Source organism: Sycon ciliatum, chromosome 13 (assembly GCF_964019385.1).
Source record: "Sycon ciliatum chromosome 13, ocSycCili1.1, whole genome shotgun sequence".
In the NCBI taxonomy this organism is placed as follows: Eukaryota; Metazoa; Porifera; class Calcarea; order Leucosolenida; family Sycettidae; genus Sycon; species Sycon ciliatum.
The window spans coordinates 9,736,276-9,849,388 of record NC_088655.1 but is presented as its reverse complement, the minus strand read 5'-3'; the positions used below and the strand labels follow the sequence as shown (position 1 = coordinate 9,849,388).

The following is a 113,113-nucleotide window of genomic DNA, read 5'->3' as shown; positions in this document are numbered from 1 at the left end:
ATACTACTGTAGGCAGCTCCTAACTTTTCTGCATGGGCATACCAGTGTCAATTTGCACGTGACAGCGAATTTCCTCATTGATCACAACATAACTACAGCCATGCAGGGGTAAATAACAATAATATTAATATTAGGGCTCAAACGGTCACGGTTTTACCCCTGACGGTTAACTGCTAAGCTAACGGTCGGTTAACCGGTTATAACCTATAAGCCACGGCAATCCTGCGGACTCTTTTTTAACCGTATATTTGACTATACTCATTCAAAAAATGTACCCTATTCGGTACAACGCACACTTGTACATTCTCTTGCATGCTCATTCATACATACTCTCACACCAAGAGACCAGATATGACCGAGTTGACAGCCCAGAAATTGCGTACGCGTGCGACAGCCCGCGAAAGTGCACACTTTGCAACGACCTGATACTTGAAAAATTGACTGAAAAGTTACTGCGCAACCGTTATCTTTATCGGTTAACCGTTAATTCTTCGTAACCGGTCTGCAACCGGTTAATCGGACTAATCGTTTGAGCCCTAATTAATATTATAGCAATAAAAACTGCTTTATGGCAGTTTTCTAAAAAAAGTTATTGTGTTCTAGTCCATGGACCTCGTCTAAAAAGTAAGAAATTAACGAAATGTGATAGCCGAAAATTAAAATTTCACACAAAACCTCACAATAATCACGACACTTGAAGATCTAATAGTACGGCTTTCAACACTTGTTTATTCCGACACTTGTACTTGTACAAGTGCATGTACTGCGCCAACATGCTTGCATATGAAAGAGGACCACGAGGGGAAAAGGTCGTCTCGCATCCTGTGTGTGATTATTGTGAGGTTTTGTGTGAAATTTTAATTTTCGGCTATCACATTTCGTTAATTTCTTACTTTTTAGACGAGGTCCATGGACTAGAACACAATAACTTTTTTTAGAAAACTGCCATAAAGCAGTTTTTATTGCTATAATTTCTTTTGTTTTTTTGGCTAAAGGATATAACTGTGTAACCAATGGAATGCCCTAATGATGGCCTACATGTAGCGCCTCTGCATGTTATTATTATTATTTTATTTATTTTACTAGGGTGTTTCCCACAGACCTACTGTATGTTCTTCTTACGGGAGCCCCTATGTGTATCATATCAAATTCAATACCGTATTATACGCATTGATGTGCAAGCCTTTTCTTGCAGAAAATGGAACTAGTCTTGCATAAATGTATTCATGTTCTTCTGCAGGGGAATCATACGGGTAGTGGCGGTGATACTTTTTTTATACGCAAGTCATTCTGTGGATGTTGCAGGATTTCATGACTGTCATAAAATTGTCTTGTCTTTCAGAAAATTCAGATGTCCACACCCTAAATCACATTTACTTGAGAATTGTAACCAGGTGTGCGCCGCAGATGTTTTTGTTGATTCTGTGTTTATAATTGTAGTCATGGGTTGTAGCAAGAGTACATAACCCCCCAGAGTGTGCAACGCCGATCCAGCTCTGTGTAGGGTCTTGGTCGAGCGGAATCGGATCTTCTGATGTCATGCGTACACTTCACACCAGCGCAAGGCCAGTCTCGAGGCAGGGCACCATTGTTTTTGATCCAAGAGTACCCGCGACTCCCCGGGTTCCCCTCAGATGTGTACGGTATTATGACGCAAAGATCCGATTCCGCTCGACCAAGACCCTATGCAGAGCTGGATCAGGCGTTGCACACTCTGGGGGGTTATGTACTCTTGGTTGTAGTGATAAGGTCATCCGGCATCATATTGTAGTGAAATCGTAATCCTGTTGATGTCGATAAAACTTTTGGAAGCAGTTCAGTGGCTTCAAAGTGTCCACGATTGTCTAAAACAACACAGCAAAGTAGGAACAATAAACATGCATTAAAATGTAAACAAATACATCGCTGAGTCCGACATCTCGTTCCAACAACTACACTGATCCTGAGGATATAAGGGGCAAGGATATATGGTTTTAGGTACTGAGAGATAAACAAGGCACTCCATAATAGTAAAATGTTACACGAGTTCGGGGGAGTATGAATGATATCCAGTCAAACCTCTTTAGGACGAACATCAAGGGACCGATGGCATTTGCTCTGTGAGTTTGTGTTAATACAATTATTTCTCCAATAGAGACACGAATAGATGTCTTCTACGGCGAAAGATTCTAAGCCAGACCAAACCATTGACTCGTCTATTATGAAACAAATGAGTCACTGAACTTTTCTTTAGCAACATGACGGCAACTGAAACAACAACAGAGAAAATACGTTACATGTATAGCACATTCTTGCAGGTACTACAAACAGATTGCAGATCGTAATTCTTGCTCTACCGGCACGCAACTTTATTTGGGGCAGTGCAATCTCGGCGCTACTCACAAATCAAACAGCCCAGACTCGAGTAAACAAATCCAATCGTACGAGATTTTCACGGGACGAGACTGCACCCATTGGCTTGTTTCGTATGAAGCAAACAAGTCACTGAATGCATGAACCTCTCCATAATGGAGATTTTCCCTGATATGCGAATTTATTTTGCATACTAGTACTCGGCCAATGCGTCTTTGAACCTTTCCCTCCAGTTTGGGAACTGCAGACGATGCTATGCCACTGCAAAATTCAGATTCTACCCTATGATCGGAGCACGGAATGCCGGAAGCAATCATGACCAGTGCCTTACTTGTAACGTACCAATGTACAATGCACATTAGTATTTCGACAACACATCTATTTAAAGCCTCAGCAGCAACATTATCCTTACCGTCAAGAAGGTGAACTCGCGTTCTTCGCACACTGTTGGCAAGGGCAAAGAGAAACGAATGGATCTAAATCCGAATAAAATCAGCACACGTTTCCGGAAATGAAAGGGTGAGCATAAGCAAATGAATCGAAGGAAGCTGGTCAACTCAGAGATCACCTGTCATAGAGTATTCCGTAAAAGGAGGCCTCGACAGCAGAAAAGCTAAATTTAGAAAAGAGATCCTGTCAGCTTTTCCATTATTAATTTTTATTGTATTCCACCTAAAATCAGCACACTTTTCGTAAATGAAAGAGTCGACACAAGCAAATGAATCAAAGGGAACTGGTCAACTCACCTATCATTGAGTAATATTCCGCGAAAAGAGGTCTCAGCAGAGCCGAAGCGAAATAAGCCAGGACACGAAATATCCGAAACAGCTCATGCAAGAAGCAGTTCCAAAGAAGGAAGTTCCTCGCGCATGCACATCCGAAAACGGACTGCTCTGCATGCAACACAATGTCTGCCGTGCACGTGCACAGCACGCGGCTACCACGCGTTAGTAGATCTAATACCGAGCACCTTACGTAGAAACTTACGTAGCCTAAGTGAAGTACCGAGCACCTTACGTAGAAACTTACGTAGCATAGCGGTGTCGTTTTTTCTGCCATGTGAACACAATAATAGAAAAGCTGACAGGATCGCTTTTTTTAAAGCTGACAGGATCGCTTTTCTAAATTATCAAATTTTTGATAGGGCAATCCCCACATGCACAGTACAGGCCTTCTTACAGGGTACGAGTACCCTAGCCCGAACAATTAATTAGGGGCCGTCCATAAAAATTAATATCGAACTTTTTTCACAAAACGGAATGCCTTATGGGCCATGGGGTGGGATGGGAGGGGGTTGACCAATTTCGTTTCAGAAAACATTGATTCATGTACATGGCTGTTGTATTATGCATGTATGTCGACTTTTTTATGTTCTGAGGGAGAGGGAGGGGTTGGGTCTAGGCACCGGCGGATTATGCCGGCAGAAAAATTGGCAGAATTCGGTACTTTTTCTGGTAAGTTTCATGCATGTTTGGTATGTGGATGAGCAGCATTCGAGGAATTGCCCGCCATAAGGTTTGTATGGTTCTGCCAATTTCACTGCTTTTCGAGCAGAATCTGCCACCTTTTCGAGCAGAATCCGTAGTTGGGTCTAAACCATGGTACCAGGGAGTTGTCAAATAAACTAAAAATAATTCGTTTGGTGAAAAAAGTTCGATATTTACGGAGGGCTCCCTAGTTTCACAAATTTTCGGTACTTTCGGTGGATTTGTTTCACGCCTAAAATTTCAATACACCGAACAAACACTTACACACATAATCCAATAGGGAACTGCTTCTCTGTACCTAAATTTTCTGTTCACCTAACTTGGCCTTTTGCCCGCCTCACACCGACGATATTGAGCACCTAAGATTTCTGAAATTAGAGTAATTATGGTTCGGGAAGTGGCGTATACTGTAAAACGGTTTATTTCAGCTTCGGAGTTGTTTTAGCGAAAGGAATGTTTTCGCTATTAAAAGTTTTGCTGCACCGATCGAAATTTTGCATCTGCAGAACATGTTAACAGTTCTCTTTTTTGCTCTGAAACTTGGATCGCTAAAGTATCAATTCGGTTCTGACTAAGAAAACGCTAAAAATGTTACCCGCCAAAAATTAGCCGTTCTACATTATACATAATGATAAAATATACGGGGACTGCACGAGCTGCAGGACACCGGTGTAAAAATCAGCGGGGAAAATGTGCACATCCTGGTAACGATAACAAAGCCGAATGAATTGAATATCACATTGTACATGTGCATCAATGCAATTTGGATCCGTGAATTCGCAGGGCAGCGATCCATTTAAACTAACGTTACGCACACACACGCACACACACACACACACTTTGTTGTACAGGACTATCACCTGTGGAAATAGAAAGAAATTTACTGCAGACTGTGCCCAGTATTGGCTGTTCACATTCGCGTCACTAAAATCGTGATGTCTCAGAACCAGGAGTTTACGATAGCAAATGTTCGCGGAGCACTACGGCCGCACACACACTCTGGCTAGCATGATTCTATTTTCTTGCAAAGTTCAAAGTTTGCAATTTGGCGCCTCTTGCAAAAATCGCAGCTGTTTTCACGCCGCAAAGCATTACGAGGGCGAGGGAGCCCACTAAACGAACACCGGGTATGTAGGATGCATCACGCATGCTGTAAATCTGTAACCAGCTACATGTATGCTCTTCCGGATCCGGTTAAAAGAGGCCTGACTGTACTGCTTACACAGTACTGTAGTAGATGGTATATAGAAGCCTTGCTTGGTAGTTTTTAACATGTTTTCCAGTTTGACGGCATGTTACAAGGCGAGGACGTACAGTGCTCCTGACTACAGCCATAACCCGGTTGGCAGAGTTCCGGTCTTGCATACGGTTCAAACGGTCGCAAGACCGGGCCTCTGCCGACCGGGTTATGGTTGCAGTCAGGAGCACTATGCATCCTCGCCTTGTGACATGCTGTCGAAATCGAGTACAGTACATGTACATGTATGTCAGGCTCCACACAGCAAGCACTCAGGTGACATTCAGCATGAAGTGACAACTGTGACAATACAATCAAATCAAGAAATCGTGAAGACGGTGTGGGTATCTCAAGAGACTGAGTGACAAAAAAAAACAGCACAAACACACAGCAGCTCGCCGAGACGCTCGGAGCAGCTGCTGTAAGCGAGAGCGGAACAAAAAGTAAATATAGGATAGAGAAATTGGATAAATAGGAACTATTCATGTTTCTGTAAGAGTTTGCAGGCTGCGAGAGACAGCCAGGGAGAACAGAATTAGAAAAAACTGAGCAGGTCAAAATTCAAAAGGTCAAAAGGCAGTTAAAGAAAGTAATAAAGGATGGAAAAAATCTCTCATTGCATTCAGGCATTGCAGAAGTGAGCAATCGAAAAGCAGATGCTAGATATGTTGTTATTATTGTTTTTTCTTCTCTCGTGTCAGCCAGCGTGCAAAGCAGCTGGGCCACCACCAGCAGCAGCAGCAGCACGATGACCACCACTACCACTCCACTGTAAAAAGATGCCCGCGAATGTGTGTAGGGAATAGCGACACAGGAGCGTGGCACCCACACGGAAGACTCGTCGTGTGAAAATCGAAAAACCGCGAAGAGAACTGCAGAGTACTGTGATGCCATTTGAGAGCACTGCCGTACTCGGCACAATCAACAAGAAACCGATGCCAGGAACAAGGGATGAGGGCAAGGGACAGGGCAGCTAATGATGCTAACAAGCATGCACCACCCACCATCAGCATCATCATCATCAGTAGCAGCACCAAGCCGTGCTCCAAAACTGCGTAAGTCCCGACATACATCTGGAAATTTGGCCAACAAGCATCATAGCATTAGCAGCAGCAGTGATGACTGCCCTGGGATTAGCAGCTCGCCGCGGCGTCTTGCACGCACGTGGTGGCAGTCAAGACTCTCTTCACCGGCAGTGCGGCATTCAGTCGACAGACACCGCTTGTCTTGCAGCATTCAGTCGACAGACACCGCTAGTCTTGCAGCACCGGCGGGGTATCGGTTCCCAGCGTCGTCCGCAGAGTGGCAGAGCTGGGCGCTGACAGGATCGCCTGGCCGTCAATTGTGGTAGCAACAGTTGCCGAGCTGCTGCTCGCCTGCATCGCACCCTTGGGCAGCGAGAACATCGACGTGTCGTTGGCGGAGAGGAACGACGGAGAGCTGGACGATGAGGTGGCCGGGGAGCTATCGTAACTGGCCGCTTGATCGTCCTCACTGTCGCGGCACGCTCCTAACGTGTCCAGTGCCGACGAGGGCTTCACCGACAGCTTGTTTGTGAACTTCCAGCCGTGGGTGACCTCGTCCAGCGAGAGTCGCTTCATCGCCTCCTGTTTTCTAAACACGTACTCTCTCTGCACGTGACCGTCGCATGGGCACGCCGTGGAAGACACCAGTAAGAAGCCGCTTCTCTCCAGCAGCGTGAAATAGTCGGATTTCACCCGTTTCAGATCCACTTGATTCTTTTTCGTGGCTGTTGACTCAGACAATCCGAACTTCGAGAATAGATGCGAGGCGGCCAAGCCGTCCGCTGATCCGGTCAGCTCCATGTTGTCACCGTCCTGGATCAGGATGAGATAAGGCATGACAGAACTGTTCGCCGTCGTGCCCTGGTGCCGACTGGGCCTCGAGCTGGGGAATTGACATGACGCAGTCACGACGTCAGCGAAAGTGGCAGGGGTAGTCGTCTTGTGCAGGCTGCGAAGTCCGGCTTTGATCGATTCCTTGACAGATCGTCGGCCAATCGGGGAGCCCGCCGCCGACGTAGATGGGCTGTTCAACATCCGACCGACTGGTCCCTGGAGGTTCTCCACGAACTCCACAGCACTCAATTAAATTTTCACTTGTTCTACTTGAAGGTGAAGTGATCAAAAGCAAGGCTTTCACTTCGATTACGGCCCATGGGAAATGATTATTGTATCAAGATTGGCCTGTCAAACAAACGAACGTGTACCAAGAAATAATTGATCAGCTAATCAGAAGAACTATTATGCCGAGACATTTAGAAAGTTCTTTCCAGTCCGTGCAAGGAACATCGGCACGCGTGCACGAGTTTGAGTTTGACTCTACTGACTGACACAAGAGCTTGCAGCCTCTTTCTTTTTTCCTTTCTCTTTTTTCATGTAGCTCCCGGATCCCCCCCCCCACCAAATATTTTTTGATTCGGGGGATCCGGGAGGACCGGGACAGTAGATCCAGTAAATCCGTACCGGATACCGTGCATATGCAACCATGAACCTCGCGGGGACACGTGGCACGGCCGCGATCGCGCGCACGATCGTACGACAGTCTAACTACAAAAAAATTTGTACTCGTACTGTGTCACTAGAGAGTTTTCGCACGGCGTGCAAAGCGCTCATTTGACGCGTTCGAAGGTCACGTGCCACGTTCAGAAGCGAGGCAAACGCGCGTTGCCAACGTGGAAACCGGCCTCATCACGTTGGCACTTGATGGCCCAGCACGTGCGATTTACGCAAAGTTCTAATGGTTCACCATGTTCACCTGCTGCGAATTGCGCGAAAGCTCTTTTCAAGTGCGTCACGCACGTGAATAGCCTCGCGTTCGGCGTTGTCACGTTGCACGCCGTGCGAAAACTCTCTACTACTAGGAAAAGCCAATGGCGTCTTTGCTGGCATGGCAACGACTTGCGGCGCGCTCCTTGCTCGTTCATTTTTGCTGGTCACAGCATACGTCACGCCGTGAAGTCTGAGGCCTCGTTTACACGACAACGATTGAAAAACGTTTTTGTCAAAAACGTTTTCAAAAGAATACGCTTCCACAGATTTTGATAAGAGCGTTTACACGACAACGCTGAAAAACGTTTCAAAAACGTTTCAAACGAAAAACGGCCTTCAAAGTGTTTTTCAATCGTTTTCGTTCCGTTTCGTTCTCGTGTAAACGGCAAAAACGTTTTTCTAGTACGAGCCCTGTACTCAAAACATGCCACCGCCAGCCTGCGCCAGGCCAACTTCTTGCACGTGACCATTGCGCGCCGAAAAACGTGTTGCAGTGTACACGATTATCGTTTTCGTGTAAACAGCAAAAACGTTTCGAAAACGATTGAAAAACGTTTTTCAATCGTTGTCGTGTAAATGAGGCCTGAATGCAAGTCCAGCGCGAGCGACATTTGAAGTAAGTTGATTTGAAGAAGACGAACATTTCAGAAGATGTGACGGGTTTTGGTTTGCCATCATATTAGAGCAGACGTTTCGAGAACGTCGTTGTCGTTTCAACTCGAGAATAATTACAATGCCAGTAGTTTATTTTTGGAATGGAAGATACTAGTATTGAACCAGAAGCCCGTTGGTGTGTTCAGTCGTGACAGAAACACATTGGTTTTGTTTTGTTGATATTTTCGTCATAGAATTGTCTCATTTGAAAATGCCTAGTCGAGTGAACATCTCGCCGTATCGCAGCCCAGTGTTGAATCGCGTGCTTGCTCGCAGCGCTGGTAGCAGCATTCTGGCGTCATGCCTAGCCTGGGGACTGCTCAACTTAATCGTGGCCGTCTGCTTGGCTTTCGACGTGACTTACGGTGCATGGCTGACCCACGCTGCTGCTCAACACCTGGGCCCCGTGTTGCAAACAGCGGTGACGTGCGCCGAATACGTGCTCTGTGGCATCTGCTCGGTCAACGTTCTGGTGCATGCCTTCCGCTTCGGTAGCATACCCGTAGCGGATGTCACAATGACCACTGGTCCGAGCCAGCTGCTGAAGCAAGCCCCGGGCTCTGGTGCACTGGTGGCAGACTTGCACAGGGACGGTGCGAATGGCTGTCAACAGCAACAGCATGCCACAGCGGTGGTGAACATTGCCAGTCCGGGACTGCCCATTGCACCCATGGGCAATCTGGGTAGTGGATACATCAGCAGCACGCCCCGCGCCATGTCCTATCGCTCCGGCGGTGGCTGCAGCGGGGCCGGAGGTCGCACGCCGGACTCTCACGCATCGAACGGCGTTCGCAAGCGCCGCACCGTGTCCAGCTCGTCGTCGACGCCGTCGTCGTACCGCCTGCCGCTCGGCGGCGACGGCAGCATCGCCGACCTGCAGTCACTGACCGAGTATCTACACACAAGTCCGCTCAGCGTGGGCAGCGACAGCAGCTTTGAGTCGCTCAACATGTCCTCGGCGAATGGATCATCGCTATACGCATCGTCGGCTGCATACAGTGGTTTCAGTCCGGTACAGACATCGCCAGGCATGACGGCGGCACACCACGACATGACCACGCGAGACTTCTCGCCGCTGTCGGCACGCTATCAGGTAGCCAGCCGACCGCCGAGCTCCCAACACAGCAGTCCGGTGTCGCCGGCTCAGGACGGCGCCTGCCACCACAAGAAGTATCTCACCGACGTGTGGCTGGTGCAAGGCGTAGAGCGCGACATGCTCGACTTCTGGACGGAGAAGTGCCGACGCTGGCTGGCGCGCGCCATTGTGCAGCCACTAGCCGTCGAGATCGAGACCCTGAACAAATCGCTGAAGAACATCGGCTGCGTGCACCTGCAGCTTGGCCAGGCGGACAGCCACGCTGTGCAGAAGGTGGGCTTAGGCGATGCCATGCGCCAGCTACCCAACCTCTCGCTGGTGCTCAAGTACCTGGACCTGTGCAGCAACCAGGACTACCTGGTGTGGCGCGTCAAGGAGCTGGCGCGGGGCACCTGCCTGAGCTCATTCCGCTGGGACGGCGGCGGTCGTGTGGAGCGTGGCGACTGGGATTCGTCGCTGCCCACCGACGCGGCCATCGTCTTCCATCTGTTCTGCACGTACATGGACTCGTGTCTGCCGCCGAGCCCGCGCATTCCCGACCGCCGCACGTTCACCCTCCAGTACGTCAAACCTCTCTCCGCCGCCATCATTGCCAAGGAGACTCGCACCGGTGCACCCATGACAACGGCAGCGGCGACGAAATCCTCGACGTCCTCGCCGCCGCGCAAGTCCGGCGGCTGGCTGGGCTCCATGCTGTCGTCTCACCTCGCATCCACCTTGAAGTCGACGGCTGACCGTGACGGGGATTCGTCGTCGTCCGCCGCCAATCTCGCTCACCTCTCCGACAACCTGCACTTTGTGCAGAGCGGCGAGCGGCCGCCGCACTATCAGCTGGCGATCAACGGCAAGACGGTCGACGTGGGCGCCGGGCGCAACAACCTGTTCCACTCGATGCTCTACTTCCTGTACCACGTCAAGAATGTGGAGCGCGGCATGCTAGGGTCCGTCAACCTGCCGTTGGCTGGTTTGGACATACTCAGCGTGGTTGCAGATGTGTAGCGCTGCGCACTCAATCGTTAACGCCACCTCCACTGTTGCCGGTACGCAGATAGCAAGTTGCCGTGCGTTTGATTGCGTTCTCCGCAACCATCGGGTCAGCGTGGATATGGCACCGTGCTGTGATCGTCCAGCTTGTCATTGCCTCCGTACAGAGGTTGATCCTGTCCCCAAGGCCACAGACATGTACACCGTTGTTGTATCATCTTGGAGTGGGAGCACGACTTTTTAGCATTGTACCACTCCTCCATCAAGATGTTCGTTTACGGACGAGTCCGTGTCACAGTTGATGCGGCTTTGCGTAACTACATTCGTGCCTGCTTTCTAGCCCGTCCAGCCAGCCTGTGTTGCTATGTCCTCCGCCCTCCATGGCAGCGTTGCTGTGTTATTTATTATCATGTTCCGTTGTTCCATTGTGATATGTTAGGCTGTGCTGCGATTTTATAATTTTTTTAAAGAAGGCGGCTCAACGGAGCTCACGTTTCCGTCTGACTGCTAACTAGTCGGTGTGTGCTTTACCAGCTGAGCAGACCGAGACCGTGTTGGCCCACGATACTGACTGTGTTCGTCCGTCGGTGTGTGCGAGTGGGTGTGTGGGTGTGCGCATGCACTGCAGGCGTTGACGTGCACATAATATTGCGCCTGCGCGATGTGTCTATTCTCGCTGTCTGCGCTCGTGGTTGACTGTTGTACGTACGCACACGAGAGATCCCCCGAGTCGAGTGCTTGCCAGCTGTCAGTACGGTATAGCGCGAGTCTTGGCGCTGGAGCGATGACATCATTATGACATCACCACACTGTTTTATTGACCTTGCCACCAGGGACTCGCAGGCTGTAGTAGTACTGTACCACTCCCTGCTTGCCATATTCCATAACTGGACCACTGTTCCCACCGGAGCAGAGCTATATATTTTCTTGACTGTCATGTGTACGTGTTGTGTGGCTTGAGCGGATATTCCCCTGTTTTGTTTGCTCCGTAGCAAGTTCAAGTTTTTTTACACAAGTATAATTTTCCGTTCTGTGAGATGTGATCAGAATTGGATTTGTCTGGCTTATTCTGATGGTTTCGCCACAATGCTGTCGATCGCCAATCCTTGTTTGCGCTGCATAGTACTCGAACAGGTGTGTGTGTGTGTGTGTGTGTGTGTGTGTGTGTGTGTGTGTGGGTGTGGGTGTGTGTGTTGCTTTTGTAGATGTGAACTGTTTTCACCTGCAGCAGCACATGTGCATGTTTTCATTCTAAATGTTTTGCTTGGACAGGATGGCTGAGGCGGAGATTGCACAGATTCCAGCATGGTATGAAGCCTGGCGTTACGAATCTTATGTCCTCGTTCCTCGTTTGCTATCCCAATACGGGAGAATATGAAACAGACAGTGCATGCCACTGCGCCTGTGGGTACAAGTACAGTTGTGCTTTCTGAAATCCCAACCAAAAATGAAAATGCGAAGCTGGCGCCCTGGCCTGGCCAGCTGGCCCAGTTCCGATTACATCATTGTATTTGTACATGTGTACGTCCAGCCGCATTCGTGCCACTTCCAGGGCGTTAAGGGTCGTGCCTGTTGAGGGTGCCAGCTTTGCAACTCTGGGTCGGATTTCTGTGGCATGGGGCTGACTTTTTATTGTGGAAGCATTCATTGTTTGTGCGTGTGTTTGTGTGCATGTGTGTGTGTGTGTGCGCGCGCGCGTGTATGTGTGTGTGTGTGCAGCTCTGGGTCAGACTTACACAAGACTGGCAACTCTGGGTCGGATTTCTGTGGCATGGGGCTGACTTTTTATTGTGGAAGCATTCATTGTTTGTGTGTGTGTTTGTGTGCATGTGTGTGTGTGCGCGCGCGCGCGTGTATGTGTGTGTGTGTGCATGGTTGCAGCCCGCGCTCGTGCCCTGCAGCTCTGGGTCAGACTTACACAAGACTGGCGGCTGGAGTACACGTGGATGCACAGAGTCATGCATGCAGCAAGCACCTATAAGCTACACTGACCCAAGCTCAGCAGCCGGTTGTTTGTGCATGCGTTATTAGTCATGGTAAGAACAGCAGTCGTATGCTGGGTGTAACACATATGTACATACGTGGCAGGGGCGGATCCAGGATTTTTCCAAGGGGGGTTCAGTTTTCTTCCGCCCTTATAAAGGGCGAAAGAACGGGCTTTTTCCAAAAAGGGCCGAAAAGGGCGAAAGAAGGGCGGGCACCTTTGGGAAAGGGCTAGAGGATAGGCGCTCTGATGTCGAGCGCTCGAGCGCAGGTAGTGCTTCAGCCATTTCAAGGAAGTGTTGCTGCGCTCATTCTCCGCAGAGGTGACGGGTAGTGTTGAAGCAATCCGGAGGAGGACGTGGATGTTCGGGAAAACATCATCATCGCAATGCACAAGAGCTCGTGGGGTAGCTTGAAGTGCACCAGACTTCTCTGCTGCGTCCTTCCATTTCCTGACCCACTTTCGGATGTCAGTTGATATAGTTGAAGAGCTTGGCAGATCATCAGAGTACGTGTCGACCAAGCGTTGAATGTTGGCAAGTAGGCCTTTCCCATATCGGCCGGCCGAAAAATTCGCCCAAAGTAGCCTTTTCAGAATATCGCCGATCTTTTCGCCGAATTCTGAGATTTTACCAAGAAATCGCCGAATATACATGTACATGTACATGTAATAATAATAATGATATCTTTATTAGGATGACCCAGAGGCTTGTCGCCTATCAATACCTTATTCCTTGGACTTTTGCTGACTTGGCTCCTAGACTACAAGTACAAGGGGTTCACCGCTTTGAAGGGTGTACATGTATGAGCTAAAGTGAAAGTAGTACAATGTACATGTTTTGCAGGGTCGTGGGCAACTGGGCATGACCGCTCGTGTGCGCCTGCGTCACGGCCAGTGGGCATTTCCCAAATCGGCCGGCCGAAACATTGGCCGAAAATAGTGGTTTTGAAGAAATCACCGATCTTTTAGCCGAATACGCAATTTTCGCACTGAATTCGCCAAAAATTGATGTTTTAGTGCCTCAGTAGCATGCAAATACAATTTCTGTAATCATTGTCGTGTGGCTTGAGTTTTTTTTGCTCGTACTTGGGTGGATGCAAATTTGCGAGCTCCTGACCTTTACTCCTTTTTTCGGTTTCCCGGGGCACTAGGCCCTTGGAACACCAGTAAATAGTGATATAAATTATAATGGCCGGGAAACTCGACCCCAATACGGACATCGCCGTGCTTACTGATGACGAGCTCAAGGAGCTCATCCAGCGACTGGGACTGGAGTTCCCCAGAAAGGCGAACAGGCCAATGCTGATTGCCCTACTGAGAGGATCCAAGGACTCGGCTCCCGTAAGTCATGCTAACCCTGATGTAGCTAGCCTTTGCGCCGCACTCTCCGAACTTACCGGGGTAGTAAGGGAATTGAAATCAGAGCTAAAGACGATGAAAGATGTGAATGTACAGCTGAGAGATTCCGACAGGGAAATTCAGGCGTTGAAGGACGACGTGCAAAAGCTCCGACGTGAACTGCATGCTGAACAAGATCACCAATCCCGTTTGACCCACGTCCACGCTGACCCTGGGGATACAACTCATCTCAGAACTACTACAAGTAGTACTCTCCCCATGCACTTTAGTATGAGTACCGACGCTACCCCAGACCTGTCACACACATCACCACGTGCACCGGTACAAACACAAGGCCCAGCTGCACAGCTTGAAAATTCGTACGCAGACTCCGCAAGGCAGCCACCAAGGCCGCATGCACCTGGCCACGACAAACGTCCGCAAAAGCCAAACCACCGTAGGGAGGAGACATCGCGGTACACAGCACCGAAAACACCCAAGAGTGCACCTGGACTCGTAGGACGACCCCGTGTGACGGTGTACTACATTGGAAATGTTGACCCGGACTGCGATGCGGATTCAATAGCTGAACACTGCAAGGCACAAGGTGTATCTGTAGTACAAAGCGTCGTGTACACCTCCGTGCACTTTAGAACAGCCTCTGCTCGTATTACAGTCTTGGTCACGGACGCCAAGAAGGTCGCGGAAGAATCGTTCTGGCCTGACGAAGTTGGCCGTACTGTAAGAGAGTGGCGATTTGGTACAGAGGCCTGGGCCACCAAACCCGTTAAAGCATAATAATGGCTCACACCACCGACCCACTCCCCTTGAACCCGCATGCTCAACACACCAATCGGATCAGCAAGAAGCTTAATCTACACGCCGCTCCGTTTCACCCACACACCCACCACCTGACCCAGCACAGTAGTACACTTAACATTGGCCACATCAATATACGCAGTCTACGCCACAAACTGTGTGAAGTTGAAAGCATAATGATAGAACAGCAACTGGATATATTAGCCATATCCGAGACCTGGCTAGATAACAGTGTCTCTGACCTGGAAGTGCATATCCGTGGAACCATCCTTTACCGTAGAGATAGACCATGCATGACAAGCTGCTCGTGTCTCACAGCATGCGGCCCCTGCAAGAAAGGTGGCGGTGTGTGCCTTTATGTGAAAGAAACCCTCAGAGTTTCCCTGGACGAACGTTACTCACATGATGCCCTAGAGCTTCTTTGCATACGATGTACGCCACAAAGAGGATCCGAGACATTGATCGGCTGCATCTATCGCCCGCCAGGTCAGTCCATTGACTACTGGGACAGTCTTGCTGCAGCTGTAGACTGCGCCGATTGCGAAGAGCTGTACTTGTTGGGAGACCTCAATGTAAACTTCCTGGACAAGCAATCAAGTACCTATAAAGCCCTATACAACACCATCCTCCTGCCCCTTAATCTCTCCAACTTAGTAAACGCCCCTACACGCATTACACGGCAAACCCAAACCTCTATTGACTGCATTCTCACGAATTCGGAAGACGCCACAACCGCCTCAGTCTTTGACTGTGAATTCTCTGACCATCGCATTATCACAACCTCCGTGCCTATCACTTCCCTGCAGCCTGACACGCCAGACCACAAGCCAAGGCAGCCCAGTCGAGACTATAGTTCGTTCTGTATGCAGGAATTCCACAAGTTGCTGAAATCGGTATCCCTACACTCTTTTTCATCCACGAACCCCCACCAAATGGCCGCTGAGTGGGTGAAGAAGTTCAACTGTGCACTGGATGAACTCGCGCCAATTGTCTCACGAAGAGCGGGGAGGCCTACCTCGAAAGTAAGATGCCCTTTCATGACTGAGGAGCTACTGCACATGATACGACAACGCAAAAGTGCCTTCCGCCGATTAAAAGCCTCAGCTTTCCAAGATCCAGTTACTGCACTCCAATTCAGGCAACTGCGCACCCGATCCAACAACCTGTATCGCCAGCTCCGCAACAAATATTTTTCGGAGCTCTGTCAAGACTATGAACAATCTCCTCGGAAGTTCTGGTCGGCGATCAATGGCGTAACAAAACGTAAACCCGCTAAACCCAAAACCTCAGTCGAAGCAGAGACGCTGAATAGATATTTCCATTCAATCGTTCACGACCCCGATGCCTCCTACAACGTACCGCTCGGGCCGGTCTCCTCCACCGATTTGGAGTCGTTCGCATCTGTCACCATTGCGGAAGTAGAACTTCTTCTACTAGACCTGAAGCCGCGCAAAGCCCCGGGTCCAGACAATATACTGCCCTGTCTTGTGAAGTCTGCCGCTTACATTCTTGCCCCATCTCTAGCAATCCTGTTTAATGCCTCCTTTTCTTCTGGTATACTCCCGTCCACGTTCAAAGAAGCGAACATTTGCCCAGTGTTAAAGTCCCAACGCAGTGACAGATCAGACCCGTCCCAGTACCGACCCATATCCCTTAGTAGTGTCATTGCCAAAGCCCTGGAGAAAGTCGTTCTTAGACAGCTCCAGCAGCTATTTGACGACAAGTGCCCATACCATAAAGACCAGTATGGCTTCCGCCGCCATCACTCTACTGCCCAACTCGTCACCAAGGCCGTAAGCCAGTGGACTGCGAGCCGGGATACTGGACACACTACCATGATTGTGTTTTTAGACCTTAGTAAGGCATTCGATCGGGTGAACCACCAGTGCCTCCTCATTTCACTGCAAGCCAAGGGTATTGGAGGGACAGCACTAGCATGGTTCGCCTCATACCTGTATGATCGTCGGCAGAAAGTCACTCTGCCACATGCTACATCCAGAGTCCTCCCAGTTTCGCGTGGAGTCCCGCAAGGTACTGTTCTGGGTCCTGTACTCTTTAATGTCTATATAAGCCACCTCCCTACCATAGCGGATTCCTTCACCTGTTCCCTTCCCATGTTCGCAGATGATATGACCCTCTACCGAAGTGCCCCCTCACTCAAACTGTGTATTGCCTCCGTCATTCCCTGCTTGAATGTACTATGTGACGAGCTACAAAAGCTCCACATGATGATCAATGTTAAAAAGTCAGGTGTTATGATCATTTCCCCCGGCCGAAACCCCACGACGCACCCAAGTGTCATTAGCCTTCAAGGTGAGCCACTTAATTTTGTGACCGAAACTCGTCTCCTTGGTATCCAAGTTGACAACTGCCTGTCATGGACCAAGCATATCGATGTAATTGTTAGAAAAGTATCCCAGAAGGTGGGTGTCTTACGTCGCACCTTCCGGCAACTGAGCAAACTTGCACGCCGCCAGTACATCTTGTCTGTCGTTCTTCCTGACATTCTGTACTGCATCTGTTCCTTCGTCACACTCATTACTGCGAAGGATCACAGTCGTCTAGTAAGCGTGTACAATAGAGCTATCCGAGCGGCTTGTGGGGCTTCGAGCCGGGACAGTATTTCTGGTCTTCTGAAAAACCTTGATGTTAAGCCCCTGGACTACTATTTCCTGGTGTCAACTGGGAAGTTCATTTTCATTAATCATATTCTTCGCCCTTTGCCTGTATTTACATCGTTATTCCCAGCCCCGCAATCTACCCGGAGCACGCGTAATCGCGACACACATGATATCCCTTATTTAAAATGCAGAACAACACTCGGTCAAAAATCCTTTGTGCTTCGTGCTGCTCTTTTTTTTAATGCTCTACCTAATGACTTGAAATCCTCTTTGTTTACCTCTCAGTTCGATCGCGGTTTTAAGCGCTTATTGGATGATCCAGTTTGGTTTGAACGATATCGTGCAATTTTGTTTGACAACGTTGGCAACGTTTAGTCTCTCACCAGCTACATGTATGTATTGCCCAGGTTCATTCAGCATACGTTTTTCTTCTTTTCTCTTTATGTTCACCACTCATCCCCCCCTTTTTTTTTTCTAAACATTTGAACATTTACACTGATGTATGAACATATACACTGATGTATATACATTGTTTATTTTTTTATTTTATTTTTTTTATATATATATTTTTTGGTCCCATCGGCCTCTTCATATTTGTGCAGCTGCACTGTTGAGCTTCCGATGTAAAACAAAATAATAATAATAATAATTGTCTGCGAAAGGTGGCTGCGACTTTAGAGCCGAATTTCCACCTTTTACAGAAATTTTCAGCCGATTCTGGCGATTTTTTCAGCCGATCGAATAGCCGAATAGGCCAAAATAAATGGCCGATTTGGGAAAGGCCTATTGGCAAGGTGTTCGTCTGAGGATCATATCAATGTATCAATGTAACATCTGCATGATTCAGCTCGGGTTATATATGCGCTACGGCAGGATCCTAGGAGCAATTCGCATGCCTGGCTTTTGTAAAAAAAAAAAAAAAAAAAAAACTGCACCATGGTCGGAAAAAATTTAGGGGGTTCGTTCGAACCCCCCGAACCCCCCCCCCCCCCTGGATCCGCCCCTGCGTGGTCACATGACGTCATCGAGTTGCGATTGGACTCGACTATACCGGGGATGCGGAGTATGGTACTATGTCTCACAGTCGCTATTCCTCTCTGTCTTTATATCTGTATCAGACTTCAGTGTCTGCTCCAGAGCCGGGTCAGCGACCCGTTTGTGTGTGTGTGTGGGGGGGGGGGGGGTGGGGGTGGTACTTGGACCTGTTTGGAAAAAGAACACTGGGTCACCTGTGTCCCGTTTGGGAATACATAATGCTACATATACTTCAGGGAGTCGTAAAATATTTACGGCCAGGCTCCCTGATGTACATGCAGTAGCCGCACTTGAACGACCCGGCTCTGACCCGGCTCTGACCTGGCTCTGACCCGGCTCTGACCCGGCTCTGACCCGGCTCTGACCCGGTTGGAATTTTAAAGAGTTGTTTGTGGCAGGTGCACGTGAACCCGGTTGGTTTGAAATCCTAGAGCAGACACTGTCTGTATGTCTGTCTGTCTGTTTTTCTGTCTGTGTCTGTCTGCCTCCTGCGCCACACCGTTACATCACATGCAGCAGCTACAAACTACAGTACCTGAGCGTTGACTATCCCAACCCTTCGAGCAAACAACGTTAGGTCCAGAAGGGGTTTGGATAAGGGAACTGTTTGGATAATAGGAGAGTCATATTATACGCGTGCTGTATAGGACTATAGCTGTATTATAGAAAAAATCATGAGAACATACATAAACCTGTACGACAGTCAGACCTCGCTGATCCGGTCCTCTTTTTACCGGATCCCTAGCCATCCGGAAGAAAATAGCTGGTTACAGATTTACAGCATACGTGGCGCATCCAACATAATCGATGTTCGGTTATCCTGTTCTCTCGCCTATCCGGATAATTTTTTGGTGGAAAACAAATGTGTGCAGTAAAAAGCGAGGTCCAGCTGTAGAACAATATACAGTCAGACCTCGCTTATCCGGTCCTCTTTTATCCGGATACCTCACCATCCGGAAGAAAATCATTGGTTACCCATTTACAGCATATGGCATGCATACATACAGTTTGTGTGTTCGATTATCCGGTTCCCTCGCCTATCCGGACATTTTTGTGGAAAACGGATGTGTGCGGTTATGCGAGGTCTGACTGTACCATGCCTTGACGGGCATGCAAGCAGCGTCCCACCCTTCCGGATACAGCCATCGCTCTTCAATCCAGCACTTTATGGATCGGGATGTAAGCCAGCATAATTTTCGGTGACCAAAATGCCCTCTTCACGCACATTGCATCTGTATATCTTATTTTGTTAATAATAATCCAGCACCGTCCCTAGCTAAGCCAACAGAATTTCCATAGCACAAACGGTGCCGGATTATTATAACGGGATCACCGTAAAAGATTATGTGGACAGTCAATGTCCAGATACAGTAAAACCTGTCAAGGCGACCACTCGGATAAGGCGACCACCTGTCCTGGAAGACCACCGCAACCAGGACCAAGGGAAGCTATTTCCAGTCTAATGACAATGGATAAAGAGACCACCTGGTATCAGAGACCACATTGTGAAGGTCCCTTGAGCGGTCGTCTTAGACAGGTTTCACTGTAGATGATCGATGATCTACTGTACCAGACCTGAGCCTCTGCACCGCAACAAACAGAGTGTAAAGTACTCTAATTTCAGAAATTTTCGGTGCTCCATGTTTTCGGTATTTATAGAGCAAACAGCTAGGTTAGGTGAACAGAAATTTTCGGTACAGAGAAGCAGTTCCCTATTGGATTTTGTGTGTTAGCGTTTGTTCGGTGTATTGAAATTTTAGGTATGAAACAGACGCACTGAAAGTACCGAAAATAAAAGTACACCAAAAACTTGTGTGAAATTACAGTATAGTCATGCCATTGCTGTGGTAAGTTAACCGCATCAAGTTCCCCAAAAGGGAAAGGTCAGAAAGCGGCAAGAATTCACCGGACAAACTCTCGCCGTGTATCAAGCAGTGCTGGCGGTGACTGAACAGCACAGGCTAAGCCAAAAGTGTTGCCTAGCACTGCGCTAGTGTACAGTCTGTATAAGATTGCCTACAATCGATGTTTGAATACGATAGTGAATAACGTGTTGCTGCCCAGGCTGTGCAGAATTGTACTGCCGCATGCCTATACGGCTTTAAGCGTAGCAAGCGTTAACGGTCAGTACAGCAGGCTGGTGCCAGCCAGCTGGTGTAGAAAGAGCGGTCGAGGAGGAAAAGCGAGCAGAGCCCAACAACTGTTATGTCTCTGACGTCATATTCTCTTATCATGATATTATGTATGGAACGCGCATGTGTTGAGGAGAGAGAGGGTATGATGGACGTGGATGATGGACGTCTTTCCGGATAATAGATAATTATTGGAACTGATAACTACTGTGTGCTCTGTAACGTCGAGTGTGTTGTTAGTCTGGCAGCTAGTAGGGCGAAGACATAACAACAATGCTCTCAGTTGCCGGCAATGCTTGTGCACAGCGGCGTGAGCAGTGCACGTTGACCATTGCCACGACATCCAGCGCAGCCTTACAATAATAATAATTATTAAGTTAACCGCTATGATGGACGATGGAAAATCTGTGCAGGACCGAATTTTAACTGCTATCTTTAAAATAGTGAAATGATACTATTGGATACGTTCGTTGTGAGCGTCGGCGTAGGCTCAGAAGTGACAATGGTTGGTATGAGTCTATTGCTAGTTGAAGAATTCATCTATCGTGCCGACACAGCGGTGGCCTAGTAACGACAACCTTCTAAGTAGAACTATTCGACTACAAATGACGCCGTTAGCTACTCTAATCAGAAGTTGAACTGCCTACAATTATTGTTAATCTCAACGAGTACGTTATCAATCTGTTGCAGCCCGGTGATCCATAGAGTTCACCCGGATGGAGTTCCAGTTCCCCGTATTTCTGTTACTGAACGAATGGCTTAGCCCAGTCATGTGTTACATGATCATGTCAGCTAGCTGCTGTGAAATGTAGTGTGTACATGTGTACGGGATCGGCAAGGGACTCAGGATCCGCCACTCAGTAGTGACCCAACCAATGCTGGGATTGGAGAAAGGGATGGATGGGGGGGGGGGGGGGGAGGAGGAAGGGGACACTCACTTGCGACGATGCCGGGCTGTTTGTGTTTACTGCTCACTGGGCGTGATTGCACTGAACGACATTCCTCATCATGTCACACCCTCACCTGCACTGGAGCTAATTCGTCAAGTTACTAGCCAAACACGGGCGCATGCTTGCCGCTAACGCACGCGTGCACGCCAATCTCGCACGCACGCCTCAGATGAGCAGTTCGTCGGTCTTCTGCTCCTTGATGTGCTCAATCTCGGTGATGATGTCCTCGCGGGACATGCGCCGCTGGCCGGTGGTCGACCCGGCGGAGAACGTTGACATTCTATGACTGTTCTCGGCCGTGCTGGTGAACGCGCCCGTGTTGGTGAGCGTCGTGCCGTCCGCGTCGTTGATCGGCACGCGGTTTGGCGAGTACTTGCGGAAGTGGCGACTGCGGTACCTGGCCAGCAGGATCACGATCAGCACGATGAGCAGTACGCCGAGAATCACGCCGATCACGATGCCGGCGATTGCGCCGCCGCTCAAGCCCGTGTCTGCCTGGCTGTCAGTGGTACGGTTAGCCTGGGTTGTAGCCATGGTTGGCCTAGGCTGTGTAGTCACCGGGAGCCTAGTCGTCGGTCTCTGCTGCTGCTGTGTCGTGCTCTGCTGTTGTGGCTGGCTAGTGTCCATGGCTTGGCTGCTGATCGGGGTAGGGTTAGACTGTGGGGTTGCTGATGCCTGTGCTGAGCTGGCTTGGGTGGTTCCCATTGTCAATGCTGCTGTTGTTGCAGCTGCTGTAGTAGCTGCTTGAGTTGTTCCTGCTGCTGTTGTTGCTGCTGCTGCTGCTGTCGTTGCTGCTTGAGTTGTTGCCGCTGCTGTTGTTGCTGCTGCTGCTGCTGTTGTTGCTGCTGCTGTTGTTGCTGCTGCTTGGGTTGTTCCCAGTTCTGTTGTTGCAGCGGCTGTAGTAGCTGCTTGAGTTGTTGCTGCTGCTGTTGTTGCTGCTGCTGCCGTCGTTGCTGCTTGAGTTGTTGCTGCTGCTGTTGTTGCTGCTGCTGTTGTTGCTGCTGCTGTTGTTGCTGCTGCTGTTGTTGCTGCTGCTTGGGTTGTTACAGCTGCCGTTGTTCCTACTGCTGTCGTTGCTGCTGCTGCTGTCGTTGCTGCTGCTGTTGTTCCTGCTGCTGTCGTTGCTGCTGCTGTGGTTCCTGCTGCTGTCGTTGCTGCTTGAGTTGTTCCTGCCGCTGTTGTTCCTGCTGCTGTTGTTGCTGCTGCTGCTGTTGTTGCTGCTTCTTGGGTTGTTACAGCTGCCGTTGTTCCTGCTGCTGTCGTTGCTGCTGTTGTTCCTGCTGCTGTCGTTGCTGCTTGAGTTGTTCCTGCTGCTGTCGTTGCTGCTGCTGTGGTTCCTGCTGCTGTCGTTGCTGCTTGAGTTGTTCCTGCGGCTGTTGTTCCTGCTGCTGTTGTTGCTGCTGCCGCTGTTGTTGCTGCTGCCTGGGTTGTTACAGCTGCCGTTGTTCCTGCTGCTGTCGTTGCTGCTGCTGTTGTTCCTGCTGCTGTCGTTGCTGCTTGAGTTGTTCCTGCCGCTGTTGTTCCTGCTGCTGTTGTGGCTGCTGGGGTTGTTGCAGCTGCTGTCGTTGCTGGTTGGGTTGTTGCAGCTGCTGTTGTTGCTGCTTGAGTTGATCCTGGTGCTGTTGTTCCTGCTGGTGTTGTTGCAGCTTGAGTTGTTCCTGCTGCCGTCGTTGCTGCTTGAGATGTTGCAGCTTCTGTAGTCGCAGCGGCTGTTGTGGCTGCTTGAGTTGTTCCTGCTGCTGTTGTGGCGGCTTGGGTCGTTCCTGCTGCTGTTGTTCCTGCTGCTGTTGTGGCTGCTTGAGTTGTTGCAGCTCCTGTAGTAACTAATGGGGTTGTTCCTACTGCTGTTGATGCTGCTTGGGTCGTTACAGCTGCTTGAGTTGTTGGCGCTTCTGTCGATGAAGGTTGCTCTGATCCAATTGTAGTGTTGTCTGTGTCTTCACCGGTAGTGTTTGTAGTGTTTGTTGTTGGGGCTTGGGATGTTGGGACTTGGGTTGCTGGCGCTTGGGTTGTTAGGGCTTGGGTTGTTACCATTGTGGTGTTGTCAACATCTCCATCCGTAGCATTTGTTGTTGGGGCTTGGGTTGTTGCAATTGTGGTGTTGTCAACATCTCCATCGGTAGTATTTGTTGTTGGGGCTCGGGTTGTTGCCATTGTGGTGTTGTCAACATCTCCATCCGTAGCATTTGTTGTTGGAGCTTGGGTTATTGGAGCTTGGGTTGTTGGGGCTTGGGTTGTTGGGGCTTGAAATGTTGAGGCTTGAAATGTTGGGGCTTGGGTTGTTGCCATTGTGGTGTTGTCAACATCTCCATCGGTAGTATTTGTTGTTGGGGCTTGGGTTGTTGCAATTGTGGTGTTGTTAATATCTCCATCCGTAGTATTTGTTGTTGGGGCTTGGGTTGTTGCCATTGTATTGTTGTCAACATCTCCATCCGTAGCATTTGTTGTTGGAGCTTGGGTTGTTGGAGCTTGGGTTGTTGGGGCTTGGGTTGTTGGGGCTTGAAATGTTGGGGCTTGAAATGTTGGGGCTTGGGTTGTTGCCATTGTGGTGTTGTCAACATCTCCATCGGTAGTATTTGTTGTTGGGGCTTGGGTTGTTGCAATTGTGGTGTTGTTAATATCTCCATCCGTAGTATTTGTTGTTGGAGCTTGGGTTGTTGCCATTGTATTGTTGTCAACATCTCCATCCGTAGCATTTGTTGTTGGAGCTTGGGTTGTTGGAGCTTGGGTTGTTGGGGCTTGGGTTGTTGGGGCTTGAAATGTTGGGGCTTGAAATGTTGGGGCTTGGGTTGTTGCCATTGTGGTGTTGTCAACATCTCCATCGGTAGTATTTGTTGTTGGGGCTTGGGTTGTTGCAATTGTGGTGTTGTTAATATCTCCATCCGTAGTATTTGTTGTTGGAGCTTGGGTTGTTGCCATTGTATTGTTGTCAACATCTCCATCCGTAGCATTTGTTGTTGGAGCTTGGGTTGTTGGAGCTTGGGTTGTTGGGGCTTGGGTTGTTGGGGCTTGAAATGTCGGGGCTTGGGTTGTTGCCATTGTGGTGTTGTCAACATCTTCATCGGTAGTATTTGTTGTTGCGGCTTGGGTTGTTGCAATTGTGGTGTTGTTAATATCTCCATCCGTAGTATTTGTTGTTGGAGCTTGGGTTGTTGCCATTGTATTGTTGTCAACATCTCCATCCGTAGCATTTGTTGTTGGAGCTTGGGTTGTTGGAGCTTGGGTTGTTGGGGCTTGGGTTGTTGGGGCTTGAAATGTTGGGGCTTGAAATGTTGGGGCTTGGGTTGTTGCCATTGTGGTGTTGTCAACATCTCCATCCGTAGTATTTATTGTTGGGGCTTGGGTTGTTGCCATTGTGGTGTTGTCAATATCTCCATCGGTAGTATTTGTTGTTGGGACCTCCGTTGTCAGGGCTTGCGTTGTTGGATTTTGCATGGCTGGAGGAGCCGTTGCGTTGTCCGTGCCAGCATCCATGGCGGTCATTGTGCTCTGCGCCTTCGCTTGGTGACACACTGTGCAAGCAGAGAACATGAAATAGGAAACATTTGCTGCATCAGAGCTGGTTACAGAGAATAAGTAATCTCAAAGCACATGCCCTTTTATGTTTGAGGCACTGGTTTTCCTTCATGGACAGCCTCCACGTTTGGTATGTAGTGTTCACGAGGTGTTTGTCGCGCTGGACACGGAGTGTCTCCGTAAGTTTGTATCCCTGGTGATGTTTGTGCCTGGAGAGCACTATATAAGTGGTGCTCTTCAGGCACAACCTTCCTCAGCCTACTCAAGCTCAACTGATGAGGGGTGAATTGCCCGAAACACTGTGTATTGAGCAGGGAGTGGTGCTTTCTTGCAGGTTTGCCGAGTCGAAGGTTCGATGGACTTCTCGTGTTCTCTGGATGGCAGTCGTGAGTCAGTCAAGTGTCAAGTCGTCGGCGGAATAGCGCGAGCTCCAGTGTGGGAGAAAACCCGTTCCTAACCAAAATCATCGCCAAAGTCGCAACTTCTAGTTCGTAGTGTACTTAGTCGATAGCTGTATGACTGCATCACTAAGCACTGTACGCTTTCTATGAGACTACCCCGATAAGCATCCATTTGCTTTGGGTGATGCCCCCCCCCCCCCTTGGTACAGTAGGCAGTTTATGCACTATTGACGGTAGTTTGCACACGGCGAGAGCCGGAATTCAGTTTAGTCGACATCGGCAAGTTTCACCCGGACACAATCTGTAGTGTATGGTGCTTGTCACAGCCTTGTCTCTCTCTCTCTCTCTCTCTCTCTCTCTCTCTCTCTCTCTCTCTCTCTCTCTCTCTCTCTCTCTCTCTCTCTCTCTCTCTCTCTTCCTCTCTCTCTCTCTCTCTCTCTCTCTCTCTCTCTCTCTCTCTCTCTCTCCCTCTCTCCCTCTCTCCCTCTCTCCCTCTCTCCCTCTCTCCCTCTCTCCCTCTCTCCCTCTCTCTCTCTTTCTCTCTCTCTCTCTCTCTCTCTCTCTCTCTCTCTCTCTCTCTCTCTCTCTCTCTCTCTCTCTCTCTCTCTCTCTCTCTCTCTCTCTCTCTCTCTCTCTCTCTCTCTCTCTCTCTCTCTCTCTCTCTCCTCTCTCTCTCTCTCTCTCTCTCTCTCTCTCTCTCTCTCTCTCTCTCTCTCTCTCTCTCTCTCTGCATTGTCTCTCTCCGTATTGTCTCTCTCCGTATTGTCTCTCTCCGCATTGTCTCTCTCCGCATTGTCTCTCTCCGCATAATCTCTCTCCGTATTACCTCTCTCATCTCTATTACAATGCACATGTTCTGTAGATAGTATCATACAATCACTCCATGTCTTGTCCCGCAATGTACTCCTGCGTTTGCTTGCAGGCCCAACATAATACGATAGGGAGGTCTCGCTCTACGGAATTACGTATGAAAATAGCGTAGGAACTGCACGTAATTTTCATACGTAAAAATCAGAGCTGTTGGGTTTCGCTCTACGTGATTTCTCCACGACTGCTCAACATGCCTTGTTGCTTGGAGACGCGTTGGCTGCATGTGTCCACTGCATGCACAACGAATCGAAACCGCGTTTCCATTTTATTTTGCACGTGGTGTACGGTGTGTGTACCTTGCGTTTCGCGCGGCTTGAATGTTGCCATGGATAAATCCGGAAAATGCGAAAAATATTTCAAAAAGTCCAACGTAGGAAAGTGCTTTCCTACGGAAATCCATAGAGAGATTTACGTATGATAGTTGCCCTCGCTCCCCGGCGCGTATGACATATGTTTTTCATACGTAATTACGTAGAGCGAAACCTCCCTAATCTTCCTACGCAACAATGTCACGGGCAGCAAACCTGTGATGGAGAACACACAGAGAAGTCAACCATCACGTTGGCAAATGGGTTTGAAGAGGTTCCAGCGGGAATTTTGAATGAAAATTCTCGTGAAGATGCACCCTGACCTGATGATGCCTCTGACCCCCCAAAAACACAGCTTTTCTCATCATGGTTCACGTGACACTCCTGTAGAGGCCGAGTTCTTCGCATCCACAGGAATGCCACCACCTTTCAAGGATCAAGGCGCAGATGCAGCTCCTACATTATAATTTTTTAAATAAATAAAAAAAGTCAGAGGTTCAGGTGTTTGCATCTCAACTCTGCAGTGTGTGCGTGTGTGTACTCACGTAGACTAGATGAGACAAGCGCTGCTATCGCAAGACAGAGTAGGGTGGTCCACGCTGATGCTCCACCACCGAATGCTCTGCTGCTGTACTGCCGGTGGGTATGTCCTGTGCGTGCGCTACTCTTCTTAGCACCTGGGAACGAATACACACATGTGCATACACACACACACCACACATGAACACACGCGTTCACGCACATGCACACACACGTCCATACAGTGAAACCAGCAAAGACGACCACCGAGTCTGGGACCGAAAGTCCGATCCTCATGCACAAGCGGTACCCTTATCCAGGGTTATGTACAAAGAAATGATCTCTTCTGATCCAGGTTACACCAGTCCTCTCAGACAGGCAGGTACCTCACCACAGTGGGCCCTGTCCGCTTACATACTACCGTATGTCCAGAGAGTGCGTTGCGCCCCCATCAGAGTGAGCCCTGTCTGCGTATGTATGACCAAGAGTAGATAAACAAGAATGTCCAACTCCACAACTCTTCTGCATACAATCTGCACATACCCGGCCCAAGGGGCGGAATTTTTTGCTGAAGTCACATTTGTCAGAAAACACAACGTGTGTCGTATAGAGCACGCGGATTTTGCCGCAGAGCCGTGCGAGAGCACCGACCTTGTAATGTAAAGCCCGACCAAGTGCACAAGGCAAAACTTCCCAAAAAGACTCGCAGCCCGTGCGTCATACGGTATGACTCATGATTTCCAGAAAAGACGACGCCGACGAAAAATTCCGCCGCGGGCCACAACCATCTCGAGTTGCTCACTCTTGTTGGCCTACTCTTGGTATTCACTGCATGCCCAGAGAGTGTGTTGTGCACTTATCAGATTGGTCCCTGTTCTGCTGTGTGGTACTAGGGGCAAGAAGCCCGCCGCCACCCCCCCCCCCCCCGCGGCGTTATCATATTCATGAGGTTGGTTTGTCTGGCCAGGATGCACTGCACTGCAGTTGGCAAGAGCAGGAGGACTGGTGCAGTGGTGGAGTACGTCATGTACAGCTCTGCACACTGGAGTCCTATGGTGTGAGCCACTACTGAGTTTGCGACCTGCACCAGTGCACATCCCAATGTTCGCAAGTAAAAGGCCGGCCAGCGCCGCTCGGCGTGGCATTGAATCACTCGATCGGATTTCATGTGCATGGAAACATCAAAGAAGAAATTAAACCAACAGAGAAAAATACTAGATCCATCGGATTTCATTGACTGCAGCACTGTGCAATTTACAGGTACTGCAGTCGATGTTCAGGCAAGGCGCCAGGGCAAAACATCGCCCTGACAAAGCACTGAGTCTGCGTACGGTTTATGTCGGCCACCGCACCATTGGCGCAGCCACTACACTCAGGTTAGTACTACTGCACTAGCTCTTAGCACAGAATTCGTTCCCATATCATCGTGGCAACAGGAAGGATTCGAACAAAGTCTCCTCTGGTTTGGTGATTATTTGCTCAGTCTTTGACATAATCATTGAGCGCTCTCTGCAGCTCGGGGATCAACAGATTTGTTTGATCACATGTATTTCAGGACTATGAAAAGTCTGATAGCAGCGTGCAACACAAACACGGCTAAAACAGCCACACAAACAACAACAACAACAACAACAACAACAACAACAAACACTCGTCCCACACAAACACTCGTCCCACACTAATACTCGTCCCACACTAATACTCGTCCCACACTAATACTCGTCCCACACTAATACTCGTCCCACACAAACACTCGTCCCACACTAACCGACCGTGACTATCATTATCTTCTTACCGGGTCTGCGGTACGACGAAGGCATGGCAGTAGCCGGTAGCGAGTGTCCGGCGCAAGATTCACTTGAGCGTGGAGGCTGCATGGCGCTTGGTTGTCCTCGACGGGCCTCTGCTTGACCGAGTATTGTTTGAGTTTTCTTCGCGACGGAAGGAACCTTCACTGCGGCTATTCGTCGTATTGGGTAAACGCGCACACGATCTCGGCTTGACGAATGCAGAGCGTGGTCGCCGGCCGAGAACAACAAGCTGAAGAAGTACAATCTCCGTCCACTTAGAAAAGGCGAGGTAAAAGGCAAGGTGGGGGCTATGGCGTCGGCCGAATGCTCCGGGTACTCCACGTACAGAGTATTCTCTGCGGCAGAGAGTCGTGCCAAGGGGCTGATCTCACTTCGTATGCCAGAAACCCGATCCAATGTGACGGCTAGGCAGCGATGGTGGCATACACACCTGGCAAGGACAGCGATGCTAGTACCAGGTACGCTAACTTCGTCGATCGTTTACCTGTACTACCAATTGACTTCGCGTTGTCTTCCCTCGACGAATGACTCCGTCCCATTCGACGAAGGTCTCTTTCAAATTTCAAAATTTCTGCCACCAGCACCACTCGGCAAAGCCGTGTTCAAAGGAAAGTGACTGTTGCGTAGAGGTCTACCCGTCGTCAGCTCGTGTCCATATATGCGAATATGCACTCTCTCGGGCGGTGTGTGCTATCTCAGTTTGCCCAGTTCTGAGGAGTTTGAGCAGCCCGTAGACAGGCGAGCCGTCACGTAGAAGACTGGTGGACTTCCCCACACTTCACTCCACAGGCCAGGGTCTCTACACATTCGTACCGATCGTGTCTGTCACTACGCAAGGCTGGGCTGGGTCACACGAAGTGAGTTTTGAACGACTCGTCTGGCGCGCTATGCAGAAGAAGCGAGCGAGCGCCCCTTGACTTGTATATCCAGATGAGGTCAAGCGATAACACTGAAAATGGCCGCGACTGTGGCAGCCATGATCGTGCCTGAGAGTGCCTGAAAGTTCCAAAGTATTCCTCCCTGGAGTCCGCGATGAACATCTGTCCGTCATAGACCAGACTGCTTGACAAGCATACGAAACTCGTTGAATTGAGAGTGTTTCGACCCAGTGATTTGTGTAACCTTCGTCCTTTGCACTTGAGGTTGCATGTCTTGTAGTGTACGGCGTCGCGACCGGTTGGGTTGACCGTTACACAATCAGAGAGATAGATGTGGCCAACATGGCGTCTGTCACGTGCAGTAGACAGCAGTCATATCGGACATGATGTACATGTACACAGTCAGTGTCTGTACACGTAGTGCACGCCAGTGCGGCAGTGGACTTGAATGCGACGGGCCCACTAGTACTAGTGAGCAGTGCAGTGGCCATTCGAGGCGTCAGCCATTACAACGGATACTCCTTCATTCCAGTCTGCGATAAAGGCGGGTTACAGGTGTACGTGTACAGGTATGACTGTACAGTCCCTAGTAGCGGTCAGTGTGTCCGATGCTACCCGTACCGGTATACCCATGTCAGTGCAGATCTACCACATTCCCACACGAGTTAGTGATACGTATACATAGTGTAGGCCTGGGGTGGGGACCAAACAATAAGAGGACAGAGAAAGTGTTTAAAACACTTTCTCTCTCCTCCTATTGTTTGAACCAGCTCTACCTCTCGGTATTGAGCACTCTCTTGGACAGCCTGGAACCTCTCTGTGTAATAGGCCTGGGGTCCAGTGGGGACCTGTTGACAGTCTGCAGTGCCTGCACTAAAACGAGCACTAAAAGGGAGGTTTCCGAAAACGAGCAACAAGGAGCAGCACTAAATCCAGAAAATGATCACTAAATGGGCACTGCAATCAGTCATGGACTCTCTAGCACCATAATATGATCGGGCACTGTTTTGGGGAGGTGTGTAACTGTTAGGGAAACATTGTATATTCAATGGCTGCTCTGCCCACCTCAAAGAACATTAACTATCCAGGCCTGGAAATCGACTTGTATGACCGTGTACATCTATTTCCCAGGGCTGGGTAGTCGTCGACTAGTCGATTTCAAGTTGTTTGCTCGCATGCGCGTGCATGTGTGTGCATGTGTGTTTGTTTGTGTGCATCAGTTCACGTTCTTACCATTGAGTGCAACACGAGTCGTTCGACCCAATAGTCCAATTTAAGTGCATGGTGAAATAGAAGAAGAAATCACGTGGAAACGAGTTCTGAAGCAACTATCCACGACTGTAACAAGACAATAGGGCTTGAAAGTGATGACGTCAAAACGGCCAGGGAGTAGTAAGTTGACATCAGATTTCTATTTTTGGATCCACTAAGGTGTGACTTTGCTATTGCCTAAGTATGTGGGTGCATAGCAACCCACTCATGTCGCATGCAGGTGTGACTTTTATTTCGCCACCAGTTGTAACCCCGCCCCCAGTAGCCAAATCAGTCAGTTTCACTGGTTACATCACCTTGCTGAGAGTAAGACGGCTTGAAATGTGCTTGGATCCATACAAAAACTGGATCAAGGTGGATCCAATTTTTGAATTTTTGAAATTGTTGCTATGCTGTGACGTAGCACTTTCAAGCCCTATAAGCAGTCAGAAAGTGGGATAACAGGGCACACAACTGACAGGCTACTGAGACATTCAGCGACCTGAGAGGCTGAGACCCAGCTCTAACACATCTCCAGTGCGCAACTCGTTTCCCTAAAAGGGGAAGTTAAGGCAAAAATTAAAATTTCACCAGTTGTAGTCTTCGGGGTGCTGAGTCGAATGGTCTTGGTCCGAGAAAGCTGAGACGCTCCCTTCCTACTTGAATCCCAATCGGACTCGCGCACTTCCACCGAAACTGGGTGACTGCGCCCTACTAGATGGGGATTTGTATGCAAAATGTCACTAAAAGCGCCATTTCGTTCTTATAAAAGCACGTATGACCGCGATTGGCCCATATGTTGTAGTCTTTTGGATGCTGAGTCGACTGGTTTTGGTCCGAAAAGGCTGCAATGCAGCGTTCCTCCTTTACAGTCAACTTCGCTAATAACGACTGCGGATATAACGACAATTCGCGAATAACGACCGAATTTCCATGCCCAGAGCAAAGTCCCATCTGACTGTATACATTTAACTTCGGATATAACGACTATCTGAATAACGACAATTCGCGTATAGCGACATGCTTTTAGTGCCCCGTGGTCATACTCACTGCTTGAATAACGACTTTCTGGGCTTTTGACAGCTATTTCAAGTACCTGTCAGTCAAGTACATGTACCTGTCATGCAGAGGTACCAGAACCTATGGACTATGGTGCACTAGTGATGGATATTATTGCACACATGCAAGAAAATGCAGCCAAGGGGGGGGGGGGGGGGCGGGGGGCGGGGGGCTTTTTCTTCCTTTTTTATGTTGGCTTCAAAATTGTTGGATTTACCGGCACACCTATTATGTATACAATGTACATGTAGTTGTACATGATTGCACAGTAATCATCATACATGTACATGTCTCTGGCCCTGTAGATGGCTCAAAAAGGCATATTTTTCAATTTATTTCCCTTGCATATTGAATTTTTAGTTCCTTTCAACTGCAATATGAAAATAAAGTACACATTGACATAGAGCAAGAAAAGAGCTTGGTTTCGATATGCATATCATACTATACAAAATATGGGTTCACATACATTCAAATGGGACTTCGGTTATAAGGACACTTCGCGAATAAGGACACTTTTCTGATGCCCCGCCGAATGTCGTTATTGGCGAAGTTGACTGTATTCCCAATCGAACATGGTTGAACAAGTGGTCACGTGCTCCTGGGTGCCCAAATCACCTGGTCACCTGGTCACCACGCCAGCAGGCGACAACTTTCACACCAAGGTTCAACTCGAGTGACAGGACTGCACCCAAAAAGGTCAAACAGGCTAGTAGTAGTAGTAAGTAAGTAACGTTGTACCCTGCAGGCACGGTGACCAGGTGACTGGTGTACGCAGGAGCACGTGACCACTTGTTCGACCATGTTCGATTGGGAATAAAGGAGGAACGCTGCATCGCAGCCTTTTCGGACCAAAACCAGTCGACTCAGCGTCCAAAAGACTACAACATATGGGCCAATCGCGGTCATCCGTGCTTTTATAAGAACGAAATGGCGCTTTTAGTGACATTTTGCATACAAATCCCCATCTAGTAGGGCGCAGTCACCCAGTTTCGGTGGAAGTGCGCGAGTTCGATTGGGATTCAAGCAGGAAGGGAGCGTCTCAGCTTTCTCGGACCAAGACCATTCGACTCAGCACCCCGAAGGCTACAACTGGTGAAATTTTAATTTTTGCCTTAACTTCCTCTTTAATACCACCAAGAGTACACCATGACCTTTTCTTGATACTACTCATCTGCACCGTTTTAGCACCCAACCCTCTCATTTGTTGCCTGCAACAGAGGTTGCATCGCGTAACTTTGAGGGTTTGAGGGTCAAAACGAGGGTTAGTATTACGTCATCCAAGTCAAGTAAGACATTGCCTTTTTCAGTCCAAACACTCGTATACTTCCAAATACCGGTATATACATGTACATATACAAGGCCTCTGAGGTGGGAGAGTCTGTGCTGCAAATGTCACTTCAGGCTCACCGAATGGCCCACCGGTGCACCGCCAGGGTGAACCAGTAAACCAGTAGGCATTCTTATTAGGTAACGATTTCTTGTGAAGCTTTTGCGTTCAATTTTAGATTTCAATTGAGTGTTCTATTGATTTCCGAAATTGGGTTGTCTTTTTGCAGTTTGACTCTTACTTCATGGTGTTGTGAATAAAACCGTTCTCAAGTAAAACAGTACTTGCAACTGTTAGCCGAGGGGCATGTACCGTAACAAGATATAAGAGATCATCGCCTACAAGAGAATATTTATGTACACTTCACACGTATCTATATTTCTTGTACTTCTCTGCTGCTGCTTTGGTCATAACTTATTGGATTTTTGGCTGTTAGGTGTTGCATAAACTCGCTAGAGCCCTCGGCGTTCAGAACAATACAAGGATGGAATAGCTGAACTAGTGAATTCGCCGGAAAACCCTGGGTGCACGCATTATCGATAGGTACTTTTCTCCATGATTACTCTCCTGTTGGTACTTGGTTTTGATACATGTACATGTGTGGGAATCTTCGGAAAGCATGCAGATTCCTCACATCCAACACCACACGACACAGCAAGCCAGGGGCACCAGAATTACATGGATAAACTGAAGTTCAGAGAGAAAAAACGACAACCGTCTTCTAACCGCCAAGGGAAGAGAAGCACTTCTTGTCGAAGGGAGAATACATAAAAAGGGAGAAGAAAGCCACACATGGGTACGCGGCATAGGAAAGTACAACATTATCGTACCACGCAATACGGTGCGTGAGAACACCGCGCGCGGGCACGCAGAATCGGCAGAAACTAGAGTAGAGTGATTATGGATATACGGGACCAAAAAGTAAGGAAGGGTCAAGAGTACAAGTTGCGATTTAGACAAATTTGACGGAAATCTCCATGGGGTTTGGAGTGGATACACTACACATGTAGCTGTGATAGCGCTTAGCACAGCCCCATGTCAAACTACAATGAAAGCTGACATGTTGGAACGAATCAGACAACATTGAGTACTCTTGTTCTTCAACTATGCGAGTTATAAAACGTGTTCCCACACTGGCAAAAATGATGGTATTTTACGGTGCGCACAAACAAGTGAAGCGCTGTGCCACAGGGCGTTACTTACAGTTGGGTTGCTGCTGGTTCTTGGCTAGGTGTTCAGCCACCGCTAATATAATCTTCCTTGAGGCTGTCACCCGCTTCTTACCTCCGACTTGCTCCTTCATCAGTCTGGAAATGGCTGGCTCACCACTTCGTTTGTAGGACAAGGCAAAGTGCTTCATCACCAACCCACTAGCAGCTGCCCGCACTGCAACTGATTTAGAGAAGCACTTTGCTTGGACTAACGGTTGAAGGGTGGCCAGCCGCTTTTGCTGATGTTCTGCAAACTCCATCGCCAAACATGCTGATGCAAAAGTGACAGAGTGCTACAGGATACTGGCATCAGGGCGAGCTTCGACTAGGGCCGCAATATCCGCAACAGCATCATGAGCAGCGAACTCATTCCCAACGATGAACTATAAATCAATCTGAGGCTGTAGCTTGGGAGCTCCGGTATCGCGGTTTAGGGATCAGAGTGTTCACCCAGCACAAAAATGCACACCATCGACACACACATGAATGCACACACACACACACACACACACACACACACACACACACACACACACACACACACACACACACACACACACACACACACACACACACACACACACACACACACACACACACACACACACACACACACACACACACACACACACACACACACACACACACACACACACACACACACACACACACACACACACACACACACACACACACACACACACACACACACACACACACACACACACACACACACACACACACACACACACACACACACACACACACACACACACACACACACACACACACACACACACACACACACACACACACACACACACACACACACACACACACACACACACACACACACACACACACACACACACACACACACACACACACACACACACACACACACACACACACACACACACACACACACACACACACACACACACACACACACACACACACACACACACACACACACACACACACACACACACACACACACACACACACACACACACACACACACACACACACACACACACACACACACACACACACACACACACACACACACACACACACACACACACACACACACACACACACACACACACACACACACACACACACACACACACACACACACACACACACACACACACACACACAAACACACACACACACACACACACACACACACACACACACACACACACACACACACACACACACACACACACACACACACACACACACACACACACACACACACACACACACACACACACACACACACACACACACACACACACACACACACACACACACACACACACACACACACACACACATGTAACACAAAAAATTATAGAACCGCAATAATGGGATAAAAGTACCGGCAATCAGAATTGAAAACACTCATCATTGAACGCACTACAAAACGCAGGCCCACGCCAATACACACACACACACACGCACACACACACACGCATGCTCTCACACGCAATAGAACACACACGCGCGCGCGCGTACACACACACATACATTCACGGACGTGTACGTACCCATCCACATGCATGTGCACACTCATGTGCATGAGTGGAGATGCCCGCATACACAATCATGTGACACCAACATGCCCTTGGGGCGGTCATGCACGTGTGTATAGTATATGTGCGAGGGCACGCCCACATGAGCGCATACGCATGTGCATGTTCATACATGCGTATGGTGCACATATGCACAAACATGCAGGTCTATGCAAACACACACACGCTCGCGCGCACGCCGCGCATACAGTGTGCTCATACATTTCCATAGCCATGGGGTGGCAATGACTCGCAAATATCATGAATAAATCTTATGAGATTGAAAAACACACTTACCCAAAGCAGCTTTGGTGTTGCTTGTGGAAGCACGGGGGCCAGGGTGCTGAGCAGTTACAGGGCTATCTGTATCTATAAAATTCTCCATCCCACACTGCTGACACGGAATGACAAGTACGCTGCCCAGGCCGTACCTCTTCTCTTCAACGCAATCAATGAGCGCCAGAGGTTTGCCACATCCAGGATTCTGGCAAGCAGACAATCCCACAGCCAGATACCTGAGATGAACGATTCGTCGACCGTGAAGAGGACTGAACGACCTCTTCGCGGGAGTCGAATCCAGTGGCGTTGGTGGTGGAGATCGCCCTTTCCGTTTTTCAGGAACTCGATCGATCGTTCGAGCTTTGCGAAGCGTCCCCCTCGGCCTCCTCGGCTTCTTGAATCGTCCAGTACGCAGAATGCGAGGCCGCGTCGTGGGTGACAGATTACTCTCCCGCGTCTTCATCTCCACGACACGTCGGCAGCAGAACCAAGCTATCCAAAAGCCGCCGATGTCAAAACAAATCCGCAAGTCCACTAGCGGCTGAGCTTCTTCCTCAAATCTTGTCTCGACTCGAGCACGCGCTGCGAAGTCATGGTCAAACTGTTTACTCGATTGTGCATGATCGCGTCCCATTTTTCCACTCCGAAAGGCATTCTTTTTCAGAAAAAAATTCGGAAATCCAACATGGCGCTAACCGTCGCGAACCCCCTTCAAGTTCATTATAATTATCTGATACACTCATACCTCTCTTATCCGGGCGCTTCGGGACCGGACACTGCCCGTAACTTCGAGGGTGCCCGTAACTCCGAATCATATACATCTTGATGGGGAAAAGGCCATCGATATGGCATATGACGTCAATATTTCTACGAAAAGTGACAAAAGAGTAGTAATATTTCCCCTGAAACTCGCCCAAATAGTGCCCGGTAGACCGAAGTGCCGTAACTTCAAAGTCCGGATAACCGACGTATGAGTGTACTATGTTTTATCATCTGATGAGTGTTTTTTTGAAACACGAAACTCGGAGTCACGAGAAGGATTTTTGGTCTCTGTTGTTCTGCCCTGTGTGAAATTCAGGGTTGCAACAAACTAACCTTGAGTTGCTCTGTGTATCCCATGCATAGGGTCCAGCGGATAATGCTCCGAAAACGTTTGTATAATGCTAACCATAATGCTCCAAAAACGGCCTTATAATGCTGATTATAATGCTTCAGCAAGGGATATAATGCTCTTGGTTTGGGACCAAAATGGAAGAAAGTCTGCACATTGTCAAACTTCCAGGAAATTATGCATATCGCCGATCTGCATCTGAAGCTGCAACCTTATCTCTCACGAGCTCCACCACTTTTTATCACTATAAGACATGATCGCTTCTCTATTGATTGCTCTCCATTCCAACTTTGATGCAAGGTTGTGGCAGAATAGTCGGTGTATCAAATATTTCCCCTAATTATCCATATAGTGAGAGATGAAACCATTATTGCAGGCAGTCATTCATTGTTGGGATGACGTTAATCTTGGCAAATAGTATTCCTGCCTGCAGACAAGCTGTCACTGCGTCCACTCTGTGAATAATGTCTTCATCTGAAACACCAGACGTGAGGCCAGCTCCTGAGATCCGATCTCAGATGGAGAGCCCTCCCATTTGCGGAAATCCTGAAAACACGTGGTCAGAAGTTATTTTGCCACTCTACATCCTTTGCTTGTGCTCTCATCTTCTCCTTGAGATGGTGTGTAGACGTACATAGTATGGCTTGCCACTATACTCCTCCTTTCTGATAGCATTTGACTGTAGGCCTGGCATTACTACCGTCAACAACTAACTGTACGTGCTTCATCAGGAAAGTAAGACAGGCGCTGCTGAGCAATCGACTTGGTACTGAGTCCATGAGAAATTCTAGTTCTTTTCGAGCCTCCTGAGCTGAACTCGGCAAAGGCAGTTCTTTTGGAACGAGCTATTTCTGTTGATAGCCGCTCCTTCATCCTGGTCCAAATTTAGCAATGCATCAGCGTCTACGTCAGTATTGCTAGAGATGCTAGCGCCAGAGCCTCTGGCACGACTAGAAAACTCTTCTTCGTCTGTTTGATATTCACTTCGCGTATGTCTCCTCCATAGCTCTCCATTATTCTAAAAATGAAACCTCGTAAATAATTTCTCCGGATTTGTGTCACTTGAACTGCCTCGGCCTCGGTTGGGCATGCTTCACAAATGGCTTGTATACATTTACCTGACCACATCGCTACAATCATAACGTTTTTATGTAGCAATAGTTATGTAGCGTTAGTGCTAAAGGTGTTACGTGTCTACACAATCACAAAGTCATGCACCGGTACAATGCATAGTGCTCAAATGCCCGGAAAGGGCGGAGCGTAGTACGCAATAGGTACACAAAAGGAGTAAAATAGGGCTGTTTCGTTGTTACTCAGAGTTTCATGGCAAAAACCAATCATCAGACAACATCTCATGATCATGATTGTAGCCGATTGTTGCCAAAAACCTGGGATTTCCCGATATTATCCACTATGAAACTCGTTATGCCGCTCAAACCTCACATAATGCTCGTTTTGTTCCTTTCTTATGCTCCATAATGCTCTGATGCTCGGATAGTCGTATAATGCCGAATATAATATTATCCGCTGGACCCTACCCATGCAAAGAGAACATAATTGTATGTTGCACACTTGGAATTGTTTTGCCTGTGGAGCGCTTAGTTCTTCTGTACCACATGAACTGTGCGGGTGGGTGCCTCAGCTGTGGCAAGGAAAAATATGCACGGGTCACACAATGGGGAGCCTTGGAGGATGTACTGTTGTTTTCACGATATCTCTACAACTATACACAGTGGTGTGTGTGTGTGGGGGGGGGGGGGCACCAGCAAGTTAGGGCAGTGATTGTTTCCAATGGCAATGAATGGGCTGAAATGCAGAGTAGATTGTGATGATGTCAGGACGGTGCTGGCCTTGATCTTGAAAAATAACCGTATACTAGTACTTTGAAGTTTAGTAAACCTGTCAAGGCGACCACTCGGATAAGGTGACCACCTGTGCCAGAAGACCACTGCAGCCAGGACCAAGGGATGCTATTTCCAGTCAAATGGCACTGGATAAGGAGACCACCTGGTCACGGAGACCACACTTTGAAAGTCCCTTGAGCGGTCGTCTTGGACAGGTTTCATCGTACATCGAAGTGATAATCATTGGGTGGTGTTGCTGTAATGAACAACAGCGGTCAGTATGGTAGACCTCTAGGGGCTGAGAGAAAGCTGGATGTAACGTTACGCACCACTCCATTGCCTACACACATGATGTACTACAGTCCATTTCAAAACTATAGACGCGTAGGGTTTTTGAAATATTTCAAATTTGGCTGGAACTTTTTGAGAATAGTTTTCGGAATACTGCTCAGGTCCGCTCCACAATTGCTCTCATACAGTTTCTAAACGATTGGATAACAGACGCCCAATTTGGAAAAGATTATGCACAAATTGATCACAGATTTTATGTGGTATAGATGCTGGCATAACGGTTTTTGCCTAGGTACGCGTCTATAGTTTTGAAATGGACTGTAATACTCAATCTCAATCTACGGACAGCTACTACTAGTACATATAGCTGTTCGTACATGTACATGTACATGTACATGTACATATACATGTACATGTACATGTACATGTACATGTATATGTAGTCACCACCTCCGGTCGCTTCCTGGGTAGCTACATTGGTGATCCAGAGGGAGTCTCTTCCTTTGTCCGTAGCAGAGTGAGTGATTGGGTCGATGGTGTCAACTGTCTTGCCAAGGCAGCAAAGGCGTACCCGCAGTCAGCACACTCCGCGTTTACGAGATCCCTCTCGTGCGAGTGGACCTACCTCCAGCGTGTGTTGGAAGGCAACGAGACCGAATATACTCCCCTGCGGGACACTATCCGGCACGTATTCGCCCCCAGCTTGCTAGGTCGTGAGGTGCTTGACGTTGAGCAAGATCTATTGGCCCTTCCAGCCAAAGTGGGAGGTCTCGGACTGGCCAATCCCGTTACGTCAGCCCCTGATGCTCATGCCACATCGAAGCGCGCCACTGAGATTCTGCAGGCTGCCATTTGCACCGGTGCGCCGGTCGACATGGCTCACCACATCAGCCAGTGCCGTCAAGTCACCAGCGAGGTCAGCCGTGCTCGAGACCTGCAGATGACGGAACGTAGTAAAGTCCTCCGAGCTGCGCTTCCGCGTCGCCAACAGCGGACCCTCAACCGCATCGTTGATGGCAACGCTTCCGGCTGGTTGACCGTGCTTCCTCTCAAGCAGGAAGGTTATGACATGTCGGCGGTCCAGTTCCGCGATCAGTTGGCCATTCGCTATGGCCAGGAGCCGAACGCTCTCCCGTCGCATTGCGATGGCTGTGGAGCTGCTTTCTCTCTACAGCATGGTCTGGATTGCATGAAGGGTGGGCTCATCAAGCGCGGGCACAACGATGTCCGCGACTTCGATGCCCGGCTGGCAGACGTTGCATGGGGAGGTGTGGCTGTCGAGCCGGTGATGGTACCTGTGCAGGATGGCAACAACCGCCCCACACTGCAGGCGGATTGGCTGGTCCGGGGAGTTTGGGAAGGAGACAGGGTGGCGTACTTTGACAACCGCATCGTGGATGCCGACGCACCCAGCTACGTCCTCTCGAACCTCTCTTGGAACGCCGTATCCAACAGTGCTGCCTCTTCCAAGAAGAGAAAGTACAAGGCGGCCGCAGAGGAGCTGCGAGCATCCTTCACCCCGCTGGTCTGCTCAACTGATGGTGCACTGCACACAGAGTACCGTGCGTATCAACGGCGACTTGCTATGCGCCTTGCCTCCAGGTGGGACAAGTCCTACAGCAACGTCATGTCCTGGGTGCGGATCCACCATCAGTTTGCTGTTTTCCGGGCTGTCGACCTTCGTCTCCGGGGTTCACGTCGTCGTCTCGGTGGGCTGGCAATTTGCGATGGTGTCGGCCTTGGCGTTGGCCGTTAACATTCATGCGTATGGCACTTGTTGTTGTTGTTGTTGTGTGTGTGTGTGTGTGTTTGTTTTCTTTCCTTTTCTTTTCAGCTGTCATTTGCCCTGATCATGCCTCATGCGTGTTTCACAGCATAGTACGTTTCCGCTCATTTTCTTCTTCAACACACGCTAGCTGTATTACTTTGTTCTTGCCCGTACAAGAGACATGTATGCATAAATGTAGGTAGGGCTTCCTCTATGTACAGCAAGAGTATGTACGTTTGTGAGAATCACTCTCCAATTACAGAGTGTACATGTAGCATGTACATATACATGTACATATACATGTACATGTATATGTATATGTACATGTACATGTACATGTACATATACATGTACATGTACATGTACATGTACATGTAGCATGTACATGTACATGTACATGCTACATGTACATGTACATGTAGCATGTGCATGTAGCATGTGCACCGTTACACGTATACTGTCAACATGTACATATAAATATAACGAGGAAGCAAACCTAACGTTTTAACGGGTGACTTTTTCTTTGTTATAATAATGTTCTGTTCAGGTTGCAATGCCACAGTCATAATTATGTGATGTGTGCGGATATGCCTGAAGATTGCAAGATCGTTATCGTAGGTTCTCGTTAACCTGTGGATTTTGGACAATCGTTAAATTTGCAACTCGTTATAATAACATGTCTTACAGTAGTTCATCATGGCGTTGGATATTTTTCCCAATCAGAAATATGCATGGCCTGTGCACAATGACCGTCTTGGTTGGACGTTGTACATGTATCTGAATGCGACTGAGCATTGCGTGAAAGGGGGCAGTTCAGTGGAGCAAGTCATAAAAAATTCAACTCCTTCATTCCGACTGCGGTGCTACAAGTGGTTATATAATGACTGACTCGTTGACGTAGGGCTCACGTGACAGACCGGATGGAGGCTGTAGGAAGTGTTTCATTTCCAGCATGACCTGATCTTTCTGTCGGTTAAACGTAAAGTTATTCGGGAAGATGTGCACGGCTACTTCCTGATCGAAGGAAGACGCAGGGCGGCGGGAGGTCCTCCGTCGGCTGACGATAATCATGGCTAAGATCCCGGCACCGACCGCAAGAACAGTTAAGCTGAGACTGAGTCCAACGATCTTCGCATTGCTATGCCGAGGCGTGAGCACCATGGTGAGGTTTGGTGCTGTGCCGGGTGAAGGTGATGCCGGTGGTGGTGGTGGTGGTGGTGGTGCAGATGTGTCTCTGGTGGTGAATTGTCCGTCAGTGCCTGTGGCTTGTGAGGACGTGATTGATGTTATGCTGTCATATCCGCTGGAAGATCCCATCGAAGAATTACGCTCAGGGACAGCAAAGACATCGGTTGGGGATGTGCTGTCGGTCCCAGATTCACTGCTGGAGGTTGCTGTAAGATTCATACCATGCTCTGCACTTGTTTCACTGCTCACATTATCGTTTGATCCATTGCTGGTGCCGTCATTTGGTTCACTGGTAACGGCATCACCTGGTTCACTGGTGACGTCATCACCCGGTTCACTGGTGACGTCCTCACCTGGTTCACTGGTGCTGTTGTGATCTCCTGGTTCACTGGGGCTGATGTGATCTCCTGGTTCACTGGTGCTGTTGTAATCTTCTAGTTCACTGGTGTTAGCATTAGTTGATGGCATCATTCCACTGCCTGCGTGACCACCTGATCCACTGATTATGTCATTGCTTGAATCACTGTTCGCGTCATTGCTTGATTCACTGCTGAAATTGCTACTTGATTTGCTGCTTTCATCATCTCCTGATGGCCTCTGGACATCTTCACTTGAACTGCCATTGCTGGTTGAGCTGCCAGTACTGTCATTTGATGAGCTGCCGGCGTCTGCACTTGTTTCATTGCTGACATCACCACTTGATCCACTGGTGATATCATCACTTGATCCACCGGTGGCGTCATCACTTGATCCGCCGGTGGCGTCATCACTTGATCCACTGATGACATCATCACTTGATCCGCTGGTGACATCACTATTTGATGTGATGTCATCGCTTGATACCCTATTGATGTCTGCTGAACCACTACCCGATTGTTGCGTACCGCTAATGGACATACGGGAGGAACCACTCACAGAAATACCTGAAAAAGACTCATTAGCGGAAGCTGACGAAGCTGAACCCACTGCTGATCCACTTTGGAAACCACTAACTGGGCTCCCAGAGTCCCTGCCAGAGCTACTGCCTGAACCAAGACTGCTAACAACGCTAGTCTCCAGAATAGATCCAACGCCAGAGCCACTGAGGAGGCTACTTCCTGAGTCAGAGCTGGCACTGCTGCTGGATTCCAGGTTTGAGCCGATACCAGAGTCACTTCCGGAGCCACTATCCTTCCCAAAGGCAGTTTCATCCGACGAGCAAGTGATAAATCTACTCGCGGAGCAGCTGATCAATCCATCAGAGAAGCAGTAGATCAAGTCATCCGGGCCGGATAAACACTTTACATAGCCGTCAGAAGAGCAGGTGATGAGACCAGGGAAGCTTGCAGCAGACCCACTGGCTGTATTTCCAGACCCGCTGATGCGGATGCTGGCCTGACCATTGTAAACTCCACTCCCAGACAGCGTGGTAGATGCATTAGCGGATCCAAGTCCCGACGCACTCCCGAAGCTGCTTAATGAGACCGCGGAGGACTCCGACGCAGACCCACTGCTATCCATTGCATTTCCGGAGTCAGTGCTGACACCACTCATGGAGGAGCCAGGGATTTCTCCACTTCCCGACAGATTCACCTCGCTACCATCACTGGCACGACCAGAACTGCCGCTTGCAGAAGACACGGCTGAGCCACTTGCCGACAGGTCTGCAGAGCCAGTGGCAAGGGTATAGGCTGATTCACCACTATCTCCACTGGGAAACTGTTGTGCTGAACTTGAACTATCATCACCAGAAGTATCACTACCAGAAGAAGAGGAGCTGACAAATGTAGACGAAGAAGCAAGAGATGATCCACTCCCGGATAAATCAAACCGATGGCTTGCTGATCCTCTGGCTGACACACCGCCAGATCCACTTCCAGAGTCTCCAGCTGAATCACGTACTGCTTCACGCCCCGATGCGCTGGTCAAGTTACATGATCTGCTTGCCGACTCAATCCCAGATCCACCGGTGGAGTTGCTTGATAGATCACTGCCAGCTCCATTTGACACCTCACTGCTAAGCACTTTCTCTAGGAGAACAGCACTGAGCAACAGTGCCAGGATGCAAAGCAGATGCGGGGACAATGGTGCTGGTAAGACGTGTCTTGATCGGTGGTGTGTCATGGTCCTCCTCATCATCGGCTCATTGGGGGTGGTACTGATACTGCTCAGCAGTTGCAGTGTACTCTCTACAGGGAGTGATGCTAGTCGGGTTCAGTGCTGGTGTCCTGGACACTGCTCGACTGTACACACCATCACCTATCATTCACATGGGCAAATTAGAGCATGGACAGACAGACAGACAGACAGACATGCATGTTAAATTGTTAATACAAAACTTCCTAGATGTGAATGAACCACAACACACTGTAGTAAAGTGAAATCCCAGACTGGGCCTCTCAGGAGCTTGGAATTTAAAGACACCTTAAAGCTTGTCAAGGGGCTCCGCCCCCTTCACCCCGCCGAGGACACGCCGAACCCCCCCCCCCCCCCCCTCTGGAAACCCCTTCCCAAACCCTTCCGGCCACGTGCCTGTGCTTGATAGGGGTGGCTGCAGTCGCAGCTGTGTTGGTGAAACTGGAGTATCTCCGCCGACTTCAGGAACACCGACCCGAGTGATAGTGTTTAAGCAATGCAAGCCAAACCAGTTTACGGGATTCCAAGACCCTGCCTCTGGTCATGTACACACATGACGGGTTTACGTGGCTCTAGTAAAAAAAATGTTTTGCACTCCCAGCACGTTCCCATGCACTATTCGACGCTACTGGCGCGCATTTGTTTCCTCCTCAGCACTGCTCAATCTACCATTCAATCACCTTGGCGTGAGGTAGAATAGTGGTCACCGTCTCAAAAGGACTACAATCAGACCTCGCTTAACCGCACACATCCGTTTTCAACAAAAATATCCGGATAGGCGAGGGAACCTGATAATCGAACACACATACTGTATATTATATGCATGACATATGCTGTAAATCGGTAACCAACGATTTTCTTCCGGATGGCGAGGGATCCGGATAAAAGAGGACCGGATAAGCAAGGTCTGACTGTAATAGCAAATAAGACTACGAGTATCCAGCGGTACTCACTTAGTCTGTACTCTGGCAAGACATGCATTCGCTTAGTACGTACATTGTCCAGAATAATAATAATAACAATAATAATACACACAGCTCGCATCTTCCCTGAACCTGTGAGACAGGAGCAGAGTCGACGCATCTGTCAATAGTTTCAAGCCAAGTTAGTCTATAACCTGCAGCTTGGAGAGCGCTCTCCACGGAGAGATCCGCTGCCTTCAGGTCTAATACAAAATACATGTAAATGCATGCTGCAATAAGAAGGATCAGTCAGGGAAGTGAACTGCCTGAAAAGAGAAACAAAATGCCAACCTCACCATGCAGGACTTGAACCCGGGACCTTGCTTGTCATGAGCGATGCTCTAACCGTCTGGTCCTGGTCGGGTTTCTCTTTTCGGGCAGTCCACTTTCCCTGCTGATCCTTTGAATTAATTTTTGAAGTTCTCCCAATCCTTTAAAAAAATATTGATACAATAAGGGCAATTAATTTCACTGGGGCCTACAGAATGCTAGGTTCTTCTTGTGACCGGACCAGACCGCACCACGCTTGCAGACCCGCACGGACAGTTCACCAGCCACACCCCACGAAAGCAAGAAGTGTTACTCCTTAAAAGTCTTGTTTTGTTCCTTGATAAGATGACGGGAATTCATCAAAGCAGAACCAGGCATTGAATGCTATCGTGGAGTGTGGCTGGTGATCTGTTCATGACGATGTCTGCGAGCGTCGTGTGATCAGGCCTGGTCAAAAGAAAACCTACCACAAGTTGGACGGACCAAATAAGGATGCATCAACATTGCATGGGTCAAGCGTCGAATAAAGATCAAAGATGGCATCTGCCTCACCTTCTTCGCTGATCTTGTGTGGTATACCTGTCAGCCTTTCGGAACCAAAGACTCTCCACGTAGAATCTAGTAGGGAGGTTTAGTCCCACGTACGTGTGTGTACCACGTGATACTCAGTGTACCCACGTACGTACAGACGTTTTCTGGTTCACGACATACCGTGTATGGAGGCTCACCCACGTTCCGCCAGAACGTGGGTGAAAATCAGAATGGAGCGCATTGTGCGAGCTGTGAGGGTGCTCAGCTGAAGAAGTTTCCGAAGCACGAAATCAAAATATTGGATGAGCTTCTTAGGCCCGGGTAGCTTCGTCTTTGACCAGGTTTGGGCCTTTCGCTTCATGCTTTTGTTTGTTCCGTGTGACTAAACACAACATTGCAACGTGGGTGCCCTTCATCCACTTTACGTGGATCACCCACGTACGCGTTTCCGTTACGTGGGAACTAAACCTCCCTATACTAGTAGTGTACTGCGTGGTTGTGTGTGGCAAAACTCTTCAATACTGGACTCGAAACTAGTCGCGATATGGACTATTGCAGGCCACCAGCATGACGTGCGAACTGACTATTAGTGCTAGCAGTGACGTGCTCGGTGCCTAGACTAGAGGGCTAGAACTAGACTTCTTCAAGTAGAACCCAACACAAAGTGTGAGCGTACTAAAGCCTATTACAACGTATTGGGTAGAGATAATGAGCAGCAGCCTGCCTGAAACACACCAACATCTACTAACCATCACACGCTCTTTGGTGATGAGGCTTCGATCACTGCAATGCCAAGCGTAGACGAAACACTCGCAAGTCGGGTCTCACCACCACTGGTAAGTTGCAGTTTTCTTCGTCGAGTTCTGGTAGGAGTGCAGTCTTGTGCGAGATGCAGAACACCAAGACTATCCACTGAACTGCAAAGTGTGAACTGCGGGGAAGCATGGATACTGGATTGGCGTTGCGAGCCATGCATGCAGAAACAACTTGTCTTTGTGTGAGCAGCATGTATTATTGTGCTGCTGGTATAGCATGACTTCAACTCACCCGCTCCACTTACCCTAAGCTGCAGGAAGGTCTTACTGCACTGGTGCCAGTGGTGGCGATGTTTCGCAACCTACACCGTGTACATGACGGTTTTGCTACAACGCTAGGCATACCGTACTGACAGGTCCCATTGTCCGGCGCGGTGGAAGCTTTCATCAGTTTGGAAAGCATTGGATACCGTATCCTGGACTGGCGGGCACTCGCTGCCTGTGCCTATCATCAAGAGTACATTAATATATTTTACATACCGGTAAGTACTCTTGCTATTTTATGTACTCTTGCTATCATGGGTGGCAACGCCATGCAGAAGTCAGGTACGTACACGGTGGTATTGAGTTGCACTGCCACTGGATTAGTATTGGGCAAGTCATGATGAAGCAGTTTGAAGAACATTAATTTTGCAATAATTAACATTTATGTTGAACGGTGTCTAACATTACTGGTAGGTGTATTGTAGCATACTCGTACCATGTAGATGCAATGAATATGTCATGTACCAGTTAACAGGCAACAAAGCCCTCTCCAAAAGGACCAAAATGTCTTCGTTGTTACTCCGAATTTTCATGGTTTCGATCAGGAAATAGTAAGATATTATTTTGTTTCAATCATCAGGCAAAATAACTGTAGGAGTGCGTACTGCATATTGAATGAAAGGAACTTACTTGTGACCTAAACGAGGTGTATATACATGTATGTGCAATACAAGATGTACGTGTAGGACACGTTGTATGTTTCGGTTGCAGTCAAGAGCGCGGTTTCCGTACTGCATCACGCGTGTCCTCCACCTTGTGCTGTATTTGTATTTTATTATAATTATTTAAGGATTTCCCAAAGGCTTTGGGCCTGTCGAGGGGATCTCCTGCAAGAAGAATGAAATGACAACTTTATGTAGAGGGAGCAGTTAATCGAGGATAGGCTAAGGAAATAGATCGAGGCATACAACATCTGGTAATTAAGGATTTGGGATACTGTCAGTGTAATGAATATATCGGCGAAAAAGCTGATAGAGAGAATGCTTGAATTCGGGGAGACTGGTTATGTATAGGTATGCTGTCTTTGTCATGTACATGTACGTGTAGATAGTTCTAGAGCATCATTGTGACATTGGTTGGTTCATACTACAGTATTATACTCTATGGGGAAGGTTCACAGTTCGAGGCCTGATGATGACAGTAGGGTGCAGCGGATTCTGCCGGCAGAAAAAATGGCAGAAAATTCGGTACTTTTTCTGGTAAGTTTCATGCATGTTTGGTATGTGGATAAAGAAATGGAGCAGAATTCGAGGAATTGCCCGCCATAAGGTTTTTATGGTTCTGCCAATTTTACTGCTTTTCGAGCAGAATCTGCCGATGCCTACATGTAGATGACAGGCATGTTCTCTGATCAGATTTTCCTCCTTTACATCTCCTTTACATCTCCTTTACATCTTCTTTACATCTCCTTTACATCTCCTTTACATCTCCTCCAAGCTAGTGTAATGCTAGTAAGGCATGATGAGGGAATTCGAAACTCGGATGTTGAACCAATCATAAAAATGTGAAAAGGAAGGGGAGTTTGGAGACTGCTGATGTGCGCGTCGGAGATGTGTTTGAGCTAGGTGTCAAGTCGTTGAATGTTTCAGCACTCTGTAGTTGTGTGCCTTTTTTTCTTCTTCTTATTTTACAAGATACTAGTAACCACAAACCATCATGGTGCAAACGCCGGCAAAAACGCACAGAGATGCACATAGCGATGCTGCGATGGCAGCCGAAGCAGTGGAGGCGGGGAAAGAGCAGCTAAACCGACCAGGGGTCTCGGTTTCATCACTGCTTAATGAGTGCTCATGCGCGCCAAACAGAAAAATACGAAAATAGAAAAACCCTCCCCTACTACTAGTAATTATTACACGTTCTTGCTGCATCTTATCTAGTTGCAGTGGGCCCTGAGATTCATATTTATAAGTCAAAACTTCTTATAACTCGTATCCATGTAGTTGTTTTTATTATTATACGAAAGTCCACTATATTCCCGAATATGTGCGAGAAGTGGTGGCGGGGCCAGGCTGCTCTGCCGACCTCAAAGGTCTCGGCGTCTACGCAGACAAAGCGCGCCATAATGCAGTATGCAGTAGTATCCCTTCGTTTTGTTTTCATGATGAAGTTGGTGGACATACTGCACTCTCCACACACCGACCGTACATGGCATCTGGTGGTACTTGTCCTAGTACAGTAGCAACAGGTTAAACTATTTTGTCAAAGACGCAATAGGTTAAACTATTTGTCAAATACGTAGTGATGTAACGACGTGTACTGACTGTTCTCCAGCAACAGTATCGTGTTGCTGAGTATAATTTGGACCCGGGCCGGAGGTGTCGGTGTTCCTCCTCTCTGGCGGACAGCATCCGCCAACACTAACTACTGCATAAAGCGAGATTTCTAATAGTGCATGTAGTGACTGGCCATGTACTGGTCAAACACCGGACAATTGGTTTATAATAATAATTATTATTATTGCAGTACAGTACTAGCCGACCAGCATGAACACATTCACCACCGTTCTTCAAGAATGGGCACTGTGGCAGTGTGCATTATTCATACGCACACCATCGTAAAGGATATTTCTACCTTCATACCAGGGCCAAGAGAGCCCGAACCTCAGACGGATGAAACTAGGGTCCAGCGGATTCTGCCGGCAGAAAAATTGGCAGAATTTGATACTTTTTCTGCTAAGTTTCATGCATGTTTGGTATGTGGATAAAGAAATGGAGCAGAATTCGAGGAATTACCCGCCATAAGGTTTGTATTGTTCTGCCAATTTTACTGCTTTTCGAGCAGAATCCGCCGGTCCCTAGATGAAACCCGTCATCTACATGTACTTGTATCAGTGCCAGGTAACTGGTTAACACAAGATAACCGTTTCCGTTTCGCTGGTTGTACATGTTTCATGCTCGTGACCTGACAACAGTTACGTCGAGATCGGGTATTATCGCCTTGTTGAAGACTTCGGTCAGAAATTAACTACCGGTAGACTATGATAGGTTGAGGACTTCAGTTGGAGGCAGCGGCAGTGCAAATGTCCAATGACGAGAGAGGAGATGAGCAGAATGCGCAGCACAGTCATGATAAAATTACCAGTAGTAGAGTACTGAAAAGAAAAGGACCAAGGAACTAAGGAACCAAGGAACTACAAGACTACTTTGAAGTTACGCTATTTTTTATTATTATTTTTTACTATGTTCACATAACCAGCTCGAAAAGAATAAGGAAAGACAATGGTACAGAGAAGATGGACAAACGTGACAACTAATGAGCAGAAATATAATGTCCACTAACACCACCAGTTACTAAGCAATCAGCTCGTGCGATAACATTGCACGGCACTGACCGACGGTACTGACGTTCTGCAAAGAACTGGCTATCAAGAGAGCCTGTAGCACATCTTGGATGCGCACTCCAACAGCCTTCCGGAAGGTTCTAAGTTATAGAAATAACATAAGGAGGGGAAGGTAAGCGTAACCAAGAATAAGCACGAGCTGAAAGTCTCAGCTGTGAAGGACGTTGGCGGATGTTCATGCCAGGGCCAGTGAGTTGTAGAACGTCAGTGCCGTCGGTCAGTGTCGTGCAATGTTATTGCATGAGCTGATTGTTTAGTAACTGGTGGTGTTAGTGGACATTATAGTGTAACTTGTAGTTTCTTGGTCCTTTTCTTTTCTATGATTTATCCGATAAATCAAGGGGCCAAGGGCCTTGCCTCTCCATCCGAGTCCATTCTGGTACAGTACTGTTTTATGTTTTTTGATCAACTTCAACCAGGGAGTAGTACAATAATTATGACTTGTACTACTCCCTGGTTCCATCACTGCTGCCGCGTAGATCCACGGCCCCACTCAGTTGTTGTCGTGCTTTTGCATTTCCTTTGGCTTTGGTGCTTCAGCGATTGCCCTTTCACTACTCCGGGGTAAGTCTTTCGCTCACCTTGTCCATTAAAAAAAATTATATTTTACGAGTTGGGAACGTGAACTTTAGTATAAAAAGACAGAAAGAAAGAAGAGATGGATTAGCCCATCACGGGCCGGTGGGCGTCGGTGTTCTTCGGCGCCCATTGCCGAAGCCTACGTCCGTACGAGTACTGATACAGCCTAGTAGCATGAGTACAGGCCGTATCCGGGATATGTAGTCTGTTCTAGTGGACCCAGCGCTAATGAGTAATGTCAATGACGCCGGAGCTCGCAATACGTTGAGGCCACACCCCACCTCGGCAGGCCCAGACTCACAGCCCCAGAGGCCGCGTGAGCCAGCTTTTTCCTTCAAGTAACGTAACGTTAGTTTTTGCCACATGGGCCGGGGAATGCAGAAAATGCTCGGGGCCGCGGCCCGAGCGCGTCCTTCGTCCGTTCTACCGCATAGCCGACATACATGTAGACGGACACGTGTCGTTGTAGATCAAGCAGAACTCGACTCTCGAGTCAACCAGCCGATCGTTGCATCGAGTGTGTTTCATCCAGTGCTGGACATGACAATAATATTTTGCTGGACTTGATTTCACTACATCTCCTACAAGGCTACAGTCATGTAGTTAGCTGATGTGCTCAGTCTCCGGTCTGAAACTGACAGTATCGCACCGAGCAACAGGCATCGCCTTTTCTCTCTGTGCTTGTGTGGTCATGACCATTTGTATGGAAGCCACAATGATTTTGATGTAGCTACATGGGTCTACCTATACCCCGCATTTTGTTGCAGTTCTCGCTGTCTGCACTATTTGTGGTGCCGTTTGGTCCGAGGGGGAAGACGCGTCATGTTCAGGGCTCAGGTCTGTATGTGGATGTAGGTCGTCACAGGCAAGCACTGAATCCGCCTTGCACAGTTTGTGAAGCCAACACTGGCAACAGGTATAAAATACTATTACAGATAACCGTGGAACAAGCACGGTCGGTGAGGGCGCCCACGTCCACTGCAGTAGCACTGTCAGCAACTAAGTATGGCGCAGCAACAGTCACCGAGCAAAAAGAAGCCGACCATTCCGCACTTGGATCTCTACAATTTCGAGGAGCCCTGGGCAAAGGAGACCCAATATGTCCTGACCAGTCCTCGCTCGCTGGAGGCGTGTGGACGATGCGGCGTGCAGCCTGTGCAGCTACTCTACAAATCCCTGCCGGAGTTTGAGAGCGAGCTCAGCGAGGAGAAGCTCTCCTACACGGAGCTGTATGATGTGTACCAGCGAACGGAGCGCGAGCGCCAGGAGCTGCTGAAGCGAGCGAGAGAGGAACGCGAGCGCATCATGTGGAGCGATGCCGAGCGAGACGCAGTCCCTGGCCTCGAGTCGAGTGTCAACACCAGCAGCCATGAGCAGTCTGCCACCAGCTCCGCGAGTAGCTTTGCTAGCTACTCCTCAAAGCTGAGTGCCAGTGTGCCCACTAGCGGAGGGGCTACTGCTGCAGAGACAACCGCGACCAGGAGTAAATCAGCCGTGCCTGGACTCAGTCATACCACTCATGCCAGCTCACACGCACAGGGCAAGACGAACAGGGTGAAGTTCGTGCGTGGAGAACAGTTGCCCGGCCATTTACCCACCACCTCACCCACACCATCATCTACCCTCTCATCTTCGTCATCATCGTCGTCCCGACCGGCTTCAGCCCTGGAGCGTCGTAGCATGCAGCTCGTCGGGCAGAAGTTGGACTTGCACGATCGAGCCAAGACGCCGCAAACTCACCGTGGCGGCGTGCCATCCACGAAATCCTCGGCCAGCACGGACACAACTGACTCGTCCAGGCCTTCGACTAGTACCAGTGTTACGTCAAGCAATCGTACGGCAAGTACACAGGCAAACGGTGGCCCAGCTCAGGAATCAACATCGTCACGCACACGTCAAACTAGCAGTGTTCCGGCCGCCGTGCCCACCGATCGGTTGCGTGAAACCAGTCGAAAGCCAAGCACGACGCAGCAGCAGCAGCCCGGTTTGTCGGCCTCGGCCACATCTGCCGGCCTGAAACGGGCGTCCACCGCATCGTCCGCACCACCATCCCGGCCATGGAGCAGTGCAGACGGTGCGCTACTGGCGTCGAAATCCAGCGGTGGCCATACTAGCGACTCAGCGTCGTCCACACTATGGTCAGCTGACGAGCTGGCCGATGCCGTAGTGAGCGTGGGAATGTCCAGCATGGAGGCGCGCAAGATGGCGCTTCTCTCCGAACGCGACCGACGCATCCTGCAGAAGATGGTGGAACGGCGGCGGCGAGACACCGAGACACGTCAGCAGCGACAGTCTGCCGAGCTGCAGTGGGATCGTCAGGCTGAACACCGACGAGCCGAACGGCAGCTCGAAGAGATGGAACACCGCAAGGCCATGGAGAAGAAACGCGAGAAGGAACGAGCGGTGACCGAGCTGCGCGTGGCAGCGTTGGAACAGCAGCATCGCGAAGAAGTCGACACGTTGCAGCAGGAGCTCGAGGAGAAGGAGGACAAATGGTCACAGCTGTATGAGGAGCAGCAGGAACGATTGCACCAGACTGTCCGGGAGAAAACCCAGAAGGAAGAGCGGAAGCGGCAGATGCAGGAACTGCGACGTGTCGAGCTGCTAGTCGAAGAACGACAGCGTAAGCGAGCCATGCTGGAAGAGAAAGAAGCCAAAATCGAGACGGCAGGCGAGCGAAAACAGCGCCTGGAAGAGGAAGAGCTCGAGCGTCTCAAAGCCAAGAACACGGCCGAGCGTGCGGCCATTGCTGCTCGTCTGAGAGACCTGGAGGACGACGAAGCGGAGGAGCTGCTGAACCTGCAGAGTGATGTCATCGAGAAACACCAGCGTGCCGAGAGACGCCTGGAAGCAATACGTGTCGAGCAGCAGCAGCTACAGCGGGTCAAGTCGGAGAAACGCGATCGGCAGGCGGAGCGCAATCGCGACGCAGCACTGCAGCTGGAGCACGAGACTGAACAGCTGCGGCTGGCCAACGACGAGCAACGGCGAGAGGCTGAGCACCGAGCGGCCGAACTAGCACAGCAGCGTGTGGAGGAGCGCCGGGCGAAGACGGCCGAAGAGCTGAAAGTACGACACGCCGCACACGCCAGGAACCTGGAGAAGCTACGGAACGTCGAGCAGGAGGACGAGCGCCTGCAACGCCGACAGCTGGCGGCCAAGGAGCTACGCATGGAGGCGATGGCGCGTGAGCGCGAAGAGGTGGTGCGCGAGTCTCGTGAGCGGGCGCTCGAGGCGGAAGTCCTCCGCGAGAAGCTCAAGGAATTCTGCTCTACAGACACGTTTGACAAGAAGGTGCAGAGTGCAGAGCTCACGGCGCCTCTTCAGGATATGACGCACCGACCGATTCGCTCCGCGGCGGTGAACAAGACGTCATCGCAGGTCCTTCTTGGGTAGGCACTGCACCATGACTCTCGTTGCTGCTGCTCAACTGTTGTGCGGGTGTATTCACTGCGGCAATATCGGCCATTTCTGTGTGAGATTTAGTCTGTGTCTGCTTTCGGCTCATTTGTGTTGCCAGCTCAGAGCATGTAGCGCATAATCATAGTCAGACCACTATGGTTGCTATGGTTACTGTAGTTGCTATGGTTGCTACGCTATGGTTACTGGCTATGGTTGCTATGGTTACTGTAGTTGCTTGCTCCTACATGTATCCATGGTGACTTCTACCTTGGCCACGTTGTCATGCAGCATACAATGTCAGCCTCCACTGTTGGCAGAGAATAGTGTCCCGTCGAACGTCATTTTTGAAGTGTTTTTATTATATTTTATAAAGTGATATGTTTATAAAAATAGGTTACAACATTGAAGTATTTTGTCAGATTCTTACAGTTTATGCCCGGAGTGGTAGCACGCAAGATTGGCCTGGTCCGTTTTTATGTTGACTAACAACAGGCACGGTATGTGAAATCCAAACCCTTGATCTCAGCTTTACAAGCTTCCAGGGGTTGGATTTCGTGGGTATCACCGCATACATGTACAGTGCGGTGCAGTGTGAAACCTAATGCCTGGATCTCGGCTTTACATGTAGTCAGACCTCGCATAACCGCACACGTCCGTTTTCCACAAGAATATCCGGATAGGCGAGGGATCTGGATAATCGAACACCCATACTGTATGTATGCATGGCATATGCTGAAAATCGGTAACCAACAATTTTCTTCCGGATGGCGAGGGATCCGGATAAAAGAGGACTGGATAAGCGAGGTCTGACTCTACATGTACATGTACAGTCAGTAGCTGGATTTCTGTCTTAGATGGCAGTGCATGAGAATCATGTGTGACTCCTGCAGCGTACGGTGCACGGTGTATGCTTGCCATACACACACTCTGTATCACTCACAAACACTCGCATGTACACACACACACACACACACACACACACACACACACACACACACACACACACACACACACACACACACACACACACACACACACACACACACACACAGACACATACACACACACACACACACACACACACACACACGCACATACACATACATGCGCACATAAACATACACGTGCACATACATACACACACACACACATTCTCTCTCCACATTGGCTTGGGTGTGAACGGTTATAGCTTGGGTGTGAACGGTTATACGAAGGCGACATTGCGCCAATTAATAGATGTGTGAAACAAAAGAGGGTACATGCTCCAATAATGATCGGGTTTCTAAAAAAACGAGTCAAACTCAAATCACCAATGGGAAGGTTACTAAATATGCTAGCATCAGAAGCCTGGCTAAACCTGTTACTTCAGTACAACGTTACTACGGTGTATCCGTGTAGTTACTAACGATGGTCATACTAATCTGGTAATCAGTGGTTGATAGGTAGCGTCATGAGAGATGGAGAAAGTGCAGATGCAATATGGGCTGTGAAAATAATCGGTGGATGGGTCTCAGACCATATTGGTGCTCTTCATCAGTTTCTACGTCTATTTACTGTTCTATTGTTGGAGTCAGAAGTTAATAGAAACGCCTGGTGATATTAAATTTTGCTCAACACTTCGGGACGTCACCGCCATTGAAGTAAAGTGAAATAGTTCAATGATACCAATGCAAGTTTTGGAGTGAAAAAAAAGAAGCAGAAATGTTGACAAAAAATATTCTGCATTTGTTCCAAGAGCTGAGTCTGAATAGAGGTTATCAGCTACTGTTCAGAATTCACTGATTACAAAGCTGGTGTAGAGCAGGTTTAGGAGACCATCATTCTGTCTAGATGGCCATGAAGTCGAGACCCTAGGTCGGCAGAGCTCCCTGAACCTCACCATCACTGCCACGATTCAGGTTGTGCATGCTTCCCCTAGCCGCATCTCACGTTTGGCATGTAAGTGGTCTTTGTAAAATAAAAAAATTCTACTTCTTGCTTTGTGGCCAGTACATGTAGCAGACCGACCGGCACCCTGCAGAATTCTGCACGGTAATCAGCGAGCAGCAATGTCTCTCTCTACCACTCCTCTATCTCCAGACGAGGGATAATCACAAGCTGCAGAGTGTTGGCCTGCAAGAGCTGCACCACATCTTCGGTGCACACCTCGGCCACACCGCCGTCGGTGGGCTGCAGCGACACGCCGTTGATGGCCAGGATCTGGTCGCCCTCCTCCAGCATGCCAGACAGAAGTTTACGAGTGTCACCACTGGCGATGCGCGACACGAAAAACCCGGCCTGCTGAGGTGACGAGTCATTGGCTGCCGATGACGCCAGGGCGGACGGACGGCGTTTGACGTAGAATCCGTATGTTCCCGACGCAGGCCGATGTAGCTCAACGGATCGTGTGCTGACTAGTTTCTGGTTGACTTTGACATTGCCGGACGGCTTCACACGGCCGATGTAGTGGAACTGCGTGGGAGCGCCGATAGACTCGGGGCTGCTCTGCCGTCGACCAAGTGATGAGCGTCTCCTGGTGAGCTGAGATAGTGAGGAGCGACGACGTTGCTGTGGTGTGGAAGGCTTTTCCGGTAAGCAAACGGACGAATCGGGTGATATGCTGGTTGATAGCGGCGTCAGTGGCATGGATAATGGTGACGTGGGCGAGTCGGATGACGATGATGATGGGGAAATCCCTGTCGGTATGCTCATGGTGTCCTGTATGGTAGCGAGTCAAAGAAATTACAAGCCGCAAACACGCACAAAATGCACACATACACATACACAGACACATGCACATGCACGCACACGCACATACACACACATGCAAACGCATTCACAACTCCACAGGCACGTACACAAAGCTAAGTTAGACTCAATGAAAAAATGGAGCGCACAAAGTTTTATAGCGGCAAGCCATACAGCCACCAACCCCTAAATCTCACCAATACACGAATATCCAGCTTCAAGTAGACAATCTATGCGTGAGAAGCAGACTTACCGTATTGTTGGAATCAGTGCTTCCACTGTCTGCACTATGCGTGGCTGTGCAGCTCGAGCGACGTGGGGTCTGCATGGGTGTGATCATCGGCATGGCTGCGTCGAGATTCGTAACCGGAGCTTCGGCTTGCGGAGTGGCTGGAGGTGTTTGAGCTGGCTCTTCAATCACCTCCAGCAGGTCATGGGAGGAATTCTGCGAAACGCAACAAGAAACACATTACAAGCACAGTACTATTGGTTGCCGAGGAAACGGAACGCCGAAGAACGAGCAGGCTCTGACTTCACCAAGCACAGTGTCACACCGATATAGATATGACGTGCTCAACTGTGCATAGACTGTATGCATGTAATATTTTTAAATAATAAGAAAATAAGAGCGGCCAAGGCTACGAGGCTGACCCCCTCCCCCCCCCCCCCCCCCCCCCAGTTCTCCGACACACGACAGCACTGTCGTCTGTCGGAGAACGGGGCCCCCGAAGAACGACCAGGCTAGAATTTCACCCAGCATAGCCTAACAATGTATACACGGTGACTCAACTGTGCATAGACTGTAATACATGAAAATAAGAACGGCCTAGGCTAGGAGCCTGACCCCCAGTTCTTCGGCGACCAACGGTACTCTATTGCTCAGTGTACACAGTGCTGAATACCGCAACGACAGAAGCTTCATTACAAAGGAGACAACGAGATTCTTCCAACCAAAGTTTCGTGCCATAGTGATCCTCAGTTGGAACATCTCTCCCATTCTGCCGTCTTTGTAGCACAACAACATCAGTAGCCACGAGGCAAGGAGTTACTGCAACAGTTTTATCCCAGAAGCGTTCATCAGAACCCCCTCGCATTTGGCTACAGCCCTGAGAGGGGGAGTGTGAGCAAAGACACCGCCAGCAGGAGCATCCCCTTGATGCCGTAACCGCAGATCGGTCGATTGCAAAAGCCTCGCCATCACGGTGCTCCCATTATGCCTGTTCTCGCCTATGACAGTGAGCTGTTTTCAAAGAAAAATCCAATAAATGGAGTGTTCCCTTACCTGACCACTGAGCACGGCTAACTCGTCGGTTAGTGACCTCGGCCGTGTAGCAGCTACACCAGCACTACCTGTTCCAGTTGCTGTGGTTACGGCGTTGCCATGCCCACCACCGTGCTGCTGTCCACCGCCTGCTGCGGTTGCCATGGTGCTGACGGAATCGCAGAAGACGCCGCTGTGCGTCTGGTGCAGTGTGTCGCTGGACGTGCCGTGCAGCAGGGTCGAGCGGAACAGCTCCTGTTGATCGCGGACCGTCACGGACGACGTGGCCGTTTGCAGCGACGACATGGACATGTGCAGCGACACTAGCTCCGGGCTGATTCCGTCGTCGAGCAGCGTGGCGGCGCTATGGCAACCACCATCTGTACTGCGTTGAGACAAGCGGCATTTGTCCCCGCGACGCACTGCCACCGCCGTTCTCTGGTCCTCCAGGCGAGCGGCTGCCGAGACGGTCGACGCTGACGATAGGTGACGGCGAAGCATTGCCGCTTCCTGTCTCCGTGACGACGAGCTGTTGGTGCGTTTTGCGGGCGACGTCGGCAGCGAGGAGGCTGTAGTCTCACCTTCCGTGGCCGACGTCGTGAACTCGGTGAGCGTATTGCAGCTGTCGCTGGCGTCGAGCTCATCTTGTGATGTTCCTTCCGTGTCCGACCGTCTCTTCCGGTCAGGAAAACTCCTCTTTGAACTAGCTACCATGAGGCCAGTGTTCGCAACGCTTTCACCTGCAGTGCCTGCAGAATAATACATATCACGGAAGAGATCAAGGCGAAATCACACGGGCCATTACATGTATTATCACAGTGCTCTGCAATCCATGCCTAAGAGTGCGCTCTTATATTCGCTAGCTTCTCGGAGAAGAAGAAAAGAGAAGTCGAAGAAACTGCAATTATTTAAGAACGGGTCTCGAAGAATTTGGAGATATTTTGCACATGTCACGCAATATGAAGCGCCAAAGGGGCCGCGATCTTGAGTGCCATGAATGCACTGTGCGTATGCGAAAAAGGGAAATGCGTACACTCATGATCAACACGTGGCATTTAACCGTAGTTCGCATGCGCTGATCCCAAACCGCGGGAATCTCCAAGTTTCAGCCACCTCTAAAGCTTGGAGCTTTGTAGAGCCTCCTAAAAGTCGAAGAGGATATAAGAACAGCTCTCGAACCTTTCGGAGAGTCTCCAACTTTTCCGAGAGGATTTAAGAACGCGTCCTTAGAAAGTTAGAATGTAAAAGAAGGTTGCTTGGTCCCTAGAATCTGGTTTCATACATTTTAAAATAATTATGATGAAGCTCTCTGCAAGAGCAAATCCCAGCGCTTGCAAGTCTGGACCTGCACAGCGCCCGGCGTGTACTTGAGGTTTTTTTTAATTTATTTATTTTACTAGCAAACACAGCCCTACTAATAATCAAGGGAAGAGGACAACTGAAATGACACTGGACAACAAGACAAAGGGGAGTGGGGGCGATGTGCCAATGTGGACGCGATCGGGTTTCTTCGAGCACTTTATTGTACACAACCTGATAAGTACAATCTTCCGGGTCGGTAGAGTGCTCAATGTTCATGCGAACAGAGCTACAGTAAAACCTGATAAGGCGACCCATCTGCCTCAGAAGACCACAGCAACTGGGACCAAGGGATGCTATTCGCAGTCAAACGACCCTGGATAAGGAGACCACCTAGGAACAGAGACCACATTTTGAAGGTCCTTTGAGTGGTCGTCTTAGACATGTTTCACTGTATCTTACACACAAGACACAAAGTACCACATGTGCTGTGTGCTTTGTGTCTTCTGTGTAACCTGATAAGCATACAAATCCAAACTGAGAACTCACGTGTGTTGGTCATCTTCTTTGGTACGATGCTGGGAGTTACACTCCGGCTTGCCTCGTCTGTCATCTCCAGTGCACTTGGCTCTGTGTCCGGCGTGGCTGACACAGCATCGGCAGGCAAAGCGGTTTCCTCCCCTTCATGCACCACACGACTTTGCCCGCTGTGCGTTGACATTGGCGATGTTTGCGATGAGTTGCTGGGAGTCATGGTCACCATGCCGACAGCGGAGCTCGTGATGAGCCGCTCTCCGCCGCTGGCTGCTGACATGTCCGACGTGATCGACGGCGTCCTCGAACCCAGACCACTGCTGTTGCTGCTTCCCTGCCGATTATGGAAAAGTGACGGGGACAGACCGCTACTGCTGAGGCCCAATTGTGACGTGCTTGGATTGCTGGGGAGTTGTCGCGATGCTGTCCCTGCCACTGCGGCTTCTTCATCCAGTCCTATTGCGCTGTCCATGCCGAAGGATTTCCGTCGTGTTTGCTCCAGCCGACAGCCGCTGGGTGAAGTCGTCATTATCAAACTGTTCTGTACGAGAGGGATCTGGCTGCCTGCTACCTGGTTACCATGGAAAAGATGGCCGTGCACGGGGGTGATGGACGGTGACTGCATTACCACCGCTTGCCGTACGGGCGAGTGTAGCTCGGACAGGGCCAGGGCTACAACGGATCTTCCCTCGGCGTACAGCGGTGCGCTTCTTGGACGTCGTCTCGGCATGGAGCCTCCACCACTTGTAGTGGTCGCCGCATCGAAAGCACCCGTGCCATTAGATATCTCCAGTGATGAGGGTTGATTGAACGCAATGGGAGCGCTGGCCTGTCGTGCATGAGCGATTCCAAAGTCAAATCGTCCACCAACAAGTCCTGTGCTATGCATGCCGGTCTCCTGGTCATCTTCACTGCCCTCGTCGTCGCTACTACGAAGGCTATCCTGGCTCTTCTTGACGTACTTCAGCACACTGCTGAATTGATAGATCTCCGGCGAAGGTGGCGGGCTGGGCTCCACGTCTCGTTCTTCGTCGCTCCGCTCAGTACCGGACGAGAATCTCGTCGTGGCTGAAGTGCTACGACCACTCGACACCTGAGTCCTTCGGAGTGGACTGGCCGAAAGGGACTTGCGCAGCGGCACAATCGAGTCTAGCGGCACACCGTCCGTGTGGTGCACGACCGCCGTGCGAATTTCACACGTTCCGCTCGTACCCTCGTTGTCGTCCGCATCGCCTCGCCGTGAGGCTGGCGATCGTGGGATGTTGCTGCTGCTGCTGCCGCGTGGGGAATCCTGAGGCTTCGCGCGTGAGGCGAGACCGGTCGGTGGTCGATTCGACGGCAACTCTCTCAGCTCGCCAGCCGATGATGCCAGCGCGGAACGGCCTGGCTTCACACCACTGACATCGCTCTTACGTCGAATGCTCGATGGCAGGCGAGCCCGTATGTCCCTGACTTGGCGAAGAGATGGTTTCTTTTCTTTGCTCTGTGCCCTGGTATTCATCCTTGGCCCACTACCGACATCTGTTGTCGTTCGGTCCATTGCGAACAAAGCTCTTTTTCTGGAAATGAGTGGCCAAGAGACAGAAGGCAACAAGTACCACCGAGTCAGCCGTCTTGAGCGTCGTCCCCGGCGACAATGGGAGCCACTGACGTTCTCAGAAATGATTTCTCCGCCTGGAGGTTTTCGGCAGATACGCGTCGGAAGCAACTGAGTTCTGGCCCTGGTCTGCCCTGCGTCGTCAAAAGGAGTGGCTGAAGGAATCCAGCGCCGTGTTTCACCTAGATTTATCTACCATTGATAGCACCCTGGCCCTCTGCCGGATAACTCAGAAGGCATTCGTCCAGCGTTTCCTAACTTTTCCTTCAGTGTCAGCCAGTCTAGCTACCTAGGGCTAGGCTACAAGCTGGCTTCATGTTCAAGTGTTCGCACGTCACATGTCATCAATCCTAATCCGGCCGGCACTAGTAGCAATCACCGAATCAGCCTGTATCGCAATGGGCATGGCGAAGATGAAGTTGAGTTAGAGTTTGCCCTGCAAATCTTCCACCGCCTACGTGCGGTCTGTCGCTGAGTGTCGGATTCCATTCGGCCTACGACGCGTGCGGGAGGAGCGTGGCTATTTTACTACAAGCTGTGAACGGTCACTGCTGCTTGAGGAAGCTGCAGGTACGGTGGCTCTTTGCAGCGGAGGATAAGAGATTTACGGGGCTCTGGGCTGCCCGAGCGTGTGCGGTCCTTCGCGGAGGAACGTGATGTGTCGAGTCGAGTGCGCTGTCATCTCAGCGCCTCTGGAAACCTCAGGAATCCATCGGAGTGGCAGTACGCACGACGGCTGATCCCTTCAAGCCTGGTCTTTGAAAGTTTGTGTGTGTGCTACGCTCTCCATGGCGTATGCCTGGACCAGACCAAGGTTGGCAAGGACAGCAGCTCAGTCGGATGACGAGATCGCGTGCAGACTACTACTGCAGCCTTGCAGGGGAGAAGTTGCTGTCAAAATGACTGTGTGCCTCCCTCAGGCTGTTTCAGCGCAGCCTACATCAGCCATCAGGAATGCCGGAGGTAATTTGTGGAAGCTATAATTATTGTAGTACATTGCAAAATCAGAGCGGCTCCCCAGCGACTATCTGTACTGTCAGCAGGTGGTGCAATGGGATCACAGGTGAGAAAATGATGAAATTATTGAATTTTGTTTTTCCGCATGATTATGTTGAACATGTCCAATGGCAATGGTTTCCTTACGTAGAGCCGGATTTGTGATGCATGTACTTTCACCGTACACTGCTCCTTCATGATGTCCTATAACGTGAGTCAAACTTGCACCAGTTCACATCCCAGTATTCGCAGCTCTAGTAAGGCTGTTGCACTGTGCCCAATAGGCATTTGCTAGCTTTATCGGACTTCATTGGGTAGCACCGTACTGGAATCCTCCTCTTCTGCTGAGGTGCAAGCCCCATGTGCCATAATGCCATTCAAGGCTTTGTAAGTGTTCGACATGTGGTGGCCTGGCGTGTGGAACACCTCCCAAGCTGGTTGTGTTTCTGAACGCAATTGTATAGCTGGTGGTAACGCCAACGTGTGGATTTTACTATTACTCGGTGCAGAGCCAAAGGTGCATGTATATTTAATGAGCAGTAGCCTATGGCAGAAAATGGTGGCTGAAAAACTGGCAGAATTTGTTACTTTTCTGGTATGCTTCATCAGTGCAAGTTTGGCATACACGTATGGATAAAGAAGAGCAGATTTGGAGGAATTGCCCACCGCAACTTTTACATGGCTCTGCCAATTTCGCTGCTTGTAGAGCAGAATCAACCAATTTTTTAAAGCATTATCCGCCATGGGATAATGCAGCGTATTGCTTACCACAGGCATAGGTTTGGTGCACAGAAAACTGGCCTCTCAAGGCAGGTGGGTGACCTTTCAACATAGGTCACAAAGTGCACATGATTGTAGAGTACTGCTCAATGAAATCCAGTCGTGTCACTCAAGTTTGCGCCTTGCATCATTTTGCAGCCCAGTGTTCGCAGGTCTAGGGCTGCGCAACGCCCCGGCGCGTACTTGTGGGCCGCGACTGGATTTCATTGAGCAGGCCATATGTAGAGGCATGGAATGTGGTACCTGATATAAGTGCCCTTTTTACCTGAGATAAGTGGCCTTTTAGCGCAGGTCACATGGTGTATATTGATTATTGAGGCATGGAATGGTACTGAAATAAGAGCGGCCTCTCAAGATAGGTGGTCTTTCAAAACATGTGGTCTTTCAAAACAGGTCACGTACTGTATGCAAGGCATGCCCTAGAAACTGAGAAAACCGTTCTCTCAAAATAGCAAGGGTGGGGCAGGGGCATGGGAACGAAACACTAAACCCCTCCTCCCTTTTGCTGGGACCACGCCTCTGTAGTACATGTACATGTATGTGTTTGCCTATAAGCACTGAGCGTGAAACCAACCGACCGCTCCGATTTCTTTGGTAGTGAGCAGTGGAAGTATGGGTATTGAGCACCGTGCGAGTTGTGGAAGCCTTGGGTTGCCCACTGTGGATATATGCAAGAACAGTATTGTCTACTTGTGGCCAGCCTGTCGTGTGTGGTGGAATTCAGTTGTAAGATAACGCTGTGCTGGATTATTTGTGGCTCACGGAGATGTTCCCACGGTGTGTAATGTATACGTAGGGCCAATTATGTCCCGAGTTGGTGTGAAGTCCAGATAATTGCATAGTAAGAGGGGTTATTCATAACTGCCATTAGTCTGGGGTTCCAGCCGTTCACTGTCAGAGCTGCACGGACGTCATCATGCCTGTCACGTGCCCGCCCAGCCAGTACTGTACCGTGTGCGCGGGCAGGGCACTACTCAGTATGTGTAACACTATGCATGCTCTGCAGAGCATGCATGTGTTATGCGGGGTAGCACCTGTGATCACCCGTTTGACCACATTCAGCGGACCTACTCACACACTGTGAAATCGACACCCTGTTTGGCAGCAGCCTCCTGGGAATGAAAGAAATTATTGAGTCGGGTTCCGGTTTTCCCTACTCAGCCACTCAACTGCCATAGTTGCCTTTCATAATTACATTTTGTTTCCATCGGCAGTCGTTTGAAGAGCCAGGAAAATTTTATGTTGAATATGAATTATTATTATTATTATACGCATTCCCGCGTTTAAGTGTAGCAGCAGTATGCTGCGTCCACAGCTTCGCTTATGCAGAATGGCTTGGGTGAGAGGAGAGGGGAGAGAAAGCAACAAGGCAACCAACATCTATGAAATTGGTCACAATAACATGAAGAGAACCAACCTACATATGCATGATTGCACAAGAATGGAGACGACAAAATATAATGGCTATAATCATTGTGCCACAAAACCGGTACACAGGAGATCTGTCGACAATGTAACGAAACATAAAACTCAGTTACTCAATACAGGTTCCACTAAATAATTACAAGAGAACAACGCTACAACGTTAGAATTGCTGCTAAATTATCGCAAGTGTAGAGAACGAGTCTAATACAAATGAAAACCATGAACAGACTGTCCCGAAGTTATTTTGGGAACAAATTGTACTACATAAATACAAGTTTTAATATAGCTATGAATAGGATGAAGGCCGCAGACATCACGCAACTACGTTACTTGTTTGACATGTATTTACTGTGTATTTTAAAAATATTATTGAAAACCCAGAATCGATTTTCTTGTTCCTATCATCAGTGGGAAAAAACGGAATTAATGATACAACCAAAGAAACTGAAGTTAAGTACTGTAAATAGAAAGGTGTTAGAAATAACATCAAGGTACAAGTGCAATAAAACCACTAGAGGAAACGCAAAAAAAGGTAACAAGATTACATAACCAAAGGCGAGAAGGCACTGAACGAAGTGTCAACCTACGAATACAACTTCAGTGCAACAATAAAAAGTACAAATACAAAAGTGCAGGATCATGATTGTTGAACATCAGTAATAAATAAACATGCCAATCTGCTACTAAAATGAATGCAAATTACTGGAACAAACCAATTGAGCAGCAGCACAGGCTGTCCAACCATCCTACTTTGAACAGGACAGTCCTGCTTTGGACCAAAACATTTGTATACTTTTACACGATTGCCTTTGTATACATCATACTGTGGTGTCCTGCTTTGGAATGGTGGCAGGGCTGGACAGACTGGTAGCGTACTTCAGGACTGGGCACAAGAAATAAAAAAATATTGTCAGCCTGGGATAGCATTGAGCATTCAGTAAGTCACAATAATTGAGCTACAATAAAAGCTAGTTCTACCTTATAGTAAAACGCCGATAATCCGGACATCAACTATCCGGATGATCAACTGTCCGGATGAAGAATTATCCGGATCACCTGGTTGGGCCGGAAAATAGAAAATTTAGCAGCTGTTTTAGGGTTTTACTGATGTTCCCCAATCTGAGACCATTCAAGCGAAGCACAAGATGCATTACAACGGAGGAGATTGGAGTCAAGATAGAGAATGAAAAATGATGATAACATGCGGGAATACGCATGGTTTAGATAGATGTGTGACTGCTCCCTTATCCGAACATTCTTCTCTTCCGAACCTCCTGGAAACAGCCTGTGTTTGGAAAATCGGCACTCTACTGTATTTGTAAGTAAGCTTGAGCACTGTATGAAAACAGGACTAACCCTTCTGTGTTAACATACAGGAAGAAATAAGAAATATTTGAAAGTTGAATCATGTTCGTTGCAAAACAATGCCAGTTGGTTGTCTAATTTTGCTACCGTGACATAGGAATAATACACGTCTAACATATCTGCCTTTTTAGAGAGACATACAGTAGAATCTGTGACTAACGACCACCCCTTGGGGCCATAGAAAATTGTCTTTAGTAGCATTTGGTGCATAGTTAGAGGTTTGCACCGCACAACCACATATGCATGTGAGACCGTCCGTGCCTGGCAAAGTGGTCTGTAGTACCAGGCTGGTCGCTAATCAAGGTTGGTCTTTAGTTACAGGTTTTGCTGAACGTCCGTGCCTGGCAAAGTGGTCTGTAGTACCAGGCTGGTCGCTAATCAAGGTTGGTCTTTAGTTACAGGTTTTACTTTATATACTTTGGCTAGTTTAGGGTGCCGGACATGATCAGTTTGAGGGATTAGGAGCACACGAGAAGTCCATCGAACCTTCCACTGGGCGGCAAACCTGCAAAGAAACACAACTCTTTACTCCCTACATAGTGAAATCAAGGGAAAGCGTGAGCTTTCCACGTAGAGAGTATCACACAATTCCTCCAGTATTGCCAAAGTCGCTACAGACCTCTGCTTTGAATATTGTGATGTTCTTCAGTATAATGGAAATCTTATTCAACTGAGGTATTTCCCTTGCCCGAAAGTATATTTCCATCAAACACTTTTGAAGAATATGCAGGAGGTGACAGGGGTAACAATGCAATCTTTTTTTGATAAGAAAGACAAAGAAACCCAGGATGAAAGCATTCCTTTTCATGTGTCCTTTGAAAGCATCTGTACTTCGAAGTACCTTGTATCATTTGTATCTTTGCCACTCTACAGGACAGGGAGGGAGACTGCAAGAAGGACAGGAAAGATCTGATAATAGTCCATCCCAAATCCCGATCACTATCTCGCCTCCTCAGACTGAGAACATTGCACAATAGAATATCCTCTTTTTGTGTTTCAAGTGCTGCAAGGAGAAGCTGGTCGAATTTTGTCCATCCCAAACTCCGACCACAATCCCGTGCAAGAAGGAAAGAGTGTTGCAAGGAGAAGCTGAAAGAATTCTGATCTGTCCACCCCAAACCCCAACCATCATCCCCTCCCAGAACAATGAATTACTTCAGTATAGCATGCCCAGAGACGCTGTGCACACCTGCTATGATGTGTAACCATGGCCACCACCAATCACAGTCACTGTGTATACAAAATACTTCGAACACACGTGGGTCTCTTGTATGAAATTTTGTCCATCCCACACACTGCACAACAAATCGCATACACACCAGCATAACAGAAATAGACGCAGGAATTTGCATATGCTCTATTCTTATCCGCCCACATGACACTTGATCACACGCATACCCATGCGCACACATGGCAGGCTGCACACACATCCACTTGTTCCCCACTTACTCAATGGTCATGTAGTTCTACCCTGATACTTCGCTCGGAGAGGAAGCCACACACACCCCTATGCATACATTTACCCTGAAGACAAAAAGCATTTCTATAGAACACAAATCCACATACCGTATGTCCGCACCTTTAAAGCCATGGCGGTATATTCGATTATAAAGCCAGTCTCAGTTATAAAGCCATGGGCTTCATAAATGAAATGACATTAGAAGTATATTTTGCAAAGATTAAGGAATAAGTACTATGCTAACAAACTTACAGCCCAGCAGGAAGGGTGAACAAGTAGATTTAGATTGAAATATCTGTGTGGACTTTGACTTTTATGGCATGGCGTAGTGGGCGAGTCATTTTGCATCTAAAATATCTAGGAAAGCAGCGGTGTTTCGAATATAAGGCCATGGCTTTAAAGGCGCTGACATACGGTAAAAGCACACCTCACAGCCAACACGTGTGCATAGTGTTTCATCGGATTTCATTGAACAGCACTAGGTTTTATCGCTAACTTTGATCAAGAATATTGCTGCCATAGTCAATCAGACCTTTTGTTCTTACACTCAAATCCGTAATAAGTAAATGCAGCTCTGTGCGAGGATTGCTCAATTGCGTGAAACCTGAAGTTACAGCTTCACAGCCCTTCACGTCCGGCGCTTGTGTAAGAATTATTATGAACCATTACCCTCAGAGACGGTCTTGTTGACCAGCAAAATTCCAAAGGCAATGTCACCACTGCCTTCTCATCAGGTTCATGTAGGCTGGCAAGAGTTCATAGACAAGATTGCAACAGTTATCTATTTTCTATGGGCCATGCACGGTACACTACCTTCTTTACATCCTAATATCCTATGGCTACATCCGCGCACTGAGCCGTCAGTGTGAATGCAATTGCACTCTTGTGGGAGACCGCAGGCATTTTACTTCATTAGATCTGCTACTAAAACCCATCATCAGAAAGGACTTGCTACGAGACATGGGCAACAAAAATTGGTGCAAAATCTTTGCTTGCTGTTTGAAACCAGGTAGTCGCTGGTATTTTACGACTCCTTGTTTCAAACCAAATTTTCAATTCGTATGGAAAAGCTAATTGAGTTTCGTAGCAAATCCTTTCTGAGGCTGCGTTTACACGGAGACGAAACGAAACGGAACGAAACGGGGCGAAAACGGGCTGGCCTCGAATCGTTTTCAAACCGTTTACACGAGAACGGCAAATCGTTTTGAACCGTTTACACGAAAACGGAAAACGGGCGATCAGGCTGGAGTTAGCACGTGCTGGCTTGGCGCAAGGGCGGGAAGTAACACGTTAGTTGGAGTTGGAACGTGCTGGTGGTCGCAAAGGTCAGGTATTTCCCGCGAAATATTGTCACGCGCGGAATGGTTTCCATGACCGCGCTCCGTTTCCAATCGTTTTCGCTGTTTTCACCGTTTACACGAGACCGAAAACGTTTTGAAAACGTTTCAAAACACTTTGAAGTGCGTTTCCATTTCGTTCCGTTTAGGTATCGTTTTCGGGCGTTGTCGTGTAAACGATAGTAGTAAACGCAACGATTTCGTTCCGTTAAGGTCCTACTTCGTTGTCGTGTAAACGCAAATCGTTCTTAATCGTTGTCGTGTAAACGCAGCCTGAGGATGAACTTTGGTAACGGATCGAATGCAGCACACTTCTTTGATCTCCAGGGAGTGCATTTACATCCTATCTCCTCGGTGCTGCATATTGGGCGTGTTCATCAGTATGGCACTTTGCACTGTTCTCGACTTCGAGATGTGTAGTTTGGCTGTTAGAACAACACATTCATTCTCAGAGAGGATTTTCTACGAGACTTATAAAGCTGCCCTCTGCCCTTTTCTCTATAGTTCGTTGTTGCTTTTTTGATTCGCAATGGAGGCGAGTGGACCGTTCTTGAAGACAAATAAAATGTACCCCCTACTCCCAACTACACTGCACGAGTAGATTGTAGCTGAGTTCTCGCTTTTCCTGCTAAATAACTTGACCCCTAGTCCTTGGCGGATTGTGCCGGCAGAATAATTGGCAGAATTCGGTACTTTTTCTGGTATGTTTCATGCATGTTTAGTATGTGGATAAAGAAATGGAGCAGAATTCAAGGAAGTCGCTGACGCAAGGTTTGCTGCCAAAGTTTACTGCTTTTCGAGCAGAATCTGCCAATTTGTCGAGCATTATCCTTCTGTAATCCGCTGCATTACACAAAAAACATTTTTGGTTGGACTTCACCGAGCATCAGGAACATAAGGTCATTATTTTTCCTAAATTGCTCTCGTCCAAACCAACTTAACTGCTCAATGAGCAGGGTGTCGTGCCAATTTGCAGGCTTGTCGAGTGCAAGGTCAATTATGCGTTTCTGGCGTGCCCAGAACAATGGGTCAGCATCGTGTCGTGAAGTTATCAGGTTAAACCACAAGCTCCAAGATAGGGATACATGAAACATTAACCAAGGGTATTAGCAACAGTGGTAACGGGTTTCAAAGAGTTCGGCCTATTCGGACATCTTCCTGCATTTGCATGTTTGTGCCGGGGCATGCATAACGCTGACCCTCCAGGAAATCGCGATTCCACGGATGCAACAAATTTCGCGATTTTGGCCCAAACCCGCGATTTTCAGCAAAATCCGCTTTTTCCCGCGTTTTTTGTAGTTTTCTGCACTATATCTCACATTTGTATGCACTTTTCACGCAGTTCTTTCCATGATCCTGTAGGTTATTTGCACAGTACGACTCCCGAGTAGATATACGATGCAACAAATTTCGTGATTTGGCCCTTCAGTCTTGTACATGTACTAGCAAACCAGTATTTGCTTGATTTCGTGCAAGTAAGGCCTCTTCTCTAATCCAAAAACTCCACCCTGATGCCGGTAAATTCTCCTGAGAGCTAAATAACTTCAGAGACAATCATGGTCCATTTTTTTGCACCAAAGTCACTTTGCCTACATTGCATCATCGCCCTTACCTTGGCTTTGCCTCCAGTTCCGTTCATTATTCATGAACTCGTGAAAATCCAGGATTCTGAACGGAATTCGGCCAGTGTTTGTCCAAGTATACGCATACGGAAAGGAGAAGGTAGTTAACTCGCTCTTTCTTTGCTAAGTTATTCTTCGGAATTCTACTCGCTCTCCGCAACGGCCGAATTCTGCGACTAAATTTTGCTGTCGGCTGGTCCATGGCGTAGAGTAGCGGTGGCTACAGTTGTTCATTGGCCAGGACTCACAGGAGTAACACTAAAACACCTGCAGTAACATCCACTGCAGCGCAGGCCACTGAGATAATGTCACTACCTGACCTCAGAAGTCAGAGGCTAGCTCTCTGCGAGGGTGTGCACTTGGCGGAAGCATAACTAACTTACAAGTAGGAAGCTGGCGGCTGCTCACTGAAATGTCCAGAACAGGACTCAGACTCTTCAAGACTTCAAGCAGGTTCTCTACACCTTCAACTACGAGTACGGTCAATGCGTTCTGTGCTGCGCAGGGGAAACGAAACAAAGAGGTTTACTCTCTCCAATGCCGAGAGAGTGTTTTGTGTAGAGGAACTAGAAAGAGAACAAGCAGAGCAACACCCTTCCTTCGTCATTGAATGCAATACTGAAATGAACGGGGCTAGAGGCCAGCATTAGGTCTTGCCCATGCGATATAGCTGGGCCATAGCTCTGGGTTTCGTGCCAAAATTACAGCTTCATTCCCGCCGAAGTCTGTGACTTCACTGGCGGGCAGCTTACGGCTAGCACCTACCGATATGCCTTTCAGCTACTGCTAGACATAGTTATTATACTCACGGGCTTCGAGTGGACAGAGAGTGTGAACAGCTAAAGTAGCCTGCAGAGTTCAGTGCGAGCAGGAAAGGAGAGAGACATAGCCGCTGATGATTGGGGCGTGAATTGTCCGTGCTTTCCACGCCTGTAGGTCTACTCACCTTCGATGTCGACTCGACGAGTGGTTACGAACGTTTGAGGCGATAGCGGAGATAAGCAGTGCGTCCTGTCTCTCCTGCCGCTGGACGGATCGTGGGCTCAGGTCGTCCAAGAAAGACGTTTGGGATGTGTTTGCAATACGCTATCGTCATACCGGTTGTGGTTGACCTTCGTGTAACACATCAGAATCGTGTACGCAATCATGCGCCTGTCTTTGTGATGGTATGTGTGGAGGAGACGTGAAAACCCGGGCTTTTACGACTCCTCCGTATGAACATGTACAGCAGTACAATCATGTACTCGATAGAACATCGACTACACAAGGATGCCCGCAGTGGGGTAACCATGAAGCGTCTCCCATTGGAGCCTTTCACTGGCGAGGAGTTTCAAGTCTACACTCTTACCTCGGACGGGGCCCGACAGGATCTCGATATCGGCCCCTAGGGTTTTTGACACACGGGGAGAAGGCATTCCTCTAAGTACAATATAAAGGTTTCGGTGTTACTTGCAACTCCCAAAGAACCATTACAGGCATTTTTGTACTGTATTTTATTATTTACTTGAGCATTCCCATTAGTATCGATGATGAAAAATACTTTGGAGTGAAGGACATACATGTACATGTAGGAGAGGCCCCGACGAAACATTGCTTTACGTTACATCTCACTGTTATCACTCAAAGCCAAGACCTTAGCATAACGGTTGAGGCTCTGAAGTTTTTTTTTTGCTGCTCGTAGTATGACGATGATGACTCGGGGGTTCTCTCTGGTGGTAAACGCTGGAGGCCAGGCGCACCCAGTGTGTCGGTTGCCACACCATACGTCAGCCATTTGAAGCAGGCCTTGCTAGTGCGATTCTTCTTAGCACGCGGGCATGGTGTGAGTGGCAGGAAGCGAGCTCCAGCTGACACGGCTACAACAACGAGCTGCTGGAAACGAGGGAAATGAATGTCCACGTCAGAGCGTTTCACATGGTCGAACACACTTATTACACAATACGGCCCATCTTTCGGGCTCTGGAAGACTCTCACACAACCTCTCAGCCGACATGAACTGCCAAAATAGATGCTGTCTGCGCCTGATCTGTGCTTAAAATTCACACTAGACTAGCGCCCAATACGCTATCACGCAAAGTCCGAAGTTAGTTAGATGCATCTATGTACATGATATGCTGTCAATCTAACAATCGATGTTCATGTACATGTACATGTACATGTACTAAGTGTGATTAGTTCTAAAGCCGGATGTAAGCGCTACAACTAACCTATTCAGCTATATCGACGCGATGGCCTAATCGTGCCAATCACATCCTCTCTGCATTAAAATCACGGATAGTCGGATACTCTGCCTTGTATGATTCGCATGTCACAATTTAGAGATGTGTGTTCCTTGGACGTTGTTTGTCAACTTTTGCAAAGTCTCCCCTTTAGTGTCCCTTGCAGAAACAAGGATTTAGCTGCCACGACGTGGTGGAGGATTGCTGCGGCAGGACGGACCGTGCTGTATTGTTCGTAGGTGTTGTAGTGGTGTCTGGGGCAGCAGCATCAGCCGGGAAGGACAGCAGGACAGGATTGGAGGCTCCAGTGCCGCTCCGGCTCGTTCTGTGCATGTGCTTGCAGTGCAAGTGGTTCTGCATTCGGAATTCCCATTCGAACATGGCAGCTCGTGCTCTAGTTCGTGTAGGTATACGTTGTTGTTAAGCAATGTGCTGTTGCTCTTTCAATCATCTACTTCACTATCCTAGCTGCCTGTTTCCCTGTCGTATACAAATACCTATAACAAAGTTAGCCATGACACCGGGAATCGTATACTCGTAGCCCCGGTGACGATAGACCGGGAAGTCACACGGAGCCCCGCTGATGAGACCTGATAAGGTCGAAGCGGGTAGCTGTCTGGAGCATTGAGTAAGCCGAAGATTATAGCTGCATACACCGGCGTCCACAAGTGCTAATCCAGGCTGCCATAGGGTGATGGCGAGCTGTAGCGTTTCGTATACAATGTACTGTGCTAGTTGTGTGCGAAGATTGTCATGAGCGTGAAGACTTTGTCACGGTTGACAGAATTAGAAAGGTCCGAAGAAAACAAAAAATATCTCATCGTCTACTTCAAGTAGTGCAAATGTACAATCAAGCAAGAAAAGACGCTTTTGAAGTTTGCAACACGAAGACATGAGTTCATTCTATTTGCACAGTGATGGGGAAAATCGCAGCAGGACTGGCTTCATATTAACTTCAGACCATTTCTAATGCACCATAGCTTAGTGGTTAGAGCATCGCTGTCCATAAGCGAGGGCCATTCGCTCAAGTCCTGGTGGTGACATTCAAGTTTGTCTTCAGATTTTCCTGTTTGCACCATTACCTCACATTAATGAATACATTAAGGCGGAATTGCCTCTGTGAATTTACCTTTTGAGTTGTCTCTGTCTAATCTCCAGTCCCTAAAGCCCACAGCGAAGGCAGTATCGTTCGCCGCTGGCCCAGCACCAAAGGCCTCCGGAAATCCAGACAAAGGGAACCAAGTCGAGCCAGTAACTAGCAATATTGCCATGGTTACAGCTAGCGAAGCTTCTCCCAGCTCTCAACTTGCAACAGCCGTCCTACCCGGAGCTGCCGGTGAGAGCAGGGATGTCGCCACTGGCGATGGTGATGCATCCTCGACTAGCAGAGATGCCTTACCGAGCCGGGGCGCTGTAAGCGACGACAAGACGACTGCCGGCGACAGCTCAAGTAGCAGTGAGAGCTCCAGCGGCGAGAAGAGCGACTCGAATAGCAACATCTGCAGTAGAAGTAGTGATGCAGATGGCAAAAAGAAGAGAGTTACCTCCAAGCGGGTATGTACCAGAGATGTGTTTTCACATGTTTGTAACATTCATAATCTTTGTCAGCTAGCGGTACCAGGTACACACAAACACCACAATCTGTCTGTTCCCCCTCTCTCTTACCCAGGCTCACTTTGTCTGTCTTTTCGTCTCTCTTTCTGTATGTTTGTCTGTCTGTCAGTCAGTCAGTCTGTCTGTCTGTCTGAATCTATCGCTTTCTGTCCCTCTCTCACTCTTTCTCTCTATCTGTGTCTCTCCATCTCTGTCTGTCTGTCTCTTTCTCTGTCAGTATTTCTCTCTCGTTCTAAACACGTTTTCGAAGGAAATAGCCATTCAACTTCAGTTGAGCTGCGAAGGGCAATTATTATTACTGACTTACATATTTGCTGATGACGAGAAAGGTGGCAACTCCCTCGTCGTTTTTGATACTTCTGACACCCCCCATATATGCACGGCTTTATCAAACTCCCTGCGCATACTAGTATATGTACGTGTAACATATTTTGGCCTGCTCGTACAGACTGGTGGTGACAACGTCGCTGACGTCAATATTGACACCAGCAGTGCGGCCATAAAGGCTCTGCTGGGCGAGACGAAGGCGAGTGAGGCAAGAAAACGGAAAGATACCTCACAGCACAAGGTAAGCCATCGGCACTGAAAAATAGAGGTAAAGTTCACACGTTCGCGTTACCACCGACTATTATAATAGTGTTGAAGAACACAACCAGCTTATAGGAAGTTTCCCTTGTGTCAGGCTGCCACCATGCCTGGTATATAGGCCTTTGCGGATAATACCGGGAGAAAAATTGGCAGAATTCAGTACTTTTCTGGTAAGTTTCATGCATGTTTGATATGTGGATGAAGAAATGGAGCAGAATTCGAGGAATTGCCCGCCATAAGGTTTGTATGGTTCTGCCAATTTCACTGCTTTTCGAGCAGAATCTGCCACCTTTTCGAGCATTATCCGCCAATGCCTACAGTGGTATACCAGCTATCTGCACTAGCTTTAAACAAATTCTGCGAATGCATTGGGTGTTCCGCTGCTCGACGCGTGTTTTAACACTGTGAAATGAAGAGGAACTTATTCACATAGCAGAGCGCGAGAGGAGAGCTGGCGGCTGTTTCGACTACCACGTTTGAGCTTTCCACCGTCACAAGGCAACCGACCGGCCTGATGTCAGGGGAAATATGAACATCCCAGCTGCAAGTACTGGTCATGAATTGCAACATTGGGGCATTTATCGACGTTTCCCGAACACTAACGGGGTATACATGACGTACTATACCGGTAGGAGGTCTATGCTGATGCGCCTACACACGTCCAGAAGTTAGTAATTGCTGATGTTGCTTCCGAGTGGGCTGTCGTCTGCAAGCCGTGTGCTCGCGAGGAAGCCACTGCGGGATCAAGGATGCCGTGGATGCGTTTGCCACTTCCTAGGGTCACTGTTCCATCGGGCAACTTGCTTCTCCTTCAGTACTTAATCTCCGGACATCTAGCTGTTTCGACCTTGTTAGGTCATCAGTCCTGCAGTATATATTTTCCGTAGGTGATCCAGAGTGAAAAGGAGTTCAGTGTGTATGAGAGCCAAGACCACACCTGACTGGACGATACCTATTAGAGCGCGTTGAGCAGGGCAGTCGATGTCAGTGGAGAATTTCGCCAGGACAATAGCAGCGTTGAATGAGCTGGAGAATTGGTGTGAGGGATACTGAGTGAGAGAGACAATCCCAGTTTGAGATAGAGTTGGGTATTGCAGCACAGGGCCGGAGCAGAGGTTCACCGTCGAAAGAGGTAGAAGAAGAGCTAGGAGAGGAGAGAGGCACACACGGTTCTAACAGAGGGCGAACGCTAGCGCAGTCACGAAGCACACGTCACGAGCAAACCATCGTACCACTATGTTGCAGGCAGAACAGAAACCCGCCATGCCTACTGGCGACGTAAGTTCAGTGCAGTATCGCAGCCAAAATGTCGGTGCCCATTGCACTGTGTAAGGTTTAGTCATTGGGTATATCAGTGCGTCTGTAATCGGTCTCCTTTTCATGTCTCCCTTCACTCACCTTGCGGTCTCTAGTATTTGATGGGCTCCCTAGTCAGCTCTAGCCATGGGGTCGGGAGGTGGTCGAGAGCTCGATTTGGTGAGCAAGGTCCTCATCAACTCTCTCTTATCGTCATCAAATGTATTGTTATTACAGTAAAACCTGTAAAGGCGACCACTCGGATAAGGCGACCATCTGTCCAAGAAGACCATTGAAACCAGGACCGAGGGATGCTATATCCAGTCAAATGACCCTGGATAAGGAGACCACCTGGTAACAGAGACCACTTTTTGAAGGTCCCTTGAGCGGTCGTCTTAGACGGGTATCACTGTATCAGGTACTGTATTGCTGGACGTCATTGCGATCAGTCCGGTCCGGCCACTCTGAGCTCGCCTGATGACACCTAACAATGTCGAAACTCGGCTAGATGGCCGAAGGTTGAGTTACGTCTGCATGTACATGTATGTGTATGTGTATGTGTGGGATGAGCGAGAGGCGTGTGGCCTGCCACAGCTAGCTGTCCTAACAACAATCAGTCACCCAATCCCAAAATACTGAAATCGACCTCCTGGCGGTGATATCTCACAAACTAGGCAAGATTGAACTATTATTGTACTGAAGGTGATAATTCAGTTTTTCTGCTCTCTGTTTACAGGCGCAGCAGGGCCAAGCCCCTCAGCCGGCATCGGGCAGCGCAAAACCCAGGACGCAAGCTAGAGGGTCGCCTCCCAAAACAGCCGCGAGGGCGACCGAATCTATGAGTGATAGCTTTGCCTCCAAGTTTGAGTGGATGTCACCTATGCTGGAGGATCTCTACTATCATCTGATTTTCGTGGCCGTGCAATTCTTCTTGGCACTGTTTCTCAGCCGTCTCGTGATTCCCGAATTCATCAAGGATTACGTGGATATCACGAACCACAGCACCATTTGCGTAGCGCTGGCCCTGGCTCTTGCTATACAAACACAGATCATGCACAACACGCCCGCTATGCTGTCGGTCTCCGTTGGCGTTCTCTACGTGGCCACGCGACCGCGGTTCGTGGCCTTCTCGATCATCTTCACTCTGCTGCAGCTGCTGACCATTCCGTGTCGGAGACTAGTCGCCAAGCTATGCGACAAGAAGAAACACTCCTAAGCAAAGGCCAGGAGGATGGAGTAACACAGCCACCGAGTGTATGCACAGCATGGGAAAAGCAGTGCATTTCAGCATGATAATCTCCACCACAAAACCAGCTCTTGTCTCCATCCAGAATGCGCGTCCGGGCTGCTCGTTTTGAACCGTGTGCATGGTAACGCAATGCCATCTCCTCACATTATTATCTGATAGACCATCCGCTGGAGTTAGTCCCACATCCAGGCTGTCCCTGCATGATTCACGTTCATATTTCTGTGCATTGTGCGGAATGTCCGCAGCTCAACACCATCCTAACTGCATGACATTGCATGATAAGGTAGAAAACGGACCCCCATCCACGTCTTTACGTCATTCACGTCTTTACCATTGTTGCATCTTCACCTTGTACCTCACAAACATTTTCTAGTATTAGATGAATGGCTAATGATCACGTGACTGGAAATGTTCGATTCATTGGTGTGTCGAGATGGCACAAGGCTATGTCTACTGATACATACTGCCATTACTGGACTGATCCACCATCTGATTTTACGCATGCATGATAGTTGATACATGCTCCTACGTTCTCATCCGCGGCCTCCCTTCTTCTGTACTCTCTTGCATCTACTATCACGTATGTCTTTACTATGTTCACATTCCCAGCTCGAAAATAATAAATCTGTATGCTCACTACAATAACATCCGTCTTGAAACGGAGTATCTGCGGTGTAGATCTGTCCTTGTTCTTTTTCACGTGTTTAGTTGTGATAATCATTACTAACATTAGAGAGGTTAAGATGCACGTTATTTCCGACACGACGCGCAATTTCACGTCAAAGTTGGCGTAAAACTCCAAATTTTCACGTGAGCTGCAGGTACTAGGTCACTCGCGTTGTTTTTCGTTTCTCAGGCGAATAACGCGAGCTGAACTTTCGCATCACGTCAGAAAGAACGTGTATCTTAAAACCTCTCTATTGTTTTGTGATGACCCAAGTCATGTTTGCGGTACATGTAGGTTCTTTGTTTGAACTGTTTGTGCTGGTGTCTGCAAGCGTCATGCGTGGAGTGTGGCTGGTGGACTGTTCTTGCAGAGGTCTGCAAGCGCCGTGTGGTCTGGTCGGGGCAAAAGAAAAAATCCATCAACTCTGTGACAGTCCGACTGGAGATGGCACAAAGAAATCAGCAGTCGAATTAAAAATATTGCTAAAATGAAAAAAGCACTCCTTTCTCCACTGCTTCATGGCTCTTGCTTTTGACGAATCCTAATGTCGGCAGACCGCAAAACTGACTGGGGTATGAGACATTAAACGACCTGACACCAGTGACCTAGGTCCAACACATCCGCGAAGTGCGAGCCAAAACCTTCACATTGGAAGGCTCAGGTGCGGAATGCATGGTACGATGAGGGGATGGAAATTGCAACGAAGTCTGATGATGTACGCGAGTCACATGCATGTCCCTGGCAACAAAGAATGTCGAAAACTACAGGATAATAACGAGACTAGTAAGACCATTGGACGCAACTCACTCAGCAGTGTGAGATCGGTGGATTCCATTGCTTCGCGCAAGCTGCTGCATCGCGCTGTGCCGCGAATTCGTCGAAGCAACTGATCATCAGATGTAGACCTACCGATAATCGGATAACCTATAGACTACAAGTACATGTACAAGCAGCACGTTAGTTGCAGACTAAGGGCGCGTTCGAATTGTCACTCTTTGACTTTTCGAGGAGTTCCGTTTTTCTGAAGAGGTGGCCTTATTATTCGCCTCTTCAGAAAAACAAAACTCCTCGAAACTCCACAACCTCATCCGATGGGAGAGGTGGATTAGTTCCGAAGAGTGTGGAATAGCTACATGTACATCGAAATGGTCGATCTAATCGGACGTCATTATCGTCATAACCATTCCACTGAAAACCTCTAAACTGATAGAAGCCGTTCTGTTGCCAGTATTGGATCACTTAAAATACTAGTCATCTCTTTTTTTTAAATTGTTCGACAAGTTGATGAAGACAATTCTAAGGCTCATGTCTCAGACTCCTTATTCATCACATTCATTAACCGTTCACGTGTTTGAACTACATGATTGTACATGTACATGCATGAACGGCGGTATTAGGGTACTTTACTTTCGGTTGGTCTGTCTGGTTTGGCAGATTCCTATCATTAATGTTGCACTGGATCTGTCGGAAGAAAGGGTTACCAAAGAAACAGAAAAACCAATATTGCTGCTAGATAGAGTGCAGTCATCATCACTCTGCGCTTTCTTTCAGTTTGGGTTTCACAAAGTTTCACAACTTTTTTTTAAGGCTATCACTGTTTGGCTGCTCCAGCCGCTGGGGTCCCCGGAGTGTTGAGAATTATGTTCTGGGCACTCCAAAATCAGTGCCGGCCAATCAAACACGACTGGTCTAAACAATCCTGTTCCGGGTTGCACCACTCAAACACGCCTTTAGAATTTGTCTCCAATATTGCTTGACAGGAAACGTGAAATGTTTCTTAGTTTGCTGGGCATCTCCTGTGATCCCAGTTTAGCTACCCGGAACCATGAAGTCGTAAAATACCGGGACCAAATCTAGAACATTATCTTTTCGCTTTAATTATAAATGTAATCATAGCAAAACTGTCCACTGCAAAGGGTTGTTTATCATTCCTCTGCAAGTTGAAGTGTCTGCAATAAAAGGGAAGGCTATGCCAAAAAGAGACTCCTTCTCAACATCAAATCGTGGTGGAATCAGTCAACAAGCGGGATATCTCATTCGCACTTTCTGCTAATAGTAACGGCGCCCTACTTTGAAACGAGTAGCAGCATCAAGATATTATGTATTCAGTCACGTGTAATATTTGCATAGCGCACAAGTTAGTTTGCAGTAAAGGCTTGTGTTGTGTGTGCATTGTACTTAAACGTACAAACACGCTTGTTGTTACTCTGTGGCAGGGTCAGCGGTCTCGTCACCATCTACGAGTGCTTCGCTCCCTGCATCTGGGGATCTACCAGCTTCAGGTTGATCCATAACGGCTTCCACGGGTCCCGGCGAGGCGTGCTCTTTCTTCTTCACGGCTTCCACCACGGCTTGACGGTGCTTTTCGATGCGCTTGAATGTCTTGAGCCGGTCCTGTGCAGTGGTTGTAGCCCCTGCTTTGCTGCCTCGGCGTGGTTCAAGCGTCTTGCCGTAGAACGATATGTCGTCTTTTGCGTTGTACCGTCGGTAAGTGCTGGCCTTAGTCGGTTGCGAGATGGCCGCCAAGTCGACGGGTCCCGACTTCATCAGCGCTTTGTTCGTGTCGCTGGCTGCCTGTCCGACGGCCGCGGTCTGGCCAGGAATGCACGGTGCTTGCGACGGCGAGTGATCTCCAGTCCTGAATTCAGGAAAGAGGGGAAAATGGTGATGCATGTTCAGTAAAACCTGTAACTAAAGACCACTGTGACGAGCGACCAGCCTGGTACTACAGACCACTTCGCCAGGCACGGATGATCTCACATTCATATAATAATTATGGTTGTGCGGTGCAAACCTCTAACAAAGGACCACCTGCCACTAAAGACCACTTTATCTGGCACCAAGGGGTGGTCGTTAGTCACAGGTTTTACTGTACTAAACTAGTACTTGAGAACTGAATGCCCCTGAAATGAAGTGTACTTTCGTACATGCCTCAGTGTGTCTCCACCATGAGATTTGTTTAGGAGACATGCTTGTGCACAGCCCCACAGAGACAAAATACCGGGGGGGGGGGGGGGGGGAGAGTTGTCAAAGCAGGACAGGAGACAATAGGGCTTGAAAGTGATGACGTCAAAAACGGCCTGGGAGTAGTAAATTGACATCAGATTTCTATTTTGGATCCACTAAGGTGTGACTTTGCTATTGCCTCAGTATGTGGGTGCATAGCAACCCACTCATGTCGTATGCAGGTGCAACTTTTACTTCGCCACCAGTTGTCTCCCCGCCCCCACTAGCCAAATCAGTCAGTTTCACTGGCAACATCACCTTGCTGTGAGTGAGACCGCTTGAAATGTGCTTGGATCCATACAAAAACTGGATCCAGGTGGATCCAGTTTTCGAATTTTTCAAATTGTTGCTATGCCATTGCTATGGAGTGACGTAGCACTTTCAAGCCCTATGCAGGTGCAGGGCAAGAGTAGGCACTAGTGCAGATGGGGTTTTCTGTACGAATGTATGCTGCATGCAGTACACCAGCACTACTGCGGTGCATACCGAAAAAGACAATTGAGACTGAGAAAGGCCGATAGCTTGGGTTGAGAAAGCAGTATCAAAGGAATTACAAATGATGCAAATTTCAACTCCATAACGTCCCGTAGAAGTGCAGAGCACCAATTGCTCTTGCCATTCAATGCTGTAACAGGGGCGTCACCGGACCCCTTCACAGGGGGATGCACAGGAATTTTGCACAGGAAAATTGAGTATGACACTATTCTTCGCCTTGGGGGTGTCTTGCCGAAAAATAGCTTGAGCAGTTCATGGCGGTCGACTGCAGCGCTAGTGCATAGTCATAAATGGGTGACAGTGTAAAGAAGGGCAATCGATATCGAAGCATAACAGCATTGCCGCATGCCAGTTCTTCGTCAGGTCCCTCATCGTCCGATTCCTCTGGCCCAGCTGCAACAGTAATGGCTTCGTCGCCTCGCCTCACTTCTGGGTTCGCATTCCTCCGAAAAATTTCGCTGATAGTGAGCTGGCCAGACGCTTTCCTTTTTCGAGAAGACGACATTTTGAGAGGAAACAGCTCCAAAGACTCTTCAAGTGTGGTGAGACTGGTGACCTGACTAACTTACTTGCGACCACACTGAATTATTGACTTCTTCTGTTTCAAACAAACATCCAGCACGCAGCCGCAGCATGCAGTACGCTTTTCATCATAACCAGGAGTTCGCAAAAAACCAAGGTCGAATTTTTTAGGGGGGTGCACGTGCCCCCCGTGCCCCTCACGGGTGACGCCCCTGTGTAATAACTGTCCATTGACAGCTGAGCAGCTAATTGTACAGTACAGACTCAATGAGTACCCCGGTGAGTTTGTCCAAAGCACTGACCTTCCAAAGAATAGTTCGACTTTACGCAGGCATACACAGATCAACCACCACACCACTGAATGCTGCTGCTTACCCCTCTTGATCATGCACAGATCACCAAACATTAGTACACGCAGCGTGCCAACACACTCGAAGTCTTACCGCGACAGTTTAGGGTCCTTGTGCAGCCGCCTGGACAGCTTTTCCAAGTCGGCCGGCTTAGGGTCCGGGTCACGCCAGATAGGTGGCTTAGCTGGCGGTTGCACTAGTGACGCCGCCCTTCTACTCTTCGCCTGCTCTTTTCTCCTCCGTGCCGCCGCCTTGGCTGCAGCTTCTTCCTCTTCCGCTGCCTTCTTTGCCGCCGCTGTCAACCGCAGAGTGTCGACCTTCATGACGTACAGTCGCTTCCACGCTCCCTGTTCAAACTCGCTGGGCTGGTAGGGCAGCTGCCAGGAGAAGCGCGCGCACTTCGGAGCCCACAGTGCGTCCATGTCGCACAGCAGCTTCCAATACCAGCATACTGAGCAACACCTGCACAAGCTGAACAGCAACAACAACAACAACAACAATACAGAGAAGGCAAAACAAGTTTTCAGTATCTACAGGAGCCTCGTTCAAAGACGGATAACAGGCTACTTGACAGTGAATTTTGATTTCGATGCACAGGGCTGGTGGAAGCCGGTTTTGATTAGTCCGGTCATACCCTAGCCTTTCATTCTTTGTATATGATAGGGGGGGGGGGGGGGGGGGATGCACTACACACATGACCTCCTCCGGCAGTAGTTAACACACGCCGTTGGCCAAAAAGTTGACCGTCCCACCATGGGCTAACCAACCAGACCAGTTCCGCCGGGCTTCATACACGAGGGCTGCCCAGACCATTAGATACTTCCCGTAGAGCATTTTGATTTGTAATATAAAAGGCATTGCCAGCCCAGTCAAAGACTAAGGGTTCAAGTACAGTCCTGCTCAATGAAATCAAGATGCGTCGCTCAAGTTTACGCCTGGCACCAGTCCGTAGCCCATTGTTCGCTGGTCTAGGGCTGCGTCACGCCCGGCACGCATTTGAGTGACCCGACTGGATTTCATTGAGCAGTAGTCTGGATGGCAGTCTTGAATCAGTCAAGTGAGAATTCAAGTCGGCAGGAATAGCGCAAGCTTCCACATAGGGAGCAACACACAATTAACCTCTTCTTCTTCTTCTTCTTCTTCTTCTGTACATGTAGTAGAAAAGGTGCAGTTCAAGCATCCCCAACCTAGCTAATCTACAGTATCTAGAGACACCAAGCCAGGTGTAGACAAGGGATAACTGGGAAGTTTGCTATACAGCCACCAGCTGCAGCTTGTTCATTGCAAACAATGATATTCCACACGGAACAACATGAACACGCAGTAATAGTAGTGTACAGTACAAGCACATTTTAAAAGGGGTTCGAAAATGACAATACTACTCCATGTGGAGTCCCTTCTATCTCTGGTGGAATCAAACAAAAAGCGTATTGTTTGCAGCCCCGGTAACAAGGTACCCTTTTCAGGAGAGACATTACCTTCGTGGATCCAGGAACGAAAAGATATAGATTGAGATGCAACGCGGAAGAACTCGCGTGAAATCGACGCGATCGGACCTTTGCCTCTCCACCGCTGCATTGATGTAGGTTACTTGATGTGCGTTGAACATTGGTATGAGAGTGGATAGGCAGATCTCACGCTGTCCATCGCTCCAGTTAGTAAACTTGCAGGGTGAACATGCACAAAACACACACCGAACACGAAAACAGAGCAATAGATAGACAGCCGGTTTTAATCTTCATGGCGTCATACCGACAACCTCCCCCCCCCCTCCCCCCGCCAGACACACACACACAGCATATAACACGTTTGACAGTAGAGCAGAATTAAAAATAGAAGAAGACAGCATGACTTGTTAAGTTGTTGGCAATGCATACATTCATACAGAGCAGCTTTGTCTCTGTGCATGACCATCATCAAACACCACCACAACCAAAATCCACTGTTAGGATGCCACGGCAACCTACCCAATTGCGTAGTAGAGCCATGCGCTCTGTGAACAACTGCAAATGAACATGATACAGCAAACATGAAAAGACACTTTTTTTAATAACTTTGAAACTCCACTGTAGCCTTGTCATATTTTCAGTATACCCAACTCGCAACACACAAACAGTCCTTTGGCTACACCACGTACAGTTGAAATTGTCCAAATTTTCACCCAGGAGGGCATCATCAGGGATCTCTGATGATGCCCTGATGATGCAAGGACTGTTTTTGTGTTTCGAGTTGGGTGTACTGAAAATATGAAAAGACACACTAGCGTAATTGTCAGATTTTTCACTTGACTGAGCATGGCGGAGTGGAGAGTTGGTGTTGCCCCATTGGTTTTCTAATGGGCCCTTAGTATACACCGTGCCGGTGTCAGCGGATCTTCTAATGGGTGCTAGGTATGCGGCGTGAGTCGCTAGTGCAAGTGTAGCGCCGTGCCGTGAGTCCCAGACTTTGCCAAAGCATCTCAACTGATGATGTTATCGTATAACCTCGTTACTTGCTGTGAGCTGTGCTTGGTGAAATCAGTCTAGCCTGTTCGTTCTTCCGCACTCCTTTCTTCGGCGCCCGATAGCATCGTAGTGTATTATCACTGGGAACTGGTGGAGTTCACTGCAGTTGAGCACTCTCATGTGGGGTAGTGCCTTTGCTGTTTGCATTACGCAGAGCTCACTGACTTGTCAGTTTGAGCACTCTGGCAAGGTACGTTTGGGCCTGAAATCTGGCTTTGGAAAATTTATTTTTCATTGCCGTCAGGTTCGGCCTCATTTTCTCTGTGCTGCGCTGATGAGTCTACAAAGGACGAAACCGTTCTGTGGGCAGATTGAGACCTATTTCATTTCCCAATGCTCACCTATTTCTTTACAAATATGTACGTTGACTAACACTGGAAATTCACTGTTTGATCTCATACCTGTTGATTGGTAGCAGCGTGGTTTAGTGGCGTCCACGCACTCTTCTCAACCCCACTACTACTACTACTTGTACCGGTACTTGTACCTCGGCTGGCAGCGACAGCAGCAGCCGCAGAAACATTGGCGGACACACCGACACTGCCGTTGCTGCCTTGCCGATGAAACGAGCCATCTCTTCGGTGAGTCCGCGACGCGCCGTTCTGGACCGAGGACTGACGAACAGCGGGGTTCTTACCGGCACGGACTGGATTGGTGGCCGTTCGTGGTTGGTTCATCTCCCAGTCGCTTCCGCAGAGGCGCTCACAGATCGCCTGGCCTCACGTCGTACACACATGACGCATTGACATAGCTGAAACTCACCAACAAAATTGCTGAATCAGTGAATGAGTTCTCATTGAACTTGAAAAGGGACCTGTCGACGAAATATTCAATTTACAGTTACGAGAGAACACGACTCAACAAGCAAATGAGCGGTCCCGCCACATGTGAACGAGCAAGCTGAAGTAACACGTTAGTTGAGCACTATTTCGGACGGGGTTCAGCAGCAGTCTTTGCGAGGGTGTGAAACGGCTTCACTCACGCTTCACCATTGTCATTCGGGGCTGATTGAAAATTATACGAACTCGTTCTTCTTCGACTCATTTTGTCCCTTCATTGGCTCGTCTGTAATGAGTGCACTGAGAGAGCAACATACAGGATAGACCTGTCAAACCCGCGGCGTGCGAATCGGCATCGGCGGCCGTGCAGAGAAGATTTGAAACCTGACAACTCCACAGTTACAGCAGTCGACAGCAACAGTTGCCTAGTGAACCACCGTCCACAGTGGATCGATTTCAGTTGGAGTGACTGCAGACAGTCAGTCTACACGAGCGTCAGGACAGTAGGGAACGTTGCAAGACTGTGTAAAATGGACAAAATAGACATGGTTAGCATTTTACCGTTCACGCTATTTTCGACGGTCGGCCTGTATCGTTTTTTGTGTGTGTGTAGACATGGGCAGGGAGACGTTCAAGACATGGTTAGCATTTCGGTTTCTGAGTTCTGACACATCGACTTGTGACGTTACCCTAGTTGGAATCTTACCGTTTCGTTCTCCCGCTAAACAGAGCTTTCTATCGTCGAAACGGTACCAAACCGACGGTATTTTGGGTGTTGGGTACGAGTACCGTTGGATTTAGCGCGAACGGTAAAATAGCCATGCCTACACACACAAAAAATGGTACAGGCCGACCGTCGAAAATAGCGTGAACGATAAAATGCTAACCATGTCTAATAGTAGAGATATTCACCGACCCGTTGGTTGCTTCGAAGGAGCGGAGCTCAGACAGTGGGATTAGGCGACCTGATGGTACGAGTGCAGGTACAGGTAGGCGACAATAAACCAAAAAACTTTGAAAAAAGTGTTCAGCCAAGACGAGAACCTGATCCGTTTTTAAAGGTTAACAAAGAGCGGTCAACCGCAGAGTGCACGGACGGCTGGGCTTTGAGGTTGCGCCACTCCTCAAGCGGTGTAACTGGAGTTGGGTCAATGCATGTGGGGTCATTATGCTTTGTTGCTGGACCCTTTGGATATGGTCATAGGCGCATAGCCATGTAATGCTCAGATCTGCACGACTTGGCCATTACAAGTACACGTGTATGTGTCAAACATGTGCCATCATGTAGTATACAATCTGATGTGTAGAAATCATGTAAAAAGGACTGATTTTTAACAACTACTGTGTTTTGCCTTCAAAGAACGTTTGACAAACTGCCTGAAACGTACTCAGTGTTTGATGTTTGCTTAGTTAGGTATGAAACATTGAGTAACAATGTATTCCAATCGACCCCTCCCTCCTCCCTCTATATTTCTGTCTGTCTCTCTGTCGGTCTGCTTGTCCGTATGTCTCTCTCTCTCTCTCTCTCTCTCTCTCTCTCTCTCTCTCTCTCTCTCTCTCTCTCTCTCTCTCTCTCTCTCTCTCTCTCTCTCTCTCTCTCTCTCTCTCTCTCTCTCTCTCTCTCTCTCTCTCTCTCTCTCTCCCTCTCTCTCTCTCTCTCTCTCTCTCTCTCTCTCTCTCTCTCTCTCTCTCTCTCTCTCTCTCTCTCTCTCTCTCTCTCTCTCTCTCTCTCTCTCTCTCTCTCTCTCTCTCTCTCTCTCTCTCTCTCTCTCTCTCTCTCTCTCTCTCTCTCTCTCTCTCTCTCTCTCTCTCTCTCTCTCTCTCTCTCTCTCTCTCTCTCTCTCTCTCTCTCTCTCTCTCTCTCTCTCTCTCTCTCTCTCTCTCTCTCTCTCTCTCTCTCTCTCTCTCTCTCTCTCTCTCTCTCTCTCTCTCTCTCTCTCTCTCTCTCTCTCTCTCTCTCTCTCTCTCTCTCTCTCTCTCTCTCTCTCTCTCTCTCTCTCTCTCTCTCTCTCTCTCTCTCTCTCTCTCTCTCTCTCTCTCTCTCTCTCTCTCTCTCTCTCTCTTTCTCTCTCTCTCTCTCGCTCGCCCTATCTCTCTATCCGTCTTTCTCTAGGCGGTCTAGTCTCCTCCACCACCAATGCAAACGGCTGGAAGCAAGCAGTGGCAGTGAACACGAATGCGTCCATGAGAGCTGCTGGTGTGGGTAATGGATGCTTCCTAGGTCTTCCGCGTTTCGGTTTCAGTTGCTGCGCGCTTAGTGGAAGTATGGAGTCCCCCCAGGACAGTGGTGTATGTTGAATTATGTGCTGGTCAGTATTACCAGCATACCGACATGCATATTGTCGGCATTAAATTTTAGTTGTAGATCAAATGACTCAGGTGGTGGGTTGACAGGACAACCTTCCGCACCGCGTACCGGTCCGTGCACGCACGCATCGTTGCAAAGACGGGTACAGAGTGTGCTGCAAGGTACATGTACATGTGTGTGCGACGAACGGCGGATTTGACTGCACGACACACAGTGTGATCGCCTCCTGTCCTTTCTACGGCAAACATACCGGTACACTGAAAATAGACGGGACTACAAACAGGACCAAGCCAACAGAGACTTTTAAGTGCGTTCAATGGACAACTACTTCTGCAACAAGGACTCCGGATAGCCATTCATGAGCACAGACAGGAACCGTGAGAAAGTTAAGTTCTTCCTGCAGCTTCCTGGAACAACACATCCTCTTCGCTGGATCTATGAGGTTTCTCTTTACTGTATATTGCACTGATATATTCACTGGTTTGAGGGAAAGACACAAACGGGAAAGATCTGAAGAAAACATTGACTGTCACCACCAGGACTCGAACCAGGGACCCTCGCTTGTAGCCAGCGGTTTATACTGACTGAGAGGAACAATACTAGTCGAAAGCAATGCACTGGCCAGTAAATGTGGGTTTACGATAATTGCGCCGAAGCTAGAACATCACGATTCGTCTTCTCAACAAGCACACCCAGGAACGAGACTTTGTTACTGTTAGACGGTTCATGCTCACACGTGAAACGAAGGGCAGGATGGAGACACACACTGCTACGATCTTCACTGTCAATAAGGCAAATGAGTCATCCACAAAACGCATGCAATGATCATGCCACAGAGACTCGTCACTTTTCGGCTCACAAAACCCAAAATATAATATTATTGATTTTACGAACACTGGAGCAAGAGGCGAACCCATAGCGACACCATCAACTTGCTTATACAGTCATGTACAATCATGTAACTTGTTGTTGGTTTGACGGCATGAGACAAGGTGGAGGACACCGTGTTCGGAAACAGTGACCTTACTACAACCATCCACTGTTTCCCAACACGGTGTCCTCCACCTTGTTTCATGCTCTCAAACCAACAACATGTACATGTCATGTGTATGTGAACTGAAGCAAGGGTTATCTAATACCAGTCATGTACATGTACATGATTTCTGATACAACATGATTCCTGACGAGTGTTGTGCGAGAACTCATCTTCACTATTGCATCTTCTATCCATTTTTGTTACTGCACCTTTCATTCATTTATTGACATCGTCTAAAACAGTGTACAACCGAAGGCCGCTACATCTGGACTAGTCACTGAAGAATATTCCTATAAACCAATATCCAGAGTTACTGTTGTCCAATGATCGCTCTAAATAAATAGTGCGTGAAACTCGGAGTTAACCCTTTACCGGCAAGTGCATTTTGTATATGAAATCCATAACATTGAGAAGGATGCCAATAACTCACAACGAGGGCACATTTTGTAAGTGCAAGTTATGTTTTCTTGGAAGTCTGGTACTACTTCTTGACGATGGAAAAAATTATTTTCACATACCACATACATACGCTACTAAATTGGCACCTATACGTCTAAACACGGAAATTGTACACAATGCAAATCGTCAGATTCCGACATTGACATGAAACTGCCAAAACAAGTCGACTTCAGAGCGGAAACGGACGCCATAGCCATCACAGACTTCAGTGGCCGTGCCTCGCTCGCAATTGCGAGCAGCATCGCCCCAAAATCGCTGCCCGATGGCTCCGTAAGGTCGTGCGCAAGTCGCGCAGCGCTGCCGTCACTCAGGTACGTAGAAAGTCGATGGCCTAAAATTCCGTCTCTGGAAGACTGTCGACACGGGGATCACTCTCCTTGGCTTCCACACCATAAGCACCATCAGATTCTTCCAGGTACATTACGACGACATCGTCTTCAGCGGCTGGAGCTCCCGATATTTGCGTGAGAATTTACTTGGCGTGCGCTCCGCTCCGCAATTTGAAATTCGCTTGCATCGGCGGCTGGAACGAAGTATTTATCTATCTGTCGTGGGTCCCAGAGCGAAGGTCTGCTAGGTCCTCGTCGGAGAAGTCATCTGAGGACGAAAGGAACTCACTGCGCAAGAGGAAATGCACCTGACGATGTTTTGACGGAGGCAGACGGCATTGTCGGCGCGCGTGTATTTCCGTAAATTTTCGATCGCGCAGTTCTCAATGAAATCAAATGGGACACGCGTAGATCTCTTCAGCTACGGATAGGATCATACCTAGGCTGTGTGAGGGCCACGGGAAATCCCCGTGGGCTGATGCTTCCTGTCATACCAGGCATGGTTTTAGTATGCATGTCGAATGCGTCGTTTACGACGCATTCAAGTATGGGGCTGCCGGTAAAGGGTTAAAACACTTTTTTCATCCTCATAATTGAGCCCTGTGATGAGAAAAGGGACCAAATGGCTGTCAGCTGACAGTTGAGTACAACGCGTTTGAAAGTGGGCACTTGAAAAATCGCTGATTTTCGACTGCATTCGCTTGGATTTGGAATAACTTTAGAAGGGTTTTGTGCAATTCAATGCGGTAAAAACGAGTGCAGAGCTGCTTTGGTGGCCTTTCTGTACGTATTTCGATCGTCACAATCGGCCCACGCATGGCAGAGAACGGTGTACGTGACATGCAGGCTACGCGTCCGCGAGCTGCCCTTGCAAAGAGAAAATCTTTGAACATCACTTCAGATTTTTCTTTCTCGTTCTGCTTAGAAATTTGTTTGCAAACATGTCGATCCCAACATTTACCGTTGATGCGAGTCTCAGGGAAGCTTTGACAGAGCTAGATAGAGAGTTTTTGGGCATCGAAGTGGAGATTGCCGAGTCAAGTGATGATTCTGACAGGGAGTTGTCGTTGGAGTTGTCAGAACTATCCTCTTCCTCTGATGAAGACGGCGATGATCGGGAAGACCACTTTTTGGACGAGTCACTCGATGTGGATGCAGTTGCAGCATCATACCTCGGCGAAGAGTCAGCGCAGGCTGCAGAACCAGCGCAGGCTGCAGAACCAGCGCTTGCTGAGGCGGCAGCTGCGGAAGAAATAACTGTGAACTGCGGGTGCAGCAAAAAGTGCTTGGACAAGTTTGATGCAGAAGATGTTCGACTGCTGCAGCTCAACATCGCAGAAATGGAGAAAGGGGAGAAGGAGCTGGTGATTTTGGGCCTTCTTGAGTCATCCAAGTACTCTACTGACACCACGACTCATGGGAAGAAGAGAAAGAAGCAATGGCATCGGTATACTTACCAAGGCGAAGAGGTTTGCGCCGGTGGATTTCGATTGCTGTACAACATCGGATCGAAGCAACTAAAAAATCTGAAAAAACACTTGGAGGAGAATGGGCTGGTGCCACGGACCCATGGCAATGTCGGCAGGAAGCCTAAACATGCTTTGTCGTACGATACTGTGTCTGCCGTTGTGCAATTTCTAAAAACTTACACTGAGCGCTTCGGCATACCACAGCCAGCACCGACTCGAGGGCGAGCTGGAGCACCGCCAACTTATCTGCCAGCGTCATCAACGGTTAAATCCATCCACAAGTGCTATGTGACCTCATTAGAGGAATCAGGCATCAGGGCTGTGGGCTACCACACATTTCGGTCCGTTTGGCTTGACTGCTTGCCAAACATTCAGATTATGACGCCGCGCACTGACGTATGCTCGCGCTGTGAGAATTTCCGCCGACGGATTCAGGAAGCACGGACGGAACCCGAGAAGAGTGCAGCATGCGATGAATTCAAACAACACCTCGACGCAACGCAAGCAGAGCGTGACTACTACCGTCAAGCGACACTACAGGCCCGGGCAGAGCTTGATGCATGTACGACTATCCAGCAGCAGCTGAGCCAGCCATGTTCACGCGATCTGCACCACCCGCACTACACGTTCGACTTTGCCCAGAACGTGGCACTGCCGCAGTCGGCACGTCAGGAGGGCCCCCTGTACTTTAAGGCACCTCGTAAGGTGCAAATATTTGGTGTGAACAATGAAGCTGTGCCTCAGCAGGTCAACTACCTGATCGACGAGTCAGACACCATCGGGCAAGACGGCAAGTCGAGTCATGGTCCGAACGCGGTGGCCTCCATGCTGCACCATTTTTTTTCATTCTATGGACTACATGAGAAAGGCTGCCTCCTGCACTGTGATAATTGCGCAGGCCAGAACAAGAATCGGACTATCGTAGCGTATTTCTGCTGGAGGGTGATTATGGGACTGCATGACCGTATTGAACTGTCCTTCATGTTGACTGGCCATACCCGGTGCCTTGTCGATGGCTGCTTTGGCCTGCTGAAGCAAAAGTTCCGGCGTAGCGACTGCTACACCATGGGGCAGCTGGTGGCAGTGGTCAATGAAAGCGCATCTTGCAACAAGGCCCAGCTGATTCCTGGATCTGGTTTGGAATGGAGAGCCTGGGATACATTTCTGGCTCAACATTTCAAGCCAGTGAAAGGAATCCGCAAGGTTCAGCACATGGTATTCGACGCAGCTAAGCCCGGTATTGTCAGTGTCAAGGCATCCCTGGAAGACACCTACAGCGATGTGGAGGTGCTCACCACGTCTAAAGACGCCCTTGTTGCCGCAGGGATGCCCCCAGTCCTTCAAGCACCAGGACTATCCGAACAACGACAGCAATACCTCTATAATCAGATCCGCCCGCATGTGCCTGACCAATTCCAGGATGAGCTCTGCCCGAAGCCAGCTGTGCATGTGTCTGCTAGTGCCGCTACTAGTGCTTCTCCGGTGGAGGAGTAATGTAACAGACTCTGCTACCTCACGGCTACTTCAAAACTTTTTTAATGCCAAATTGCTGCTGGTTGTATATTTTCTTGCTGTATTTTTAATGTCTCGGGACGTGGACTTGCTCCATCTTTGTGTGTTTGATGGTGGTGGCATGCCAGTATTACCTTGTACAGTTTTTCCTCTTGGCCCAGTCAAATGTCAGTGTCAATTGCCAGTAACTACAGGCTGTGTGCAGGCTCAAACATTCCCATACATTTCGTGTCGATAAGTCCTCAAAGTTTTGTATGATCCTGTTCTTCGTATGGCTGCAAAATATCTGAAAAGACACTTAGAAGATTGACCGTAGCTTTGTCAAAAATTGAGATAATTCAGCTCTGTTTTTTGCATCGTTTTCTGCATGAAACCAGCTTTCTTCTGATGTTTAGAGCTCGGTTTGAGTAAAAAAAGCCATTTGGTCCCTTTTCTCATCACAGGGCTCAATTATTATTGTTTGAACTACATGCACATGCACATGCACATGTGCATGTGCATGTGCATACTACATGTACATGCACATGCACATGTGCATGTACATGTGCATGTGCATGTACATGTAGATGTAGTATGCACATGTGCATGTACATGTAGATGTAGTATGCACATGTGCATGTACATGTAGATGTAGTATGCACATGTGCATACTACATCTACATGTACATGTACATGTACATGTACAATCATGTACATGTACATGACAATCATGTACATGTAGTACATGTATGTACATGTAGTATGCACATGTGCATACTACATGTAGCTCTGCTTTTCGGTATTGAGCACTCTATTGGATAGCCTGGAACCTCTCTGTTTTACTACTGAAGTAGTAGTACATGTACATTTGTATAGTGGCCTGTAAAAGTACCTTGTTGATGTTGGATTTGTGTGTGGGTGTACAATGTACATGACATGTATTATGAACTGAGTTGTGGGAACGGTTATGCACGTACGTTGTACATGATTGTCAAGAAGTGGCCGGCCGGCATCAGTGTGCGTGCGTGGTTCACTAGTAGTGGCAGTGGGACACTTTCGAGTTCGCTGCTACATAATCATTCATCAGTCGAGTCATGTACATGTACTATTATCCAGGTACATGTAGTCTAGTACAATGATGTATGTACTACATGACTGAAGAATGATGACAAGCAGCTAGGGATAATAAAACTATTATAAATTTCCTTCCCCTCTTGGACCTTTTCGAACCTGAGCCTTCCAAGCTGGAAGGTTGTTGGTTTGCGCCTCGGAGGAGTGTTGGAGCTCATCGACTTGTTTTATTCAAAGCAAGAAGAATAATAGCAAGAAGGTACAAGAGAAGAGCTAGAGAGAAAAGGGAAACCAAGGAGGAGTCCAGGTGAAAAAGTTAAAAAATAAAGATAAGAACATTGAAAGGATGGGTCACGCAATTCGGTTAATTCCCATCGTGGATAGGTAAGGCCAAAACAAATAATGACCTTGTTTCCGGTCGCCCGACCGGGCCACTTTTTCCCAAATTCTGAAACTTTTTTTGGTCCCAAATGTATACAAACGGTGGCAATGCCATGTGTGCAAGTGCACTCAACGAGTCATAACTCAGTCAAATCTCAACCGAATTCCACAATCGAAACACCTACAAGGTAGCAGAGATTCTCAGCTGTCGGCTCGAAAATCTCCGGGGTCGATACGAGCTAGAATAACAGAGCTGGAAGGACTCGAACTGTTTGCTTGATTTCTCAGAATGTACGAAAACAGGAATACACCCCATGCTGTACAAGAACAGTGAGTCAGTCAACTAACTTTGACATTGATCCTTGCCATGATATATGTACAATTATGTACATGTGTAGGTGCTCTTGTCCATCAATACCACAACGATTGAGGAACCAAAAAAAAGTATCCAAAAAAAGTTTCATTCCGGCCGACCGAGTCTCCTTTTTGAGGGGTTGCCGACCGGAAACAAGCCTATTTTTTGTTTAGGCCTAAGGATAATCCGCGATATTCATGTTAAAACAAAATGGCGTCACGATTTATTGAAAGTGGTATAGTTGGTGGTACGAGTGTTCAAACCCATTTGAACTTCATACTGTTCGTCTTCTTTTTGACATGCTCTCTTTCCATCGTCCTTAGCTTTTGTTTGTTGAGAGCTGTTTTGGCTTTCTCCTATACCACTGGGGGATGCCAAGTGATGGATTTGAGAGGCTGGTGATGGCTGTGAGCGAGAGTTTGCCGATCGGCGTCGTCCTCGCTATAGCGATGAAAATACTAGTTACTGCGCACCTGGCAGATATCACAACACGTCGGAGCGTCCAGGAGCAAAGGAATCTTGGGTTTTCACTGGAATCTAGTTCCTCCAGCATCGTGTAGCCCACCGTCGGTGAATGGCGGTCCAGAAAGGTCGAACCTGGTCTTCTGCAGCATCTCGCAGTCCTGCGAGGTACACTGAATACGCCTGTCATGTATTCTACAAATAAAAATCACGAAGTAGTGGACTTTACAGTGATGAGTCTATCCTGTATGCTGCAAAAGACGCAGGAAATGTGACTGGTGTCTGTACACTCAGTGACTGGACGCCAACACCCCAGTCTTCTCCTGCAGGATCTGTTTGACATTGACATTATGCAGTAGGTCAGCATTGACCTGGTTTGGCAGCTATCGTAATAGTATCTGCCTGGTTGGATGTAGCAGGTTGGTGTTTGCTCGTCGTCCAGTCGGGAATTTTCTTGTAACTCACGGTAGAGTACGCGCAGGGTTTGTGATCATCCCTGTTCACTTCAATATTATCAAACACAACGTTCCCTTTGTCACTCATCTTATCCTGAGTACTGAATTTGCTGACAATATTGCACCACACTTGTCACAACCTACCGCCACTGCTGGCGGTGGCGGCTGGTTCGTCAATGGCGGTGACCAGGCTGACTGACTAGCTTCGAGACAGCGGCCTCGTTGTCAACCCAGCGGCAGCCTAAAGGTTGATTTTATCGATCCAGCCTCAGCGCCATGTTGACGATGCCCTAGTGACTGTGTGTCATGGATTGCCTTGCCATCAGCGGTCATTGCCGTCCACCTTGATGCAGCCCTCAACAACTGGCTCAGCCCATTGGAGTCTCAAGTGGACAAAGTTGTTGCCAAAGTAGCTCAGAAGATTGGTGCATCGTGGTGTAGGTGAGCACATAACTAGGACTTCCCAGCGCCTATTTGTCCAGGCTGCGCCACTATGTGACATGCTGTACTGCACATTCTTTTCAGCACTGCAAGGCCGGCAGCTGGACCGACTGCAGGGGTCGCGCACATGCAGGCCGCCTGTTGCCAGTGCAGCATTCTGGAACGTTCCTTCCTTCTGAGATCCGTGGAATAATAACTTTCTTTGCTTCAAAGCAAGTTGCTTACCTTTCTGTTGTGCTCCCAGTGTCCTTACAACAATAACCTACAGCAATGTTTCATTTTCCTTTCCATTCCCCCAACCAATGAATACTACGATGTTGATTCTATTTCTTCATACTTTGGTGTGTGCCCGCGCACGCACGTGTGTGTGTGTATACCTCACTCGCCACTCGAAGTTCTGTTCCCCATCACTGGAACACTGCCTGTTCTTTCAGGACCTGCCATCATCTGCGGATGGGCATTCAATGAGTGTATTGTGTGTGTGTTTCATTCAGAATCAGATCCGCTATCGTTGCTATAAGAGAAAATCTGTGGGTTCACATCCAGTGCATTTTTAGATTTGCGTGCTTTTCTCGCCACGGGCGCATACATGGGACATTGTGTGTGTGTGTGCGTCTGTGTGTATGGGGATATTGTCTGTATCGGCTTTTGGTACTAATGTTCAGGTCTGTGCTTGCATGTGTGAACATGAAATTGTTCGGTTCTGTGCATGCTATTGCTATGTTGTATATTATTGTATGTATGTGTGCATTTCCACGAACAGTGTAGACGAGCGTGGAGAGTGCATTCATCCCTCATCAACCACTTCCCCTTGGGCTTACGAGAGTTTTTTCTGCGTACCTCTCATTTTTGTTTGTTTCTCTCTGATACTGTATTGATGCCGGTACCTGTACCTCGATGTGTTCCTCTATCTGCAGTCGCCTTTAACCTTCGGTCAAGTTAACGTTTATTGTGCTCTATTTATCGTGCGAATCAAAATAAACAATAATAACACAAGTCGTGCTAGAGTGACGACATGTGCGTGTAGTAGGGTTGATGCGATGGGACGTTATAATTAGGTGGAACACAACACACATTGGGCAGATTGATTGGGCATCATTGACTGTGCTCAGTCTAAACAGTGAACATAATAATTATCTCCAGTGACAGACTGTAGCGGCTAGCCTCCAATAGGTAGCTGGCACTAGTCGCTACTGCTTGTTTGACAGGTGCCGCCAGAACCCCTGTTGTGTCATGCTATAGATGCACATGCCCTGTTCTGGGGCATACTGAGGCACTTTGATTTTGTTGACTGCACTGATGTAGACAGCATCCAATAGTAGTACAGTGGTCCCTCTATAATCCGGCACCATTTGTGCCACGAAAATCTGCTGGATTAGGGAGGGTGCTGGATTAACAAATCTGATTTACTGCTGCAATGTACATGAAGGGGACATTTTGGCTACTGAAAATTGTGCTGGTTTATCGAGGGTGCTGGATTATAAAGTGCCGGATTAGAGAGGGACGACTGTACTCGTAGACCTTGGCTCGTTGTAGGTCAACCACCATCGCATGGATCGATCGGTGACTATGCACTTGGAGGTTGGAATAGCCCGCGCTGAACAGATCTTGCCATGGCCCAGGGAGTGAACTCGCTTACTCGACTATCCCGGTTTTAGTTAACCAGCATGAGTGGTGCAATTTGTCCATACCATGTTGCGAGCTCACAGTTGTTTGGGCAGGTTTTGAGCTGCACCACGAAACAAAGCGAAATAACAGCGTGACTGTAGAGCAGGGAAGCGGCGAGACGGCACTTCCAGGACGAGACAGGCAGTAGAGATGTGTTCACAGCACGAGCAACCGCTCAAACCCTGCCGGTACTCCACAGTTACAAGAAAATGTCGGACTGGACGACGCGCCAATGCAAACCTGCTACATCCACCCAGGCAGATAGCTGCCAAACCAGGCCAATGTCGACCCACTGCATACCGGTATGTCAATGTCAAACAGATCCTGCAGGAGAAGACTGGGATGACATTGGCGTCCAGTGTACGGACACCAGTCACATTTCCTGCGTCTTTTGCAGCATACAGGATAGACTCATCACTGTAAAGTCCACTACTTCGTGATTTTTATTTGTAGAATACATGACAGGCGTATTCAGTGTGCCTCGCAGGACTGCGAGATGCTGCAGAAGACCAGTTTCGACCTTTCTGGACCGCCATTCACCGACGGTGGGCTACACGATGCTGGAGGAACTAGATTCCAGTGAAAACCCAAGATTCCTTTGCTCCTGGACGCTCCGACGTGTTGTGATATCTGCCAGGTGCGCAGTAACTAGTATTTTCATCGCTATAGCGAGGACGACGCCGATCGGCAAACTCTCGCTCACAGCCATCACCAGCCTCTCAAATCCATCACTTGGCATCCCCCAGAGGTATAGGAGAAAGCCAAAACAGCTCTCAACAAACAAAAGCTAAGGACGATGGAAAGAGAGCATGTCAAAAAGAAGACGAACAGTATGAAGTTCAAATGGGTTTGAACACTCGTTCCACCAACTATACCACTTTCAATAAATCGTGACGCCATTTTGTTTTAACACGCATACGGTCCATTGACATCACTACGCAAGAAGTAGGCCGTTATTATTTTAAAAAGTGTTGGAGCTAGGTGTCCGGTCGTTGAATGTCTCAGTACTCCTTGTCAGTTTTGTGCCATTTTGTCGCACGCGCTGACTGTACAAGATCTGGGTACGTAACACGTTGGTTGACAGTCAGAGCCGGGTTCAACACCCATAATAATTATGGTTCAAATGGCCTACAAGTGTAATGAGTAATGGACCGGGGCTCTACCAACCGTGGAAGGTTGTAGTAAGGTCACTGTTTCCTAACACAGTGTCCTCCACCTTGTTTCATGCTGTCAATCTAACAATAATTATTAATTATTATTCAATGATTGTACATGGCTGTGCTGATGTATGATTATTGTACTTGTACAATCATGAATCAACGATATTGTACATGTGTAGGGTATGCAACTACAACGATTACGACTGTTCGTGTACAGTACTTCACTGACATCAGGCACTATGACAGTACATGCTTTGTACATGCACAGACTTTTCGTTTGCTGACCAAACGACAGCACACGCAAATACTCCTAGGTTCCTGCCCAGTCACTGCATGCAGCCATGCCATGCGCCAGGGCAGGCACCGGACACGGATCAGCACATGTGCAGTCTGTCCAACTCCAGGCACTTGGCGCGGATCAAGAGGGCCCTGCGGGCCGGGCATGTGTGGCGTGAGCTTTCAGTTCCTCCTGGCCTGCCTCAGCTGCCGACGCTGTTATTACCTAAACTAGTGTTGAAGCATAAAGCCTCAGCCTGATAACGGAGTGTGATAAAGGCTACGACAAAGTAACCCCCGCCGTGCGTTTCCACCTCAACACAGCGTGGAGTCCGTTCCGAGCTGGCGCTAGCGCTGCGTTTCTCACCGGAATTTAGCTAGCGCTGGATGAAATTAATTTGTCAGTCTGAATTGAAGCAAACTAGATGTTTGGGCTACCAGTTGAGTTGGTGAGCAGTTCCATTTGTCCAAGCAGCGCCCTGGGTCAGGTGTGAGTGGCTTCTTTCTAGAAAATTGTTCCGTGCGGAGAGCCGTGCGCTGAGGAACGTACCCCGCTGGTTGGCTCCTAGGGAGTACTGTAGAATTTGAGAGGTTGGATGAAGCCCTAGCGTATGGTCGTGTCCCTCTAGCGGTGACTCTCTGCTACTGCCGTACTGGAGGCGACGAACAGGTACGTTTTGGGCTTTGTCGTTGTGGGCTTGTGGCACATTCCTCGATGTATTGTCATACTATAATGTTGCTTTGAGGGCGCCGAAAGCTGAAAATTGTTGTCGACGTTCTTGTACATGTCACGGGTATTGTTACCAACTCTCTCTCTCTCTCCCACCCCCTCCACCCCCCCCCCCCCTCTCTCCTTGCTTCATTTGTTGGTCAATGCCTTTGTTGTGTTTTGTACTGTTACTACAATTACTTGCATGCAGTGCAAAGTATGAACGTCTTCAGTGTGGTTCTCTACCGTGGTCTACGGTCGTTTGGCTTCGTAGGTAGATCTACATCCTCGTGTTGGAACATGAACCGAGACCAGAGCAGAGCATCACTCGCCACCTGTTTCTCTTTTCAGTTTTTGTGTTTTCTGACACTGTGACAGTCACAGTTCCGCTGTACGTGTGACACTGACACCGCACATGATGTGCGCGGTATGCAGCAAAAGAATTCTGTGTCGATCACACATCCGAATCTCGTTCGGAACACCTTGACAATCGTATCGAACGCATTGAATTTTGTTTGTTTGTGAAGTACGTGTACAATGACTTCTAGTAACGTAGCATTAGGTATCGGTTTTGTTTTGCGAGTCTTTGCTCTGGAGTGATGACCGGTGATGACCGTGGTTTGAATGAGAGTGAGCCAAATATCGCAGGCATGAGGCATTGCGCAAGGCCAACGAACAGTTACGACATGTCGAAAGGAACTGTCGAAACTGATAGCCCTGACGGATTGTCCTGCCTGCATGGACAATGCGAGGAACGTGTGCTGACAGTCAGTGGTGTGGAGATGTGGCCGCGTCGTACATGTAGGTTGGGCAATATTTCACCTGCCGGTACAAAAACAGCGTCGAGGTTCATTGAGTGAACGCAGGACAGCCAGGCGTGGGTGTATCTATACGGCAAATTCGCGTACTAGCAGCTGATACTGATAGGATTGATAGGGTTCAGGAATCGACGTTTGTCACACCGGCCAACACATGGTTGAATGAATAGCTACAGAAAAGGCGAGACTAGAAAACGAGGTGTTGTGCTTGTAAATTTGTGAACTAACTTTTTTTTTACTTGATCAATAGAAGTACAATCGCCATGCAGCAACGTAATGTAAGTCAACAAATAGGCGCATGTTTATTTTCCGCTATTTTCCGCCTGGTCATGTGAAAATTTATTGCGGCCTAAATTTTGTTTTGCAAGGTTCAGTGACAGTGTATACGGGCCGCTGCAGCAGTACAGGCCGAAAATTTGCTATCGCCGAAATGTGTTTTAGCCCTGGGAGGCCGAAGTTTGAATGTGCTGACATTTTGTAGACTTACAGTACCAGCTGTAACCTGATCTACCTACTTGTAGTTGTATATTTGTATTTAGTGTAGGTAAAACCTGGCAAGGCGACCACTCTGATAAGGCAACCACCTGTCCCAGGGGACCACTACAACCAGGACCAAGGGATGCTATCTCCAGTGAAATGACCCTGGATAAGAAGACCACCTGTACACAGCGACTACGTTTCCAAGGACCATTGAGCGGTCGCCTTAGACAGCTGTTTCACTGTATTTAATGGTTGGTGTAGGCCTGTCCAGGAGATCTCTTACTCAGTGAGATTTCATGAATCCTGGAAAGAGTACAAGAGTGCAAAGAACGAAAACAAAGAAAGAAGCAGACAGCAATTGCGCAAGTCAACGTGTTGGTAGGGTACCCTGTGAGAAGGCCTTAGGCCTGTCGGGATTGCCCCATCAAAAATTTGAGTATAATAATATACCATCAGTGTAGTGAGTGTATAGGCGAAATTGCTGTAAGTGGTACTACACCTACAGTCCATTTCACAAAATATAGATGCATGGCATTTTTGAAATATTTCAAATTTGGCTGGAGTTTTTGGAGAATTGTTATCGGAATTTTGCTCAGGTTCTTCCCCCGATTACTCTCATGCAGATTTTGAAGTGATCGGATAGAAAACGCCCAATTTCGCAATTTTTATGGCCAAATTGATCACAGATTTTATGTGGTATTGATGCTGGCCTAACGGTTTATTTTTGAAATCACTCGTCTATATTTTTGAAACGCACTGTAGCTGTTCAGTTTGGTACTGTGTAGGCTATTACTGAAGTACTTCCTCCGCGTCATCGAAATTGTCGCAGTTTGACTAGTGACTTGCCACTTGTTACTGACAACTCCATAAGCTAAACCATTCAACACTTTTTACACAGTATGATAGTCTGAAGACTAGAGTAACGTTCCAGGACAGTTGGGCTGAGAGTTTTCATGCAGAGATGAAGTCCTCGTCGTCGCTGATGTCAATGGACGCAATAAATATCGTTCCGAAATATTTCAAGGAAGGTTGAAAGTTGGTCGCGCCTCATCTCAGACGCTTTGACTTTCTCCACAGGACAAGGGCTGCTATGCTTGTCGTCTGCTAGCTCTGGATGATTTCTACTTCACCCCCAACGAAGCCTAGTAAGAATAAACGATCGTTGCGAGGTCGGTTGATTACCGTCGGCGGAACCACCTCGATCTTGAAATGAACTTTTTTTAGCCGTGGCATGCCCATTTATTTTACCTGTGTGGTCACAGCTCATGCAGGTAAGTGTACCATCATCCAGCGCGCCCTCTTTTTCAGCATCACTCTGTCCCCGGGGAAAATTGCGATTCCGCGGGCGCGTTTTTTTCCGCGTTTTTTGCGATTTTTTTAAAGACCGCGTTTTCCGCGATTTTCCCGCGTTGTTTGAACTTTTTTGTTGCACTACACGTACACACAGTGCACTGTTCGGTCAGCAACGTCTCCTCGTGGCGGCTTTTTACTCAAATATGACGAGTGCTTACACCAGAGACTTGTAACTGATTGATTTCACCACATACTCACTGAAAATTGCCGCACATCAATATTGTTCACCGCATATTTACCGCATATTTACCGCAAATTCACCGCAAATTATGCCATATTATGCCGCGTTTTTCCCCGCGTTTTTTGCGATTTTTTTCCGCAATTTTCCCCGGGGACAGATCACTGGTACGGCACCTGCGCTTGCATCACTAGCACTTCGTGTAGAGTCTACACCAGAGTACGCGGCTCTTGCAGGTAAAATCATGTACTGAGTGTCTCAGCCAGAGCAACACATTTTATCGACGTTGCATGCATTTAGTTTGCTGACCCCTCGATGTTTCTCCGAGCGCTGCTACTTGTTCCACGAAGTCATTCTCACCCCAGCTAAGGTAAAACAGTGATGAGGCTCGAGTGAATGGCCATAAGCACGAGAAATGTGCAGCCTGCAACGCCTGACTGATCTCAGCGAGTTGAAATTACCATCGCAGCGACATCAGCGAAGAAATTGCGTCGAGTTCAAAAATTTCAGATTCCAATAACAGAAAATAGAACTTTGCCGTCACCCTATACTGATGACTATCGCCTATGTCCGATTCCTTGCCTCTGATACGAGTGCTGGTGAGTAAATACCTCGTTTTATGTCAAAAGTCAAACTGCGACAATTTCGATGACGCGGAGGAAGTAGTATGTGAAAGGGTATAGATGTAGCTGCAGAGGAGAGCTGGGGCATGGGTCTGGACGTTCAGGAATAGAATTGAACATAAATTATGGTGAAAAAAGAAGGACAACATGTTACGAGTTATGACTAACTGTCAACCAACGTAACCAGATCTTATACCGTCAGCGAGTGCGACAAAAATGGCACAGAACTGACAAGGAGTACTGAGACATTCGGTGACCTGACACCTAGTTCCAACACTTCTCCAAGGTGCAAACCAACAACCTTCCAACTTGGAAGGCTCAGGTTCGGAAAGGTCCAAGAGGGGAAGGAAAGCGCAACGAAGAAGAGCACGAGCTACGCATCACGGCAACAAAGAATGCCGAAAGTTACGCCGAATGTCTCGGTACTCCTTGTCAGTTTTGTGCCATTTTGTCGCACTCGCTGACTGTAAAAGATCTGGTTACGTTGGTGGACAGTTAGTCATAACTCGTAACATTTTGTCCTTCTTTTTTCACCATAATGTAATTGGCTCACCATCCGAGTTAAACATAAATTGGTCGCAGAACATAGGTGTAGCTTGTAGTAGTTGAGCACTCTCGTGTGGGGTAGTGCCTTTGCTGTTTGCATTACGCAGAGCTCACTGACTTGTCAGTTTGAGCACTCTGACAAGGTACGTTCGGGCCTGGTTTAAATCTGGCTTTGGAAAATTCATTTTTCATTGCTATCAGGTTCGGCCTCATTTTCTCTGTGCTGCGCTGATGAGTCCACAAAGGACGAAACAGTTCTGTCCGCAGATTGAGAGCATAGAATATAATATGTTGAACGATCGCTGCTTGGATGACGACTACGCCATAGCTTAGTGGTAGAGCATGGCTGGCTACAAGCGAGGGTCCCTTGTTCGAGTCCTGGTGGTGACAGTCAATTTTTTCTTCAGACTTTTCCTGTTTGCACCTTTCCCCCAGACTAATGAATAGATGTGGCACAAACCTATACTGTCAGACCTCGCTTATCCGGTCATCTTTTACCCAGATCCCTCGCCATCCGCAAGAAAATCGTCGGTGACCAATTTACAGCATATGCCATGCATACATACAGTGTGTGTGTTCGATTATCTGGTTCCCTCGCCTATTCGGATATTATTATTGTGGAAAACGGATGTGTGCGGTTAAGCGAGGTCTGACTGTACTAGACCTGGTCTCCGGAATAATACAGTCAATATGCCGGAGGTATAATATTATAAGCTATTTATGCACCCGGATTTGTTACTGGGATAATTCCAAATTTCCAGTCTATGGCTTGTAGGTCGCTGGAATGAGCATCGCTACCATCGTGTTGACTTCAGTGAAGGTAAAATATCCCTGACCAAGGGTGAAACAGTCTTGAGGTAAAGTAAAGTTTGCACATCCGCGCTACAACCTGCTCTACACTTACCATGCCTGTAATACCAGGGTGGCAGATGCAGTGCCTACCGGCGAGGGTGAGGTGGTAACTCTCACAACCAATGTCCGACTGTCGTTCACAAATGAATTTTTCAGATCTGTGATTCATGGAGTTAATGTGCCGCTCCATTTCACTGACTGCGTTTTAGCACTGTAGAGAATTGAAGGCACATCCCGAAGGTCCCTGATTCAAATCCGTATAGGAGTTCTGGTCTGGATGATAAAAAGTCAAAAAAATTCTTGAAGCTGTTTCGTTATCGTCTCAAGCAGGATGATCAAAAGAATCATTAGCGAATTTCTTCCTTGCCCCTTTCCAAATTGTAAACAAAGGAATCGTCCACTGGCACAAATGGATGAGCTACACAGCTCGAATCAAATGAATCACCCTCTCCAGCATTCAAACTCATTGTGAAAATGTCTTACTGATGTATCCCAGTATCATCTTTGTAACGTCATAGTTCATACAGTCAAGTGTGGCTACTTGCGTCTGTAAATTGTCACTGGTAGAACCATGGTAGTCCATTGTTGTACACTTGACCTATAGTGCGTTTCAAAAGTCCAGACCTCTGGTTTAAAAAAAAACAAACGTTTGGCCAGCATCTATACCACATAAAATCTGTGATCACTTTGTGCATAACATTTTCGAAATTGGGCATTTGTTATCGAATCGCTTAGAAATTTATACGAGAAAGATTGCGGGAGCTGCCTGAGCAATATTCCGAAGAAATTTCTCGAAACGCTCCAACCTAATTTGAGTTATTCGAAAATGTCTAGAGGCCTATACTTAAGTCTTTTGAAACACACTGTAGTGTATTGAACATCCGTAACATGTAGCACCCAGCCCATTACACCCCCCCCCCCCCCCCCCGATGTAAGTTAGGATTTCGTACAATATTCGAACCACTTCAAGCTATGAATTTTGATGTGAGCATGCCTGTGTGGTGATGTTTACAGTGCACTTTCTATTAGGACTGATGTTGACTGGGATGTATAAGGTGGTATTGGTGTTGGTACTGGTGTTGGTGTTGGTATTGGTGTTGGTGGAAGCAGTGAATGGGATGTCCGGTCTTTGACCAATTTGCTGGTATGCTGATCTACTCACCTCCCACCGCTTTAGGAGCTGCAGCTGCGCCTCGATCCTTGAAGGGTGGTGGCGTTCCTACGGATGCGGAAAACTCGACCTCTAGCCGAGTCTGACGCGAACCGTGATTTTTTTGGTGTTGGTATCAGTGTTGGTGAAGGAAGTCGTTTTTGTACTTTACAGTGTAGTCAGAGCAGTGGCGGTGTATCACTTCTTCCTGAGCGAATACCTCGCCGGATTCTGGCAGGATAATTGTGATGCCACTCACTAACCGTGTAATGTAGCTCTGCTGCAAGTATGTGTCACCTGTATAAGGCTCTTCGGGTTACACTTCCCTTTACCTCTTGCACAGAACATGTCCAGTGGGAATCATTTGATTCTGAACTACGGTAGGTCAACAAATATTTGGCACCTATTTATTTTCGGCTACTTTCGGCCTGATCATATTTGGCCGACGATTTGTTGCAGCCGAAACTTTGTTTTACGAAGGTCAGTGTGACAGTGTAATGAGTGTGTACAGGCAGCAGCAGTGCGAGCCGAAAATTTAGTGCAGCGAAAGTGTGTTCTAGCCCTGGGAGGCCGAAATTTGAATGGGCCGAAAATTTGTCGAGTTACAGTACTCAGTCGACGAACTAAGTTGTTTCATTCTTTGTGGGCTCATCAGTGCAGCGTAGACCAGTCTGTCTATGGCTGTAAAAACGTGGCTTCCTGTTGCCTAAAAAGAACGCAATAATGTAGAGCTACCTAGCCCAATTTTCCTGGAGATGTGAAACTGAGATGCAAAGCCTGAAGTAAAGTGGCATGGGATGAAGTCTTTGCCCATCACAAGTAAGTTGGTGCATTTCTCCATCTAGAAGATTCCAGATTGGAATCTACCATTGATGCTTTGCAAATGAAATCAAGCAAAGGGTCCTTTACGCCTCTTCTATCTCACTCAGCTGACAGATACCCGGCTACCCTCATGACTCAGCTCTACATACTGCGGCAAGGAACCGGATTGTTTACTGGTAGTTTTCCCCTGCTAGAATTGGCTGGAGGCCCTTGAGCTGTGAGTTGGTGGTGAGCTAGGTAGCTGGGATGGCTTGGGGCATTTGTGAATTAGAGGAGGTGTACGTGTACTGGGTCACAAGTAGTCTTGAAGTGGCTGTGTGATTGGCCCGCAGCTTCAGGACAGTCCACCCACTTAAGTTATGCTGCTTTGGATGACCGTGAATTCAAAAATTAAATTTAATCCACTTAGTTGTGTGGTGTAGTGTGGAAGGTAGAGGGTAGAGGGTCATGCCAATGTATGGTGTGTGTGGGTACTGAAGTAGATATGTAGCTATTAAGATCTGTAGGTAAGTTAAGTGGAGTGTCCCCTTTCTCAGGGTAGTCGAGTGTGTTTGTCCGGGAGGATGGTATGACTAGCACAGCTAGGATGTTAGTACCTTTCCTGCTATTGGAATGTGAAGTGTAGTCTGAACTGAAGACTTGTGAGTTGTGTGGAGTGCGCTGCGTCTCTTTCAGCATTGCCACCGGACTAGTGCTGATTATGTAACACCCTTAGAAGAACAGCTGTGTCAAGTACCGCAGCACCATCACCGGCACTGTTAATTATTTTTATGGCTGACATCAAGTTTGACAATGATGTACAGTCTTGACCTGGAGGTCAAAACTAGCTCTGCAATGCTGCATTTCCATTTCGAATACTACATCCTGCACAGTCCACAAGCCAAACTGGTGGACCATAGTTTCATTGTACATAATCTACTTTGAAGTGCATACACCACATGGCCGTACTCCCCACATTGCCATACTCCCCCTTCATAGGGTGTAGACACAATAGTTAGTGAACTCTGGCAGTTCTTGCACAGCACAGGCTCTAGTCTAGAGTTATCAGCTGTTGATTCTGTCAACCCTGGTACCAGTGGGTTGGAGAGTTTGTGTTCTGGGACAGATGTACAGAAGGAGCCTAGGTACGGATTGTTTAGCTCACGTGTGGGTGCGTCGGAGCATGAGTGCTATTATAGCGCGAGTGGTAGTGGCAAAAAAGTACTTGGACAAGTATAGACCAAACCAGTCTATCTTCCCGTATGCAGAGCTCACCGACTTGTCAATTTGAGCACTCTGGCAAGGTACGTTCGGGCCTGGTTTAATCTATTTTTCATTGCTATCAGGTTCGGCCTAATTTTCTTTGCGCTGCACTGATGAGTCCACGAAGAACGAAACAGTTCTGCCCGCAGACAGAGTTCCCGTATGGGTAGATAGACTGGTCTGCCCACGCGGCAAGATAGAGTGACTATATTCTGTCATTGAAGAAGCCAGCAACATCTGTATAGAGTTTCTTGGCGTGTCAGTAGGCTCTGTTCAGGTCTTCTCCGCTTCCAACCACGGCACTTTCTACCTCTACAGTTACTTCGTTGGGTTTTCCGGGTGTCAGCGCCCGTCGTAAGTTCCCTCGGGAAGGGAGACAATGGTTTACTTTTTACTGTGTTGCTTTGCTAATCTTTCCTAGGAACTCTCCAACTCAACTGCAGCGTTTTCTTTGCACTTGTAAACCATTCCATTTTCCAATCTACGACTCGTATTCATTGGTTTGAGGGAACCCCCAATCTGGTGTATTAAATTTTACTTCTTCTTTCGTTGCGTGTTCTAGGAGCTGGTTGCCATGGATACGCCAGACGTAGAACCCGGCAGCGGTGAGGGAGGTGCAGCGGCCGCCGCAGCGTCGAGCGCTGCCACGGTAACGCAGATGGTGAGCGGCGTGGTGCGACGCGTGACCAACCCAACGAAGCGCGACGTGATTGTGCTTGTCGTACGCCTCGTCGTCGTGTTCGTTGTCATTCCGGGTGGTCTGGCGGCCGTCGGTGCCACCGTGGAGACGGTAATCTACAGTGACTTAAACCGACCCAACTTCAACGACGTGTATTTCGTGTATTCGGCGCTGATCGCGGCGCCGCTCATTCTGCTCCGCTGGTACTGGCCCTGGCCGGATCACAACCTGAAACTGGAGCTCTTCTACTTCTGCCTGTTCTCCATCGGCTTTCTCCTAGCAATCATACTGTCCACGGTGGCCGGAGCGGAAGCGTTCCACGTCGGTTCTCACGTGCGGCAGGTCTTCAACGGACCCGGTAATCTCTACATGGACATCCGATCGGAGAGCGACATTCACGCCTGGCTCGGCGATGCGCTGGGTAGTATCTACGGTCGGGATGCGGATGACGCCGGTGTCTCGATGTTCGAGCGAAATCTCGGCGGTCGCGTGTTCCTGCTCGGCCTGATACGACTCGTGCAGTTCCGTAGTCCGAGAACCACATGCTCCCAATCTGTTCGGACCCTCCTGTTTGGGAGTAGTGTGTGCTACGAGTCGCGTTCCACCACGAGCAAACAGGACACCGAGCCGTACACGAGCCTGCAGTACAACTACTCCGACATTCCTTACAGGTCCCTCTCGGGCCGGAAGATCTTCGCCAGTGAGATCAACTTGAAAGGACAGCTGCACAGTTACCCGCTCAGCGGACATTGGGTAGTGTTCTCACCCGATTTCTCGTTGGACAACGTCAGCACCATGCTGAACGCCATGAAGAGCCCCGAGCATCCGTGGCTCGACCATCAAACGTCGATGCTGATGCTGGACGCAACGTTCCTAACCCCCGACACGCCTTCTCCCATCCTGGGTCGTATCACCTACATGATCGAGAGCACCAGCAGCGGATTGTATATACCGAATTCACCGCACGTGAGCTTGAACAACGTGGATGCGGCCGAATTTGCAAGGGAGGACAATGAGCGGTGCATACCTCCACCCGTGCATCGGAATTTCTTTGTTCCGCTATTCCTCGGAGTTGTGCCTACCATCATCTATCTCGTCTTCAGGCATATCCTGCAGGTGCGCGAGAACGCAAGGAAGTACTTCTCGCGCCCGTTCACGTACTCCGAGCTTGGCTGGATTATCTGCGTGTCGCTTTCGATGATCTTCCGGTGGCGTTCTATATCGTTTGAGCACTGCGATCAAGCGCTAGTCGAGCAGGAGATCTACACGACGGGCGAGACTGTTCAGCTTGACTGGTTTGAATTTGCGCCCATTGCTGATTGGTGGTTTGAGTCGCGACGTGTTCTCGGCATGGCCGTCTTCCTCTACCTGTTCACGGCGCTGAAGTTTGTTGTGCGCCTCCCGGCCCTGAGCGGCCTCATCCGAACTCTGCAACTGGCTGGCCGCGAGCTGGCGTCATTCTCGCTCTCCTTCGCCGTGCTCTTCATGGGCTTCGTGAGCATGTTCTACATCGTGTTCAGCATCGAGGCGGAGCAGTTCAGCTCGCTGGCCCGCTGTGTTGGCACGCTGTGGCTGGGGATGCTCGGCGAGCTGGAGATCACCCCGGAGCTGTGGAGGGTCAAGGAATGGGCGCTGCCGATCATCGTCATCTTCACCTTCATCTCCGTGTTCGTCCTGCTCACCGTCATCGTGGCCATTATCAGCGATGCTCACGAGCAGGCCCGCGAGCAGAAGGAGAAAGCGGCCGAGCTGCGGCAGAGAGTACAACGGGCCGTGGAATGGTGGAAGAAGCGACGCGGTTCGCCGGCCAATGACTCCGTCGGACGGCGCAAGAGTCGCCTCTCGATATTCGCCACCTCCGCACTCTCCAAGAGTAAGACATCCAACGGCAGCGCCGGTGGTGGTGGTGGATTTGCAAACGCCGTGACGGCCATGCGGGACGCCGGCGTGAAGAAGCGCCACGTCTCGACCATCACAGAGTCCACGGCTGAAGAGCGCAATGAGGAGGTGCCATCGAATAACAACTCCGCAACGAAGCAGCCTGCAGTGTCCGTGGTAACGGGACGATCTTCGTCACTGGTCGGAGCGGCGCTGAAGGCTAAGGCAGCCGCTGCCCAAAGCAAGAAGACAACGTCATCACCGGCTCCTGTTCAAGATGCTACAGATCATGATGCTACTGACAAGGAGTCCGCAACAATCATCGCAGCACGAGCTGCGGCCATTGCTTTTCACGAGTCCACGTCGTCGAGTAGCCCGGACCTTGATCGGGACAGCGGTGGCGCAGGGAGGACCAATTCGGGCGTGTTTCTCATAAACAGACGAGACTCGGCTGCATCAAGCGACGCGTTTGAGATGGAAAATGTCAAGAAGGTGTGATTTGGCGTATATCCATACTCTGTTTAGACATTATTGTTATCCTATACCCGTCCATGACTTGAGAAATTTCCACTACCTTTCTCCTGCGACTTTCCGATTTTGATTGACATTCAAGTTCATTTAAGGAGTTTATCTCCGAATATTTTGCCAACTTGATTCTCTCTTCCTTTAGCTTTGGCCACTGCCATTATATGGGTCATAGGGTAGTAGTAATATTAGAGTACAAACAACCAGGGCAATTCCGGTCCGGTGTGTATGTGTATGTGTGTGCGTGGAGGGGGGGGGGGGGGGGGGGGGTAGTACTGGGAGGGTATAAGTAGCCGGGGTAATTCCGGTCCGGTGTGTATGTGTAATAATGTGTGTGTGTGTGGGGGGGGGGGGGTACTACCAGGAGATTTTCGTCCGAGGTGTGGCGAATGCTGGGTGCCTAGAGGGTGCAGCAGCCCAGGGTAATGGAGGTCGAGGTGGCCCAAGAGGGGGGGGGGGGGGGGTAAACTGGGAGGGTGGTCCGGGAAAATCTTACAAGCCATGTGCCCACCCACCCTTGTAATATTTCACTGCTGGCAAAGAGATTCTAAAGAAGTTCTCACATTGTCAGCAAATTGTTGGCACAGTTAGCAGGAGAGGGCAGTCAAGAATTCTCCGTTTAGTCCAAATTTGAAAATTGCAAGTACGAATAGTGCAAGCAAGTAAATTTTGGGCCCGATTTTTTGCTGCATGCATAGAGGAAAAAGCTGGGCTTTGTTGACAGAAAGCGTGAAAAAGCTTTGTGCAGTTTGGCAAACATTTGCGCAACAAGGAGTGTGAAAATGCGCGTCAGTGTGCGCATGAAAGTATAGCATATCTAGAACAGATCAAGGGGGATTCCCCGGTTGGTGGTGCAGGTCAAATCATGCAACTGACAAGTGCATTTAATATGTGTAACAGGATGATGGTGAGGCATCACTCTTGCCCTGTGATGGTACGGCATGAGGTGAGCGACATCATTGAAATTAAAAAAAAATGGCACCTTTTGCAGCCAAACGGACCACCATGTGGGCAGGCCAATCGTTTCCTCGGCTGTTAGCCGGGACAATGGGTGCAAGTGTGCGTGAAGAATGAAATCATAGGTGAGAAGAAGCAAAGAAAAGGCACCAGATAAGGTGTGTGTGTGCACGGGAATCGTGCAGATGTAGTGTTAGATGGCGAAGTGGCGGCGGTGGTGGTGATATCCACGCCAGCAGGTCTTACTCGTTCTGTGCACACATTGGTAGAGC

At 48.6% G+C, this 113,113-nt stretch overlaps 10 protein-coding genes across 11 annotated transcripts in view; 5 read left to right on the top strand and 5 right to left on the bottom strand.

Annotated features, from left to right (window-relative positions):
- Positions 1-8,493: 8,493 nt before the first annotated feature.
- LOC135830096 (transmembrane protein 209-like) lies at positions 8,494-11,937 on the top strand. Its single transcript, XM_065342486.1, has one exon. It carries the CDS (start codon positions 8,734-8,736, stop codon positions 10,615-10,617), a length of 1,884 nt encoding a protein of 627 aa, XP_065198558.1. The 5' UTR covers positions 8,494-8,733; the 3' UTR covers positions 10,618-11,937.
- An 8,060-nt stretch (positions 11,938-19,997) lies between these two features.
- LOC135829838 (mucin-5AC-like) lies at positions 19,998-29,517 on the bottom strand. The gene is made up of 3 exons (XM_065342224.1): positions 28,891-29,517; positions 27,122-27,253; positions 19,998-24,993 (listed from the first exon to the last, which is right to left on the bottom strand). The coding sequence occupies exons 1-3, from the start codon at positions 28,970-28,972 to the stop codon at positions 21,647-21,649; spliced, it is 3,561 nt and encodes a 1,186-aa protein (XP_065198296.1). The 5' UTR covers positions 28,973-29,517; the 3' UTR covers positions 19,998-21,646.
- A 12,867-nt stretch (positions 29,518-42,384) lies between these two features.
- On the bottom strand, positions 42,385-44,802 carry LOC135829162 (dentin sialophosphoprotein-like). The gene has a single exon (XM_065341568.1). The coding sequence runs from the start codon at positions 44,800-44,802 to the stop codon at positions 42,385-42,387; it is 2,418 nt and encodes an 805-aa protein (XP_065197640.1).
- Positions 44,803-52,166: 7,364 nt separating this feature from the next.
- On the top strand, positions 52,167-55,432 carry LOC135830152 (coiled-coil domain-containing protein 177-like). The gene has a single exon (XM_065342556.1). It carries the CDS (start codon positions 52,581-52,583, stop codon positions 54,969-54,971), a length of 2,391 nt encoding a protein of 796 aa, XP_065198628.1. The 5' UTR covers positions 52,167-52,580; the 3' UTR covers positions 54,972-55,432.
- A 721-nt stretch (positions 55,433-56,153) lies between these two features.
- On the bottom strand, positions 56,154-62,960 carry LOC135830117 (mucin-2-like). The gene is made up of 4 exons (XM_065342508.1): positions 60,814-62,960; positions 58,987-59,714; positions 57,958-58,149; positions 56,154-57,674 (listed from the first exon to the last, which is right to left on the bottom strand). Exons 1-4 carry the CDS (start codon positions 62,336-62,338, stop codon positions 57,036-57,038), a joined length of 3,084 nt encoding a protein of 1,027 aa, XP_065198580.1. The 5' UTR covers positions 62,339-62,960; the 3' UTR covers positions 56,154-57,035.
- A 10,655-nt stretch (positions 62,961-73,615) lies between these two features.
- On the top strand, positions 73,616-79,257 carry LOC135830008 (uncharacterized). Its single transcript, XM_065342397.1, has 4 exons — positions 73,616-74,001; positions 74,757-75,152; positions 75,661-75,780; positions 77,833-79,257. Exons 1-4 carry the CDS (start codon positions 73,930-73,932, stop codon positions 78,310-78,312), a joined length of 1,068 nt encoding a protein of 355 aa, XP_065198469.1. The 5' UTR covers positions 73,616-73,929; the 3' UTR covers positions 78,313-79,257.
- A 1,484-nt stretch (positions 79,258-80,741) lies between these two features.
- LOC135830007 (F-box only protein 16-like) lies at positions 80,742-86,949 on the bottom strand. The gene is made up of 5 exons (XM_065342396.1): positions 86,291-86,949; positions 85,353-85,388; positions 84,864-85,048; positions 83,479-83,856; positions 80,742-81,650 (listed from the first exon to the last, which is right to left on the bottom strand). Exons 1-5 carry the CDS (start codon positions 86,564-86,566, stop codon positions 81,215-81,217), a joined length of 1,311 nt encoding a protein of 436 aa, XP_065198468.1. The 5' UTR covers positions 86,567-86,949; the 3' UTR covers positions 80,742-81,214.
- Positions 86,950-91,690: 4,741 nt separating this feature from the next.
- Positions 91,691-94,218, top strand: LOC135829494 (uncharacterized). Its single transcript, XM_065341899.1, has one exon. It carries the CDS (start codon positions 91,742-91,744, stop codon positions 93,761-93,763), a length of 2,022 nt encoding a protein of 673 aa, XP_065197971.1. The 5' UTR covers positions 91,691-91,741; the 3' UTR covers positions 93,764-94,218.
- Positions 94,219-100,185: 5,967 nt separating this feature from the next.
- LOC135829999 (uncharacterized) lies at positions 100,186-112,087 on the top strand. Of its 2 annotated transcripts, none has more exons than XM_065342389.1 (2): positions 100,186-100,699; positions 109,365-112,087. In XM_065342389.1, exon 2 carries the CDS (start codon positions 109,377-109,379, stop codon positions 111,855-111,857), a length of 2,481 nt encoding a protein of 826 aa, XP_065198461.1. In that variant the 5' UTR covers positions 100,186-100,699; positions 109,365-109,376; the 3' UTR covers positions 111,858-112,087. The 2 variants fall into 2 exon arrangements, with proteins under 2 accessions (XP_065198461.1, XP_065198460.1); XM_065342388.1 differs by lacking the exon at positions 100,186-100,699 and adding an exon at positions 106,521-108,843.
- Positions 112,088-112,471: 384 nt separating this feature from the next.
- LOC135829369 (multiple epidermal growth factor-like domains protein 10) overlaps positions 112,472-113,113 on the bottom strand; it is a 6,749-nt gene continuing 6,107 nt past the window's right edge. The window contains exon 6 of the mRNA XM_065341774.1: positions 112,472-113,092. Coding sequence (XP_065197846.1) covers positions 113,084-113,092 — 9 coding nt within the window. The 3' untranslated portion in view covers positions 112,472-113,083. The remainder of the gene's footprint in view (positions 113,093-113,113) is intronic.

Bases quoted from the DNA above. Each gene is read 5' to 3' on its own strand.
- LOC135830008 (XM_065342397.1), top strand. From the start codon at position 73,930: ATGTGCTTGCAGTGCAAGTGGTTCTGCATTCGGAATTCCCATTCGAAC. The intron at 75,153-75,660 runs GTATGTACCAGA...CTGCTCGTACAG, and splicing joins AGAGAGTTACCTCCAAGCGG to ACTGGTGGTGACAACGTCGC. The intron at 75,781-77,832 runs GTAAGCCATCGG...CTCTGTTTACAG, and splicing joins AAGATACCTCACAGCACAAG to GCGCAGCAGGGCCAAGCCCC.
- LOC135829494 (XM_065341899.1), top strand. From the start codon at position 91,742: ATGTCGATCCCAACATTTACCGTTGATGCGAGTCTCAGGGAAGCTTTG.
- LOC135829838 (XM_065342224.1), bottom strand. From the start codon at position 28,972: ATGCAGCCTCCACGCTCAAGTGAATCTTGCGCCGGACACTCGCTACCG. The intron at 27,254-28,890 runs GTAAGAAGATAA...ATTCGTTCCCAG, and splicing joins TTCGTCGTACCGCAGACCCG to GTGCTAAGAAGAGTAGCGCA. The intron at 24,994-27,121 runs GTGAGTACACAC...CTGCTTGCACAG, and splicing joins GCTTGTCTCATCTAGTCTAC to TGTGTCACCAAGCGAAGGCG.
- LOC135830096 (XM_065342486.1), top strand. From the start codon at position 8,734: ATGCCTAGTCGAGTGAACATCTCGCCGTATCGCAGCCCAGTGTTGAAT.
- LOC135829162 (XM_065341568.1), bottom strand. From the start codon at position 44,802: ATGACACACCACCGATCAAGACACGTCTTACCAGCACCATTGTCCCCG.
- LOC135830007 (XM_065342396.1), bottom strand. From the start codon at position 86,566: ATGAACCAACCACGAACGGCCACCAATCCAGTCCGTGCCGGTAAGAAC. The intron at 85,049-85,352 runs GTAGGTTGCCGT...TCACCCTGCAAG, and splicing joins TGGCTCTACTACGCAATTGG to TTTACTAACTGGAGCGATGG. The intron at 83,857-84,863 runs GTAATGTCTCTC...GTTGCTGTTCAG, and splicing joins TCGTTCCTGGATCCACGAAG to CTTGTGCAGGTGTTGCTCAG.
- LOC135829999 (XM_065342388.1), top strand. From the start codon at position 108,802: ATGCAGAGCTCACCGACTTGTCAATTTGAGCACTCTGGCAAG. The intron at 108,844-109,364 runs GTACGTTCGGGC...TGCGTGTTCTAG, and splicing joins AATTTGAGCACTCTGGCAAG to GAGCTGGTTGCCATGGATAC.
- LOC135830152 (XM_065342556.1), top strand. From the start codon at position 52,581: ATGGCGCAGCAACAGTCACCGAGCAAAAAGAAGCCGACCATTCCGCAC.
- LOC135830117 (XM_065342508.1), bottom strand. From the start codon at position 62,338: ATGGACCGAACGACAACAGATGTCGGTAGTGGGCCAAGGATGAATACC. The intron at 59,715-60,813 runs GTGAGTTCTCAG...ATTATTCTGCAG, and splicing joins AAAGAAGATGACCAACACAC to GCACTGCAGGTGAAAGCGTT. The intron at 58,150-58,986 runs GTAAGGGAACAC...TGCGTTTCGCAG, and splicing joins TAGCCGTGCTCAGTGGTCAG to AATTCCTCCCATGACCTGCT.